General features: G+C 47.0%; 8 protein-coding genes, 3 long non-coding RNA genes and 1 pseudogene across 27 annotated transcripts; 6 read left to right on the top strand and 6 right to left on the bottom strand.

Annotated features, from left to right (window-relative positions):
* Positions 1-46,605: 46,605 nt before the first annotated feature.
* On the bottom strand, positions 46,606-47,959 carry LOC147209550 (uncharacterized). Its single transcript, XR_015100256.1, has 2 exons — positions 47,814-47,959; positions 46,606-47,407 (listed from the first exon to the last, which is right to left on the bottom strand). It is a non-coding gene; the product is annotated as an uncharacterized LOC147209550 (long non-coding RNA).
* sncb (synuclein, beta) lies at positions 47,916-67,108 on the top strand. Of its 2 annotated transcripts, XM_086105623.1 has the most exons (7): positions 47,916-48,084; positions 48,873-49,006; positions 57,981-58,010; positions 58,264-58,349; positions 60,970-61,056; positions 61,391-61,440; positions 66,337-67,108. In XM_086105623.1, the coding sequence occupies exons 2-6, from the start codon at positions 48,886-48,888 to the stop codon at positions 61,403-61,405; spliced, it is 339 nt and encodes a 112-aa protein (XP_085961749.1). In that variant the 5' UTR covers positions 47,916-48,084; positions 48,873-48,885; the 3' UTR covers positions 61,406-61,440; positions 66,337-67,108. The 2 variants fall into 2 exon arrangements, with proteins under 2 accessions (XP_085961749.1, XP_085961748.1); XM_086105622.1 differs by lacking the exon at positions 61,391-61,440.
* Positions 67,109-67,365: 257 nt separating this feature from the next.
* Positions 67,366-70,370, top strand: adirf (adipogenesis regulatory factor). 2 transcript variants are annotated; one of them, XR_015100254.1, is made up of 4 exons: positions 67,366-67,529; positions 67,609-67,671; positions 69,476-69,641; positions 69,819-70,370. XR_015100254.1 is itself a non-coding variant. In XM_086105625.1 (3 exons), the coding sequence occupies exons 1-3, from the start codon at positions 67,451-67,453 to the stop codon at positions 69,577-69,579; spliced, it is 246 nt and encodes an 81-aa protein (XP_085961751.1). In that variant the 5' UTR covers positions 67,366-67,450; the 3' UTR covers positions 69,580-70,370. The 2 variants fall into 2 exon arrangements, 1 of the variants encoding a protein (XP_085961751.1); XM_086105625.1 differs by having other exon boundaries at positions 69,476-70,370.
* A 153-nt stretch (positions 70,371-70,523) lies between these two features.
* gprin1 (G protein regulated inducer of neurite outgrowth 1) lies at positions 70,524-77,038 on the top strand. 2 transcript variants are annotated; one of them, XR_015100253.1, is made up of 3 exons: positions 70,524-70,928; positions 71,298-73,549; positions 76,944-77,038. XR_015100253.1 is itself a non-coding variant. In XM_086105621.1 (2 exons), the coding sequence occupies exon 2, from the start codon at positions 71,319-71,321 to the stop codon at positions 73,230-73,232; it is 1,914 nt and encodes a 637-aa protein (XP_085961747.1). In that variant the 5' UTR covers positions 70,524-70,928; positions 71,298-71,318; the 3' UTR covers positions 73,233-76,224. The 2 variants fall into 2 exon arrangements, 1 of the variants encoding a protein (XP_085961747.1); XM_086105621.1 differs by lacking the exon at positions 76,944-77,038 and having other exon boundaries at positions 71,298-76,224.
* Positions 76,258-91,065, bottom strand: cdhr2 (cadherin related family member 2). Of its 2 annotated transcripts, XM_086105620.1 has the most exons (32): positions 90,785-91,065; positions 90,228-90,271; positions 89,511-89,567; positions 89,347-89,406; positions 89,126-89,265; positions 88,985-89,035; positions 88,822-88,911; positions 88,451-88,540; positions 88,228-88,350; positions 87,087-87,233; positions 86,892-86,967; positions 86,321-86,424; positions 85,992-86,213; positions 85,766-85,915; positions 84,809-84,973; positions 84,631-84,692; positions 84,295-84,538; positions 83,218-83,457; positions 83,063-83,132; positions 82,406-82,990; positions 81,869-81,940; positions 81,007-81,056; positions 80,777-80,928; positions 80,585-80,681; positions 80,399-80,487; positions 80,160-80,231; positions 79,836-79,971; positions 77,809-77,930; positions 77,614-77,727; positions 77,436-77,519; positions 77,159-77,222; positions 76,258-77,093 (listed from the first exon to the last, which is right to left on the bottom strand). In XM_086105620.1, the coding sequence occupies exons 3-32, from the start codon at positions 89,563-89,565 to the stop codon at positions 76,938-76,940; spliced, it is 3,882 nt and encodes a 1,293-aa protein (XP_085961746.1). In that variant the 5' UTR covers positions 89,566-89,567; positions 90,228-90,271; positions 90,785-91,065; the 3' UTR covers positions 76,258-76,937. The 2 variants fall into 2 exon arrangements, with proteins under 2 accessions (XP_085961746.1, XP_085961745.1); XM_086105619.1 differs by having other exon boundaries at positions 76,258-77,222.
* On the top strand, positions 81,724-84,128 carry LOC147209546 (uncharacterized). The gene is made up of 2 exons (XR_015100255.1): positions 81,724-82,602; positions 82,688-84,128. It is a non-coding gene; the product is annotated as an uncharacterized LOC147209546 (long non-coding RNA).
* Positions 91,066-95,571: 4,506 nt separating the features above from the next.
* On the top strand, positions 95,572-97,794 carry LOC147209544 (general transcription factor II-I repeat domain-containing protein 2B-like; annotated as a pseudogene).
* A 3,891-nt stretch (positions 97,795-101,685) lies between these two features.
* On the bottom strand, positions 101,686-103,594 carry LOC147209543 (uncharacterized). The gene is made up of 4 exons (XR_015100305.1): positions 103,238-103,594; positions 102,986-103,082; positions 101,964-102,166; positions 101,686-101,753 (listed from the first exon to the last, which is right to left on the bottom strand). It is a non-coding gene; the product is annotated as an uncharacterized LOC147209543 (long non-coding RNA).
* A 449-nt stretch (positions 103,595-104,043) lies between these two features.
* On the bottom strand, positions 104,044-114,770 carry tsr2 (TSR2 ribosome maturation factor). Of its 8 annotated transcripts, XR_015100250.1 has the most exons (11): positions 114,665-114,770; positions 113,958-114,048; positions 112,850-112,941; positions 110,413-110,571; positions 107,472-107,645; positions 105,407-105,458; positions 105,218-105,341; positions 104,915-105,012; positions 104,667-104,813; positions 104,379-104,478; positions 104,044-104,291 (listed from the first exon to the last, which is right to left on the bottom strand). XR_015100250.1 is itself a non-coding variant. In XM_086105618.1 (7 exons), the coding sequence occupies exons 3-7, from the start codon at positions 105,305-105,307 to the stop codon at positions 104,238-104,240; spliced, it is 462 nt and encodes a 153-aa protein (XP_085961744.1). In that variant the 5' UTR covers positions 105,308-105,341; positions 105,407-105,458; positions 107,472-107,542; the 3' UTR covers positions 104,044-104,237. The 8 variants fall into 8 exon arrangements, 2 of the variants coding, with proteins under 2 accessions (XP_085961744.1, XP_085961743.1); XR_015100248.1 differs by having other exon boundaries at positions 104,915-105,341; XR_015100249.1 differs by lacking the exon at positions 105,407-105,458.
* Positions 114,771-115,516: 746 nt separating this feature from the next.
* stard15 (StAR-related lipid transfer (START) domain containing 15) lies at positions 115,517-118,329 on the bottom strand. Its single transcript, XM_086106050.1, has 6 exons — positions 117,888-118,329; positions 117,411-117,558; positions 116,828-116,931; positions 116,631-116,748; positions 116,478-116,530; positions 115,517-115,811 (listed from the first exon to the last, which is right to left on the bottom strand). The coding sequence occupies exons 1-6, from the start codon at positions 118,038-118,040 to the stop codon at positions 115,593-115,595; spliced, it is 795 nt and encodes a 264-aa protein (XP_085962176.1). The 5' UTR covers positions 118,041-118,329; the 3' UTR covers positions 115,517-115,592.
* A 3,780-nt stretch (positions 118,330-122,109) lies between these two features.
* tgfbi (transforming growth factor, beta-induced) lies at positions 122,110-128,912 on the top strand. 5 transcript variants are annotated; one of them, XM_086105609.1, is made up of 19 exons: positions 122,303-122,353; positions 122,712-122,810; positions 123,596-124,640; positions 124,831-124,895; positions 125,094-125,251; positions 125,355-125,519; positions 125,585-125,731; positions 125,811-125,952; positions 126,032-126,244; positions 126,432-126,569; positions 126,634-126,773; positions 126,847-126,983; positions 127,049-127,179; positions 127,356-127,480; positions 127,549-127,651; positions 127,721-127,800; positions 127,934-127,961; positions 128,038-128,095; positions 128,584-128,912. In XM_086105609.1, exons 3-19 carry the CDS (start codon positions 124,327-124,329, stop codon positions 128,696-128,698), a joined length of 2,259 nt encoding a protein of 752 aa, XP_085961735.1. In that variant the 5' UTR covers positions 122,303-122,353; positions 122,712-122,810; positions 123,596-124,326; the 3' UTR covers positions 128,699-128,912. The 5 variants fall into 5 exon arrangements, with proteins under 5 accessions (XP_085961737.1, XP_085961739.1, XP_085961735.1 ...); XM_086105610.1 differs by having other exon boundaries at positions 128,577-128,912; XM_086105611.1 differs by lacking the exon at positions 123,596-124,640 and having other exon boundaries at positions 122,110-122,353.
* b4galt1l (DP-Gal:betaGlcNAc beta 1,4- galactosyltransferase, polypeptide 1, like) lies at positions 128,546-139,161 on the bottom strand. Of its 2 annotated transcripts, XM_086105615.1 has the most exons (7): positions 138,494-139,161; positions 135,342-135,577; positions 133,768-133,955; positions 131,791-131,913; positions 130,630-130,711; positions 130,411-130,515; positions 128,546-129,782 (listed from the first exon to the last, which is right to left on the bottom strand). In XM_086105615.1, the coding sequence occupies exons 1-7, from the start codon at positions 138,744-138,746 to the stop codon at positions 129,423-129,425; spliced, it is 1,347 nt and encodes a 448-aa protein (XP_085961741.1). In that variant the 5' UTR covers positions 138,747-139,161; the 3' UTR covers positions 128,546-129,422. The 2 variants fall into 2 exon arrangements, with proteins under 2 accessions (XP_085961741.1, XP_085961742.1); XM_086105616.1 differs by lacking the exon at positions 130,630-130,711 and having other exon boundaries at positions 129,500-129,782.
* Between the last annotated feature and the right edge of the window lie 858 nt (positions 139,162-140,019).

Genomic DNA, 140,019 nt, shown 5'->3' with positions numbered 1-140,019 from the left:
AACTCAATCGAGTAGTCCGCTACGGATCGCCTCCCCTGGTGGAGTTCGAGTAGCCGACCCTCAGCCTCTCTGCCCCGGATGGGATGGTGGAACACCCGGCGAAACGCTGCCACGAAGCCGGGGAAAGAAGATCGGAGGTTCGGCTTTGCGTCGCTCATCGCCATAGCCCATGACGCCGCCTGACCTGTCAATAAGCATATGCAACCTTCGCGTCATCAGTAGCATAGACGGAAGGTTGCTGGTTGAAGACGAGCGAGCACTGGTGGAGAAAGTGCCCATACCGACCGTGCTCACCCCCGTAATTTGTTGACGATAGCAGGTGCAATCGTCAACAAATGGGTGGCAGGTGTGCAGGCGGCAAGCAAGAACGCCTGCCCCCTGCTGTCAAATACGGAACGTGACAGCAGGCCCATTTTGCCAAGCGGTAAACTTGATGTGATTCTGCGAGCTATTGCTCCTGTCAGTTGTAAAGCATCTACCATAACCAATCTATTGTTGGACACCATTCCAGACCAGTACGGTCCAGCATTACCCGCTGAAGTTTAGTGGTGCTCAGATAATCATCATCTAAATGCAGCTGATAAAATGGGATGCGGAGAGCACAGAAGGTGCTATGATGGGAAATCTACAGACAGGAATGGAACAAAAATTATTTGTTTATTCTGCAGGAAGGCTCAGTGCACAGAAATGAGTCTGGTCAGCAGAAAATTCCATCTGCAATAATTACTTTTCACAATGTTAGCACATAAAAGTATGATGCTGTGAACTCTTTCAGCCCGCAGTATTGTAATGGGATTTGTTCAACTTTGGCAGGAGTCATCATTAAATGCGTCTTTTCATTACTGACTTATTAAAGTGGGACTTTGCGGTTTTAAAACTGCTAGCAAGAATATTATCTGACGTCACTCATCCTCACCCTCCTCCTCGAGTTTGACCAAAGCCGTGCCCCTCACTGCCATGCATGGATGCAGTTCTTAACCACGGTCATTCACAAGAGTGAAAGAATTATGAAAGTCCATAATTGTGATACATCCCGATGTGGATTGTTTTCTTTTTAGCAGATGCCCATTCCGATATCAATAACCAATTAATCGTCCCATTTAGTTAAAAGATATAAATCAATAAATAAATACATAAATTAAATGTATTGTTTATCTTAACAACAGAGCAAAAACATCTGCAAAAATTATCACATTTTTGGTGAAGGATGTTTGAATATCATTATCTTTGTTTTATGTTGTAATGTGTTTTTTTAAAGGCTGATTTTTGCCAATTTTAACATCATTTTTACAACTTGTTTTTTCAAGTACAATTTTATAGAGTGCTAATTTCCTTATTAAAACCACAATGGGGAGAGAGGATACCGTACGATTGTCACGAGTTGTGAGCGTGGTCACGGAAGGATTACATTTGCATCCCAACTATATGCTCCCTTTGAAACATGATCTAAATTCAAGTGGGACTATTGCTACTCAGCCTGCACGCCCCACAGAAGAAGCACAAGAAAAATTGGGAGTTTAGCCTTCATAACCTAACATGGCAAACTGAAACTAACAGACCCTCTTGGGTTTTAAATTGGCTAAAGAAAGTCTTCCTCTCCAAAAGGGTGGTAATTACATCTTGGCCTCAAGCATGCCTCCACTGTGCTGCATGCAGAGGTGTGAGTGCCCCCCAGCCAGAAGAGCTTGGCCTACTGTCCTGTCTTGCGCACCAGTAAACACAGAATGTGCTCACTTCCTCCTCTTGCATCATCACACTCCGCCAAATCACCCCCAAATTTCCAGCTCACTGACAATCTGTTGCCCTTCGTTATAAAAATACCTCTCGACGAGTCCATCTCTGGTCAAGATGGCGTGACAAACTGTACTTTCATTGATTTTCTTGTTTGCTTAATTTAAATTCATTTAATTGATGTTGGTTGATTTGATTACAATTCCATGGCCACTGATAGGTGAAAGAACAATGTCTCAGATTCAGATTCAGAAAACTTTATTTATCCCCGTGGGGCAATTAGAGTTGTGCGAGAGCAGCTTATTATAGAGACAGTCAGAGCAAAGGAAAAACATAGGATGAGAGTGGGGCTTGAGGTCTTGAGGTAGTGGTTCCAGCAACAAAATAGTATTGCACATTGAGCAGTATTGCAGAGCAAGGACACAGTAAAGACAGTATTGCACAGTGAAAACAGTATTACACCGTGAAAACAGTATTGCACGTCAAAGTATTGCACCGTAAACCCGTATTGCACAATGGGGTGTGCGAGTCTGTATGGTGGGAGGAAGGGGGTGTCAGGGTTTCTTGGAATGAGAGTTTAAGAGGAGAACAGCCTGGGGGACGAAGGTGGATCTCCTCCTCGCTGTCCTGCAAGCTGGGAACCGCAGCCTGCGGCCTGAAGGCAGCCATTCGAACGCGGGGAAGAGAGCATGTGAGGGGTCCTTCATGATCTGAGCAGCCAGACCACGGATCTGCTGCTCACACACTGCAGTCAGAGGGCGAGTGGGAAGTCCGATGCTCTTGGAGCACACTCTGCTGATGCTGTCCAGGCGGTTCTTCTCCTGCAGACTTTGGGAGTGGAACCAGCAGGCCATAGAGAACGAGAGGATGGACTCTATGAATGCCTGGTAGAAAGTCAGGAGGATTTTCCTGCTGATGGAGAAGGAGTTCAGTTTCCTGAGCAGGTACATCCTCTGGTGGCATTTTTTCAGGATCACCTCGGTGTTGGAGGAGAACCTCAGGTTATTGTCCAGGATGGTCCCCGGGTACTTGTATTCAGATACAGTTTCCACTGGAGTCCCCTGGATGATGGTGGGGATTGTCGAGGCCAGCTCTCTCTGTTTTCAGGAGAATGTCACCTGTATGTCCTTGGTCTTGCTTGGGCTTGCTTGGTCAGTTCCAGCCGGGAGGCGTCGCACCACACGACGAACTGCTGCAGGGTGGGACCATGGTGCTGCGTGGAGCCGGAGAGCAGAGACACTAGGACAGTGTCGTCAGCGAACTTCACCAGGTGGCTGTTGGGGTGTGAGGACCTGCATTCATCCGTGTACAGGATGAAGAGCAGTGGCGAGAGCACACAGCCCTGTGGGGAGCCTGTGGAGGTGGCGAGGAGGTCAGACAGGTTGTTGTTGATCCTGACTCTCTGTGTTCTGTGTGTGAGGAAATCCAGGATCCAGAGGATGAGTTGGTTGTTCAGGGAGAAGTTCTGCTTGAACCTCTGTGCCAGGATGTGAGGCTGCAGAGTGTTGAAGGCAGTGGAGAAGTCAGCAAAGAGAAGCCTGGCCAGGGTGTTGGGGAATTCCAGATGTTTGTGGATGGTGTCTATGATGAGGTGCTTTGGCATCGTTGACACCTCTGTCTGCCTGGTATGCAAATTGGAGGGGGTTGAGGCGTGAGCTGGTCTTTGTGAGGATGTGCTGCTTGACGATCCTCTCCATGGCTTTCATCACGTGGGAGGTGAGGGCCACAAGGCAGAGGTTGTTCAGGGTCTTGGGGTTATTGTTCTTGGGAATGGGGGTGATGGTGGAGTGCTTCCACAGTTTAGGGACGGTGGCGGTGTTCATGGAGGACTGGAATAAGAGCTGGAAAACGCACCCGAGCTGGTCAGGGCAGTACTTGAGGACCCGGCCACTGACGTTGTCGGCCCCTGGTGCACTGTTGATCTTGGTCCTCTTGAGGGCCCTCACAACGTCCTCTGTGCAGAATGTGATTGAAGAGTTGCCGGGCCGGAGGTGGGACCTGATGTTGGTGAGCTGCGTGGAGTTATCAGTCTCGAACCTGGTGTAGAAGGAGTTGAGGTCATTGGCGAGGGAGGCAGGGCTGCTCCCAGGGATGAGGATGGGGGCGGTGATGATGGTGGTGTTCACAGCTGCCATTTTCTTCAGGCCCTGCCAGGCTGCACGGAGGTTACCGCCATTAAGTTTCTCCTCCACCTTGCGCTTGTATTGCAGCTTGGCGATCTTGATGGCTCTCTTGACCTCCCTGTTGATCTCCTTTTTCTCCACCTCGGTGCCCGAGAAGAAGATACACTTCTTCCTGTTGAGGATCTCCTTCAGCTCCTTGGTGATCCAGAGTTTGTTGTTGGGGAAGATGGTGACAGTCTTGGAGGGGATGATGGTTTCCTCACAGAAGCGGATGTATGAGGAGACTATATCCACCTGGGCATTGATGTCGTCGGAGGGGGAGAGAAGGTTGCACCAATCCATGGACTCAAGGCACCCCTGGAGGGCGGTGATGCTCTCCTGCGTCCACTGTTTAATGGTTTTGGTTATCTTCTCTACTCTCCTTATGGTTGGTCTGTAGGCAGGGAGGAGCAGGATGGCGTGGTTTACCTTAAGCTGGAGCTCGTCAGTCTTATTCTGTAGCGAGCGGACATTAGCGAGAATGATAGCTGGTAGTGCCCGCTGTTTCCAGCCCTTGCGCTGCAACCTTGTCCGGAGTCCTCCCTTCTTTTTTTTGCCCCGTCAGTTTTTTTTCTTCTGGGTCCTAATGGCCGCCGAGTTGAGTTGCGCACCGCGGACACACATCGCGTCAGGGAGCCTGACGATGAGCGGCAGCGGGACGTCTCTGAGAAGCAGCAGCTGTTCCCTCGTGTAGATGGTCATATTTGGCGTGAGTCTCAAGTTGTGGTGAGCCAATATTAATGTGGAGGTGCAGTGTTGTTGTCGTTAGCACTGGCTTGGAGCACTCGCCATTAGCACCGGGCGAGCTGGAGGCGCTAGCTGTAGCACTAGCTAGCCGTTAGCACCGGGGCTAATGAATGAATGAAAAAAGATAATCGAAGGGGGAAAGTGCGGGATTAATAGCTCAAACAGTCGCGCTGAGGTAACACAAGCCTGTGGAGCTAGGAAAAAGCAGGGAGTGTAGGTGAGAAATGTGGAAAAAAGCAAGAAAAGTAAGAAAAACCGCTCCGGTCATAGACCGGTCGACCACAGCGCAGCGACCCGGAACCGGATGTTTGGAATGTATTATAAAAAAAATGGTTGCCTCACTTTGAAACAATAGATCCATCTGATTCCGAGTAAAAATCAAGTGAGACAGGTAACGATAGAAAAGCTATATAATGTCAAAGCAATGTAAAGTGAGTAATCATTCAAAGGAAACCATGTTAGACAAGTGTTTAAAATTCAGAAATTCAGTAAAAACGTACAAAAAATAAAATTGTTTTTGTCTAGAATTACATTTTATGTGCAGTTGCACATAATTATGTAATTAAACAAATAATCCATCAAGTTGTTTAAAAATGTCATACCTAGTTTATATATACCGTATTTTCACGACCATTCAGCGCACCGTGTTGTTGGGCGCAGTCTCATTAAGGGGTGCTATTTCTGTATTTGACACATACACAAAACGCACTGTATTATTGGGCGCAGCCAGGCATGGTAAAACATACGCCACCTTAAACATACGGCATGCATGCACGCACGCTAAAAACACGTTTTTAAAAAGGTAACGGAAGCAAAACTGAGTTCGGTTGTACTTTATTTAGCCATTTTACAATGTACTCACATTTTTCTCTTCACCTCCTACACGCTCACCCTTCACTCATTGGCGACAGGTACCTGCTAGGGGCATGCCTTTAGCGTCCTCTTACACGCCCACCCTTCACTCATTGGCGACTGGTTCCTGCTAGGGGCGTGCCTTTAGCGTCCTCTTACACGCCCACCCTTCACCTCATTGGCGACTGGTACCTGCTAGGGACGTGCCTTTAGCTTCCTCTTACACGCCCACCCTTCACCTCATTGACGACTGGTACCTGCTAGGGACGTGCCTTTAGCGTCCTGTTACACGCCCACCCTTCACTCATTGGCGGACTTCCGCATGCCTGTCGTCACTCACTCCGCCTTTTCTCTATATAAACAGCGTGTTGGCCAGAAGCGCTCTCTGTCATGCTTTGGAACTCCGCTCAAACACTAGACGTTCCGCATTAATGGCGCCTTATATATATGAAAATACGGTATATATAAATTCCTCGTCTCACCCCTCGGGTGGTGTCCGTCCTCCATTCAGCTCGGGTCCTCAACCAGAGGCCAGGAAGCTTGAGGGTTCTGCGTAATATCCTTGCTGTTCCCAGCACTGCGCTTTTCTGGACTGAGATGTCTGATGTTGTTCCCGGGATCTGTTGCAACCACTCATCTAGTTTGGGGGTCACTGCCCCGAGTGCTCCCACCACCACAGACACGACTGTCACCTTTACCTTCCAGGCTCTCTCCAGCTCCTCTCTGAACCCTTGGTATTTCTCGAGTTTCTCGTGTTCCTTCTTTCTGATGTTTCCATCACTTGGGACCGCTACATCCACTACAACGGCTTTCCTCTGCCCTTTATCTATGATCACGATATCTGGTTGGTTCGCCATTACCATCTTGTATATATATATATATATATATATATATATATACATATATATATAGATATACAGGTATACAGTAAATATTCTCTAGTACGGACTCGTGTTTGCGCTGTCCAATTTGTCCTGATAACAGAAATTCCTCATTTGGGAAATGAGCATGGTACATGTCCTTTATGAACCTGCAAGTATGTTGACAAAATGCACGTGTAACAACACAATCAATAAAATACAAAAATACACTGTCCAAAAACTGTTTATATAACAAAAAATGCAATACAGGTGTATCCCAAAAAAATCACAACAGTAAAATACGTACAGTATTTTAATGTTTATTTTTTTCTGTCTTGGGGGAAAAAAAAAGTGTATTTTGGATTGTTTTGTTGGATGCATTCTTTGGTTTATGACAATGTTTGCCTGCGTGTCATACAGTTTTCTTGCTAGTTGCAAGTAACTGTCCCGTTGATCACCGATGTCTGGTAATTCTTGTGCATACTGAAGGATTTTTGTTGCCATTTGCATTGCTTCCTTGCTGGATGGTGGCTTGTCATCAGGAGTTGAATCGATGCCTTGTTTTTTAAAGTTTCGTAGATTTGCGTCTTTCCGACTCCAAGTGTCTGCTGGATCTTTTTAACTTTGTGTCCAGCCTCGCTCAAACAGATGCATTTCACTCGCTCTGCTCCAGTCGTTACAGTTCTTCTACGTTTCGATGCGATCTACACACGACGTAAGTGAATAAAGTTAAAATCTTTCGCAATTACAGTAAAACGCACGCCAATAAAAAGTCGCTTACACATCTTCGTTTCGAATCTGATGAATGAAAACGGTGAAGCGAACACGTTTCTTCGGTCATGTCGAGTGGGTGCTGTTTTTAAGATAGTGCCGCGTTCTCCAGGACGTAAGTGAATAAAGTTAAAATCAGTCACAATTACAGTAAAACGCACGGCAATAAAAACTCACTTACACGTCGTCGTTTAGAATCTAATGATCGAAAAACGCGAAGTGAAAACTTGTTTCAGCGTTGTGTCTTTTCCGTCGCATTGGGTGGGCGTTGCGTGTATTTAAGCTCCCGCGACATTACACCTCCATCCGGGTTACGGGTAGTGGAATTTCCGCTTACGCAAGTTCCGGTAACACGTAATATCGTAGTCAAAATATTAATGCATAGGTTTTATTCCCGGTGAAGGATATTCCTTTCCATAGAATTCCGGGGATGGGAATATTTACTGTATTGGAAATCGATTTTGATTTTACCAAATTCAATCGTTGCATATCAAAATGAAAGATATCGCATCCTATGTGTCAAGATAGGTATCAAATTATCTTTTAGGAGAGATGCGCACCAAATTTAAATTGATCAGTTTGAAGTTGCTGATGTATATGTAGATAGATAGAGAGAGAGAGAGAGAGATGAAGAGATATAGACTGCGTGGCCAGTATTATCGTAACCTGCTCTGATCTTGCCTCTTTGCTTTGCCATAATGATATTTGACTTTCATGTGCCGTCACACTTGCCGCATTGCCTTCCACAGGCCATGCCATGCGCTGTTGCCTTTGACACAGACATCTTCCTCCCCCTTTTGCATCTTTTAGTCACAGCAGCAAATCTCACACATATTCAGCACTAACACCTGCTTTACTTGCAGTCTGCTGCTTGACTGCATCATCAAATCCCGGGCATGGCGAGCAATGTTTCAAGAGTCACTTCTGGGCTCACTCTTGTACTGTGGTGTCTCAAAATGTGAAAACTTGTTTGCCAGGCTTCATGGGGACATTGTACTGTGCAATGGCTGCCGACTGAATTCGACTTCATGTCGCCCGGTACAACTGAGATGTGCAACAGAGGTTGACCTTCCACTTCCTTGTGGAATGTGGTGAAGAGCAGATTGTAAATGTGGTCATCCTATTACCTTAAATGATTGAGCCAAGGTCCATCCCCTGACACGCATGTACTGTACTCATCCGTCCCACTCGTGTTTAAATAAAACCACCTTGGGAAGTGCAATATCAGCGAATGCATTATGCTATGAGCCACTTCCTGTAAACTCTTCTCTGTTTTTATACGCATATACCAAAAGAAAACTATCTTTCAGAGGGATTAATGTCTCATGCTAACTCTAAAATAAATCAAGTCTGTCAAGCAAAATTCGGCAAAACCCAAAGCATTTTTGCGGCACATTTCTAAGTCTTTGACGCAGCATCAAATAGCAGTGGACATGTTGTCCTCGGCTTCAAGGATTATTAGGTGAATTTGTATCGTCGGGGACATGCTGCACTCCGCCTATTATAAATGTTGTGTTTCGCTCAAGGCCCAATCCTATCAATCTCAGACTTTAGGGGATCATCGGTCCGTTAGACCTTGGCGTGCTCAGCAGCACAAATGAATGAAATGTCTTTCCCGCAGGATTCATGATAATTGCACCCTTTTTATTTGGTTTTTGTTTTTGTTTTTCTGACACGCCACCATCCGTTTTATGATAATTATTTACATGGAATTTGCTGCCCCCTCATGTGTTTTCCAGTACAGCCGTTGTTGAACAACACATGTAATTTTACAGTATACGACCAGGCATTGTTTAATGTCTTAATACATTCAGGGTTCCTTTGCGGGTTATCCGAGCCCCTCTGTGTACTGCTGTACACGCCGTTGACTGTTGGATCCCAAAATAAATATTTATTTTGAAATGCAAATGACGGCAGACGCAAAGAATATATTTAAAAGCTAATGTGTTTCGTCCTGTTTTCTGCTCCCGTCCTCCTTGCTGAGGAGCATGCTGGATGCATCCAGAATGTGGGTTGATGAGGAGGCTGTCATCATTTGCTATGATGTAGGGTTATTTGCTCTTGGGGAAATTTACAAAATGCTGTCTTCGAGGAGAAACGTGTGCTTTTCTCTGTGGTTTTACCACTATTTGCAGCAGCGTTTGCATCATGGCTGCACTCGTAAAAAAAAATTGATAAATTATGCTCAGCAGTTCTGGGCTAAATAAGTGAAGGGTGGACGGGTTCTTGAAGTTGAATTTTAATGAGTCGAATGTCCAGAAGATGGATGCCTCCATAGATTTTCAGGACTGTTAACAATTTTGGTTTTCAATGAAGGAATGCACGTTGTTGCAGATGGCTCGACTCTAAAAGATGATTTCCCCCGGGTAGCAATCACATGAGCCTCCGCACTGTGGTAAAAATATAAAACATACTGCCCATAAATATGCTCAGATCATCCTTTCACCGGCTTTGCACTTTACATAAGCCCGAAATGTTCATTTCTGTCATATGCCTGAGCAGATTCAACTAAATATGTAATAGTCAGACTATCTGCAGTTCAGGAAATTACAAATGGATATTTAATGAACCGCATGGACTCCAATTTATCACTCATGTGCACATACAGTATGTGAGAGGAAAAAATGAATGTCGAAAGAAAATTCCGGAGGTCAAGAAATGAAATAAATTGATCTAAATAGGTGCTTGAATTAGATCACTGACTTTAGCGTGTCACAAGACGAAAGCACTACACAGTACATCCTTTGTGGTGATTGATCATAGAATTTACTGCTTGAGCGTTTAGGCAGAAGCTCGAATGCATCTGCAGTGGAACCTTGATAGTGGAATGTCTCTAAGGCTGTACAATTTGAAAACAGCATTTTCGGAAAAAATAAATAAAGTATGCCTTTGACCTTATATGGCATCAGAAAAAGCATTACAGGTGGCTGTCCTGGCTGCTCAATAAAATATAGCAGAAGAGACAACAAATCAACACCAAATATAATGCAAAGTCACCAGTGTAAAATCCCAAACCTGATTTTGACAACAGATTGACTCTAGTAACAACACGTCACAAGAAGTGTTTACAGGTCATTTAAATTGCATAAAGTAACCCATCCCTGGTCGAGATTACCATGTCAACTATGTATTGCTTGAAAATGCATTCCGCACAACAGCGGGTTCTTTAGAAATGTATTCAGGGCAGCCTCGCACATTTTTCCCCTTACAGGTCAACAAAAAGGTACAGATTCTGTCCCTTTGCCATTTATGGACGTTTTTCTAACCATCAAAAGGGGCTAATTGTACCAAAACGTTCCATTTTGGTACCTGCATGCTAAATGACAAAAAGTTGTACGTTCTAGGACAAATATGGACCCCTACGCTACCTTTTTTTCCTGACACTGTACTGTCAAAGAAAACCCGATTGATAGAGTACATTGACTGGCAAAAAGAGACAGCTGAAGACAAACAATTGTTGTTCGCACATAATATCAAGAGTCTCATCAGGCAATGATGGAAAATGAACTGAACGTGTCAATAACCTATGCCTCATTTACATATAAATGGTGCAACTGCTGCAGTTCATCTCTCCACAAGACTGGTTTGGCTTTTGAATTAAATTACACGCGTTCACAAACATTGATTACTTATCTATGATCGAAACTATATTGCGACAAGCTGTCGCGCAGCATGTGAAAGTGTGCTGCTATTTCAAGGAATGGTGTTCAACTCAAACGGTGATGCCAACAAAGATGAATGCCTCTGTCCAAGTAATGTACATTTCCTTATTACAGTGCAAGAAACAAAGTAATCCTGCTTCAAGTAGCACTAAGCGTGATTGATGAACACCACAACTCACTTGCAACAGGGGCCTGGAACTGTTTTGTTTAAATTAACGCGCAGCAGTCAGCACGCAGTGCTGCCTCTCTGGCACAATCCCAACTAAAAGTTTTGAAGACAGAATAACGCATTTTATACGCTCTGTGTGTGTGTGTATATATATATATATATGCCTGCCTGCTGCCCCCGAAGACAGCAGGGAAAGTCTCCAGCACGCCTGCAACTTTCGTAATTTAAAGTATGAATCATTTCATGTAGCTTTCTTAATTCTGAAGATTGCATCATTGCTTTTTGATTTCCTCACGTACCGATTTAATTGCCTGTAAGGCGGAAGGTCCTGTGTGGCACACGGAAGTAATGCGGTCCAGCAATATGGAGATAGGGCCACAGTTTATTGACCTCTCACTGTCTTCTTGGGCTATCCTTAAGACTGGATATTTCATTGTTGTTATTATTTCCGTGTCATTCTTGTTTTTGCCGTTTTTGAATGATTTTTCGCACCTTGAATTTCATTTGTTGTCACGTTGCGAGGTGGTGGTGGACCCCAAAAAGCAGGCAGGAGGGAGGAGCAGGGTGTATTTGAAGAATTGTATTTAAAACAAAGAAAACTAAATCCAAAACAAACGAAGTCCAAAGTATCAAACAAAACCCATGACTAAAGCTAAAACATAACAATAAACTAAACATAACAGAAGCAAACAGCAACACACATGACAGTAGCAAAAAGCAACAATGACCCGACACTGAGTGTTCGGGCTGGGAGTCCTTTTAAAGCCTTAATTAGTTATGACCAACAGGTGTGCAGCTGCCGGGGAGCCCTACAGTGCCACCTGTTGGTCCCTAAACCGAATCATGACATTTGTAAGTCAACCGAACAGGACCATGAGGAGTGTCTGGAGTTTCGTTTTTATCAACAAAGTTGCGGACACTAAGAAGTGATTGATTGGAACGGCAAGCGAAGACTTGACTGATTACGAACCTAAACTCATCGTAGTTTGACTCTGTTTACCTTTGTAAACAAGACCACAAGCTCAGCTGGGGAAAAAAAAGGAAGTTCTCAGGAGAATAACACTGAATTCGCGCACTTCACGCACCAAATAATTTTAGTCACTGTAGTTGTCACCTCATTAAACTCGTCTTTCATGTGCGTCCCACCAGCTCATCGGGTGACATGCGGGTGAAGAAATGCGAAAGACAAACTTTAGTCGTTTGTGGTGGCTCATTAAAGTCCACATGGGAGCGCGTGATGAAATCTCTCAGTTCTTTTGAGCATGTTTGTTCTCACCCCCGCTGTGATAGGAAAGGATAAGGAAGAAGACACATCCCAGTAAAATACAATTACAAGTTGCCCAGGGGTCTGAACACCCACATTGCGTGTGTAGCTCATACATATTGCACTCAGGTGAGATTATGTCGATTCATTTCCACAAGGCTTTGACATCATTTCACAGGAAGTGTCACAAAGTGAATACGCGTGGATGTTGGCCAACAACCCCCCCCCCCCCCCCAAAATTGAAGTCAGGTGAGAAGTTCATCGAGGCTTGCAGTGAATTCTTTTGATTTCAGGGCAGCAATTAAGTGATAATATAAAGGGAGACTGACTTGAGAAGATGCTTTTGCAAAGTGGAACAAACCTGCTTGCTGTGTGTTGAGTGTCAGCGTTGCTAAGCAACAGATGTGAAAAGTGGCTCCAGGGTCTGGGATCTTGTGGGACACTACCTAATGAGGCTCGCACAAGAACCACATTCGATTTTCTGCCTTTACAAATACAGAAGTTCAAAAGTATGAGCTAAGACTTGGTCATTACACCAACAGAATTTTTTTTCGAGCTTTATATGAGGGTTAAAATATTACAACCAGATATGCAGGACTATTCGACGACACGATAAAAAAAATCACAGAATAATCATACTGCACTTAAAAATAAATGGTGCATTGAATGTACTCAATTTTATTTTGTCAAGTTTTGTCACACCATAAAATCATCTGAATTTCGATGCTTTTTTTTTTTTTTTTGCAAAACTGGTCTTTCTGTAAGTCAACTTTTTCTTTCCCCAGAGCAAATTTGCCATCTTTTTTGTCCCAAGCTATGATGATGTTGCTCCATGCACCTTGATTACTTTCATCAGCTCTTCATTACTTGTGGCCTAATCACACATCATAGCAGCTGATGCACCTGGGAGTGAAACCGCCTAAATATGGCTGCTGGCAGAGATGAGCTCTCCAGCTGTTTACTACCCTCCAAAACTGTCAGCCCTCATTTGAGTCAATTGCCCTGTGGAATTCCCTAATCAAAACTGTAATAACCGCACACACCATTTAGTGTGTGTGTGTGTGTGTGTGCGTGTGTGTGTGCGTGCACCCTGGGTGAGCAGCCACCCGCTCTCTCGTTGGCCAACATCAGCGTCGTCCAGACTGATGTTTAGAATGGTAAACTGGCCACCATTTATTTCACAGTCACGCAGTTGACTTGCAAATGTGCCAGCCTGAGAAATTTATTTCCAGGTGACAGCACATGGCACGACAGTGCAGGGAAGTATGTCCATTTCCATAATGTTAAGCTACTGAATCAAGTGCTAAGATGATGGCTGTACTGTATGTATATAGTTAGGGATATTCGACTTTTGGAACAAGTTTACCAGATTAACCTAAAATGCACTAACTTTCAAAGTGATCGAAAATTTTCTGTATCTTTCAGTTTGAATGCACATGTCCAACTCATCAATAGTATTATAGTATTATACTTTTTGCACATATTTTATTTAGTAAAAGGATTAAATTGTAAGATTGTGTCCACCCAGTGTATAATGGAAAAAGAAAATGTGGTGCATGTAATTTACATATAAGCTATACCAAAAAAAAAACTGGGCGTCAAGGGTGAGGTGGAGACTTTGTGCGAGAAGCAAGGTACACCCTGGACCGGTTGGTTACCAGCAAATAGCAGGTCACAGTAACCATCGCCTCCGTATGCTGTTTTCGCCTTCAATGCTTTGGACACGTATGCCAGCGTACATTGTTGCCGACTAATTTTCATGTGTATACCCAATGGATGGTTCACTTGTTGCTAAAAGTTACAAATTGATATCGCCATGGCGTGATGACGTCATTGCATAAGAACCTCGAACACTACAGTCGATTAAGTGCTGGCACTACTCAAACCGATCGTCTGTCTCAGGAAAAAAAAATCATTTAAGATGTGTTGATTTCGATTAGTTTATGATCAGATGTTCTTTTGATTGGTTAAATATGAACACGGGCAGCATGGTGTTTGACTGGCAAGTCCTTTCATCACATGACCCAAACTTGTACAGTCCACCGCCACCTGCTGTGTGTTCTTCAACATTGATGAAAAGCTCTAACTTTCAGCATAGTTTTCCTTTCAACGTTGCCTAACAAGGAGAACACTGTAATCCATCTGACTTGGGAGCTTTCAAACGTTCTTTAGTGTCCATGGCGGGATAGTGTCTTTCAATATCCCAAGAGAATACCTCAGTGGAGTCTGTCACTGTGCTGAGGATCAGAGCCATTTGGTAAGAATGCCCTCGCATCAAACGCTGATGTGCCGGTGTTACCTAGCAACTCCAGACCAGGTGTTATTAGGAATGGGGAATATTAAAGTCCACATCCTCCCCTTCCTGTTTTGTGCAAATACAATTTTAAAGGAAATCGATAAGGCTGTGAATGTGCCCTGTGTTCAAAAGGAGAAGCAAAGCATATTTTGCCCAGTTGCTACAGCACAGCGGGGATGCTAGAAGAAAGACAACATGGTGAAGTGACTCATATGCTCTCGTCATAGTAATAATGTCACACATAAACACCCTTAAAAATGTGAAGTGATTTGAGGCCCCGAGTGGCCGTGGCGCAGTGCAGCTTGACAATAAAACATGTTGGGCGGCGGAGACACGGGGAGACCAGCTTCGAGGACCACGGTAAAGCCGCAGGCGGCTCTTTATCAAGATAACAACACGGCTGTCATATTAGAAGTAGCACCATCCTTCGCTTCAACAAGGCTGAGCAGCAGGCTGAAACAGCTCCATCAAACCGCCCGCAAAGAGCGAGGTCAGACCTCACGCAGCGAAGCCAAACATACGCTCGCCACGAGGGTTCAAAACACTGTAATGTTGTTTGACACGCACCGCTGCCTCTGGAATGCAGGTAAATTGGTGATTTAAGACCACTACTGTATTTAACAACGGTGTCCTCGTTTGCACGCTGCTTGTCGTGCCACGGCAGGCCCGTTTGATTTACCTCGAAATTGGGACGGTCATCGCGGGGGCGCTAATGTGGCAATGGATGCATGCAAGCCCCTCAGGAACAATTGAGTAAGAAAGAGATGTAATTGTGCTGCTCCGTGTCCATCCCGCCTTGTCTGTCTTAGCCAGCAGTGGCAGGTGTAAGCTGCAAAAGTGCTTGATGAATGTTCTATTTAGTGCCGCTGACTGACTGCCCTTATTCAAGCAGCAGACAGCTCCTCTGGCTAAATACTGTGCGAGCAGACACTGTACATGGCTCACACTGGCTTACACGCATCAGGAATTTTCAGATCCTAAAATATTCTTCTGTCTTTGGCAGACCCCACACATGAAGATAACAACAACAACTACAAAAATCCGGCATTTAATATTTTTGGTCATATGGTGTGTGTGGGGTGCGCAGGAAATCTCAACACAGGTCCCCACACGCACAAAAGATTGTCTCCCACCACTGGTCCAGAATCCAGTCCTCCGAGATCGCATGTGACATCACAAAAATGAAGACCATCAGGCTCTTTGGGGTAAACTTCCCAGGCAATCTTTGCGTTCGCAAACATTTGTGTTCTCCCGCAATCATTGTGAAATAACACGATTATTTTTTTCTTTTACAGGAGCTTAAAGTAGTTTATGTTCTTCCGGGTCAATTTGGCGACTGTATCCTCTAATGTGTGTCTTTTTTGAGAAACGACAGTTCGTCTGAGGCATAGAGGATGAGTTTGAATGGTTATTTAGGTCAAGAAATGTCTCTCACGTTGACATTTTGCACATGAAAAGAGAACTCTCCATCTTTGTTGCTTTTGCTTACCCGGGAGATGACCTGAAAGTACATAAACAATCATTTCAAAAAATGCATCCCCTCACAATTATTGCGAGGGAAGGCAAAGGGGTTTTTTTTCTCTTCCACGTCATTTTAGGGGCTCTATACCCACCGCCCAAAGACCCACAAAGACCATTCCTTTTGATGGATGAACATCGGAGGATATGACTTTGTTTTATTTATCGTCACTTCCACGTTCATCAGCCAGAGCACTTCTTTTGTATGGCTGCATTCTGTCACGTTCAAGTCTGCGGAGTCAATTAGCTCAAGTGAACTTGGCTTCCCCATCACAGATGAAGTTTTTTGGTAGTAACTGTTGAAAACGATTGTTATTGAAGATTTTGGAGCATATTATTGGAACAAATCCACTCCTAACATATTTCACACATAAGGAGAATCTTATAAGACATAAATAACATAAAGGAATATGGTTTCACAGTCATAACAGCCCTCTGAAGGACACCGTGACAACAATGTGGTCCTTGAAGAAAATAAGATCAACACCCCTGCTTTAAATATACCTGACAGACAGAACGGAGAGGGAGCAGGAATGTGTTATGCAGGAAGTCTGTCAGCTTTTGTATCATTTTGTAGGTACTGCTAGAAATGTGGTGTACTTTAGATTCTCAACATTGTACTCACTCACTCTCCGAACGTGTTGGCAGGGGAAAAAAAATTGTACGTAAATGGGCGTAGTTTGTCGGTAAGATCCTCCAGTTATTTCCGTGCTCGTCATTTGCCGTTGTGTCTTCATATACTGTACATGCTATTTATGTTACCATCTGCTAGGTCAATGTTATTTGTTCATGTAATTGCTATTTATTTAATTTTTATTGTGGCAGCATAATACAGCAGTGGCTGGAGGTAATTTTTCGATGCTCACTGAGCTGAACTCTCATGAGATTTGAGAGAGAGAGAGAGAGAGAGAGAGAGAGAGAGAGATACACACGCATACAACAGTTTTGACCGTGGCAGATTATAAAAGGGGTGGCGTGGTGATCAAGCGGTTAGCAAGGCACGGTGCAGAGGTACAGGGTTCGATCCAAGCTCCGGCCTCCCTGTGTGGAGTTTGTATGTTCTCCCCGGGCCTGCGAGGGTTTTCTCCAGGTACTCGGGTTTCTTCCCACATTCCAAAAACATGCATGGCAGGTTGATTGAACACTCAAAATTGTCCCTAGGGATGAGTGTAAGCGTGGATGGTTGTTTATCTCTGTGTGCCCTGCGATTGGCTGGCAACCGGTTCAGGGTGTCCCCCACCGACTGCCCGAAAACAGCTCGGAGAGGCTCCAGCGTGCCCGCGATCCTTGTGAGGATAAAGCGTATCAGAAAATGGGTGGATGGATATTACAGTATAAGAGTGCAGATGGTCATACACGGCAACTCAATCACACCATGCAAGGACAAAAAAATAGGATTGAAGAGGGCATTGAAAACGTGACATGCAGCCCTCTTTTCATTTGAAATGAATCGAGTTGGAGACAAAAGAACAGGCCTGGATGGAAGTGCTGCATGATGAAGACAGACTGTTCACGTCTGGGCTGAAAGGATGACTGACAGACTAACAGGGTCGTGATGTGGCTCCCTCTTTCCCGACAAAGGGAATTAAGAGTCACATTCAAATACAGAGATTGTGAAAATATAGCTTTCATCTCCTCCATTGCGACTGTAAAAGTCGACGCAAGCGAAAAACATGCACAAGCACTTGCGTAGACACCCAAGGCGTCGGACAACAAATCAGCATGCGCTTGCTTTTAAAGATGTGCATCCTTTATTACTTTTCGGTTATTGCTTTTTTTTTCTTCCTTGACTGGCCTCTGCCTCCAGTTCTCCCTTCTGTTTCCTTTTGATCTCAGTTCTGCTGAGCGCAATTACAGTATATGAAATGGAAACGCTCAAAGAGAAAGCACTCGACTATTTTCCCTTGTGTAATAACCTCAGGGGCTCATTTCTCAAAGGATATTGATAAATAGATCAGCGTGATGTGATGATGTGATGTTCTTAACAGTTGTCGTTGGTGTCACGGTCTGGTGAATGTCATGCCTGGTGACCTAATATCACCTCTCAGTTGACACCCTGCCAGAGATCCCAAAGAAACCAATTACTCCCTTGTCTGAAGCGTTTCCCATGCTCCATGCACCAACTTTTATCCTTTCGTCCAAGGCAACAGTTATTCGCTTTTTAACGACTGCCTTCACTCCCTTGTTCTGTGGAACTGAGAGAGGTTCGGTGTTGTGGTCTAAGAAGGAGGCTTTGAATATGTCGTTTTCCCTGGTGCTTAGTTTATTTTGAGTTCAAAAATTAACTATAAAAAAAATCCAGACATCTGAGAAATTCAGACAAAAGAAATCGAATTAGTATTGGCCATTTTCAAAATGACCTTGCTCAGCAAAACTATTACAACACCACACGCAGCAGAACTTTTAGACAAACTGAAAACTTTACTGCTAATCTTTTAAAGCAATAAATGTTGTCCTCCTCAATACTAAAAGAAGTCGATCGTACACAAAACATTTTTTAATAGTTTTGGACTATGGAGATGTCATTTATGTGCTTGCTACACCCGCTACATAAAACACCTGATACAGTTTATCACGCTGCGACTGGATTTATAACTGGTGATGAGTTTATGACTGTCAACTGTACCAGAATGTCGGCCGGACCTCCCAGACACTAAGAGGAAACAATGTTTTTGGAGCGTGGGGGGATGTTTGTGAGGGGGACCGGTTAAAATTTACTGACAGAAGCGATGACGCAAGCGCGATTAATAACATGACGGACCGACTGACTGATGATGACAGTTTGGTTCAGCTTGAACAAAAAATGACATACTGACGATGACTGGTGGGTGCCCAGGCAGCTGAATTTTGGAAATTGTCCACCTCTGATCAAAGGCAGTGGATCGGTCTTAATTCAATGAGTTCTGGATTGATGATACATCTGCTAGTAGCAATTGAACGAGGTATCCTCACAAATAGCTCCCCGAAATACTCAAAAAGACGTCCGTGTATATGTACTTTAAATGTTGTCCATGATAATACCTGCCAGTGGCTATACAAATATATCCAAATACAGTAATCCCTCGTTTTTCGCAGTTAATTCGTACCCTCCCTCCCCCCGAAAATTGAAAAACCGCAAAGTAGGATTTGCACCCCTGGGCTCTGGCGATGGGCCTGCATGCTTGTAATCCTTAACCTCAACATTTAAAATGTTCGGACGAAGGATGGAAAAAAATTGCACCATTCAAATTGAAAAATCTTTTATCAGTATTATATTGTGGACTCCATGCATTCTGGATGTACGTGTGCCATTTAAATTGTTGTTGTTGTTTATTTTCAAGTTTACACCTTGCATCTATGTCTTTTATTGTTATAAGGATTTGTTTGTGATCAGAGAGCCATTGGAAAAGAGAGCTTGCTCTCAACTCCTTGGATAAAACCTTTCATTGAAATGAAATGAAGCTAAACAAAACACATGATACAACCCTGGTCCTCTTTCCTAAAAAAGGCCTTAGTTTGGACCAAGGAACTCCAACTCAACATACAGTACCTGTATCTCTGAGCCAAACAAACCTCACTGTCTGGCAATGTAACCCTTAGGTAAATACAAATGAATACATTTGCCTCTACCAAATGGTGACATTATACCGAGTGATCGAGGCTGAATAAAACACTTTAACCAAGCGCATGCTTTAGCTAATCACAGCTCAAGAGGCATGGTCAAGGCAATGAGAGGCACATTTGGTGAATCGTGCATCGCAAAAAGGTTTTATTGCTTGTTTGCTACTGCCAGCTTTTTTTTACAGAACATGTTCCATATGGGGCGGCCCGGTAGTCCAGTGGTTAGCACGTCGGCTTCACAGTGCAGAGGTACCGGGTTCGATTCCAGCTCCGGCCTCCCTGTGTGGAGTTTGCATGTTCTCCCCGGGCCTGCGTGGGTTTTCTCCGGGTGCTCCGGTTTCCTCCCACGTTCCAAAAACATGCGTGGCAGGTTGATTGGACGCTCTAAATTGTCCCTAGGTGTGAGTGTGGGCGTGGATGGTTGTTCGTCTCTGTGTGCCCTGCGATTGGCTGGCAACTGATTCAGGGTGTCCCCCGCCTACTGCCCGAAGACGGCTGGGATAGGCTCCAGCACCCCCCGCGACCCTAGTGAGGATCAAGCGGTTCGGAAAATGGATGGATGGATGGATGTTCCATATGTGGACTTAAAAGGGCAATTATGAAACACTGATAAGGTTTGTCATGTGCAGTAATGCGAAAGTAATGTGATTTTATGTTTGGGACAGTCACGGAAAGAGCAACAGATAGTATTGAAATGTAGCATGTTTTCTCGTTCCACCGTGACAGCATCACATACTGAAAGACAACCTACAAAGCACAATCCTGGATAATACAGTCACGCTCTGTGCCTCAGCATGGGAAAATGGTAAAACATGACTCAAATGCATCAGGCACAAAAAAAAATAAAAAAAAGAAAGAAAAAGACTCTCCTCTTGGTTGGTGTAAAAATACAATAAAAGTAACATTTGGCAGAAAATACCAAGCGGTGAAAACCGCCAAACTTCTGTTGCCGTGGAAAGCTTTTTGTTCTCCACAGCTACAAACCCTTCGAGACAAAGGCTCTTCTTTATCCATCTCAACGCAACCGAGCTTTGCACTGGGGATAAAACCTGTACGTGTGTATACCTTAACATACCAGCATGGTGGCCGACGCGAAAAACCCAATGCCTGTAGTTCGACAAGTTTAAACAATCAAGAATGAGAGGAGGATTGCTATATCCGTAATAGATTGGTACTTTAGTGCTGTACAAATGCAGCAGCGGTGTTATATGACAAATGTTTCGTTTTTATCATTTTGAAGGAAGCATGATACACTAATGGTATAAAATGTGCACATCATTGTGCCGTATATCAACTATTCTCACATAAATTCATACAATGGATGAGAAATAACAATGCCTCCAGAGACCCTTGGTGCAAGCACAAGAATATTGACTAACAAACACGCTATGTTACATGGGTAGTTGTGTGAATAATCGAGTCTCTCACCATTCGTAATAAGAAACAGCTTGTTTTTCAGCACAGTAGCACTGATATGAAGAGTTTATTCTATAACAATACAGTCATGCTCCAATCCATGGTGGAGGTTACTGTCACGGTTCTGTTTGTGACCAACAGGTGGCACTGTAGGGATCCACCTGCAGTGGCACACCTGTTGGTCATTCCGTCATTCGTAGTATAAAAGGACTCCCGGCACGACCACTCGGTGTCGGGTCATTGTTCCTGTCATGTTTGTTTCTGTCATGTTTCGGTCATGTTTCGGTCATGCTTCTGGTATTCTTAGTTTTTTGCTTCAGCCATGGTTTTTGCTTGTGACTTTGGTTTATTTTTGTTCTTAGGACTTTCTGTGTTTAGGATTTAGTTGTCTGTGTTTTTATCAATACAATTTGCCGAGTTCACCCTGCTCCTCCCTCCTGCCTGCTTTTTGGGGTCCACCACCACCACGCAAGGTGACAGTTACATTCCAGACAATTTGAAACCCATGATCTCGAATTACCGGTACCCTATTTCCTGTTTCTCCCACCCTTATCTGGAGCACTTCATCCTATCAGCAAGTGGGCACCAGGTGGTGTAGATAAGCACTCCATTTTATTCTCAGAAACGTTGAATCCAATTGTCATGCTTTAAGTACGATTCTGAAGTTATTTCCAATACAAATCAGCAGGCACTAACAAGTGCCGCGTGAATCTGGCAACGTCTACCACCATTAGTATGCAGTCGTGCCAACAAACTAGTTTTGCTGGGGGTTTTAAAAGCAGGGGAAGCGACGTGAAAGCAAACTGTGATGCATCGAACATTCACAGCGACGAGTTTGACAACAGCTTGACAATGGTGTTAGTCACACCCCTGGTGGCGATTGTCTCATTTCTATTCTCTCCGCAGAGCTCATCGGATTGATCTCCAGAGAAACCGCTGCTTGGTGTCAAGATGCCATGCCACTCTGTCACGTCCATTGAAGATGTAGACGTGAGTTTTTATTTTATCTATTTTCAAAGTACTTTTAAACACAGCGCACTTTGCCTCACTGGAGTTCTCAGAAACAACACTTGTACAAAAATATCACTGCAACTGTGCTCAAGTGGTTGGCTTCACTCATTGAAGGTATTATTTGTCATTAAGGACGAAGCTTGAGCCTGTCGTGGATCGTTGACAGAATAGTTGATGCTTTCAGGATCGTAAGGGTAATAATGTCAATTACGATACGCTGTCAAGAAAGATAACGTTGATTGTCTGTATTCTTCATCGTGTGACAGTCTGACGAAGGCAAAAGACCTCTGTTGAAACATTTCAGGTGAATAACAACCTAAAAAGGTCACGTTTACGTATTTGTATTGGAAATTGTTGTCTATGATATTACTGGCCCAGTGTTGTCGCAAAGGGCGGCATTCAAGACTCTTGAAAGGGAGTGGCAGTTGCTACGCGCACATATCCAAATATGCGCGTAGCAAAGCAATTGCTGTCTTTAAATAATACTTGACCCACTTAGGGCTTGACCCACAAGGGGTCTGGTTATATATTAAAAACACTAATATGTATGAATAAGAATTAAAATTGTTCTAAACTTGTTGGCTGAATCTGTACAGTAGAGGCCATACATCCGAGAACTCCATGAGAACTTTTCTTCAGTGTTTTAGAGGTTGCGTTTTTGGCCAAAGTGTCATGACCATATCTAACAGGAGAGTGGAACGAGAACCTCTTTCAGGGAGGAATGTTAAGCGTTAAAACAAATGCCGTCTATGTCTTATCTATAGCGGTACCTTTCTCCTGACACGTAGCAGACTCTCAGATTGTTCGCGTTTTGTGAAAGTCCAGTTATTTGTTTCGTCCCTTTTGCTGTTTTTCTCTGAAAACGTCATGACCAAACGGGGTGCTCCAAGCGACTTTACAAAGTGAAATCTAAACCAGATATGAATGTGAACAGCTTGAGAAGAATCAGCCTTTGCTTCCGGGATTGCCATGGGAATCATTCAGCTAATCAGCTGAATGAGAATACATTCCTTGCAAATTGTTCTCGGCAGATTGTTAAAGGGTAACACTTTTCCTTGTCTTGCGGTTATCTTTCTCATCGGTAAAAGTTTCACTCAATCCATAATGAAAGATTTCATACATGCAAAAATTAAAAATCAACAGGTGGCTAAATTTATGCAAATCATGTGCGCATTATACAAACCCAATTCAAGTGAAGTTTGGACAAAATAAAATAAACAGAATAAAATTATTTGAATATCATGTTCAACCTACAGTATATTCAATTGCATACACAACAAAGACAATATCTTTCATGTTCAACTGGGCCCACTCTGCATCTGTGTGGGCTTTGCATGTTCACCTGATGAAAAAGTTGGTTTTGTCCACTTTTCCTATTTGTCCCAAAGCTCCCAATGTACTCAAGTAAAATGGATTCGCCGGTGAGCCACTAGTTGGTTTAAGCATGAGTGTAAATGTCGCATGCAATTGTATCTTAGTGCCATCTCCACTAGATGCCTAAAAAGCTACATTTTACATTATCTGTGTAACATTTATGTTCTCCCACATATGCGAAACAAATATCAAGGATGGATTTTTTTTTATTTTATTTTTTTTTACCAGTATGATGTTGATTAAAAAGCTGACATTCTTTGTCTAATACATCCATCCATACATTTTCTAGTCTGCTTGTCCTCGCGGGCATGCTGGAGCCTACCCAGCTCTATTCGGACAGCAAGCCAATCGCAGAGCACACAGAGACAAACAACCATCCGTGCTCACACTCACACTTCAGGACAATCTAGAGTACTCCATTAACCTGCCATGCATGTTTTTGGAATGTGGGAGGAAACAGCAGTATCCGGAGAAAACCCACACAGGCACGGGGAGAACATGCAAACTCCACACAGAAAAGCACTGTGAGCCAACGTGCTTACCATTTGACCACCTGCCGCCTTTGTCTAATCGATTCATGAAAAATAAGCCCATGCTTTTAAAACTACACTAAAATTCACATGTAGAGATGAATGAAAGGTGACAAAGACTAATCAGCATTTCCAATCCAAACACTAAAATGGCTGACAAAAACAACACTAATGCTAGGTTCAATGAAGGCTCGAACTGACCATTGGCATGAACATGAGTGTGTCTGTATGTGGCCGGTGACTGGCCGACAAGCTGAGACAGCCTCCAGCTAACCTGGAACCCAAATGAGGACAAGGCCCACAGATGCTTAATAGTTGCAGGGAAGTCATTATGTCAATTATTATTATTATGATTATGATTATTATTTTGCATTTTACTTTCCCTTCACCATCAAACCTGTTAAATGTGTGAAGCAATTTGATGAATATAGGATGTGGCAGGAGTTCTCCGTATAAAATAAAAGTAAAGCACAAACTCTTGTTTGTACTTCAACCAAAAAAAAGCATACTTAATTCCAAAACATCGCTGCAGAAAAGTAGAAGGCAGAAAGCTGCCATTGTTTGTTGAATGTGGGTAATACTTGAATTATGAACATGATTTTTATTCAGGATAATATATGCTATTTGTTGAAAGAAAAAAAATGTGAATACAGTGCAGTTCCGTATGTTTATTTATTTATTTATTTGGGGGGGAGAGTGGGGGAAAAGTGTGTTGGGGAAAAGGTATTCGAAGCGTGGCTGTCTTTTGGTGCAGCATCAACTATGGATGAAATATAATTCCAAAGAATGCCATTTGTACATTTGAAGTTCTGCAATCAATAGCATTGAATCTTGTCATATGTTCAAACGTTCAGTTTAATTGCCCAAAACCAGTTGATCGGAAGATGGGGCAGTCATTTGTTTGCTCCAGTTGCTGTCTCTTATTTTGACAATGAACACATTCCTCTCAAGAGAGCTATTCATTTTACAAGGGCCTTAATTGTGAATGCTTGAATGATTTACACACAGTTAACAAACCAAGAAAGCTCAGCATTTCGTGATTCAGGCTACACTTGCACCAGGAATTAACTCAGACGCCAAGTTGTGACCATGGAGAAGCACTATACAATGAGCGCGATCATGTCTGCATGATGTAGGAAATGTCAAAACAGCAGACCGAAGGGCATAAATTGGGTCAGCACCAGCTGTCTAATTAGCTTTATCCTGCTCATGAAAAGCCAACAGTGAAATAACGGTAATACGGTTCTACATGTTCTGTTTCTCCCCACAAATCAGACCACTACAGAGAGAGATAAAGACAGAGCGAGAGAGAAAGAGAGATAGAGAAATATACAGATTGGATCATACATTAAATCAACAGAGAACTTTCCCTCGCTTATTTTGGCACCACTCTAAAGACTCACTAGAGGCTAGGAAAGAATTTACATTTTAATAAAGACTTATAAAGACTGATTGCCATGTAGGCAGTTTCTCACAGACTGCTAGATTGAACATTCCCAGAAAGAGACACAGTTTATATTCACCATGTTCACCCCAAGAGAATGATTTTGTGTCTTGTACAATACCTACTGCCCTATTTTCCTTGCATATAATGTAAAGAAAGAGGCCAGGCTAGTCTTGAGCATGTTCTCACGGGCAGTTACAAACAGCTGATGCCCCCATCCCCAAACCTCCACCTTTTGGGGTATTTGAAGGGGAAAAAGTGGAAGGTATTACCCATAAATATCCATCCATCCATCCATTTTCTGCCACTTATCCGGGGTCGGGTCACGGGGGCAGCAGCTTTAGTAGGGAAGCCCAGACTTCCCTCTCCCCAGCCACTTCTTCGAGCTCTTCCCGGCGGATCCCGAGGCGTTCCCATGCCAGCTGGGTGACATAGTCTCTCCAGCGTGTCCTGGGTCGTCCCCGGGGTCTCCTGCCAGTGGGACATGCCCAGAACACCTCACCAGGGAGGCGTCCAGGAGGCATCCTAATCAAATCCCCGAGCCACCTCATCTGGCTCCTCTCGATGTGGAGGAGAAGCGGCTCGACTCTGAGCCCCTCCCAGATGACCTATCTTCTCACCTTATCTCTAAGGGAGAGCTCGGACACCCTGCGAAGAAAACTCATTTTGGCCGCTTGTATCCGGGATCTCGTTCTTTCAGTCACGACCCATAGCTCGTGACCATAGATGAGGGTTGCGACATAGATCTACCGGTAAATTTAGATCTTCGCCCTTTGGCTCAGCTCCTTCTTTACCACGACAGACCGATACAAAGTCCGCATCACAGCAGACGCTGCATCAATCCGCCTGTCGATCTCTCGCTCCCTCCTGCCCTCATTCGTGAACAAGACCCCAAGATACTTAAACTCCTCTTCTTGGGGCAAGAGCTCCTCCCCGATCCAGAGAGGGCACTCCACCCTTTTCCAACTGAGGACCTTTGTTTCAGATTTGGAGGGGCTGATCTTCATCCCAACCGCTTCAGACTCTGCTGTGAAACGCTCCAGTGAGAGTTGGAGAGACCTGCTTGATGGAGCCAACAGTAGCACATCATCTGCAAAAAGCAGAGATGCAATACTGAGGCCACCAAACCAGACCCCCTCAAAGCTTTGGCTGCGCCTAGAAATTCTGTCCATAAAGTTATGAGCAGAATCGGCGACAAAGGGCAGCCTTGGCGGAGTCCAACACTCACTGGAAATGATTCCAACTTACTGCCGGCAATGCGAACTAAACTCTGACATCGGTAGTATAGGGACCGAACAGCCCATATCAGGGGGTTTGGTACCCCATACTCCCGAAGCATCCCCCACAAAACTCCCCAAGGGACACGGTCAAACGCTTTCTCCAAGTCCACAAAGCATATGTAGACTGGTTGGGCGAGTTCCCATGTACCCTCGAGGACCCTGCTGAGGGTGTAGAGCTGGTCCACTGTTCCACGGCCTGGACGAAAACCACACTGCTCCTGCTCAATCTGAGGCTCGACTTCCTGACAGACCCTCCTCTCCACCACCCCTGAATAGACCTTACCAGGGAGGCTGAGGAGTGTGATTCCTCTGTAGTTGGAACACACCCTCCGGTCTCCCTTTTTAAAAAGAGGGACCACCACCCCGGTCTGCCAATCCAGAGGCCCTCTCCCCGATGACCACGCGATGTTGCATGGTCATGCTCCGCCCCTCTCTTCACCCGAGTGTCCAAAACATGCGGCCGCAAATTCGATGATTCAACCACAAAGGCAATCATCGAACTGCAGCCAATGGTGTCCTGATGCCAAGTGCACATATGGACACCCTTATGTTTGAACAAGGTTAATCCGTGACGAGCACAGAAGTCCAATAACAAAACACCACTCGAGTTCTGATCGGGGTGGCCGTTCCTCCCAATCACGCCCTTCCAGGTCTCACTGTCATTGCCCATTGAAGTCCCCCAGCATTACAAGGGAATCCCCAGCAGGAGTACTCTCCAGCACACCCTCCAACGACTCCAAAAAGGGTGGTACACTGAGCTGCTGTTTGGTGTATATGCACAAACAACGGTCAGGACCCGTCCCCTCACCCGAAGGCGGAGGGAGGTAACCCTCTCGTCTACCGGTGTGAACCCCAATGTACAGGCACCGGGCCGGCAGGCAATGAGTATGCCCACACCTGCTGTACGCCTCTCAGCATGGGCAACTCCAGAGTGGAAGAGAGTCCAACCCCTCTCGAGAGAACTGGTACCAGAACCCAGGCTGTGTGTGGAGGCAAGTCCGACTATATCCAGTCAGAACCTCTCTACCTCGCACACCAGCTCGGGCTCCTTCCCTGCAAGAGAGGTGACATTCCACGTCCCTAGAGCTAGCTTCTGCAGCCGAGGATCGGACCACCTGGGTCCCCGCCTTTGGCTGCCGCCCACCTTACACTGCACCCGACCCCTTTGCCCCCTCCCATGGGTGATGAGCCCATGAGTGTCACGTTACGCACAAAGCGGAAAAGGAACCGCTTCGTACGTAACAGAAAAACGAGAATAAATGGATCCCCGAAATAGCAGACACTGACAAGGACTTCGTCACAAAAATAACATTTATTATAAACAAAAACTCAGTCTAATAGAAAACAGAAAACGCTGGTAAATAATGAGAACCTGGAAATGGCAAGGAAAATGATTAGACAAATACTAGAATACGCACGCAATCAGAATGTTCACAAGAAGACGTCGAAAAATGTAACAATAAGCAATAGTGTACGAGTAGCGCAAACAATGCATGAGCAACAGCAGTAGCACAGCATGGAAATACTTCGGCAAGGAGTCGACAGCCGGAGCGCCTAGATATAGCAGGTGTAATCACAGACAAATAGGCAGCAGGTGTGCAGGCAACAGAATGAACGCCTGCCACCTGCTGCCAAATACAGAACATGACAATGAGAAGAGGGACCCACATTGCCACTTCGGGCTGAGCCCGGCCGGGCCCCATGGGTGCAGGCCTGGCCACCAGGCGCTCGCCAACGTGCCCCCCACCTGCAGGCCTGGCTCCAGAGGGGGGCCCCTGTGACGTGCGTCCGGGCAAGGTAAACTGAGTTCCATTTATTTTATTCATCATAAGGAGGTTTTTGAGCCATGCTTTGTCTGGTCCCTCACCAAGGACCTGTTTGCCATGGGTGACACTGCCAGGGGCATAAAGCCGCAGACAACTTAGCTCCTAGGATCATTGGGACACACAAACCCCTCCACCACGGTAAAGTGATGGCTCACAGGGGGGATTTCCCATAAATATTCAGAAAATATTTTTGCAACTAGCCCACTGATCACAGCACAATATTGACATGATCACCAGATTTGTATTTGTCATGTCAGGATTTGCCATTGTTTTGGTGCGCGTTGCTCTTGGGAGAATACATTGAATGAATGTTTCTCTACATCGCTGGCATTGAGCGGGAAGCTCTTATGTAAGAATTTGGTTAATTTCATATTATATTGGTCAAATAAAGGCCTAAATCCCAATACTGCTTTACTGCGAAGTACAGTAAATAAACACAGAATGAGTCATACATGCAAAAGCAGAATCCTGGCTTATCAAAGACAAGTGCACTTACAATTGTGGCTCTTGATGTATATTCACTTGACACAAGCAAGACTTGGTTGTGCACTGAAAATAATACATACCACCTAGACCCACGGATGCACACAAATCGCCTTTCTCATTTAACACACTGACTCACCAGAGAGCTTGGTGCAGAAACACACTGTCCTGTAAACACAGCGAGAGAGCAGAGGGGGTATTGAGGGATGTTTGACATCTCCCATTACAATGCAGCCCCAGAAAACTATTTGTATGCATTATAAATATGTGTATTTTTCTACCGTAGTACAAAAAAGTAAATATAAGACCCCGGCAGGAAGATTTGAGGCTCTGAGGAGTGAGAAGTTCATTTCCGTTGTGACAGGTATGGTGAGGATGGTGACAGGTGGCCCAGTGACGAGCATCACTGACGAATTTTGTTCAAACGAAAACGGATCATGTCACTACCGTCAGGACTTGTCACTTCACTGTCATTTAGCAACAGCCCGTGTGGGAGTGAAGACCAATCCACACGCGTCGTTATCGGGCACACTACAGTCGGAGGCGTAAGAGCTGACTGGTCAGGGTTGAGTTACCGCTGCTCTTCACCAGTCACCGCTTATGAAAATAAAATAAAGGGTGATGGCATGAAAATATCTTCCCGCTGGGAAAAACAAACATGCTCGTGTTGTGAGGCTTGCCGCAGCAGTTTCAATGCAGCCCTGACGTTGTTTTAAAAATGAACAGCTTCTCCCTTGTAAATGGCATGGGCTCCTGGCACCTGCAAAGTCGGAGACATCTTATCTCGTGCTCGCTTCTTATCACCTAGCCCCAGTGGAAACTATTGCAAGAAGGCAGGTTGTCATATGACACACAGCACTGTGACAAGCCACAGCTCGGCAGACTTTGCCTCACCACCGGCGGCTCCTAAGCGATAATACATAACACAACAGTACCTGGGGGCTCTTAGATAGCGCCAAGGGGAAATATGAACCCTGTGGCGATCTGTATCTGTCTTATTAAAGAGCTGACCTTGACCACTGGGGAAAACTGGATTAGTCTGATTTTCAACAAAGAGGCAGGATGATGTTATGCTGTTGAAATGAAGAGCCTCTTCCTTTTTATGCCCTCGTACTGGCTCTCCCTCCCCCCCCCCCCCCCCCCCGCCCTCGCTCTCGATGCCTTGTTTTTACTGGCACTGTTCATTGTCCTATGAAACAAAAGGAAGGGCTGAGGCACCAGTCTGTGACCAGGCGTCTGCCAGCATAATGTAAACACTGCAAACACTGACTCTGCACCCAAACAAACACCAGCAGAGATTCACCACTCGCACGACAGGCGTAGCTTACATGGACCTACTTTGGTACATTTAAGTGAAGTTTTGAGTCAAGCTCTTTTTATCTGTCATCTGTGACTCCTTTATGGTACGGAGAGCGGCAGGCGAGCGCCGCAGCACAGTCTGAACGGTTGTAACCTTGAATACGGTGACCTTTGCTCGCTTGAAATCCATTTTGTACACCAGTAATTGTGGAATGAAAACTGATAGTCTCAAAGGACGAAGGCCAGTTCTTGACTAAATGAATGGAAAGGTATTTACATCGCTGAATTGACTGCGGGACATTGAATTGACCTTACATTAAAGGGTCACTTCACTCATTTCTCTTCTCCCACATGAGGCATTAGTGCCCGCTTTCCTCCTCCCTTTGTCCTCCCCTTCCCTTTCTCATCTTGTTCCTCTGCATTCAACGTCAGACGTTATCTCAAAGACCAGATCACTATGGCAACAATTAGTCACATCATCATCGCCCACACTTGCATTTGATGGCTGTTTTTACTTTGGAGGGTTTGTCGAGGCGCTCATACCTAACTGGCACATGGCCAATTCTGCTGTAATGACGGAGGAGCAATGTTGCCATCTGTTGGATCGGAAGCTTTTCAGGCAGTCGCCTTGCCTGAAAAACACCAAGAGATACTGTGATGACTAATGACTGTCAATCACACATCAATTAAGGCCTTCAGTTCCGACTTGGAACCACGCAGAGCCATAAATGTCCCCCTGCGCAAAGGTCAGCTTCCCACCCCTTGAATGCTGGCGTAAAATGTCGCCATTCACCATGAGAGACGCATACAGATGCGACTCCGGTAGCATTCGACAGCAAAGAGAAGGATGGCGGCTTGTCAAATTAAATCTGGAGCGTTTGGGCTCGCAACCAGATCCATATTTATTTACTGCTTGTCATTTTGTATTTCTCTTAATGAAAAAAAGCGCTCTCATGCAGCGCGAGCCCAGCTAACGTGAGAGATAATCTATTGGCTGATATTTTGGCTGAGTGTTACCATTACAACCTTGGTTCTGTCTGTTCCCTGGCCGTAATAATTATATATATTTTTTCCTCATCGTTTCTGTTCTTAGGTTCTGCCATTGGCTGATGAAATGTTTCAAGGACAGAAATAATGTTCCATTTGGTGGGCAGATCATTGCTCTTGTTATTTATTCTGTTCACTTTAATCTTTGCCGGGGAACCGGTGTTATAATGTTTACCTACATTATCAGGAGTGCTTCAGTCGGAAGGTTTTTCTCAGCACTGTGACTGTTTGGTTGCGAGTGAATTACTGCCGACTGCAAGTAAATAAACACTTGATATCTTATGGTGTCTGCTAACATTCCACCCTATGGCTACTTCTTATCTTGCTGTGTTATTTTGATCTATATGGCTTGTATCAATATTGAAAGCCACTTTTATACTGAACAGAGATAATGGCTGCCAGTACACCATTTGAAATAGTATCAGATTGTATCACGTTGTAAAAATGACTTTTTTGGAAGGAATGATGACACTTCCATATTTGCAGACTCTTCTGCCATGGTCATTTTATTTGTGAGCAGTAGTTGCAATTTCAGGTATCAAGTTTTCATAGGCCAAACAAAAGTGTACTGCACAATGGGTAGGTTAATCAACAGTGCTCCTCCAAAGAGTCTCTCTCATGATCAGCATCCCCAAAGCAGCAGATCCAGATAACATCCCTGGCCGGGTGCTGAAGGACTGCGCTGAGGAGCTTAAGGACATCTTTACAGACATCTTTACCTCCTCTGTGGAGCAAGCTGTTGTCCCTTTATGCTTCAAAGCTGCCACCATCATACCTGTGCCAGAGAAACCATCTCCATCCCTGCCCCCAGCCTTCTCAAAGAGGGCAACCACCGCCCATGTCTGCCAATCCAAAGGCACCATCCCCACTGTCCACTCGAAACCAATGCGCCACAACTGTGGAATTGTCAAAAAACGGTCGTAGGTTACAGCTGCTACATTTCCTGTAAGAGACTAAAGCGTGTGCCCTCAACCGTCAACTTACCCGTTCAATATCATGATACACAAAAGTCCTGTAAAAGGAAGACTTCACCAAAGATGCACACATGCACAGACGACGACTTACATTCATGTTGGCACGCTAAGAAGTGAGCCCGCACAGCTCGACACTTAAGTCAGGCGAGTGAACACTATCAGGGACTGCATCTGTATTACTTGGTGGACAATCATGCACTTAAGCAAATCATCAGATAATATCCCCATACCCATGAAATGATCGCCTTTCAGACAAATGGGACGTGTTAGGGCAAGAGTGCATAGGATGTAGTAGCAAGACCTTTAAAAACATACATAGTGTACACACAAAAGAAATGGAAACACATCTAAAGACCGTCTGTTTGGAAATATCTGATCTCAAATGAAGACGTCATACGTAAGTAGGCCGATGACGTTTTCACGATTCTGAATATGTAGTTTATTTCTAAAATGTATATTTTACCACATTGCCAATTTGTATGTACTGCATATTACATTTTCAAAGAACTGTGCTGTATATGCTCTTTAAAGCACAGATGAATTCGGCTCCAAGCCAACAGTAAAGAGTGTAGACTATTTCCATTTCATTTACTGTCAAATACATTGTCATTTAATAGTTTCCTCACCAAAATGCTATTATGATGGGTTGCATAATGTAGTACTCAGCCTTTGCACAGACCCTTGTCAAAAATACAAAACAAAAAAAAGAATCAGAAAAACTTTAAGTTGTGGCAGATTTTCTGCTTTTTTTAACTCCACAAATTAATGTGTGTACCTCATTATGTATTCATTTGGAGCACGTATCCATGCACAGGATTTTTTTTGTCTTCAGAGGACTGACATCGAAAAACCTAAGGCATAATTTACATGGTGGAAGAAAAGGACCTTAAAAATACCTGTTTGCACTCCATGTGACCTGCCAGCAAGCAGCAGTCGAAACACTGTCTTTGTTTTTTTTTTTTAATTGAGTTTATATACTGTATATACAGTATATATATATATATATATAGAGAGAGAGATATAATAATAATAATAATAATACATTTTATTTATAAGCGCCTTTCAAGACACCCAAGGACACTTTACAATAACAAAAAACACAAAACAATACAGGTTGAGCAGCGGCAGCCAAAACGCGCCAGCATACTAGATAGAGAGGTGTGATGAAAAGGCCAATACCCGAGAGGTACATCCAGATGACCATACCCGAAGCACTCGAAACTGCCAAACAAAGGCTCCAAGCCTTGTCCAGCCGCCGAAAGCGGTACACGAAAGAGATTGAGGCCAGACGAATAAACAGGCTGTTCGCAACACAACCGACGAAAGTGTACGCTCAGTGGCAGGGTCCTAACAACAGAGCTGACCCACCAAGACTGGAAACTGAAAGGTACTGGAAAGGCATATGGGAGAAGGAGATTGCACATAACAGCAGTGCACAATGGCTGGTGACCCTGAGAGAGGAGCACAGCAACCTCCCTGAACAGAACCAAGTTACCATAACAGTGGCAGACATACAGGAAAGAGTCTCAGATATGAAGAACTGGACAGCACCAGGCCCGGACATGGTCCACACCGACTGGCTAAAGAAACTCACAGCACTCCATGAGCGCCTAGCAGCACAAATGAACCAGCTGCTGAGGGATGTGACTCACCCAGGATGGCTAACCGAAGGGCGGACGATCCTGATCATGAAGCATCCCTCAAAGGGTGCAGTCCCATCCAACTATCGGCCAATAACCTGTCTCTCCACAACATGGAAGCTCATGTCAGGCATGATTGCGGCTAAGATAAGTGGACACATGGTTCAAGACATGAGCGAAGCACAGAAGGGCATTGGTAGAGGCTACCAGAGGAGCCAAACATCAGCTCCTGGCTGACAGAACAGTCGCACAAGACTGCAGGTCCCGACATACCAACCTGTGCACAGCCTAGATTGATTACAAGAAAGCCTTTGACTCGATGCCACATACATGGATCACTGAATGCTTGGAGTTGTATAAGGTGAACAGGACCCTAAGAGCCTTCGTTGCGAACTCGATGAGGATGTGGAAAACCACACTTGAAGCCAATGGCAAGCCACTTATCCAAGTGTCCATCAAATGTGGCATATACCAAGGTGATGCACTCTCCCCACTGCTGTTCTGCATAGGACTGAACCCCCTAAGCCAAGTAATCACCATGACAGGCTATGGATACCGCCTCCAAAATGGGGCTACGATCAGTCACCTCCTCTACATGGATGACATAAAGCTGTATGCTAAGTGCGAAAGGGACATAGACTCCCTGATCCACACAACCAGGATCTACAGCAGCGACATCGGGATGTCATTCGGGCTTGAGAAATGTAGTCTGATGGTGACTAAGAGAGGCAAGGTAGTCCGCACTAAAGGGGTCTCACTGCCTGAAGGAACAATAGCAGACATTGAGGACAGCTACAAGTACCTCGGTATACTACAAGCCAATGGCAACCTCGAACTGGCAACAAGGAAAGCGGCTACAGCCAAATACCTCCAGCGAGTGAGGTAAGTCCTAAGAAGGGAGCTCAATGGCAAGAATAAGACCCGGGCAATAAACAGCTATGCCCTGCCAGTGATCAGATACCCTGCAGGAATAATAAGGTGGCCAAAGGAAGAGATTCAGACCACGGACGTTAAGACCCGAAAGCTCCTAACCATGCATGCAGGGTTCCATCCCAAATCCAGCACCCTGAGACTGTACGCAAGCCGAAAGGAAGGAGGCCGGGGACTCGTGAGTGTGAGAGCCACTGTCCAGGATGAAACATCCAAGCTCCATGAATACATCAAGCAGAAGGCTCCAACGGATGACGTACTCAGAGAATGTCGCAGACAATGGGGAGCAGAGGATGAGGTGCTGGAAGAGGGACCATCATGGGAGGACAAGCCGCAACACGGGATGTACCACCGGACCATAATTGAAGTGGCTGATCTCAAGAAGTCCTATCAGTGGCTAGAGAGGGTTGGCCTGAAGGACAGCACAGAGGCACTCATCCTGGCTGCTCAGGAGCAGGCCCTGAGCACCAGAGCCATTGAGGCCCAGATATACCACACCAGACAAGACCCAAGGTGTAGGTTGTGCAAAGAGGCACCTGAGACGATCCAACACATAATTGCAGGGTGTAAGATGCTGGCAGGGAAAGCCTACATGGAACGCCATAACTAGGTGGCTGGCATAGTCTACCGAAACATCTGTGCGGAGTATGGACTGGAAACCCCAAGGTCAAAATGGGAAACACCTCCGAAGGTGGTGGAGAATGACAGAGCGAAGATCCTGTGGGACTTCCAGATCTAGACTGACAAGATGGTAATGGCAAACCAACCAGATATCGTGATCATAGATAAAGGGCAGAGGAAAGCCGTTGTAGTGGATGTAGCGGTCCCAAGTGATGGAAACATCAGAAAGAAGGAACACGAGAAACTTGAGAAATACCAAGGGCTCAGAGAGGAGCTGGAGGGAGCCTGGAAGGTAAAGGCGACAGTCGTGCCTGTGGTGGTCGGAGCACTCGGGGCAGTGACCCCCAAACTAGATGAGTGGTTGCAACAGATCCCGGGAACAACATCGGACATCTCAGTCCAGAAATGTGCAGTGCTGGGAACAGCAAGGATACTGCGCAGAACCCTCAAGCTTCCTGGCCTCTGGTAGAGGACCTGAGCTGAATGAGGGACGGACACCACCCGAGGGGTGAGATGAGGATTTTTCTTTTTTTTTATATACTCACACACACATACACTCACAGATGCATGCACACATACATATATATTGGCTGGATAGCTCAGTTGGTAAGGCACCAGTTTGGGAGACGGGGGTTCGAATCCCGCCAGGGGCAATATGAGCACATAACACCATCCAGTGTGGGTCCTTGGGCACGACCCTTCACGCTAATGCCTACCTCATAAAATGATGAGAGACAATAAAACGAATGACATGCCGGCTCAGACGTCGCCCGGCCAAACAAGGTCTGCGTCAGGTGCTGGGGAACCAGAGCACCTTGATGAAAAATGGGCTACTGGAACGAAACGGAGATGGGCGAGATGCGATAACATGGCTTTGGTGGAATGCTACTACTCAAGCAACCCTAGTCAGAGGGGTTACATGCAGAGAATGTGGGCTGAATGGTTACTTCGAAACCCACAGTCACGGTTGACCACGAAACAACTAGTAGCTCAGTGTTCAAACATTCACAAACGGCAATTGCTATCACAACTTGAGATTGATGAGGTACAACGCATATTCCATAGAGAGAGCGAGAAACACGGTATATATGGTCGTAATTGTCAATTGCAAGGTCGAAGTACTGTGAAATACAATAAACAAAAATTCACAAGAAAACTGTACAGCCATGCAGCAATATCAAAATGAACCCAAAAGGTTCATGGATGATATTGACTGACAAAGATGAAAACAAAGGATATTTTTGCGTTAATTATAACTTGCTTTATGAACATAAAATGTATTTTCAGTTTTTGTTGTTTTTCAAGCACTCATTTTTATTTTACCGTACTTCTCAAACAGAATTTTTTTTTTTCAATCTGAGTTTTATAACTACGATAACCTTGGTGTGCCCTCATTGGTCTTTTAGTCCAACTGGTATTCTTTCAAACAGTTGTCATCCATAGTGACCTAGCCCACAGAGGCGATTGCTCTAAGACTGCAAGGGAAGCTCAGCTTCCCCTAAAATGTCACAAAGTAAGTGATTAAATACATGTGTGTGCGTACAATTGTGTGGACATGTCATTGACTAAATATGCGCTACAACGCGCTCAACTTATGTTCTGAATCAGCTTATTACTGGTTACGACGCGACTCTCTTCTCATTCATTTCCGCAACTTCACCATGCTTAAAACGGTGTGGACGCTGAGCGTCGACCGCACAGACGCTGGGCGTCTCGAGAGTTTATGTAGGTTGTCCCAATGTATTGAATCGAGACGAGTCATTGGATAAATGCTGGTTTTGTCCCACCCATTGGGCGCTTGGCATCTCTGGGAGTCTATGGACAGTGGCCGTTTATAGGCTGGCCCAGAAGCTCAGCTTTTCTGCATGATGATTGGTTGATCTGTCTGAGGTGGAATCTCTTTTTGATTGACAGTGAAATGAGCTTTTTGAAATGAGCTGTGCTTTTTGTTAAAGCCTTTCCCAACACTTATGTGTCCACCACACATGACGTCCTCAAGACTTCACTGATCTTCTCAGGCACATTTACCTATTGGAGTAGGAGGGCTGGCGCTTATGATGAAACACACGGTGAACCGCCCTGACAGAAGAGGTCAGGGAGAAGCAGCTACAATAAAACCACAAAGCAAATCCAGACATCAATATTGATGAGGTGGACTTCATGCTATGCCATATCTATCAACGTCCAAAGATACCCCGATTAAAATGGCCACCAGGGTGGCTGTGGGTTTTAAGCCTCTGGCATATGTGGACTATTGGAGTGAGACCAAGATATTGATCAGGACACGCAGTGCCTTCGGCAGGAGAGATTGAGCAAGTAGTCAGCCACCGAGCTGCAATGTGATTAAAGCGTAAAAGGGGCGATTGTGGGTTTCATGCTGTCTTTCCCATTGACTTTCATCCATGTGAGAGCAAGGTCACCAGCAAGGTGTTTCGTGCAAACTCCACAAATTGTTGGACTGGGCCTTGATAATCTCCAAGGTTTTTTAATGAATGCAAGGTCTGTTTACCAAGTGAGTTCACTTCACAAAGTCATTTGACAATTGTTTTGACCTCTAAGGTAATAAGAGAACTGGAATTGGCTTTTTTGATCAATGGCATCAGTGGTTATATATTCAATGCCCACGACAACCTTGAGCCTCATAGAATTGTGTTTATGTGTGTAAATGTTCCTGTGTGAATTACACAGGGAGGTGGATGGTCTCTTTGTATTTCATTTCTGGAATACAGCACACCACAGGAATTCACACTTGAAAAGACATTCATGACTTTCATTCAGGCACGTCAAGTTTTGATTATTAAATGAAAATTTAAAAAATGCTTGTAACAGGTTTAGTGGATAACGAGTTGAGTAATTGATTTTGTTACAAATTGCTGTGGTTGTGTGGAATTAATTTTTGATTAATTGTCTCTTGAAGACAAAATGGAGGGTACCAATAGGGTGCAACCAGCTGAGGCGCTGTTCATTCACACAATCATCCATTTTCGACAATGCTTATTCTGTGAGCCTTTCCCAGCGAACATGAGGCAAAAGGCAGACGACACCACGGGACACCACCCAAGCTTGAGTTGATTACTTTGATCCAGAAGACTGGGTTGAAGATTGGATTTGGGTGGGCAAGTAAGATCTTGTCTTCCTTTCAGTTGAGTGGAAACACTTAAAACCAAACTGTGGCAACGTTTTTACTTTCTGGACCTGGATTGGACACCCCCTGCTTTCGAGCCAGCATTCTTAAGATTGTATGCAAGTCATGGCCTGCCGTTAAGTTCTGTGATAAAAATCGGATTCCTGCAGTGGTGTTTCATGGCTCAAAGCTAAAGTTGGGGTCCAGCATCAGAACGGGGCAAACAAAACACAAATGCAGAACAGTTCGATCGTGATAGAATAACATTGTAGTTATGTGTGGTTATTATGTCATTTCCTAAAACTGCAAATCTAATAGTGGCCACATTTGCACAGTACTGAATGTGGACGAACAGGAGGAAGAGGGGGAGGAGGGAAATCTCTTGGGATGGAGCACTGTACTGTACTGTCTTGTCATGTGTAAGAGTGTACCGTGAGGCCTGGCAAAGGAATCAGTGAGTCTGGAGGAGGAAAGGGACCCTGGTCTCTCCGAGGGCTGTAATGTTTCCTCTAGTCTACTCTCAGGCATTAATGGTTGAATGGATCGGATTGGACGTGCCCGAAGATATGACCAGCCTCTGGATTTGCTGCCAGCAAATCTCAACAGCCAGCATCTTAAGATCAAATAAGCGCTGCGGTCACTGCCCTGCCAATAATTTGAATAACTCCCAAGTGTAAAGTCTCTCTTTGTTTGGAGAGTGACTTTCTCACATCGCTGTGCAGCGTGCCAAGACGCAGGCTTGGAAGAGAAGAGGGGAGAAAGAAAGATAACGTCCCCTCTTCAATGATCTCACTCCTTCTCATCACACGTCATATGTGTGAAATGTCATTCAATACATTACACACCTTGTCAACGTTACTAAAAGCTCAGCGAGGTCTAGAATCCAATCCCACTCGACTGACTGGAAAGAGGGCAAGCAGGTATGAATGAGCAGAACAACTTTTAACAAGTGCGCTGGCTTGTTCCGTTGTACTGCAGCTCAGATGCAATAGGGAAATATGTTCCCAGTCTTTTAACGCAACTTTCCTTCACCGACTGTCATTTCTTTGTCATCTTCAGTTCCCTGGAACAATATCCATAATTCTGATCCGTTTTCCTGGGCTTCTTGTTGCTCTTGTGGGGAAAAGTTGCTGGATGGATTCCCCCAAGTTTCACACACACACAAAAAAAAAAGTGTCACATTCACAGGCGTACAATGAAAACATGATTAGGGGAGCTGGCACAGAGATGCCTCAAAAGGCCTTACCACAAAAGCCTGCAGAAATTGAGGAGATAAAAGCACAAACTCATTAGCTTACCGGGTTTCCAATCCAATCACATCTTTTTTTTTTTCATTTCCTAGGTTTCTCCGTCTGCAGGGCTCTTGTGCGACCAGAGAGTTTCTGTGCAACTTCAAAGGATCCGCTGCTCCATCAGAAGTTGAGCTGATATTTGATTAGAACATGAGTGACAAGCCTCTTCTCCTCTCTATGTGGTGAATTTGACACTTCCGTCACGAGCGCCTCTTCCATTTTGGTGCATGACCACAGAGAATGCAGCATTGTTATGTACAGCCACTTTCTGTTCTGCCTCCTTTTGCTGTGGCGTGTCAAACTGATTTCTTCAGGAATATTGCAGAGTGTGAACACATTTGTAGCCATCCATCCATCCATCCATTTTCCGAACCGCTTGATCCTCACTAGGGTCGCGGGGGGTGCTGGAGCTTATCCCAGCCGTCTTCGGGCAGTAGGCGGGGGACACCCTGAATCAGTTGCCAGCCAATCGCAGGGCACACAGAGACGAACAACCATCCACGCCCACACTCACGCCTAGGGACAATTTAGAGCTTCCAATCAACCTGCCACGCATGTTTTTGGAATGTGGGAGGAAACCGGAGCACCCGGAGAAAACCCACGCAGGCCCGGGGAGAACATGCAAACTCCACACAGGGAGGCCGGAGCTGGAATCGAACCCGGTACCTCTGCACTGTGAAGCCGACGTGCCAACCACTGGACCACCGGGCCGCCACTGTAGCCATCCAATATACCGGTAATACAGCAAAAGGCAGGATATTTCCCAAAATGCTCACAATTCAGTCCAGAAACAATAATTGACTTTGTGTCCACAGAACGTTGTTGCAGATGGTTCAGTGGCTTTTAATCATCTCGAAATCCACTTAATAGAATGTTTCCACTTTTTTTTTTCTTATATGGCTTGGTATTTGAAAATCTGACCAACATCCAATCATTAAAAACGTTTAAGCAACCCTTAAAGCTTAGCGCCCTGAAAAGTTGAGAAATCGTTCAGGTTGTGTTTCTACTTTAATTTTTGTTTAAGTGTTAAAATCATACAGAGCTTGGTTAAAATGTAAAGTTTTAACAACAGAAATACAATAGCACTCCCCTTTTTCTTCAAAAGTGGTTTGATCCACTAAATCTCTTCCAACACGCGGCGACGCAATGGCCCCCTGTCCGATGTGCTCTGAAACTAGAATCGCCCCTGATGGAAACCAAACAATTAGAATCAGCTTGCAGTATGAAGCAGGGCACTTTGCTATAAGATGGTAAACCACAAGAAAAAAAAGGAACATCGGGAGCCTTAATTGTTAACTTAAGTGGGTTTCCAGGCTTTGCTGTGAGGGTGTACGTCTATGTCATTTCTCGCCAATTAGTAGAGTGATAATGAAAAATTAAATCTTGTATAACGTATTGATATATAATACGTGTCATGATGGCAGCAAGGCAAATTATAAAAATTATCTCATGTTTTTTCCATCAGAGATAAGTACCTCTCGGTTCGTGTCATTTGAAACAGCATTATTTTATGGAAGCAGAATCTTGCGTACAGTTCTCTGGTGTAGAGATCTCGAGCGATTTTGCAGTTGTACCTATTCAAAAGGCCAGCCAGCGCAGCTATGGAAGCACTTTAAATCACATGCTGCTGCCTCGACTTGTAAACAGTTTTAGTGTTCTTGACTTCTCCCAAGAAATCCGCAAGCTGCTGTGTACAACGCTGTTGGGGATTCAAACTATACACAATTTGGACTTCCCACATGCACATTTTCGCTGCGTGCTTTTCTGTCAGAATGTAAGTTGAAGCTTGAAAAGGATGATTCTTCTTGATGCTGGATTCGCTGTCATGAGTGACTGGATTCAAAAGTGCAGCCGTACGCCCATAAATACAAGTCAGTGTGCCCCACTTTGAATCATCCCCCTGGGTACACCATATGGGTGATGTTGAAAGATATATTGCTGTCATTTGTGCTTCTGTCTTTTGGTAAAGGGGGGGAAGGGGAATGTGCTGCCCTGTGCAATAATGGAAGAGGTAAGACATGAGCCTATTATCCCATTATAGTGGCCACATCAGAATGTGCAGCCTTCATTTTCAGACACCTCATCCTCCTGCACCATTTCCTCTCGTGGTGAAGAAAAGCTCCTCAGTGATGCTGCACTACCATCTGGTGGGGAAGCCACGGGCAGACTCACTCATGGCAAACGTTCAATCTGCCTTCGCGGCCCTCCCTCTTTCCTTCCCTTGCTCTCCCCAGACTGATTTATCTGTCTGTCACTGATGACATTGTATAACTGCTGGGTTTAAATTAGCAGCAGTCTGATAAAACCCTATAAATGAATCAAATCTCCTTGGGCTTAAAGTCTTCTAATTAGCTGGCCAAATATATTGGAGTGCAGGAGCAGTTACAAAAGCACCATTAATACGGCTCCGAGTTGACAGATACCTGAGACGACCTCTATTTATGATGGGTATGGGGGGGGAGGGGTTGTTTGTTTGCTTGGCTGAAGGAGACTGCTTTTAAGTCTGTGGCAGCTCTTTGACTTCTCCAAAAGACAGGACACCATGTTATGTAATGCAATTATGCATAAGCATTAATAGCAAGCAATTGTGCCGGCAAGAAGCCAGACAGGATGGTTTTATGTAACTGCCAAAAATTGACAAATCAAAGAATCATGGTCACTCTTTCACACACACACACACACACACACTCTCTCTCTCTTCTCTCTAGCCTTCTTGGAGGTGCAATTACAAAGAAGTCATCATCATCTTGAAAAGCATGTCCTAACATGGGCAGGCCACCCCATCCAACACAAGAACGGATGTATGACGAATACAGCATACAAAATAGATGAAATCATCTTTTGATGCGGCTTAAATTCCTCTGCCTTTTTGTTTATCACGTCTGCTTTTTGTCCTGAGGGAGGCACCGAATGTCTTTTACACACGCACTGAAGATAATGAGTGTTAATTTATGGAACATATGTTGTTAACATATTTGTTTTAGTAATCGGCTGGATCTATTATACTTACGGCGTGCTCGTCTATAGTCCGTAGATCCAAATACCCTTTGGGGATAATAAAAAGATGAACGGAATTATGCAAATAGTACACACAAAGTGCTTGCAGCTATTCTCCATCTTCTTTATGCATGCAGCCTTAATTCAATGAATCTGTGTGAGGGCATTTTCCCCAATGATTGACCTCCACACATAGGAGACGAACGTAAACCAAGCTACACAGATGAACAATGTGACATACGGGAAGCAATATTACAATTATGTCATAGCAATTTGTTAAGCTGTCTGTGGGCACAAACACATTCATAAGTTGTTTTTTTTGAGTCCCTGTGTGTGTGTGTGTGTGTGTGTGTGTGTGTGTGTGTGTGTGTGTGTGTGTGTGTGTGTGTGTGTGTGTGTGTGTGTGTGTGTGTGTGTGTGTGTGCGTGTGCGTGTGTTAATTCCAATGCGTGGGTATCTTGGGTACACGAGTATATGTAGCATGGTTTGTGTGTGAGGTGAATAGCAATGGCCTCTGGCCTCTGCGGAAGATGCAGTCTGTGCTGCCATCTAGAGGCAGTGAGTCGAGATGACAAATGTGACGCATTCTCTTTCTCCTTTAAAATACACAGCAGGTTTGTATAATCTTAACGCAAAACAACATTGGGGCTTGCCAACGATTCAAGGTCTCACATACACGTTAGACTTCATTTCATCTCCACCTCGTGGTTTGGAAACCACTTGCAGTCCAGTCGGTGTAAATCAAAGCAGTTGTGCGGCCATGTCAAGGTTTGATAACACAGATTGATTGGGATTATATAATGTGACTGTCTGAGACTCAATGAGTCTGTAAAAGGGAAGCCTGCCGCGGGAGCACGGGTCCTAAAAGCACCTTAGCAGATAAAGGCCAATTCGCTCGAAGTGGAGAGAAAATGCCACGAGCTGAGGCAGTGACATCAGAATGTGAAAGGGAAATGGCTGCGATTGGCTGGCAACTGGTTCAGGGTGTCCCCCGCCTACTGCCCGAAGACGGCTGGGATAGGCTCCAGCAGCCCCCGCGACCCTAGTGAGGATCAAGCGGTTCGGAAAATGGATGGATGGATGGAAAGGGAAATGGAGTGCGTGCCGACCGTTTTAATTTACCATTCATACAACACTTCCATTTTCTGTGTACCTTTCAGATGGACGGATGCCACACCTGAAAACCACGATGGCTACTTTTGCACAATTAACTTTTTCATCTGTTTCCCATGCACTTGTTGATATCGTCAAGGGGAAACTAATACATTTAATTTACTCGATTGATTGCACAGTGTCTCTAGTCAGGCATGTATTTCTATGAATTATTTTCCTTCTCAGACTGATGTAATAATTCTGTAAATTAAACTTTTTAAAATGTTCAATAATAGGATGCAATATGTTAATTCATTTGAAATAGTACAATTTTAAAATGAGATATAGAGCTGAAATATTAAGATTTTTAATCGAAGCAACTCATTTTGGACATCCTTTTTGCCTTTTCCTGGGTAGAAAAGATGAACAATTTAGCCTATGAACTCAAAGGAGCGAAATGTGGAGCCTCCCCATTGCATGTTCAGGTGGTTTAAGTCCATTTTTCTGACTGGCTCATCGGAATTCCTACTTTTCAGGGTGACCTGAATGCTGGATTGTTATGTTTCTTGAACTCTTTGGAACTGCAATGCGCCCATTTGCACTTAAACAACTGGATGCCATTCTGCAGTGAACTGTAGAAAACATTATCTGTTGAAAGTTCAATTCTGAAGCGCTAATATGACTCCATTTTCCTCCTTTTTAAATTGACATACGCAGCCATTTTCATCAGAAATGTTGTGCCCGCTAATGTAGTGTGCTAAAGGAAGTCTTTGTTAAATGGACCGCAAAGCCAGAAGATGTCCTCAATGGCTGGATACTTATTAGGAGCATGCTATAAGCTCCTGAGTTGAACAAAAAATCTGCTGAGAAAAGCTCTGATGAGGTGGGCTTTGTTAAAATCTATTGATCCATTTTCTGGAAGGGTTTTCCTCACAAGGGTCGCGGGCATGCTGGAGCCAATCCCAGCTGTCTTCGGGCAGTAGGCGGGGACACCCTGAACTGAATGCCAGCCAATCGTAGGGCACACAGAGACGAACAACCATTCACACTCACAATCACACCTAGGGATAATTGAGAGTGTTCGTCCATGTGTGCCCTGCGATTGGCTGGCAACCAGTTCAGGGTTAATCTTTTTTTTTTTTTTTTTTTTTTTTTAACGCTGCATCGTCATCCATTGAGATTGATAAAATTCCTCAGGTGTCAGGTAAGGACAAAATACAGTTATGACTTAAAATGTGGGGAGTAAAAGTAAAAGGAGGTAAAAAAAAATAATAATAATCGTGCACAAGTACAGATTTACGTGAAAAATCTACTTAATTGCATAAACAAAGTATTTGTAATTCGTTATTATGGCTATACTGTTGGGCGGCCCCGGTGTTCCAGTGGTTAGCACGTCGACCTCACAGTGCAGAGGTACCGGGTTCAATTCCATCTCCGGCCTCCCTGTGTGGAGTTTGCATGTTCTCCCCGGGCCTGCGTGGGTTTTCTCCAGGTACTCTGGTTTCCTCCCTTATTCCAAAAACAAGCATGGCAGGCTGATTGAGCACTCTAAATGGTCCCTTGGTGTGAGTGGGAGTGTGGATGGTTGTTTGTCTCTGTGTGCCCTGCAATTGTCTGGCAACCGGTTCAGGGTACTGCACGAAGACAGCCGGGATAGGCTCCAGCACCCCCCGCGACCCTTGTGAGGATAAGCGGATCGGAAAATGGATGGATGGATGGACTATAAATAAAATCTATTATTATTATTATTATTATTATACTGTTGCCCCTTGCTTTTCAACACAAGTCGAGCATGAATATACTTGACCACAAGAGGGCAACTTCGGCTCACAATTGCTTCAGAAATCCATGACCTACAGTATACCGTTCTTCCGATGAAATGTGTCTGAAAAGTCAAATGGCTAAATGGTATTTATTGTACTGTATTCTTTCCAACGGGTATCCCTTTTCTGTCTTTCGCAACACATCCGCGTGGGTAACTAATATCTTGTTCAGCACCATGGAGAGAGTCGAATCAATACCAAGGACAGAGCGTGTTCAACTGTCGACGCGACTACAGAATACAGCATGATTCTTAAAACCACTACATTAGGATTATTCGGGTTATTAAAACCATGGTTGACGCTCTCAAAGTAAAACGCGTGTTACTCCTGACACCGTCGTTTGTCAGTATGACCTGAATGTAGGCCAACATGGCGGCAACACGATTTACGAACGACAAAACAGGGGTGGGCGGGTGAGGTTCAAAGAGAGTTAGCGAGATGGGATTTCCTAACATCCAGGAGAAATTTGGGGGAGCAATTCACGATCAACCCCCTCCGTCCCCCAGTGAGACAGAGGACCACGTCACTGTATCACGTCAGAGAGCAGGGTGTGGAATCGACTTGGGGGGGGGGGGGGGGGGGGGTCAGCTTGTAACGTGCAGGTTTAGTACAGACCCACATAGTTTTGACTTTCTCTTTGTAGTCTTTTAAACGCACCAACGTGACTCCACTGACCTCTCACAACGTTATTCACATAAAAACTACGCATAATGATTAGTTAGCGATATTTTCACGTCTTAGGTAGATAGGTAGGTAGGTACGTACAGTAGTTAGTTCAGTGTTTTATTTATCCACAGCCTCCCAGTACTCCACAACTAACATTTCAGCATAGTATCCTTTAAGAATGTTATTTTTAATACAGAAAATTCCAGAATAAGGTGCATATACATAACCACATCATCATAACCACATTTCCAGAATACACAAGTTACATGTGGTTAACCATAAACACCGCATTTTGTATTTTTCTGTATTAACAAAAACAACAAAAAAAAACTCTTAAAATATACTATATTTTTTGGGTTAGCAGTGGAGAGTAGGCGGCACGGTGGAAGACTGGTAAGCACGCCGGCCTCACAGTGCAGAGGTGCAGGGTTGGATTCCAGCTCCGGCCTTCCTGTGTGGAGTTACCATTTTCTCTCCATGCCTGCGTGGGTTTTATCCTTGTACTCCGGTTTCCTCCCACATTCCAAAAACATGTATGGCAAGTTAATGGAGCACTGTACATTGTTCTTAGGTGTGAGTGTGAGTGCAGATGGTTGTTCGTCTATGAGTGCCCTGCGATTGAGTGGCAACCAGTTAAGCGTGTACCCCGCCTACTGCCCGAAGACAGCTGGGATTGGCTCCAGCACGCCCGCAACCCTTGTGAGGATAAGAAGATTTGAAAATGGATGGTGGAGAGTACTGGGAAGTTGTGGCTAAATGAAAGAAAATATCTACTCATTTGCATATGCAATGTAGTGTATTTGTAATGTAAATTACCTTGCTAGGCCCTCATAGCTCAAGTTATCTTACATGGGAAAAAGTCAATATGCTATGCTTCATGTTCATGAAAATATCCACCAGCAGCACCTGCACACAAGAAATGGACCAAAAGGATTACAGTTTGCCCAAGGCAGATTGCGTTGCTGCAAGGCTGGGTTGTGAGAATAAATACTGTGCAGCGAGACTGTGTTGAAGAGAATTTGTCTAAATCCCCTGTGGTGCGTTTGACATTGGATTTCAAGCATTATTTCGGTGTAGTAATCATCTATTACCTTCAACAGTCAAACTGGATTTATTTGCACCGACTTGAATGGTTTTTACACATGCAACTGCACTCGAAACAGTGATTGGTTATTTTCCTCTTTTCATATAACCATCACGACCAGCTCACTTTTTTTTGTTGTTGTTGTTTTCGGTGCATTTTGTCAGGCTGTTGTTATATTTTATAAAAATAAATAGCCTCCAAATAAATACAATATATCGTGATGTTGACCTGTTTCAAGCCTTTCTGCTCGCCGTACCAGGTGACATCGAGCCGGGGGGTGATCAATATGGTGGAGGAGGCTGGCGGTGGGGGTGGAGGCGTGTAGGAGTGGAAGGGAGGGGAAGGAAGGGGTACGTGACGATCTCAGCCGCACTGTTGGTGGAGATCATCGTGAGGAAGACCCACCGTAGTAATTATTGAAGATATCTCTGCACTCAAAAAGACGACAGTTCCACTCGATCGACCACGAAGCGGACAAGCCGAGGCTATTTGTAAATAGGTAGGGAGACCTTTTATATTCGTTAATTGGCTTGCAAGTGGTATTTCTCGGCGTTACTGTTCAGCGGCCGCCACCATTTGGAGACGGCTTATAGAATTGGCGTGAACACATCGAATACAGTACTTTTGATTCTGGATGCTTTGCTGTTTGTTGCTATTGAAAATGCCCTCAATCGCTCAATAAAATTGCTGCGCGTCATCAAATAATTATTTTGTTGTACAAGCAATGGCGTCCGGTTCAAATTTAAACTGCATATTCATTTCGTGCGAAAATCGGCCACTCTTATGGTGTTACCTCCCATGTACGTGTGAGCACCGCGATGCGTGTAGATATGGCAGTGGTCCCATCCCCCAGTAATGAATCTCACCTCCATGAATATGCTGTGCAGTCCTCAAAAAAAAAAAAGGCTCGGGTTTCCATGCAGGCAGGCATCACCCCAATACTGACCGTAGCATTACAAGTGAGCAATAATTAATGACCCCCTCCACAATTAACCATTTCATTGAAATATTTTCGCTTTGAATATTTAATGCCTGGGGGTGGTTTCTGAAAAGGGCCCTGATGCGTGAGTGAACACAGAGGCTATTTTCCCTACAAGCCTGTTGGCCGGACTGCACCTGTCGATATTCACCACAGGGGGCGGTGCAGCTCCCATTTCCCCAGCTCTTATGGACCCACTGCATATTCCATTGCATATATTGAACTGTTTCATTCTCCTCTTTATCAGCATGAGCGTCTTTGCGTGGCTGTGCCCGGTGATTGACTACTTCGTGTTGACTTGCGCACAGTTGCTCCCCCAAGATGGACGTGTTGATGAAGGGTTTGTCCAAAGCCAAGGAGGGTGTGGCTGTGGCTGCAGAGAAGACCAAGGAAGGAGTTGCTGTGGCGGCTGAGAAGACTAAAGAGGGAGTTATGTTTGTAGGTAAGATGATCCCAAATCTGGGACTGACAACCACTGTAAGAGGAATTGATATACAGTGTGACAAAGAACTATTAGTCACACGGCCATGTTCTAATTCTGGACCCAATTTTCAATTTAGGTTCAAAACACAGTATGTAAACGTGAATGTAAAAGATGGATCCACTGGCGCAAATGTTGTTACTGCCAAAGTCAATTATTAATTCAACCACACAAATGATCAATGCCCGTGTTTAAAAGTACGCTGGTCGATCCACTGTGCGATTAATTAAAGAGGTTTTAACAACCAGCTGCTAAATAGCGTCAATATCAGTTGTTGCAAGATGTAGTGCACTTAGGTGAGGAGTAGTCGTTGCTGATGCGATGCTCTGAATATCCTTATGGCCTCTCGCCTCACTTGATAGAGCGACAAGCATGAGATGGGCCGGGGGTGGGGCATCATGTGCCACGTTTGTGCGCTTGATGTGCAGGCAAAGCTAATGAGCGAGCAAAATGAATGTAGAGTATACTGTACATATTGTATGACATACATAACACATACAATATTTCGTGACATATATATCTTGTTTCCTGCAAGACCACATCACTGCAGATTGCATGACACAATTCCATCTCACTTATGGTTTCTCATTTTGTAAGTTGCTAAGCCCCTATCAGTGGTTAAGCATTATTTATTAACGGACATTAGGGTGGCACAATAGCAGGGTGTCCCAAACTACAGGTTCTGTGTGAGTTTTTATTTTGTGTTGTGAATTGTCAGAATATTTATTATCATTTTCAAGCAGGAACACACATGTAAAGTACAGTATGCGTCAAAGTTCAGTTGCAAATAGTAACGTGTCAGAAGTGTAACTTGTGTACCCACCTTTTCATGCCATGTAGTTGATGCAGTGAGAAACAAGCGAGCTAAAATTGTGTGTGTGTTTGGGAGATGTGCTGATCAGATACACTGGAGAGAAAACAAAACATACGTTTCCATGTACATTTCTTAGATGCTGACTTGGCCTTATTTCACTGAGCATCCAGGACAAAAAGACATGTTTTGCACACTGTTTCAGGTTCATTTGTTCACCAAGTCAAAGAAAAAGCTGAAGTTAATCCTTAAAATGCAACCAGAGTCTCCTGATTGTCATGGAGGTTTGATTGCTACCTTGTTGAGTGACTAAATATTGGTCAAGTCCTGCATTACACAGCGTTAGGTATATCTGTATAATCTTGCTTTGCTAGAAAACCCAAAATGGAAACCCCTGGTGGTTGTCACCACTGATATGGTCACACTGTGTAGGTGCATTGTGGAGAAAAAAGTTGTCAGATGTATGCACAATGAGATCTTACCTGAAATCCAATTACTCCTCAGTGAGCAGCAAACATGTCAGGCAGCAGTCAAACTGCATTCTGGCTCTTTTTCAGATCCTGCACAGTTGTCTTGTTATGCACAAAATAGAACACATTTTTTTTGGGGCTGTAGTAGTCGTTCTTCCAGTGCACCCACAGGCTTGTTGTTTTCACATGGATGTATTTCCTCGATTTAGGTTTGCTGTGAATCTTCTATTTGTTCGAAAGCTTCATCATTGAGCTTCTCCTTTGCTGGCTTTCAACTGTCCTCAGGGACCAATAATGCGTGTGGATGCTACCCAGTTCCAGAGCCCTGTGAGATCACATGCACGACCACGGTGCACATACGGCAGTAGATTGGCCAAATAGCCCAGTGGAATAAAGTGCAGATGGATGAGAGCTGCCAAAAGGTCAAACAATTGAACAATGCTGTGGTTGTATTTTAAACCAGCAATAAAGTTGATTAAGTCTCTTGAATTAATTGTTCCCCGGCGCCTTCGTATCTTTGGCCAGTTTGGAGACATGAGCTATGTGGGAGTCTTTACAAATCTATGCAACAAAGCATCACATGCCCCAGTACTTTCACACACAGCTCATAATTACAGGAGTACAACAACCCTAAACTCCTGCCGCTAGTTGGAACAAGGTTTTAATGGCCTACCGTGTCACCTCAGGAACTGTTCATTGTTTCTAATACCAGGTGGCACTGTCATGCATCAGTCTTATCTCATGTTTAAAAATTCTCTCCCATGGTGAAAAACAGTTTAACGCCATGGGCCCTATTTTGTTAGACTGGCACCCTTGTGCTCGGTTGTAAAAACATTTTCGTGACATTGCAGTGGACTAGTTAAGCGTGTTTGTGAATTTGGTAGACACGCTACACCTGACAGGCCCTTCCTTGTGTGCCCTCTGGCCTATCTGCAAATTTGGTGACAAAAAGTCAACAAAATTTTACATTCGCTAAAACCACATCCAACTCATGGCGTCTGTGGTGTAATGTGATTTTGGTGCATTTGATGGAGCTGCAGGCAAAAAAAATTTGATGATGTGTGGTGGATGCCATGGAATGTCATTCATGAAGATGACAGCAGCTTGGGTCAATCCCTCTGAATCATTCTCGAAATCGATTCATTGAATGGATTATAATCATCATCTTAAAAATATTGTAATAGCTCCCCTGTCATTATTTTCATACATGGACGCACGATTAGGTGTACAAGCCGTTCTCTGATTGCCCATGCCACAAGCTCGCCGACTTCATCATCCGCAAGGGGAGAGCTTGCAGTTTCTGTTTACGCAATGGCAAGCATGGCATACTGCGCTCTGAATGCCACGATGTTCAGGCAAATGAGGGATGTTGCCACGATTGGTCAGGAAAAGGCTCATTCCATCTCACAACGGTGCAAATGTCCCGTTGCCCTCAATTTTTTCTGTGTAAAGTCGAGCAAAATACCAGACGAAAGAAAACTCCACCCCCGAAATAGTTTTTTCTTAGTGCACCACATCTTTGGCATATTTCCTGCTTGCCTTTCATGTCTGTGGAGCCGTTTATTCCATTTTGGGTGTTACACAAGCAGAGATGCTTACATTTCTGTGAAAAGTCATCTTTAAACTAAATCCAGTGCTAACATTTTTATACATTGCCCTATTGACTATCATCATTATGCATCAGGAAATGACAGTCAGCCACGACTGACTGTTTTGGATTCAGGTTCAGGCTACGTGATGCAATTTTGGACCAGACAATATAATCATCACATTTACACTTAGCCTTTGCATCGGACACAGAGTAAATGTGTCATTCTGTAATGCTGGTGACATGAGTTTGTTATTCTGAGGTGGCCTGGTATAAGACCTTTCGCTCATCTTTAAGAGAATTTTTTTTTCGAGTGGTCAGGAGGAAACATCCCCCTGGACTGTCGGTTTCAATGGGCCAAATGGATTACAGGCCTAATCCATCCCGATATGATTCTACACCTTGCTCAAATGTTTAGAAGCATTTTTGAACCTGCTACTGCAGGTTAACCTACTTTAAATGTGTATCCAATGCGACTCCTGGCCAGTTTTAAATTGAGCTACAATATCCATGCTTCTCTTCACAGCTCCTCACTGTTACGATTCGGACAAGCCGAATTAAGTTTTGGACCCCAAAGTGTAGACGTCAACAAGGTCTCCGTTGCAAAAATATGTTTTTAATACAAAAATCGCCACGACTAAGAGATAACAAAGCGCTGGTCAAAACAAGGACCAGAGGGCACAAAAAACAAACAACAAAAAGCGCTTGCATAAAAGGCAAGGGGGGAAAATAAGGACCGCGAAGACAACAAAAAACTATGTATCAAACTACACGCAAGCGAAAGCCAAATCACAAAATAAAATCCAATACTTACAAAACCATTGGTACCGAGAGTTCGAAAGCGAAACACGACGAGATCTAAAGCCAGAAATAATCTATGGGCATGGAAATAGCAAGGCATAAACAATACTCCCACAACCAGAAGACAGATTGCAGGTGCTTAAATACACAGTTCCATAATTGACAGATTGGTAGCAGGTGTGCAGCCAGCAAGTTCACTCAGTCTGCCACCTGCTGGCCAGACCCAGAACAGGAACATGACAGTACCCCCCCCCCCCCTCAACGGACGCCTCCTGGCGGACCACCCGGCTTCAATGGGTGAGCAGTGTGGAAAGCACGGAGAAGAGCCGGGTCCAAGATCCAGGAGCGGGGGACCCACTGCCGATCCTCCGGTCCTTAGCCTTCCCAGTCGACCAGGTACTGGAACCCCTTACCCCTGCGCCGAGAGTCCAGGATTTCCCTCACCGTGTACACCGGGTCGCCATCAATAATCCGCGGAGGAGCCAGAGGGCTGTTGGTCACAGGCTTGATCAGGGAGACGTGGAAGACGGGATGCACCTTCATGGAGGGAGGCAGCCGGAGCCTGACGGAGACGGGGCCGTTGATGGACTCCACCTCGAACGGCCCCAAGAAGCGTGGCCCCAACTTGCGCGAAGTCCCTGCCAGTCGCAGATCCCTCGTGGACAGCCATACCTTCTGCCCCACCTGATTGCGGATCGCCGCCGTCGCCCTGCGCCCAGCTATCTGGCGATTTCTGGTGGCGGTACGCGACAGGGCTGCTCTGGTCTCCCTCCATACGCGACGGGCCCGCTTGAGATGGTGCTGTACCGACGGGACTTCCACCTGCGATGGAAAAAGCGGAGGCTGATAGCCATAGGCAGACATGAAGGGAGACTGACCTGTGGCTGAGGAGACCAGGGTGTTATGCGCGTACTCCACCCAAGGCAGGTGGACGGCCCAAGACGAGGGACGGTGGAGACATACGCATCGTAGAGCCGCCTCCAGGTCCTGGTTCACCCGTTCGGTCTGTCCGTTGGACTGTGGATGGTATCCCGATGACAGGCTTGCTGTTGCCCCCATGGCGCTACAGAACCGTTTCCACACCCTGGACACGAATTGGGGACCCCGGTCCGACACAATATCCAGCGGGATCCCATGGAGGCGAAAGACGTGGCTGATGAGGAGGTCGGCGGTTTCTAGGGCGGACGGCAGCTTGGACAACGGAACGAAATGGGCGGTCTTGGAGAAGCGATCCACAATGGTGAGGATTACGGACTTTCCCCGGGAAACAGGGAGGCCAGTGACAAAGTCCATTGAGATATGGGACCAAGGTCGATGTGGAACAGGTAAGGGTTGTAACAAACCAGCCGTAGGCTGATGTGAGACCTTACTGCATGCGCAGACAGAGCAGGCCTTGATGTAGTCCAAAACATCCCTTCGAAGCTCAGGCCACCAAAACCGCTGAGTGACGAGATGCAATGTCCGGTTAACTCCGGGATGGCATGCCACCTTAGATGTGTGTCCCCACTGCAACACCTCCGCGCGCAGATGTGGGGGCACAAATAGCCTTCCGGAAGGACATCCAGCCGGAACTTGGGTTCCCTCTTGGGCCTCCTGGACCCGCCGCTCAATCTCCCACCTGAGCGCTCCCATGATGCAGTGGTCCGGTAGGATGCTCTGAGGTACACTGCTCTCGGCCGCTGGGTCGTAGATCCGAGATAGGGCGTCAGGTTTCACGTTCTTGGATCCTGGGCTGTAGGTGAGCGTGAAATTGTAGCGTGTAAACAGGAGTGCCCACCGGGCTTGACAGGAGTTCAGTCTCTTGGCTGAGCGAATGTATGCGAGGTTCTTGTGGTCGGTGTACACGGTGAACGGCTCCTTAGTTCCTTCGAGCCAGTGTCGCCATTCCTGTAGGGCTAGCACGACGGCCAACAATTCTCGATTACCCACATCATAGTTGGCTTCAGCAGGACTGAGCCGTCGTGAGAAGAAGGCGCAAGGGTGGATCCTCTGGTCAACTGGTGAACGCTGAGACAGTACTGCCCCCACTCCTGAATCCGAAGCGTCCACCTCTACTACAAAAGCGATATCGGGTTAGGGTGTTGCAACACGGGTGGCTTAGTGAATGACTTCTTTAATTCGGCAAACGCTCTGTCGGCCTCCGAATCGCACCTAAACGGGACTTTGACGGACGTCAACCGGGTTAATGGAAGTGCTCTCTGGCTGTAATTACGAATAAAACGACGGTAGAAATTAGCGAACCCCAAGAAACGTAACTGCTTCCTCGTGGTGGGTGTCGGCGATTCCACCACCGCCTTAATCTTGGCAGGATCGGCTCTCAGCTGGCCCTTCTCCACGATGAACCCAAGGAATGAAATAGAATCGACGTGGAACTCACATTTCTCGGCTATGACAAAGAGACGGTTCTCCATTAGGCGTTGCAAAATTAGCCGGACGTGCTGTTCCTTGAGAATATCAATATGTCATCCAGATAAACAAAACAAAACATGTTCAAAAAATCTCTCAACACGTCGTTGATTAAACTTTGGAATACGGCAGGAGCGTTGGTTAACCCAAAAGGCATGACTAAATATTCAAAATGGCCCAATGGTGTCTTGAATGCAGTCTTCCATTCGTCCCCCTCCCTGATACGGACCAAGTGGTAGGCACTGCGTGGATCTAGTTTTGAGAAAATGGTTGCTGATTGGAGGGGGGCAAATGCAGAATCTAACAGTGGAAGAGGATATTTGTTTTTTATGGTGATTTCATTTAGTCCCCGATAGTCTACACATGGTCGCAATGACTTGTCTTTCTTTTCAATAAAGAAGAACCCGGCCCCCACTGGGGACTTAGATGGCCTAATGAGGCCAGCCGAGAGTGAGCCGTCAATGTATTCCCTTAAGGCCTCTTGTTCTGGCTGTGAAACCTGATAAAGTCGAGAACTCGGTAGAGGGACGTTAGTCAGTAAGTCGATGGCACAGTCGTAAGGTCTGTGTGGAGGCAGGGATTGAGCACGATCTTTACTAAACACTTGATGTAAATCGTGATAGATGCTTGGGACGTTGTCCAAGCAAATGGCTTTGGGCAGGTCGGTGCGAGGCAGCCCTCTACCCCCCGCTGCCGACCGCAGACAATGCGCGTAACAAAATGGGCTCCAATTCTCAATTGCGGTGCGATCCCACGCGATGACAGGATTATGGGTCCTTAACCAGGGTAACCCAAGGATGACAGGTACGGAGCGAGACTGCATAAGATAAAATCGCCTCTGTTCAACATGATTACCAGAGACCTTTAACATTAAGGGGCCCGTGATCTGTCTTATCTCCGCCAGGAGTCGCCCATCGAGGTCGTGGACGCGTTTTGCCACATCTAACTCCTCTACCGGACAACCCAGGTCATTAGCCATCTTAGTGTCGATAAAACAATCGTCCGCCCCCGAACCGGAAAAGCCCGTGAAGGACCATAGATTGTCCCGTCCAGCTCAAGTCTCTTGGGGAGTCCTGACCTGGACTCCTCTCTTCTCGGCTCCCGATATTCTGTGCGGGGTGCAGACTCACGGTTGTAGGTGCGAGTAGAAAAGCGGGTTGGGGTCATCGGACGGTCGGCGACTCGATGTCATTGTTGGCCGCCGTAGAAATAGGCCTGGTCACAAATCCGTCGTCGTCTCCCCACACGCCCTCCGCCCAGCTGCATAGGCTCCCCCTCAGCGGCGACGATCCTGGCACCGGGGTGATGCTCTGGTCCGGACGTCCGCCAGGACTCGCGGTAAGCCGGCCGACCGCTCGCACGTCGGGGCTGGAAACGGGCATTTCCCCGTTCGTCCCCGCGTTCCCGCAGGCGATTGTCCATAACAAGGGCCAGATCAATGAGGTCCTCCAAATTGGTGCTGTCATCGCGGGTCGCCAGTTCGTCCTTTAACAATACATTCAACCCGCGGCGAAACAAGCCACACAGGGCGCGGTCCCCGTAACCACTACGGGCGGCCAGAATACGAAAAGAAATTGAAATATTCGGCAACGGACTGTTCTCCTTGCCGAATAGCGAGTAGCCGTCCTTCGGCCTCCCTTCCCATAACCGGATGGTGAAACACGCGACGAAACTCAGCGACAAACTCAGGGAAGGAAGACCGAAGCCCGGGTTGAGCATTGCTGATTTCCACCGCCCAAGACGCCGCCTGACCAGTCAACAGGCTCATTATGTATGCCACCTTGGTTCTATCCTTCTCGTAAGCAGAAGGTTGCTGGTCGAATCTTAAAGAGCATTGGTGCAAAAATTGCATACAGAGTCCCGGTTCGCCACCATAGCAAGGGGGGTGAGGGAAATTAGGCTCCCGCCCTACGATCGGGGAAGATGGTATCCCGGTGGCAACCGTAGATGATCTTGAGGGTGGCGTTTCTCGGTGGCTCGTTTGATCCATCCGGGAACTCAAATTATCCAGCTGATGAGCCAGCACGGAGACGGTCTCTCGGAGCTCCGCGAACGCTTGTCCCTGGCTGGTCAAGGCGGTCATTATCCTGTTAACATCTATGGGATCCATTATGGTGGGAGTATTCTGTTACGATTCGGACAAGCCGAATTAAGTTTTGGACCCCAAAGTGTAGACGTCAACAAGGTCTCTGTTGCAAAAATATGTTTTTAATACAAAAATCGCCACGACTAAGAGATAACATAAAGCGCTGGTCAAAACAAGGACCAGAGGGCACAAAAAACAAACAACAAAAAGCGCTTGCATAAAAGGCAGGGGGGGAAAATAAGGACCGCGAAGACAACAAAAAACAATGTATCAAACTACACGCAAGCGAAAGCCAAATCACAAAATAAAATCCAATACTTACAAAACCATTGGTACAGAGAGTTCGAAAGCGAAACACGACGAGATCTAAAGCCAGAAATAGTCTATGGGCATGGAAATAGCAAGGCATAAACAATACTCCCACAACCAGAAGACAGATTGCGGGTGCTTAAATACACAGTTCCATAATTGACAGATTGGTAGCAGGTGTGCAGCCAGCAAGTTCACTCAGTCTGCCACCTGCTGGCCAGATGCAGAACAGGAACATGACACTCACAGCTGAGATTGAGACAGGAATATTTCAAATGTCTACTGTGATTCCTACTGTGATGCACAAGTCCTCTCGGCTTGTGCATTGCACTACTGCGCCATTTCTTTCTCTAAAGTACAAGTGAAATAGCTAGCCAGGACCACAAAACAAAGGTGCTTTTACAGTCCAATTAAATGGTTGTCCGTGTATAAACTTTTTCTATTTCTCTTTTTTTGTAAACTAGGTAACAAAGCCAAAGACAGTGTCGGCACAGGTGAGTTCTTATTTAGAATATTATTCCAGTTGCCCGGATTTGATTCAACACTCTGCTCAAAGCCAAAAAAGAAAGAATTGTGACATGTGCACAGGGAATCTTCATCCTGTGCATAAATGTTAACTTTCAAAAAGATTCTCTTCTGAAAGTGCTGTGTGTGTGTGTGTGTGTGTGTGTGCGTGTGTGTGTGTGTGTGCGTGCGTGCGTGCGTGCGTGCGTGCACATGTGTGCGTGTGCGTGTGCGTGTGCGTAGTGGCTGAGAAGACCACTGGAGCGATGGAGAACATTGCTGCCGCCACTGGCCTTTTGAAGAAGGATGAATTCCCATCTGACATGAATGTATGTACATTATGCCACCGTTTGCTCTCTACAATATGATGAAACAATGTGCTTTCTGTTGTTTGTGAATAATTTTACATTAACAGTAAGATGCTGTTCATGCCGTCGTCACGAGAATTGAAGTCATGCAAGTCTATTGAATTCAGCTGCACTTTTTGCACTGAAGTCGAAAGCGCAATTGATCTGAGACCAATCACACAGCACACAAATTGACATAAAAGTATTGTACTGTACTCTCGATGCTCCATATTAATTTCTGGGTGCCTTATTTAGTTGAATGTATGTGTTACCTCTTAAAGGGGTCTTTTCATCTCTTTTACTACATCTGAAATGTAGTAAACCCATTTACCAAACCACCTGCACAGCAGACATAACATCTGTTAAGCTGACATGTGTTCAACAGTTTAAAAAAAAGATAGAAGATGCGATGTGCACTGCTGAAGTGAACGCGGCTAACAAGAAAGTCAGCCAGTAGTTGGACAGAATGCTTTTAGATAGGATCTATTTGATGTGGTAAGAACACAGCAGCTGAGTAGTGTCCAAAAAAATAGTGCTTAATGTGGTGGAGCTGCCTGAGTAAATAAACACCCACTGCCTATGATATTATTTCTCTGAAGAATAAAATTCTCATTATACGACCTTCTGTCTTCGATTCTGACCCACATCTGGACTCGATTCATGTTCGGGATCATGCTGTTCACCCTCTCCGTGACCTCTCCGTGCGTGAGCGCTGTCACATATTGACATATTGTTGAGATCTGTAGGGCTGTGAGTGAAACCAAGCTCCTCGACCTTTTCTAAGCCTTCATCCTCACCGTCTGCACTGCCTCGCCAAGATAGTATACCTTACTGGCTTGTTCAGGGTTGTGGGGGAGCAACCCTCCTGCTCATTTTTACACCAGGGCAAAATGTTGCGTGCAAACTTCATTCATAGCAGTCACGTCTGCAAATGAGAAGCCACAACATCACGAACGTCTGCACATGGAATGAGATTCCTCATTTTAGACCAACGGAGCAAAAGCAGAAAATGCTCCCTTTATTGTCTTTCAGTTGTATCAGTGTAGTAAGGTTCACATGCTTATACCAGTGCTGTAAAAGTAAAATAAAGCGTGTAATTATATTTATACGGCACACTGGGAAGTTTTTGTCCCAGTTGCGTCACGAAACATCCAAATTATTAGACCTCTCAGTATGTTGCAGTGCAGTTGTATATTGTGACCAGCAGGATCACGAATGGAAACTTTTACAAAACTGCATCTTTAGCAGACACATTTTCAACTTGTCTATTAGAGGTCGTCAGAATCTGCAAGCGTTCCAAATTCATGATGAGCAGACCTCGACGATGCAGCTATGACCTGCACACGCATACACATACATAACTGGACAACCACACGCGCATACACATCCTTGTTATCACCGTCTTCATCGCTCCGATTCTTTTTCCCCCCGTGATGCGGTTCGACATGCAGAGCGCTCGTGTGAATCCGTGCAGCTGGTCATTTCGGACGGGTCACGGTTAGCCCTCTCACCCCCCCCCCCTCTTCCCATTCATCCCCCCCCTTATTACATGTTATGTCTTGTGACTTGTTGTAACTGTCATATGCTTATTTCTGTGCTAGGGTCTTTTTTTTATCCTGGACTTAAATTATCCTCGGAAGAGGATAGTTCGAGCGTGGGTTTTTTTTCCCTCTCCCTACCCAGCGTTTTTTCCTTTCTGAATTCTGATTGTAATTTCCCCATTGCGGGACAAATAAAGGATATCTTATCTTATCTTAAATAAGGTGACGTTCAAAAAGAGAGTTCTTCGGTTTTAACTCGGGGAGTCTCTGCGGTGGCTCCCTCGCAGTGAGATTGAGCACAGAGGATTACGGCCTGTTCTCCGACCTAATTGACTTGATTAGAAGAGGTTTAAAAATAAGAGTGGTGACCCACTAGCTTTGTATTCAGGTCTCATTGTCGCACAGACTTTGATGAGCAAACTCCCGAGAAAGGAAATAGTCGATACTTTGTTAATAACCTATTGTGTCAGCATGAGGTCACCTAAGTGAATACTCCACCTGACTTGAATCTGTTGTGTACAACAGGTAATACACAACGGATTAAAGTTGTTTTCCTGGCATTGGGAGAGGGCTCTTCGGTTTAAGGGAGCCGTGATAAAATGAGTTAATCCCCGCAAAACATTACGCACACTTGCATTGAAACGGAACAAATCTGTACTCTCAATTCTGCCACTACAAATATAATGATTTAGAAGTAGACTGTAAACTGTCTTTCATATTAAATCATGGTCCATTTACTTTATTTTAGCATAAACCAAGTTTATTATACCAAAACAATTTTGTTTGATATATTTGGGACCTTTCACCGAACTACTGATTAATTTATGACTTTTATTTGTTGAAAAAAAAAGTACATGAAAAAAGGACATCTAAAAAAAAAAAGATCACATCAAGTCGCAAACGCAATGGGGTGGGGTCGGAATTTATTCTTTTCCACATTGTTCATCCCTAAACGATTGTGCAGGTGCACCTCTTCACATTTGACCGTGTTTCTCTGTGTATGTCTTCTTAGTACTTCATCTTTTCATCCTTTATATTTGTTTTCTCTCTGTGACATGCAGCCTGAGGAATATGGGCAGGAGGCCATGGAGGGCCAGTCAGAGGGAATGCTGGAGCCAGAAGGAGAGACATATGATGACACCCAGCAGGTGATCAGCTTGCAGCCACACACTCGCACTTGTGTATCACACAACGGAGTTATTTGTATTTTTTGTTTGCATGTTTTTTTGCAAACACGAAAACATTTAGTTTTACAGTCAGGGGTGAGTCCACTAATTGGCTCCAATATGCACATTTACCTACACGTACCTTTGTAGCTTGTTAAGTGTGGAAACATCACTATTGTCGCTCGCATATACCATTTTGAAATGCAGGCTGCTGGTGCGCCACATTCTGATTCGTTTACAATGCCATCAGTGTGAAAATGAATAAACAAAAATACAGATTTATGTCAACAGCTCTAATCGCTAGCTGCCCTTGCAGGCTGCTGACCGCTAACAACTTCCTGTGCTCCATGCAGGTCATGCGCTAAGGTAATTTAAAGCTGACCTACTTTTTTATAATGTTTTTTTTTTTTTTTTTAAAGCGTGAAACTGATAGGATGCTTAGGGTGCCCTGTACACTGACACAAAAAAGATATATAAAAACATGCACACAGACACCTTTTTTTCTATATCCCCCTATATCTCATGCGGTTGACTTAGGACCATTCCGCAGACTACTGGTCAACCACGAATGACTCGTTGGACACTCCTGTTGTAGATCTTTTTTTTTTTTTCAGTGACCTTAAGATTATGCGCACATTCACATGTACGTATGGGTATACAAATGTATACTGCAGGCGTCCCCAACCTTTTTTGCCCCACGGACCGGTTTATGTCAGACAATATTTTCACGGACCGGCATTTAAGGTGTGGCGGATTAATACAACAAAATAATATGGTATGAGCTGCATGAGTACTGTGGTGTTTTCGAGAGATAATAATAAACACGAGGAGCGTCTAATCTTGCCGCAACACTCTGATCACTAGGGTAATGTTTAATGGCTTCAAAATACGATACAACGCAAATTCAATGTGCATGAAAATGTCAACTCACCACAATGCTGAATCAGTGCGAGCCCCGAGCTTGGTTTTCTTCAACCGGGCGGTCCCATCTCGGGGTAATAGGAGACAATGACGCCTGAAGTGTGTGCTTTATGTCGAGTCGACTTCATGATTTTGTTTTAGTCGCCGTTGCTGCACGAAACCCCCGCCTCACACAGGTAGCATGTCGCAAATAGCAACAGTGCTATTGTGGCGATCTCAGAGTATTCAGCCATAACTTGAATCCAGAACACCGGCAGAGTTGTTGTCTCGAACGTACTTTTAAGGCCGCCATTACTCATTTAGCAAGCTCCGGCGTTTTGTTTTTAGCGTAATCAGTCACGTGACGGAGAAGCGTGGTTTGACGGTGCGTCAAGAGTGACACGGACGGATGTAACGGAGAATCGGGTAATTTTTCAAATTTTTCAAAACTTTGGTATTCCAAAATAAATACAACGGAATTAATGCAAGTTCTTATTGTGCGGCCCGGTACCAAATGCCCCGCGGACCGGCAGTTGGGGACCCCTGGTATACCGGAAATGTAGCCTACATGTGTAAGTTCACACATGACCACCCACATCTGCCTTGGCTCTCCAGCACACATGGCACAGAAGTCATCGTTTATCATACCATCCACAGTCAAGTTTTAATGAAATAAAATGCACACATATCAAGAACCTTGCTAACAACATTCAAAAAACAAGCAGGAAACAATCTAAGTAAGAAGCAACATTCCGCCGATTTTAAATGACTAGATAATGCCTTTTACTTTACCATTGCTTTGCTTTAGTGTAATATCTCATAGAGTCTACCACAAGCACTGATTCGCTAACTAACACACATCAGCATATGATCATTTGTCACCAATGGCAGGCGACATTTTGCAGATTGCCAAGAACATATCAAAGAAGCACAATGACACAACAATCTCTCTTTTTTTCCCCCACAATTCTAAACATGTGTCCCTGCTTTTATTTTGAGTCCATGTATTGGTATATGTGTGTTGATTAATGCTTGACTTAATACTGTTTACACTTATTTAAATGCATGGCAGAGCATCAACGTGCCTCAATGTATTGTGGCCGTGTGGAAATGGCAGTGATTTAAGTATCTGTAACACACAATCATGTTTGTCAAAATCTTCACCTAGACAAGTGGGCGGCCAGTGGGGTGGTCTGAGAGCATGACGTTGTTCCAGCCGTGCATCTACTTCATCCTGTTTTGAGTCACGCTGTTTGAATTGATTGTTGATTACAATTATCCTGAGAGGCGTTTATGTTTGAGTTACCTCACTCAGCTGCACAAGATGTTATTTTAAACACCCCCGAGTGTGACTCACGACACATCGCTGCAAGCTACACTCACAGTTTTGTTCAATTATATCTTTCAAGACAAATTATTATTACGGGGTATCTCTTAAAAGGCCAAATGCTGTACTGCAGCTCTTATGTTGCATCCTAAAAGATTGCTTGCACAATAAGTAAACCTAAAGAGCAAGCGTGACATACATGGTACATTTTTCCTATGAATAACGACATTTACAACACACAATTTCCCCAATTTTTTTTGCTTGCAAGTGTATTGATTTTAAACAGGAAAGAAATGTTTTCTGTTTAATATAGAAGAGGATGAAAATGTTCAAAAAAAAAGACTTTCATTTTATGCCTTGAGTTGATCATTGCCCTCCCTTTTCCTTGATCTCATCAGACGTTGTTTCGTTGTGTTGCCATTGCCCTTTCCTTTCTTCCACATTACTGCACCAGTCAGTCAAATGAGCAAAAGTGCATTTTTCATCATTCACATTTCTGCCAGGCAGCGGCTCATGCCATCCATGTTCTCTCATTCCTCCTCTTGCGTGTCCTTCCCCTCCCCCATCCCGCTACTCTCAGCAGTGCACACGCTCATGGTCTGAACGGGTGTGGTGATGACGTCCACAGCCTTAGTGCATTGTGGGTAACACCAAGGTCTCCCTGCATTGCTGTAAATGCGGATTGTGGTGCAGGAAGAACTTGCATGAAACCTCGCTCTGGCTGGATTGATGGAAAACCATTCAGTTAATTTTAATGAAGACATCAAGTGACCAAGGAGCATCACACATAGGCAGAGCCTGTGAATTTAAGACTGTCTTCATGTGAGCGGCAGGAGTGAGGCAGTTAAAACGATGCTGGGGATGAGCTCGCGACTCGTCCTTGAAGCTCTTGTTCAGCCTGGTGCTGCCCTCTATAGGCTGCACAGGGACATTGAACTACGTGCAATTTGTGCACTGACGTCATCATTCAGATTTGGACATGCTGGGCCACAAAACCTGTTTGAAAGCAATGAGTGGGATTTAATTCGTTGTTCTTCGAAATTCTGTCATATTTGGGTGCTTTATTTAGCTGCATAAAGAGCCATTAAAAACTGCAATCCCAAGAATATTGAAATCCCCCACCCCTCCCAAATCCCATGTGAATGATAAAATGTTGTATTGTCACGCTAAATGCCAAAAGGCTGACATGGATCTCATAAGAATGCAACATTGTCTTTATTTTTATTTATTAATTATCCCGTTATATCATGTTTTGATTGATTTTTTAAAAAAAAAATGTTGCAATACATTAACATTTTTCATTTAATTAAATAATTTAATAGTTGAAATAATCCTTTCAAATTAAAGTATTTTGTTCCCATGCACATTTCATCGTCCCCAAAACTTCTATCTATGGCCATCCTGTCCGATTTCAAAATAAAATGTGGTCCCTGAGCACTAAAGTTTGTCCGCTCCTGAACTAATGGGATGCTGGCGGATTGGGATGCCTTAAGGTCCTTACTTTTCTCCATGATGCCACGTTGCTCAGAACGTAGCATGCCCATGAAGTCATTTTGTTTTGAAGAATCCTGTGACGTCACTACTTTAATTCTTTTACATTAAGAGCCTGGATCAAAGGAAGCATATCTGATTTTGGTATTGATTTTTGTGGATGCTCGAAAATACTGATGCCAACCTGAAATGGCAGTAAATACACGGTGTTCCAAAAGTCTCGGGCACATTTTGACATTGAATATCTCGGAAACTATTAAGGATGTACAAACGCATCCGGTAAATTCAGAAAGCTTGTAATCACAATTTTTACATGGAATGTTCAAAGATGTTCAATGTGAGCACCATTGTTCACACGACACACATCAAGCCAAATTCTTGCCAAACGCGTCCCAGCATTGTATTGTCAATGGTTGCAACAGCTTCTGTTCTTCGTCCCGTTCTTTTAGCTGGGCATAAGGACCCGTCCGTTATGAATTTACCATGCCATCTCACTACGGACTTCCTCTCTGGTGGTTCCTTTCCGAATTTTCTGCGAAATGCACGTTGAACAACTGTCCACGATTCAGTTTTTGCAAATTCAAGCACACAAAACGCCTTTTCTGGTTGAGTGGACGCCATTAATGGGTCTGAAAAGAAATTAAAAAATCAATAGCCTTACGAAAAACTTAATGGAATTACAGTAGCTTTAAAATGGCATGACTTTTATCTTACTACCATTCATAGTTAAGGAGATATGGGGACTTCAAATGTGCCCAACACCGTAGCATCCTTGCTTATTACCTTATCGGTCTTGATGCCACATTTTGATTTAGCTGTTGTACTAGACCATGTTGGCATAATAAGTAGACATCTGAGTATCAACATATATGGCAGTTACATGTCTGTATGAACTTGTGAGATGGTGGTGCGGTGAAAATGCGTGTTTACGAAAGTTTGATTCCGACTGCGGCCTTTCTGTGTGGAGTTTGCATGTTCTCCCTGTGCATGCGGGGGTTTCCTCCAGATACTGCGCTTTCCCCCCCCACATTCCAAAAACACGCATGGCATGTTAATATCCAGCCATCCATTTTCCGAACCGCTTTATCCTCACTCGGGCCACGGGGGGTGCTGGAGCCGATCCCAGCTGTCTTCGGACAGTAGGCGGGGCACACCCTGAACCGGTTGCCAGCCAATCGGCATGTTAATAGTTTACTCTAAATTGTCCTGAGGTGAGATTGTGAGTATGAATGGTTTGTTTGTCTCTGCATGCCCTGCGATTGGCTGGCAACCGGTTCAGGGTGACCCTTGTGAGCATACGCGGATTAGAAAATGGATGGGTCATCTATTAATAGAATTCAAATTACAATCAAGGATACAATTAAGGACAAGTTTTGCTCTTTTGATTGATGTCACTGCCGTTGAGTTTGACAAATCACACTCCACTGCAAGTCTGTAGTAGTCTGACTTTGATATGATGTTATGACCTCCTTTCTTTTCTTGGAACTCCGAGTCAATGATTGTTTCGGACAATTCATGACACGTCATGTTTGTTCACCCCACAGGAAAGCCAAGACTACGAGCCAGAAGCATAAAAGCATCAGTGCGAGCCACCATTCAACCAGCAGCACAATAATATTTCTAATAAAGGACAAATACTATTCCAATTATTCTCCTGTTTCCAAAAAAATACCCCTCCAAAAAAGACAAGAATTCCCACTGAAAAATGTTCTTCCTTCAAGACAAATCTTTTATGATTCTATATTGTAAATGTTATTAATGTAATGTGTTGGGTGTCGATATTTATTGAGATGTAGGATCGTCCTTCACTGTCTCATTTCCTTGATTCCCTCCCAATGAAATGAGACCAGAAGCAGGGCTTGTGAATGTGTATTTTGTGTGTATATGTACTTAGAAATGTGTAATAGATGTTCATCAACTTCCAATGAGACATTGGGAGCAAGTTGCAAGCAGATGTTAATACAATGATCTCCTCTTTTAAGTGTCGACAATGCCTGTTTGTGGAGTTGCTTTTTTTTTTTTTTTTTTTTGGTTTGTTTTTCCATTTCCTTTTGGAACGTTTTTTGAATGTTTTTAAAAGTAAGAATTAATTTTTTACTTTGTAATTTGTTTCCAATTGCTCGTGAAATCATTCCGGTAAACTATCTGTTGGACATGGACCGTATACATGTTTGTGTGTGGGCGTGTTTGTGTGTACTGACAATTTTAACAACTTAAAGTCAATATATTATGTCTTGAAATCATGATGCTTGTCATCTCAAAAATGTGCTTCAAATTGCAGGACTTGTCAATAAAAGGTTTATGTGTTAAGCCAGACATGCAAATCCCTGTAAATAAAAAAATGGGAAAAAAAATTGTCATAATTGATCACTTTTTCATTTCTCATTAGATTAGTTCAGTTACAAAACCAGGGTTGTCTTTTTTGCTTGCTGTTATCAGACGGGGCAGGATGTTTAGAATTTGCTGCGATGGCTCCTGGCACAGCTGCCAGGATGCCAGTCTGGCCGGGCTTTTTTCAGGTGTTTTTGTCCGGGTTAATCCAACTGGAACGTGCAGGCTCACCAGTGTCTGGCTCAAACCGAGGGTATTAAACAGCAGTTCGGGCTGCAGTCTACTCAGACCCATGTAGTGGACCCCGCGGGGACCAGGAGTGGAGCCATGGCCTCGTTGAAGAAATCCTTTGAGGGCCTGAAAGGCAGCAGCCACTCCGCAGTCAAAGGGGTCACGGAAACTGCAGGTAAATACACTCACATACGACAAGGACACTGGTATGTTTTCAAGAATTCATTTCACGAAGCAACATTGCGTGGTCTCAGTGCAGGCAGCCCAGGAAGCTGTGCAGCAGGTGGCAGACTCATCCAAAGAAACAGCCAATGCAGGTACCGTGTGCACTTCAACCATCTTTCTTCTCACTGACTGCACACACACGTGGTTAGAATATGGTATTGCAATTTGCAGGGGTATTCAATCTTTTTCCTCCAAGGATTGCAAACGGAAAAATAGAAAGATGCACGGACTAATATGAAATGGTATTACTGTCCTTCAAATACAGTGAAATAATCAAGCAAGCACTCGGGTTGTCTGCATAATGTTGTTATTTTGAAAGACTACTGCCTACCCCTACCCCTTTAAAAAAAAAAATTTAAAGCATTGCGAGCCATGTGAAGTTATTTTTAGTACAGTACATGCCTCATGCTGCAAAAAAAATAAAAGGAAAGCAGGCCGCAAATACTGTATGTTGTAAACCACTGGTGCATGGTGTAGTGTCTATGGAGTGTCGAGAGTGCTCCGAAGATAGCCACAGTTTGAGAAAGTTGAAATAAAAAAGAGGAGCATTTCTATAAATTTTAATATCGGGGAAAATGGAATTTATTTCAGGGGTTCAGTGAAAAAAAATAGATGTGCAAACCATCCCTCCAATCCGCTTATACTCACAAGGGTCGCGGGTGTGCTGCAGCCAATCCCAGCTGCCTTCAAGCAGTAGGTCGGGTACACCCTGAACCGGTTGCCAGCCAATCGCAGAGCACACATAGAAGAACAACCATCCGTACTCACAATCACACCTAGGGACAATCTAGAGTGTTCCATTAATCTGCCATGCATGTTTTTGGAATGTGGGAGGAAACCGGAGTACCCGGAGAAAACCCACGCAGTCATGGGGAGAACTTGCCAACTCCACACAGGAAGGCCGGAGCCGGAATCAAACCCTGCAACTCTGCGCTGTGAGGCCGACATGCTTACCTGTCAACCACCGTGCCGCCTACGTGCAAACGCATTTATTTCGTTTTTATTTTGATGATTGCATTTTAGAGCTAAGGAAAAAATGAGGTAGTGAAAAGCAAGCCGCAAGGTGGCAGTACACTGTGTGGCTTTGCGTGAGAAAAATAAATCTTTTGTAAATTGCAGTGTGGCGGCCCGGTAGTCCAGTGGTTAGCACGTCGACTTCACAGTGCAGAGGTACCGGGTTCGATTCCAGCTCCGGCCTCCCTGTGTGGAGTTTGCATGTTCTCCCGGTGCCTGCGCAGTTTTCTCCGAGTGCTCCGGTTTCCTCCCAAATTCCAAAAACATGCATGCCAGGCTGATTGAACACTCTAAATTGTCCTTAGGTGTGAGTGCGGGCGTGCATGGTTGTTTGTCTCTGTGTGCCCTGCGATTGGCTGGCAACCAATTCGGGGTGTCCCCCGCCTACTGCCCGAGGACAGCTGGGATAGGCTCCAGCACCCCCCGCGACCCTGATGAGGATGAAGCGGTTCGGAAGATGAATGTAAATTGCAGTTTTGTTGATGAAAAATACATGTAAAACAACACTATACACCTCAGTATGCTTTGATTTAGGCCAGGATATGAATAATTATTGGTTTTAGTTGCATATTTGACTCACTGTAAGAAAGTTTATCTGTGAGGTCTAAGAATGTAGAAAGATCTGGAAAGGACAGAGGCGGTTATAGGAAATATGTTTATTTACTTAGATTGATTATTGACTTTCATACATTCCGTTTCATTGAAAGAAGCTTTTAAAAGTCTCAATAAACTGGAATAAACTTAGACACCCCCCTAATTTTTTTCTCAGAAATGTTTCACCCCTTTGCAAAAGTAACTTTGACAATGTCATATCCAAACAAAACCAATTTGACATGCTGACCTGATCCAAAATGTTTTCTCTGATTCTCGAAATGCATGCAGTTGCTCAAGAGGCCAGCAAACAGAGCCAAGCAGCCATAGGCAAAGCTGCTGACAAGGCCACAGAAACCATCAAGGAGTTAGGACAGAAACGGGAGACCAAATGATCTCCTCATTCGTCTTGCTAAACCTGAAGCCAACTCATCACCATCATCATCATCTTCAACAGGTTTTCGACAAGTAACTTCGTTGAAATGGGATCATTGGAAACAACGCTTAACTAACATTCCAAAAATGCATGTTGCCCCTCTCTCCTGATTCTACCTGTTTTCTAACCATGATATATTTTGTATTTGTGACTATTTTTGGAAATAAAAATCAAAACTTTCCTCTTTTCTATGTGTAGAGACAACACTGTGGATAGTCCTCACGACAGTCAATCATGATCAGCAACACTTGCTGATAAGACGGCCTTTGGCAGCCTCGTAAGAGTGTGTCGTTTACCTTGGCCCTCGGCAACACACCTCCTTCCATCACACTATGAGGTTGCTAAGCAACAGAACTCCGCGGGGGCCAGGGATTGGTGGAGTCCTTTGAATTAGTGTTGAGAATACTTCAGTCAGCACACCGTGTTCTAGCCGAGCTGCAACGTACTATTGTTGACCATTCGGAAATTGAAGCCCTGCAAATTAGGAAAACGTAAACACGTACCTATACACTCAATGAGCACATGAAGTGATGCTTTTAAGGATGCTTAAATAGGAGCGCATGGATGGTGTATAAAAGACCAAGTGGTGTGCAAGTGTTTATGTGTGGGTGGCTTCCTTCAGCCTCCTTCAGGCTCTAACCTCCTTTTCTGTGCAACACAGCAAATTCAATTTCGATATTTCACAAGACCCTGCTTCCTATCCATCTTGTAACCAGTCTGTCGAAACCAATATTAAATTTGCAGAGAATATGTATTTGTCATCTTTTCGCAGTGAGCTTGCCTCAGATGTACTTTTTGCCGAAACGTGCATGCAGCCCAATGTTAATTTGACACATCCATCTAGTACATTATGCATTTTCCCTTCATCAGCTCATTCCATCCCGAGATATTGTTGCTCACCCCATTGTTGAAACCACCAACCCCGTAATGAGACGTTATTACTCTGAATTGATGAGTAGATGAGAGCCAAACATAGCCCCCGACACACACACACACACACACACACACACACACACACACACACATTACATTACCACTCACCACAAGAACCCGAGTGTGGTTTCCAGGGAAACTGGAAATGTGAAGCTTTTCAACAGGCGCAGCAGCCACAGCTTCAGGAGCTACGATTGCCTCAGACAGATTCTTCTACAGACAAACCTATAGCCACAGCTCTCAGGATTAGTCAAAAGCAGGAAAATCGAACACCTTAAATAGAGAGTGTCCATCAACTTGAAGTTTGGACCATGTTTGACTGGAATGTGACAGATTGTCTTGCGGAGGCTCCCTTAGACTGAAGCGACTGCTCAGGTAAATTTTACTGCTCTTTGTTTTATCACGTCGTGTTTGGGTTTTTTTATTTTTGTATAGTCTGATTTGATCCATGTTGCTCTTATGTATTCTCTTGGTTGAATTTATTGATGCTATTCATTTCACTGAAGCATATGAAATAAGACAGACAATCACAGTATGTTGTGCCAAAAACAAGCAACCACTGTAGTGTGCCGAAATGTAGGACAAAATATACGTGTTCATCTCAGTTCAAAGTGTCCTATTTAATGATTTTTGTGTATTTAACAGTGCAAAGAAAACAGCGTAAAACAGATGTTTGTCTGATGACATAATGTGCTGGTTAGAACCAACAATATCGATCAGCACTGTGGGTTTTTTTCCCTGCAGGAACATCTTCCAGAGAACAAAATGGGAAGTCTCAAGGATGAGACGAGAGGTTTTGGGAAAGAGAATGGTGAGCGTGCAGATGCGGACCCCACGCTTGAAGGACCTCTAATGAGCACCTCTCAAGAATCAACAGGTCGCGGGGGCGATCAGATAGAACTACTCCATGATGTCAGCAGCGGCAATGATGATCAGAGATATGTGGAGAAACCAGAGGATGCAAAATCAGGAAAGGTTTGTGATAATAGTCTACGGTCAGATTTTATAAGCGTGAAAAACAGGGAGCAGATTGAAGCTGTCCGTTTGGAACAACAACCTGAGAGTGACAGAACAACCGCCGTGGATGGGTGCCCCGACTATGAAGATGTTGCCACTCAAGACATTGACAACATGCCTGAAGACAAAGTCTTGTTTTCTTTGCCGTCAACTGGGGACCCCTCCGACCCAAATTCCCCTGCACCTTTTGGGCAGCACCATATGCGTACGCAGGTCAGTCTGGAGGTGGTCCAATGTCACTCAGCTGCCACGAGCCCCATGACCCCACCCGAGGGCGCTCATTCTTTCATCTTCCCAAACTCCTTTCGGAGACCTGAAGCTGACGCTCAAATGCAGCTGGGTCAGCAAGTGGAGTTTTGCTCCGTAGCCACATCTCCCATGACTCCAAAGACACCCTCGACCACAGCTTTCCCAGCACTCGCTGGGAGAGATGTTAGTGGGACACAAAAGATTACTCCCACAACAAAAAGTCCAGCAGAAGCCGAGTCTGACGCAATCATCAAGTCTTCTACAGAAAGTGCCGCCTGTTCTCCAGAGTCGCAAGTGGAGGATGGCAATCACCAGTGCAAGCAACAACGGATGGGGAGTATGGACCAAGACATTACCATCTTGGTGACTCAGTATGATAATGACAAGATGGAAGAGAGAGAATGCCAGGAGTCATCTTTTCATCCCCTAGAGATAACCAAGACAGAAAATGAAGAAAGTGACAACAAAGATTTCAAGAGGGAGGAAAATGCCTCAACAAAGGCTGCTGATCCTTATCAGGAATCAAACGCAAAGTCTCCTCAAAGCAAAATGCAAACAAGTGAGACATCAGTTTGCACCAACCAAACACCTCTAAAGCCTGATATCCAACACGTTCGACACGAGGAAAAAGAAATGTCAAAGCCGCCTGTCCCGGAGTCTCCAGCTCCAGACGGCTGCCACAACATCCGCACGCAAGTAAGTCTGGAAGTGGCGCAGTGTCAATCTGCGGCCACCAGCCCTATGACCCCTCCTGAGGGCGATCACGCCTTCCACTTTCCAAGTCACTGCGAAAGAATGGTGGCCCGGACGACAGATGAAGAGATACAAGTGGGTCAGCAAGTGCAGCATCGCTCGACTGCGACGGCACCTATGACGCCGAGGACACCCACCGTGACCACTTTTCCTGAGATCAGAAAAGAAGCCAGCACGGTGAAAAAGAATGATGAGGACGAAGAGGATCAGAAGGCGGAGCAGGAAAGTCAAGTTAAAGTTGAGGGAAAAGAAGAGGCGACGGTGGAAAATGTGGTGGAACAAGCCGAAGAGGAAAATGACTGCAAGGAGAAGAGTGAGGAGGTGGTGCAGGAGGTGAGCTGGGACGAGAAGGGCATGACGTGGGAGGTGTACGGAGCGGTGGTGGAAGTGGCCGTGTTGGGCTCGGCCATCCAGAAGCACCTGGAGAAACAGGTGAAGAAGCAGAAGAGGCAGCCCTCGTTACCCCCCCCTCCACCCCTCAACCCCTCGGCCACACCGCTGGCCTACGAGACAGCCCAAGGAGGATCGAGCAGGTGTCGGGCGGCGAAGACGAGCGAGCGGGATGACAATGTGGGCCGTAACAGAAGAAACCCATTTCGGCTCTTGATGGAGAACATGCAGCAGCCGCATTGCTGCTCTCGGGCGCACACCACAGAGTGACTGGTTAATGCCGATCCGTCTGTCCATCCATTTACTACCACCTACCGTGTTCAGGGTCTTGATTGAGCTGGAGCCTCTTCCAGGTGACTTTTGGGGCGAAGGTTGGCAGAGCACCGCATGATGCCTCATGCCTTTAGACTTTCTTTCATGTGATGAAGTGGAACCTCCAAAGTTGAACATAATCCATTCCATGATGTTGGCTGTTCTATTGCTCCAAAACGTTTCCACAACACACACGACTCAGAAAAAGTTTGCGATACAGTATTCAGCTTTCGGGAGATATTTCTGGATAAACCCCATCGCTACCTTCTTTACAGGTAAACTTATTTGACCTTCTCGAAACTTCTGTCCCACCGTTCAATATTTCAGTACCTTGTGGAGAACTTGCTGTTTTCTAACAAGGAGCTGAACAGGAAAATGCATTCATAACAGGTGTTTGGTCCATGAACTGACCAATACATTTTCTGGTTTAATTAAATTTGGTATTGAAACACTCCTCTTCATCAGGTTGTTAACTGTTTGACCTCAAGAGACCAAGACGACATCTAACAATTGATTAATTCAATCGTGCCTGCCATTGGGAGGCTTCAAATAGGACGTTCTCAAAGGGAAATGGCCGCTGACCAAAGAGTGTCATCAAAAGGTTGTGAGAAAGAGAGAGAGAGAGACCGGAAGACTGACAGAGAGAAAAATAAGTGGCCTTGCTTGCAAATGTAAAGAGCCAATTCATGGATCAAACACCTTTTGTAAATTTTATAACTCCTTTTGACAGAAAATAGTCAGCCTCTACTTGCTCCAGCTTTGCTACAACCAGGCTGTAACTGTAGCCAACACAAAACCTTAATTCGTTCTTCATGTGATTTTATTTAATTGTTTTTCCAAGTACCATTTTTTAGCTATTGTACAATTGTAAAGCGATGTTAACTGCTAACTTACCCTTTGACGACACTCAACAAACAAGTAATGGACAAAAAAATAGGAAGGTGTTCTTGGACCCATGTCACCTAGAAGAGTTTTATATGATTGCTGGAATTATTACACTGATGTTTTTCCATCGGCAACAAAAAAGTCAGCCGGGATAGGCTCCAGCTTCCTGCAGCCCCGAACAGTACACGTGTCTGTTGGCAGGCAGTGTAGGAACACATCTTGAGCTTCGCGGTGCCTCTGTTGGTAGGTACTGTACAAGTAATGTATGCTCAATTGTTTATTGTGAATTACTGTGAACTAATGTTTTCAACGCAGTAAACGTGGTATGTTTGTTATTTGTTGGCAAGTTTCTCAGCAGCATTTTCATGCGAGTCATTTTTATTCGTGGCATGCTGTAGATGCTAGTTAGTGTACAAAGTACATGAGCATCTCCTCAGTTAAAAAGTTATTTGTGTATTTACCGTATATTTTTCTCGAGTTTTAAGTACTGAGCACCCAGACCATGTCACAATAAGGTTCATTAGATGGATGGGTGGATGGATGGAAGGATGGATGGATGGATGGATGGATGGATGGATGGATAGATAGATAGATAGATAGATAGATAGATAGATAGATAGATAGATAGATAGATAGATAGATAGATAGATAGATAGATAGATAGATAGATAGATAGATAGATAGATAGATTCTTTATTCGTCTCATGGAGGGAATTACATTTTCACAGCAGGAATATTAACTATTACCATCACACCTTTGCCATGTTCACAATAGGAGGTCACACTGTATTTTAATGTCATTGTTGCCATTGCTCTTCTCCCGAAATGTCTATGCCAGTGGTTCTTAACCTTGTTAGAGGTACCGAACCTAACCAGTTCATACACCGAACCCTTCATGAGTGAAGAATAAAAATGATTAAAAAAAAATTTTTTTTTTACAAGTTCAAGACATAAAAAAATGCATTTATTAAAAACGGAAAAAAGTAAACACAATTCGTATAAGTATCAAGTATACGTTTTTTAACTGTGCACAAAATGAATTAGCCAGTGATGGCCCAGCGGGTGTGTCATAACTAATTGATATGTTGAGTCGGGTGTGTCTTAACCTCCATGGCAGAGGCTCTGTCGATCCCCTAACACTGATTCACCGAAACCCTGGGGTTCGATCGAACCCAGGTTAAGAACCACTGGTAAATGCTCTCCTTTGATTCTTTTTACTGTCCATTTATATAGCAAGTTTTATTCGTAAAGCAGTTCAAAATTGAACATGAAACCATGTGAGCAAAGTGCCCCGTCTAACCAGCTGCTTGGATGGTGCCGGAACAGAGTGACGACCTAGAGGTCACTGAGATTCTTTCGTGCTGTTAAATGAGGGCAGGTTTTGTGTAGAATGTCAACTTCAAATCTTACTGTTGTGTGAACGGAGTCCCTAATGTCAGCGCAGGCTTTTGTGTAGTGTCTCGTACTCTGCTTTTCTATTCGGCATTGATTTTGGACTTGTTGGTTTTGTGGAAATGTGGATAAATGCACCAATCCGAGCACAGAAGCACAATCATGATCAGAAGTTATGACTTCAGCTATGCGGGTCGTACTCACAGCCATTTTTTTGTTATTACTTCTTATTTAGTTGTGATTAAAAATAAAGCCATCTTATCTCCAAGCCATTCTCTTATCGTTGACGGAAAGTTGGTTTCAGAGTTGATGGTCTGTGGCATTGCTGTGCAGACAATTTGTCACATCTACATTGGAGGTATTTGTTTATTCATTTATTGCACTGTTATACATTCATTTCGATGTGACTTTTCTCAACGCTTTTAGTAATGATATGACGCTGCATGAAGTCACAAAAAGTTAATGTAAACACCAGCAAATAAAGTATATTTACACATTTTGACAGAAGTACAATCTCGCGTCCTCCACTGAGGCAATGCAATACACCTTTTTTATGTGAAAGGGTAGCATCAGCTGCATCGGGTGTTGCTCGAACTGATGACGCGGTTCATTTGAAAGCAAAACAAACTGCTTTATAACATTGATCAAAATAAAGATGACAGTCTGCACAAAACATGGCTTTTTCCCGTGCTTTCTGTTTTATGAGTGTGATGACATTTGAAAGGAATATTGTGACAAAACAAGATCAATACCACTGTTGTGTAGTGATGTGATACTTTTTTCAAGTGTACCGAAGGAGTAGACCTGCGTTGAAAAATGAATGTTTGATTCAAATGGCGTTTAATACAAATCCAGATTCCCATGGGAGCCGATCGAAGTTGAGCTAAAAAATCTGCTTCTCTGATACTCTCGTAAAGCATCTTGTGACAGTCGAATGATGAGTTGTTACAGTTATGTGCGGATTTATTTGGACAGTGACAAGGGTTTGATGATTTTGCCTTTTATGTAACACAATGGATTTAAAATAAAAAATGAAAAATAATCAACAGTGATTGAAGTGCAAACTTCAAACTGAGCCGTGGATGGATGAGAGGCTTCCCTTAACATGGGCGTTAAAGTCTAATCAGTCGTTGAACTGTTTGACAAACACAATGAGTTAAAATGATTCAAAACAAGGATATTTCGGTAAATGCCAATGCGACATCGTGACATTGGTGTCATTTTTGGTTTTTCCTTGAGTTGTGCTGAAAAGAAACCCTCACAATAGTCAGTCCACCATTTCAATCTTACGCATGATTTCATCACACCTCTTCGACACCAACATGGTTGTGTTTGATTGTCAATTTGGTTGGGAGGTGACATCTGTGGTCTCTGTCCACGATCACATCACAGGTCTGTTGTGCTGAATGCAGGGTTGCTGACACCCACTCTGTGACTCTCCGAACCTTTTTTTTGGCTCCGCTGGGCCAAAGCCGCGCCCAGAGGTTCAATGTACTCAGGGGGCCCGTTGTCCTCCGGTTCCTCTTCTTCCTGGATTTTTCGCTGATGAGGAGCAGCTCAAGAATTACTACAAATGCACAAAATGAGGTGGGTAGTGTGTTGTTTACCATAACAGGTTTTGTATCCTTCCCGGATGCATTCATGTCATCGCTGTAGTCCAGGGAGTCGAGGCTTGGGTTGGGAAATGAGTGGAGGGAGAAAAGCACACGTAACGTTCATCTTTTGAGAAATAATGTCAGTTGACACACGTCCCCATCCATAACGTCATTAAATTAATCGATCATTTTGGTTAATTCCACTTGAATCTTAATTCTTCAACATGTCAAGATATTAGGAACAATTCGGTGTTACCAAGTGACTTTGTGGAAACAGTTTTTAGTTTACCTGACTTTGTCAACATCTGAGCTCTCCCCATCCAGGTCGAGCACCATGGCTGTGTCAATGTTGAGATTTAGAACTGGGTTTGCCCTTAAAAAGTGTCAAATGATGGCACGGAGTTAGGGAAGAAAGCACATTTTCACAGGCACTGGCTGAGTTATGAATGATGGCGTTGTCATCTGACCCCTCCATGGTGTACTTGTTGGTCCCTGGCACCACAGGGCCACTTTTGAGGTTGTCAGACGCCACCATGGTTGCAGAGTTCATGGCTTTTGCTGCCTTCAGCTTCCTCCTGTAGCTGGAGTGTGAAGATAGATGAGGAGCGCAGGTTGCAGACCCCCGAATGAATGAATAGCCCTTAGTCTTCCAAAGTACTTACTTTCTGCGAGTGCATACTAGTGAAGTGATGAGGACAATAAGCACAATTATGAGACCAGCCATAATGCCAAGCGAGATGAATTGTAGAGGGTCAGTCTCTGGAGGTTTTATTGATGAGTCAGTCTGAGACAAAGCACAGCATTCTCTCATTAGTTCAATGTTAACTATTAAATGCATGGGTTTTCTGTGGGTTCCCTGGCTTCCTCCACCATTTCAATAGCAGGCACGTTAGGAAAACTCAAGACGAAATTGCAATTGTTCACGTGAGCGTGATTTTTTTTTTTTCATACAGTATGTGCCCTGCAATTGACTGGCAAAAAGTCTGAAGTGTATGCCCTACCTTCACCCAAACTCAACTGGGATAGGCTTCAGCTGACCTAACTTCCAGACCACCCCCACAAAACGTAACACTCACTTACAATAATCCATCCATTTTCCGAACCGCTTGATCCTCACTAGGGTCGCGGGGGGTGCTGGAGCCTATCCCAGCCATCTCCGGGCAGTAGGCAGGGGACACCCTGAATCAGTTGCCAGCCAATCGCAGGGCACACAGAGACGAACAACCATCCACGCCCACACTCACACCTAGGGACAATTTAGAGCGTCCAATCAGCCTGACATGCATGTTTTTGGAATGTGGGAGGAAACCGGAGCCCCCGGAGAAAACCCACGCAGGCCCGGGGAGAACATGCAAACTCCACACAGGGAGGCCGGAGCTGGAATCGAACCCGGTACCTCTGCACTGTGAAGCCAACGTGCTAACCACTGGACTACCGGGCCGCCCACTTACAATAACACTTTTAAAATTCATTCATTCATTCCTCCATCCATTTTTCGTTCCGCTTATCCTCACTAGGGTCGCGGGGGCTGCTGGAGCCTATCCCAACTGTCTTCGTGCAGTAGGCGGGGGACACCCTGAACCGGTTGCCAACCAATCGCAGGGCACACAGAGACGAACAACCATCCGCGCTCACACTCACACTTCAGGAAATTTTAGAGTGTTCAATCAGCCAGCCTGCCATGCATGTTTTTGGAATGTGGGAGGAAACCCACATTGGCCCCCGGGGAGAACATGAAAACTCCACACAGGGAGGCCGGAGCCAGGATGAAACCTACGACCTCTGCACTGTGAGGTCGACGCGCGAACCACTGGACCACTGGGCCACCACTTTTAAATAAAATTTAAATAAATTCAAACACATGTTGAGAAAAACAGCAATTGAGAACACAACAAAGAAACAGTATACCAATCCCTGTGTGTTTCCAACAACTCCCATTTTTCCAAACCAACAAACTTGACTTTTCTCACAATATACATCAATAACCATCCACAAATACGTACATTATAACATGAACCTGCAGCTGTCGCTTTCTGTAAACTTAAAAATAGAGTTACAGTGGATGACATTGAATCGTTTTTCACCAAAACTAAGCTGGGCTGCAATACAAGGTGTCCGATTTGGTTCTTCTTTCATGGTCTCAAACTGTGACTGTGCCACCATCTCGTAGTCCTAAGTGGAATTGCAGTACACCCAATACACAGTAGAGTTACACTAAAATAGTGTTATTACAATACAATACAATACAATACATCCTGATTTACGTAGCGCTTTCACAACAGCAGCAGCTGTAACAAAGTGCTTAACAAAACAATTCACACAAACATAAAACACGGACAGTTGTGTAATCTGAACCACTTTTGCCTCATACGCTTTGTTGTTTCAAAGAAACAAAAGAAAAGAAGCTACTCTCTTCATTCCTTTCACGACTGCATATACAGCGGCGCACGCGACAATTTTGTCCATCGGCGATACCTCTTTTGTGGCCACAAATGAACATTTTCTGGTCCTGTTTTGATTAGTGGCCACCAATTTGTTTTAATAAATGACTAAATCTGTGAAATAGTGAAACCTCAAACCTGGAACACGCAACGGAGAGGGGTTTACTCTTATGCTATTTGCTGTCCGGTGAATCTAGGATGAAAGACACATGAGCAAACAAGTCAAGAGACACGCATCTAATACTTACAATGTACATGAGGCCTAACTGGTCCAACAGATGAGCGTGCTGGGGTCCAGAAATCATCAACTCCACTTCAGATTTAGTGAGAGCGGTCCCATTGGAAAAGAGAAAATATACCACCATTACTGCACCAACTGAAGCCCTGTGAGGAAAAAATGATTTCTATCAAATAACTATGTTGGACTTCAAACGTGAACAATACGGTTGTTAAAAAGAACACTTGCACCCCCTATTGGGTGAAATCATCTCTCAATTTGCAGCATTGTGCCCACGAGCCCGGAGTTTTAGAGCCGAGTCATTTTCAGATGGTGTAAAACAATAATAATTCACCTGGATTCTTCAGTAGCGCCATCCCTGATGACAATGACCTCAACGACAGCTTTGGTGGCAGCTGTAAGTGTTCTGGAGAGAGACAAAGCGGTTGGCTCGAGCGGGGGGGAAAAAAAGGTCTTTTTACTTCAAATTTACCCCTATACAAAAGAAAGTAGTTGACGAAGAGAGATGACATCTGGTACCACCTTTTGGTTTAGAAAGAGAAAAATGGTGAACTACAAATAATGTCCACATACCTGATTATGGCAGGTTGATTTTTTACAACCTCGTCACGAGTATTTCTAAATTGAAGTTCAACTCTGTAAGACTTGTCAACTGTGAAAATCTGCAATGTTGACATGGAAGTTTAGGAATGCTGAAGTCTGTTTCGTACATATTCGGGCATATTTTCCTTATCTGTGATAAAGGAGTCATTCGCTCACCTCCAGTGTAGTGTGGGTGGAGAGGCCACCGGAGTCGGTTGCAGACACTGTGACCAAATATTTCCCCTTCAAAGTGACATCAAGGCCCTCGGTGGTTCTGTAGGCAGGAGGTAAGAAGATGTACAGTCTGTGACAAGACCCAAACATGCTCAGTGAAGAGCCATGCAGAAAAGCGGCTGACTTTGCACTCACTGAATAATCCCAATGTAAATGTCCTTTTGCTGCGTGGTAACCGCCTCAAACAGAGACCTCGTGACATTTGTGTTTTTGTTGGCGTCCTCAAATTTCACTTCACTCACTTGAAACTCAAGCAGTGCGTGAATTTCTGTATCCCGGTCCATTGCCTGTGGGCAACGATACGTTGAACAGTCGCATTGCATTCATGGGCTTGATATATACTGAACGTTCTTTTTTGTACTCACAGTGACTCCCCCAACTGATGTCCCCTTGCTTGCAGTTTCTGAGACCACAGCTAAAGAAAGAAGCACTTACTTTGAGCAATGTTGCTGAATCAAGATGGTGATTTTTATATGATGCTTGAGTAAGTAAAGTAAGAGTTTACTGACATTAACTACAGGGTGCCGTCTACTATTAAAAACATACAATCGCGACACGTCCTCTAACCAATGTCTAAATACAGAGTGTGTGGCAGAAACCATCAGTGTGCTGCTTGTCATGGCCTGACAGTCACCAGCAGAAAATTTGGACAGGTACCGTTTCTAAATTCAGAAGAATAAAAAAACGCAAGCCAGAGTAGAGTTTTAAGAATATATGCCGACTGAGAAAATGGAATCCCAGATCATTATAAAATGCCGTCTGCTTTATTTACATTTCGCATTGCTCTATTCCCTCGACTTTTCGGAGCCTAGCATGACGCAGCATGCATTTCTGTTTACATTCCGCCTTCCTGTACCGCCTTTGATTGGCTTTTCAGTCCTTGCTGATGCAATACATCCGTCCATCCATTTGCTTTTCCGTTTGTCCTTTTCAAGGCCATAGGAAGCCGAAGCCTTTACTGGCTGACTTTCCTCGAAAGGCAGGCTACACCTTGGACTAGTTGCCAGTGACGAAAAGGACACAGACGTGGCGAGTGGGAAGTGTCACCTAAGTCAGGCGTGCGGAGTACTACCCTGGCCATAGTGCTGATGCAGTTACAACAAACAGAATGACATAACTGTGGCTATTTCATGTCTATTTCTGTGTGTGTTGCATTAGAAATATATGTAAAAGTAGTACATTTTAAAAAGGTGGACAACAAAAAGGAAAAAAAACGAAAGAACCCACCAAAGATAGAATCTGAGATGATGAAATGTGGGGCATTGTCATTGATGTCTTCAATGGTGATCTCCATTTGTCCTGAAATGTTGCAAAGAACGTTAAATCTGTGCTATTTAAAATCGATGAAACGTGCTGTTAGTGTGAAGGCCTATACATACTCCACAAAGGAATTTGTTGTTTTCAAGGGGTGAGGACAAGAACGAGGTTTGTTCTTCAGCAGACAGCTGATCCTTTTTTTGTTTGTTTGTTTGTTTTTTTTGTCAGCTGTTGCTTCTAAAAAAAAATAAAATAACGGGAGGGCATTTCCGTGCGACCAATTAACCATTACCACTTCAAATTCCTAACCAATCACGCAAAAGTTCTCGGACAACAAATGAGGAAACATGCCCGCCAAAATGTGTCGTCAACAAGCTGGGGCAAAAACCCGAATTCCCAAACCAGGGCTATGAGAAGAAGAAAAAAAAAGAGAGATTCACGTTCTCACTGCCCTGAGACCAAGAATACATTTCTGTGTGAGTATGTATGGGCTTGAAGTGAGCAGACCTGCAATGAGACTGTAATTCTCCCCTTTTTCAGTGTACTCGTCTATGACCTGAGCCTCCATCACCGCCCGGTCGCACATTTCATAATCCAGCGTGCGTCCTGGATTGACCAGCACGTCTCCCGTCGGCTCCAGGACAAACCAGTCACAAGGTGACAAAGAGCCATTGCATCGGCATTTGAGGGACTCCATCTCGTAGGTCAGAGAGTGGTTTCCGTCTTGATCCCTCGCCTCAAATTTCCCAATGGCTTCAGTCAAAGTCGTGTTTTCTTTCACTTTCACAGGCTTTGATGGCAAGAACTCAGGCCTTTCATCGTTCACGTCCAACACATCCACCTCCACCGTCGCCACTGCTTTTTTCTGTCTCAGATCTGTGGCTTCTACCTGCAGGGTGTATTTTTGCCGAGCGCCCTCATGGTCCAGATCGACGCCCAGGTCCACTGTGATGTTTCCCAGGTAAACTTGCTCTTCCAAAGTGGTGACAATGGCGAAACTGTCAAAACTTCCAGAGATGATTCGAAGAGCTATCCGGTTGAAGTCGGTTGTTTGGTCCAAATCTTGAGCCAGGACCGTCCCCACATACGCACCTGGTTGCAGAAAATGGCGCACCACTTAGAAACTGCAGTAAAGATTCCATATTTACAAGGGTACGTACCGACCTTTTTCCCCCTCTTTTACACTGAATTTATATGAGGAGTTCTTAAACTCTGGTGGGTTGTCGTTGACATCCTGGGATACGAGATGAGGAATATTTGATGCGAATGAGTTTTTGCAGCCCAACACAGCCTTCCAACTCATCCTGCTGCAGCCATACCTCCACATTGATGATCACGCTGACCATGGTTGACAAGGCAGGCGTACCCATGTCTGTGGCGGTCACGTTGAGCTCGATCTTGCCCTCCAGCTCAGCGTCCAACTCCTCACGGTCCAGTTCAACCTGGTTCCTCAGCACTCCGGTATTGGGGTCCATGCTGAAGTATTCGCTGTACTTGCTTAGCAGTATTGCGAACACGATTTGACTGTTCAACGTGCCTGGCTCATCTGCATCAGTCGCCTATTTTAAGTGGAGAAAAATGGACAAAAATATCTTCAGGATGGAACAGGAAATTTAGTTGGAGCAGATCACTCTCACAGAAGGAGACTGAAGAATTAGGATGAGTGCTCTATATACCACTCAAAAACTGTACACTTCCCTGACAGAGGAGGAAAGGGTCACTCCGGTACACTCTACTAAAACCACGCACAAGTGTCCCGGGCATGACTTTATATTGTCCAAACACAATGAAATCATCTTTTATTGCCAGTATGTGAAGAGTGTTCTGCCTGTCTTGTAAACATACAAGATCCAAATGCTCTATAGGATTTGTTTATTGAGCACAGAGGTTCCCAAGCACCGGGCCGGGGCCCGGTACCTGTCGGTGGGCCATTCTGTACTGGGATGTATTTTAAAAGAACATATTGTTGATTTTTTATTTTTGCGAAGCGTATGTGCTGCTGGATGGGAATGTTTGTCCGCAGCCTTCCCTCCCCCGTTGGCGAATGTTTGCTGGTCTAATGGTTGGAACGGCGCACATACTGTACAGTATGTCCAAAAGCATCCGTCCAGGAAGGTTTTATTTTTTTCACAACAGCATCATCTGCTGTGGTATTGTGATATTGCTTGATATCCTGAGGAGCATTGTAACTGGCCTTTTGTGCCCAAGTAAATTCAACAACAATAACCAACTCCAGGAGCACGGCTGATGTTTTTATATTTTCCAACCCTCCCAAGGAAATTTGAATACACAAACCAATGCATACATCAAAGAAACCGAGTGGGTTTTGTTTGAATAAAACCCTCGATCTGAAGAAATACTCTCTTAAAGAAACTCAATAAACAATTGTTACTTACTTCGACTTGAAGTTCGAGCTGTGAACCCTCTTTTACAAACTCCTGATAATATTCTTTGTTGATGGCTGGAGGCTGGTCGTTGATGTCTGTCACTATGAACTGCAGTAATGCGGTGGCAGGGTGGCCATCCGAATCTTTGGCTTGAAGAGTGGCAGAGTGCAAAGGTCGGGTTTCGCGATCCAAGAGCGTCTTGTTTTTCACGTAAATCACACCAGTCTTTGGCTCCACATCAAAATAAGTTCGTCTGAAACACAGATACAGCTTGGTTCATGGCGTGCCTCCGTCAAAATTAGACGTTGTTTTCACTGAAGTAGCTGAAGTGTGATGGAGACGTACATGCTTTCTGGGAGAAGCATGTAGGTGATGTTGTCTTTGTCCATCGTGTCAGGATCATCTGCCTGGAAGTAGACATGCTCTTTTTTCTTTTTTTTTTTTTTTTTTCAACCATACTGCACACTGCACCTGCAGTATTTTAGCTGAAGATTCCAATTGAGTTGCAACTCAGAGGACTTACGGTGATCGTGGCCACGACGGTGTCAACTTCAGAGTGCTCGGTCACATTCAAGTTTAAGTAGGAATCCTTCGGGAACTTGGGATTGTTGTCATTGATGTCTTGTATCATAATCGTGACCGTGGCAGTCGAGACAGAAGTAATTTCTTCTGGATCGCTGGCAATCACCTATGGAGAGACACAGTCAACGCCTTATTTCACCCCAAATACCGTACAAAAAATATATACATTTGTCAAAGGGGGGCATTTAAAAGTGCCAAAGAAGGTGTGTCTCGTATTTTTTTTTTTGTTTGTTTGCTTCGTGATGATAAACAGTACAGAAAAAGAATTGCGCTGTTTTGTGATGCCCCACAGAAGAAAAGGCTAAGTAATTTAATTTGATGTTATTTTTATTCGGTATTTATTATGATTTTTCTTCCACTTGCTTGACTATTAAGAAATCATTGGTTGTAGCATTAGCACACTTTACAAGCAATTGTTTGACTCGATAAGGACTGCATTCATATGGGGACATTTTTCTAAAGTCGACGGATCATATTGGGATCCTCTTGCTAGGTTCGTATGTACTGACTTTTTTTTGTTACTTAAAATATTATTATAATTTTTTTTACATATTACTCTTACAAAGTATTGTAATAAGGGCAAAGAAAGTAGTAAAATGGGTAACAATGTATAGCAGTCCAATTTCGCACAGCATTTAACATAGATTTACTCAGCTGATTCACATTTCTAGAAAAAAGGTGCAGCTTATTCCAAAAGGATGCACATTGAAATCATTTCTAATTCATGTCAGTCCCAGCACGTCTTTTTTCTGAAATACTTTGCGCAAGAGACTGACAAGCGATGATGTGGCTCTGAGTGATGCGGCATCGCTGGGAGATCAGAGCACCTACAAAGTCGAATGCTCCAATGTCATCACCTCGTCCTCGTCACTGTTTGTGCCTTTTGTACTCGTCTTACCTCTACAACCATACGCTGCGTTTCTTCGTAATCCAGTTTTTGTGGCTCTTTGACCACAAGTTGAACAACAGTGTCGGCCATCGAAAATTGGGGCTCAACAGAAAACACGTCCTTGTCAGCTCCCTTCAGGGTTAGTCGAATGCTTTTAATCTATGAAATGACAAAATAGGGTTTTATTTAACCATCAGCACAATTCTGAGAGACGGAACCCGTAGGGAGTTGTCACCTTGTCTTTGTCCTTGACCATCATTTTAATGGGCACACCTCCCAGTGAGTGCTCAGCTACGTCCACTTCAAATTGACTCTCTTGTTCACAGGTTTGCAGCTCTCCCGAGCCTTCGCACTTGTAAAACTCTGGTTTGTTGTCATTGATGTCATTGATGTTGATCTGTATTGACGCTGTGGTGCTGCCGTAGTCCCCGTGGATGTTGGGCTGGGACTCAGTGGCCTAAAGTCACAAAACATGTGGAAATACAATAAATGACCTCATCAAGAATGATGACTAGCGGTTTGGTCAATTTTATCATGTTACTAATAACTTTAAAAATCACATACCTTGATAATCATGGTAACATGGTCACCAATTTCTTCTCTGTCGATTTCCGACGCCACGGAAATAACGCCATCATTGCTAGAGATTTTAAAGAGGCCTTTGGAATCTGGCATTCGTTGGGGGGTTGGGGGTGGATTGACATACAGTATCAGTCAAGAGTTTGGAAGCACCTTCAAATTCAAATTGTCTCAAACATATGAAGAGGACAAGAAATTCAAGCAATCAACTCTTGATAATGCATGGCTGTGAAGTGAAAATGATTCAAGGTCATGAAGCATCGTCCACATGAAAAAGACCATGGCGAAAATGCCAAGATGTGCAAAGCTGTTAACTGGGCAAAAGGTGCCTACTTTGAAGAATCTTAATTATAAAACCTATTCTGTTTTTTTTTTAATGAATATTCCATCAACATTTCTTCATAATCTCGTTCATTTAAATATTAACGTACAATTGAGGAAATATTTAAATATCGGGGGAAAAAACTGAAGTGCAGAGTGTTTCTAAACTTTGGACTATTACTGTATTTGACTCTTCTTCATTGAAAGTAAACAATAAGACTTTCTTAAACCTCACCTTCAATGCTGTAGATGATCCTGTCATTAATTTCTGTGTCTTGGTCTATGGCTGTCACGGTATAAATAGAATGGTCCTATCAAAGATCAAATACATTTTCAAGTTAGAATTCAAAATGCCTCTGACTATAAAATATAATACCGCAGAAAGCATGGCTCCTTTGCTCAAGGCACATGCTGAGGAGCAGGAACTCACCACCGCAGAGTTTTCATCAACACTCCCGATGTAGGGAAGGCCCAAGAATTTGGGGTCGAGATCCGGAACATCCAAAACAGTAATAAAGTAAAAAACAATGTTTGAGTGATAATTAATCTCACTGTAAAAACACTGGCCCCCACCATCCTGTAATGGGAAATGTAGAAAGTCACAATTCTGTTCAAATTTTGCTGCATTGCTTCTCCAAGTAATGCAGATATTTCTTGGCTGGTAAAGTCAAATTATTCTTTGTTAAAAGAACAAATGCAATGTTCAGTATTACCCCCCCCCCCCCCCCACACACACACACACACTTTCCCCCACCGCCCCCCCTCCCCCAAAAATGTTAAAGAATTGTGAAACGCAAAGGTGTTGATTGTTTAAAAAAGGGAAAAACTTGATTACATCTTCAATTAATGAACATTGAAGATAAAAGAGAGGTGAGTGCTACTCATTTAAAAGGAATAGGAAGAGACAAGTGCGGCCCGGTAGTCCAGTGGTTAGCACGTCGGCTTCACAGTGCAGAGGTACCGGGTTCGATTCCAGCTCCGGCCTCCCTGTGTGGAGTTTGCATGTTCTCCCGGGGCCTGCGTGGGTTTTCTCCGGGTGCTCCGGTTTCCTCCCACATTCCAAAAACATGCATGGCAGGCTGATTGGACGCTCTAAATTGTCCTTAGGTGTGAGTGTGGGCGTGAATGGTTGTTTGTCTCTGTGTGCCCTGCGATTGGCTGGCAACTGATTCAGGCTATCCCCCGAAGACGGCTGGGATAGGCTCCAGCACCCCCCGCGACCCTAGTGAGGATCAAGCGGTTTGGAAAATGGATGGATGGAGGAAGAGACAATTTGGTTGGCGGCGAATGGAGTTGGTTATGTTCACTCCTATAACGGCGCAGCCAGACCTTTTTTTTTTTTAAATACGCCAGCTTGCGCGCATCTACGAAATTAACAACACCTGGACTAACATTGCCTGCCAGATTTACACCACGTGCTCCCCCGGATTTTTGTTGGTAAACCAAAAGAGAGCGAGAGAGAAATACTGAGTGTTTTCAAAAGGTAACATAAATTAAAATATAAACGCTAACATAGTTTATGAAATTACATGTTTTACAATAACAGCAAACCGATAAAATCAATGACTCACAGTTGCATTTATCTTCATCCGATAATAACTACTCAGTCCAGTGTAATTTAGTGCCCCAGTCAATGTGACATCACCAGTTTCAGGAGCAATGCTAAATAGACTCAATCCATTACTCGGGGAAACCTGGAAAATAAAGTGAATTTTTTAATTTACCAAAGTTTATAGGAAACTGTAGAATTATATTATTATTATTGACAAATTGCAGATTAGCGATGGTACTCACATCAGCAATCCTGTATTTGATCTGACCAGCTTGTAAAATGTCTTCGTCAGTGGCCTGCACTCTAAACAGACTTGTACCTGTTGTCGTATTCTAAGAAAGAGGGTAGAAGAGAAGGAATTATCACCTAAAAATGCTGAACTTTTTTTTTTTTAACAATGATTCACAATGGCTATAAGAATGTAATAAAATAACAGCATCCCTACTTACAAAATTGATGATTGGGGAACATAATTCATTCATGCAATGTAATTAGAGTATTCGAGAAGTCAGGCAGGTACAGGCACGCACACTAATACATATACGTACTCATTTTCATTTGATTGTCATCAAAAGATGAATTAAGACGACTCAATAAAAGATGTCCGACAAACCTCTTTCACCTCGATGTCAAAATTAGACCCTTGAAATATGGGTCTGTTGTCATTGGCTTCCTTCAGAATTACTCTCATATTTTTCCTTACCTGAAACAGTGTGCAAAACACTCCATTAATGTCAAATCGGACCGATTACAAAAAAGTCTTCAAATTTACTCACAAATTCGTTTCCGTCTGAAACTGAAATTCCAAGTGTCAATAAATTAGAAACCTAGAAGAAAAAGAGAAAGTGCCTGGTATTCTTGAACCCAATTTAATTGTAAGCATGATCATATTTAAAAATAAAATAAAATAAAAAAACCTCTCTGTCAAGCTTCCTTGCAATAATCACATCTCCGGTCGCATTGTCCACACTGAAGTACGTGGCATTTTCCCCATAGAGTGAATACGTCAGTGGGTCGTTATCTTTATCTGTTGCATTTATTCTGAATGCATGAGCACCTGTGGAGATGTTGTGATTAACAGTTTGTAGTTAGTAGAGCAGCAATGAGGTTAAACGGAACCAAGTGGTGGAAAACCTACTAGGAGGAGCGTCTTCGCACACGTTAGCGACTACAGTGTGAATTGTAGGCTTGTTCTGGGCTGTTTAAATAAAAAAAAAACACACACACACACAAAATTCTCATTAGTGTTGCATAGATACAGTAGAGTTCTCATGATAATGAAGTGAATAAACCAATACATACCATTAATTAGGCTGACAACACACAACAGCAGGAAGGCTGCAGGGATCCACTCCATGGCTGCAAAAATAAAATGAACATAATAATCCTCCTCTGGCTAATTTTTAATATCAGTCAAAGGCAAAAACTACTTGATTTTTAGAGACCCTGGAAAGTCATTTCAGAGATTAATTTCTCAATCATGACACGTGTTTGCAGCTAATTGCTGAAAATAAAGACTGAGAATAAAACAGCGCTGAATTGTGAGGCTACAGCAATGCACTGTTTTCCAATCTTTTAAATGTTCTTGATTTTTATTTTTATTTTTAAATAACATGGCTAAAACAGCACGAACTGACATACTTTGGCGACTGGCACGAGTCGCCTCATCCGCATGGAATAAGAATTTAGATTAAGTGCCACTGTTTGCATCAGTGGTTAACAGACACACCTACGAGTTACTTAGTTATAAACAATACATTATTACATGGGCCAGTACATATGACACAATATTGATGCATTGTGCCGTATGTACTGTAATACAATACATCTGCTGAGGGTTTATAAGAGAGTTGTATTTCATGCCATTACTAACTCAGTTTAATAGCTCCCACATTCAAAATGCTTCATACTGTATTCAGACGTCTTGTGACACATCACTGAAATATTGTGTATTATACAAGATTGTATCGTTACATAATACAGTAGATGAAATACGTCACTGTGTATTGGTACACTCACCTGACTGCGGTGGTGTGAGTGTGAGAGTGAATGGTTGTCTGTCCCTAGAAGTACAAACATAATGATCTTGAAAATATTCATTCAACACCTAATTGTCAAAAAACTCTGCCCTCACGGATTTATGGGACTTTAAGATGGACAGAAAGCATGTTTGGCCATTGCAACCAGTTTATTAAAGCTGTTGTGTCATCACTGGGTTGGGTTGGTGCAAAAAGAGACTTGAGATTAGCGTTATCCATGAATTGATGGTAAAGTGGGTATGCCGTTGAAACCTGCCATTAAACTTACCGTAAGCTGTTCTTAAAAAATCGCAAATTGCTTGCGACATTCATTGAATTTCAAGAGTAAAATCTTTTACTGTACATTCATCTTTGGGAACTGAATAACGAGTTGGATATATTACTAAATACAATCGATATAATCATTCTTGACAGTGAATAATGATTTCATTATCTTTATTTTTAGCGACTTTCTGATCATATCACATGTTTATAGATTAGAACATCATCAAAAACACAAAATCACATTTGATTTTAAAATGCCGGAATCAAACTTACCCGGCGACACACACAGAAGGCTTTTCTCCCTCCAATGTTATGAGGAGACCTTTGGCACTTGTTCCTTCAAGTGATAACTGTCTCTATAAATATAAATGATTAACACATACAAGAGCCAATGATGTGTCAGCAGTCCTCCTCCATGGGCACAGAGGCAATCAAAACACCCAAACGCAACTCAGGAAATGTAAAACTTGACATGTGATCAAGTTTTCCACTGTTGCTTTCTCTCACGCATATGTGGGAGGAAAGTCGTGAGAGATGGGCAGGACTGCGGGGCAAGGTTCCATATTGGATCTACAGTGTCCAGTGTGGCCCACCAACAAAATGGCTGAACTGGTCAAACCCAATGGGAGCTTGCCCAAGTCCAGTATGTATCATCATTCAAGCATTCTGATGATTCCCTTTTCAGAGGACCTCCCTAATGAGCTGTCCCCATTTAAGCCCTCCCAAATAAAGAGCTTCACACAAACAGAGTTCGCACCGATGCACACTGGCTTCTTTCACAAGCCACCATTTTGTTTCAAAACAAAAGCACAGCACTTAACCGTTCTACGACAATTAATTGTTTCGCCATAATTATCTGGTCATGTCATCTTTGGGTTACTTCTTTGTAAATGTCAACACAATGACAGCTTTTGCATGGTTTCTAGATTGAATTTTTCTTTTGGGGGGGGGGGGGGGGGGGCTATCCATCCCTTTTTTGGTCCGCTTATCCTCACAAGGGTGACAGGGCATGCAGCTGTCTTCGAGCAGTAGCACACCCTGAACTGGTTCCCAGCCAATCATACTGGGTACTCTTGTTTCCTTCCACATTGTAAAAACATGCATGGCAGGCTGATTGAACACTCTAAATTGTCCTTAGGTCCCTGGCAACCGGTGCAGGGTGTCCCCCGCCTACTGCCCGGAGATGGCTGGGATAGCCTCCAGCACGCCCCGCGACCCTTGTGAAGATAAAGCGAATCAGAAAATGGATGGATGGATGGATGGATGGATGGATGGATACATAATAACAGAGGGTTGTTGTGAATGTTTATGGGTCTTATTTTGAAATCTCCATCTCGACATGGTTTTTACACCCAAACTTCTTGGTAACCTCGGTATAAAATGAGACACTATCAAGGTTATTTGCAATATGGATGAGGGCATTTATATATTGTCTCCTTAATCTTATCCAGTAGACTTTGGTTTATAACTTTCAGTTCTGAACACATCACTGGCACACCTATTCAAACAGTACAAATACAAATTAAAAGGGTGTGTGGTGGTTATAAAAGACTGCAAAAGCCCTTCCGATAAAGACAAACTCAGTCTTTCCCTGTCATGGCATTGGTGTCACCAACACTGATTTGGGAAAAGAAGAAGCAGACGAACAACATGTAAACATGAAATAGAAAGACACTTACAATGAAATGAGGATAGTAATGTGGCAATAATTCTAAAGGTATGAAGCTTACCAGGGTGTCCAACTTGACCCGCCTATACTTCTAATTGTCTATTTTTACCTCAAGTTTGGGGGCTGGATTGTCTCCCTCAATACTGATTTCGTTCTTCCTCCTCTTTTTTCACTCCCAAGCCTTGTGTAGTATTTTTGACATACACTTTCTCATATAAGGTGGCCCGGCGGTCCAGTGGTTTGCGCTTTGACCTCACAGTGCAGAGCTACCGGGTTCAATTCCAGCTCCGGCCTCCCTGTGTGGAGTTTGCATGTTCTCCATGGGCCTGCGTGAATTTTCTCCGGGTGCTCCAATTTCGTCCCACATTCCAAAGTTGATGTTGACATTTTCGGCCGTTTTGAAAAGATTCCTAAAACCTGAAAGTTTGTTATCCCGTGACGGCTGTAGGTCTGGGGATAACTACAGCTCTCCGGCTTTCCAACGTGACCACTTGCGTCCAATCTGATGATTTATTTGGGAATAAGAGGCCTCTGGAATGTGGCAAGATGACCTGGGTCCCCCAAAAAAACGACATAGTATAGTAAGGCGTTTTTAGCCAACAAAAACGACCATGTATAGTAAGGCGTTTTTAGCTAAAAAAAAACGACCATGTATAGTAAGGCATTTTTAGCCGAAAAAAAACAACCATGTATAGTAAGGCGTTTTTAGACGAAAAAAACGACCATGTATACTAAGGCGTTTTTAGCCCGAAAAAAACGACCATGTATAGTAAGGCGTTTTTAGCCGAAAAAAACGACCATGTATAGTAAGGCGTTTTTAGCCAAAAAAAACGACCATGTATAGGAAGGCGTTTTTAGCTCGAAAAAACGATATAGTTTAGTAAGGCGTTTTGAGCCGAAAAAAACGACCATGTAAGGCGTTTTTAGCTAAAAAAAAAAAAAACGACATCGTATAGTAAGGCGTTTTTAGCTGAAAAAAACGACCATGTACAGTAAATATTCTCTAGTGCGGACTCGTGTTTGCGCTGTCCAATTTGTCCTGATAACAGAAATTCCTCATTTGGGAAATGAGCATGGTACATGTCCTTTATGAACCTGCAAGTATGTTGACAAAATGCACGTGTATCATCACAATAAAATGCAAAAATATACTGTCCAAAAACTGTTTACTGCATATAACAAAAACTGCAATACTGTTCAGGTACAGGTGTATAAAAAAAAATCACAAAAGTACAGCACAGTACAGTATTTTAATGCTTATTTTTTGCCTGCCTTGGGGGAAAAATTGGTCTATTTTGGATTGTTTTGTTGCGTGCAATCTTTAGCTTATGACAACGTTCGCCTGCGTGTCATACAGTTTTCTTGCTAGTTGCAAGTAACTGTCCCGTTGATCACCGATGTCTGGTGATTCTTGTGCATACTGAAGGATTTTTGTTGCCACTGGCATTGCTTCCTTGCTGGATGCTGCAGCGCTTGTCATCAAGAGTTGAATCGATGCCTTGTTTTTTAAAGCTTCGTAGATTTGCATCTATCCGACTCCCAAGTGTATCCTGGATGCTTTTTACTTTGTGTCCAGCCTCGCTCAAACGGATGCATTTCACTCGCTCCGCTAGTCATGACAGTTCTTCTATGTTTCGATGCCATGATCTACAGGACGCAAGTGAATAAAGTTAAATTTTTTCGCAATTACAGTAAAACGCATGGCAATAAAAAGTCACTTACACGTCGTCGTTTCGAATCTGATGAATGAAAACGGCGAAGCGAATGTTTCTTCCGTCGTGTGGAGTGGGCGCTCCTTTTTAAGCTAGTGCCGGCGGTCGACGGGACGTAAGTGAATAAAGTTAAAATCTTTCGCAATTAGAGTGAAACGCACGCCAATAAAAACTCACTTACACGTCGTCGTTTCGGATCTGATGATCGAAAAATGCGAAATGAAGACGTGTTTTTCCGTAGCATCGGGTGGGCGTTGCGTGTATTTAAGCTCCCGCGGCATTACACCTCCATCCGGGTTACGGGTAGTGGAATTTCCGCTTACGCAAGTTCCGGTTACATGTAATATCGGAGTCAAAATGTTAATGCATAGGTTTTTCTTCCGGGTGAAGGAAATTCCTTTTCATAGAATTCCGGGGATGGGAATATTTACTGTATAGTAAGGCGTTTTTAGCCCGAAAAAAATGACCATATATATGAAGGCGTTTTTAGCCCGAAAAAAAACGACCATGGATACTAAGGCGTTTTTAGCCTGAAAAAAACGACCATGTATAGTAAGGCATTTTTAGCTCGAAAAAAACGACCATGTATAGTAAGGCGTTTTTAGCCCGAAAAAACGACCATGTATAGTAAGGCATTTTTAGCCAAAAAAAACTACATAGTATAGTAAGTAGTTTTTAGCCCAAAAAAACGACCATGTATAGTAAGTCGTTTTTTAGCCAAAAAAAACGACATAATATAGTAAGGCGTTTTTTGCCAAGAAAAACGACATAGTATAGTAAGGCGTTTTTAGCCCCAAAAAAAAACGATATAGTATAGTAAGGCGTTTTTAGCCCGAAAAAAACGATCATGTATAGTAAGGCGTTTTTAGCCCGAAAAAAACCACCATGTATAGTAAGACGTTTTTAGCCCGAAAAAAACGACATAGCATAGTAAGGCGTTTTTTGCCCAAAAAAAAGACATAGTATAGTAAGGCGTTTTTAGCCCGAAAAAAGTAAGTCGCTTTTTTCGGCTAAAAACGCCTTACTATACATGGTGGTTTTTTTCGGCTAAAAACGCCTTACTATATATGGTCGTTTTTTTCGTCTAAAAACACCTTACTATACATGGTCATTTTTTGGGCTAAAAACGCCTTACTATACATGGTGGGTTTTTTCGGCTCAAAACGCCTTACTATACATGGTGGTTTTTTTCGGCTAAAAACGCCTTACTATACATGGTCATTTTTTGGGCTAAAAACGCCTAACTATACACGGTCGTTTTTTTCGGCTCAAAACGCCTTACTATACATGGTCGTTTTTTTCGAGCTAAAAACGCCTTCCTATACATGGTCGTTTTTTTGGGCTAAAAACGCCTTACTATATATACATGGTCGTTTTTTTTCGGCTCAAAACGCCTTACTATACATGGTCGTTTTTTTCTTCTAAAAACGCCTTACTATACATGGTCATTTTTTTGGGCTAAAAACGCCTTACTATACATGGTCATTTTTTTCGGCTCAAAACGCCTTACTATACATGGTCGTTTTTTTCGGCTAAAAACGCCTTCCTATACATGGTCGTGTTTTTCGGGCTAAAACGCCTTACTAAACTATGTCGTTTTTTCGAGCTAAAAACGCCTTACTATACTATGTCGTTTTTTTCGGCTAAAAACGCCTTACTATATACTATGTCGTTTTTTTCGGGCTAAAAACGCCTTACTATACATGGTCGTTTTTTTTCGGGCTAAAAACGCCTTCCTATACATCAATCCTGGGCATTGTACGGCCCCCGGGCCGCATACGGCCCTTTGATTGACTCTGACCGGCCCGTGTAACGTTAATTGGAAATTACAAAATAAACGTATTTTCTTATTTTACCTGATGCATGGACTGATGCTGCATTGCATTTATTTTGAAGTTGTTTTTTATTTACGTACATGATGACGCAAAACGTATATTGAGACATGGGCGTATTTGATCGTTGGCACTAGCAAGTGACAAGACGACTTTAGCCCTCAGAAATGTCTGCTCATGCTAAAGAAAGAAAGGTAGATGCCGAATGCAGGGTTTTCAACAAAAATTGGACTGCTCAGTATTTATTTACTGAAGTGAGAGGTAAAGCCGTGTGTTTAGTTTGCGGGGAGAGAATCGCCGTCCGTGTTTAGGGACTACAATTTGAGCCGGCATTACGAGACGAAACACGGGGAGAAATACAAGAACGTGACTGATGCTGAAAGGGCGCGGACATCGGAAGCTTTGCTCGCTAAACTGCAAAAGCAGCAAGGCTTTTTTACCAAGCTTCACACATCCAGGGATGCAGCAACCGAGACCAGCTTTGTGATAGCTTACAAAATCGCGAAAACCAGTAAGCCATTCTCGGAGGGGGAGTTTATCAAAGAGTGCTTGGTGGACTCTGCAGCTTCAATATGCCCTGAAAAAAAAGAAGAATTTGAGAAAGTCCCGCTCTACAGGCGAACCGTGACGAGAAGGGTCGAAAACATATCGTGCAATCTGGAGCTTCAGCTGCAATGTGAAGTGGCAAATTTTGACTTTTTCTCCTTGGCTTTGAATGAAAGCTGTGATGTCTGTGACACAGCCCAGTTACTTGTATTTGTCCGCGGGATAACGCCGGACTTCAAGATTACGGAGGAGCTGGCAGCAATGCGGTCGATGAAAGGAACAACTACAGGGAGCGATCTCTTCATGGAGGTGAATGCGTGCATGGACACACTGGGACTGAAATGGGACAGACTGGCAGGTGTCACAACGGACGGTTGTCCAAATCTTACAGGGAAAAATGTGGGACTTCTAAAACGTATGCAAGATAAAGTGGCTGAAATCAACACAGATCAGGAATTAATATTTTTGCATTGTATTGTACACCAACATGTGTTGTGCAAGTCAGTGCTAAAAATGAACCATGTTATTAATGTTACTAACACAGTAAACTTCATCAGGGCACGGGCATTGAATCAGACAGTTTGTCGCACTTTTGGAGGACCATGCGTCTGAGCATAGTGACATCAGCTACCACACACCTGTCAGATGGCTTTGCCTGGGCAAAGTGCTAAAAAGAGTTTGGGACCTGAAAACAGAGATTCGAGAGTTGTGAGATGAAAGGCAAAGACATCCCAGAGCTCTCAGATGAGGACTGGATGGCGGATTTTGCATTTGCTGTTGATGTGACCGCACTGATGAATGAACTGAATACCAAACTGCAAGGCAGGGGCCTTTTTGTTCATGAAATGCACACCCTGGTGAAGGCTTTCATGAAAAAGATGCTGTTTCTTTCAAGCCAACTGGAGAGCAACAATCTCACTCACATGCAAACCCTGAAAGAAGTCACACCATCAGCCGATCACCTCCGCAGGTACTCATCCATGTTAGGAGCATTGCATTGTGAGTTTTCAAGGAGATTTGAAGATCTCAGAACAATCGAGGATGAAATGCACATGATTTCCTTTCCCTTTACCTGCAGTGTGGATAATGCACCCAGTGATGTTCAGCTGGAACTCATTGACCTGCAGTCTGATGCAGTACTGGCACAGCTCTTTAAATCAGGATCTCTGCTGGATTTCTACTCTTCTCTCAAGGAGGAGAACTTTCCAAACATTAAGAGACATGCTAAGAAGATGTTGGTTCTCTTTGGCTCTACCTACATATGTGAACAAACATTTTCAATGATGAAGTTCATGAAATCCAGGTACAGATCATCTCTCACTGACGATCATCTGTCAGCTGTGCTTCGCATCGCCACCTCAGACATGCAACCTGATTTTGATGCACTCGTTAAAGCCCAGCAGAGACTAGATTTTTCTCACTGAACAAGAAAAAATAACTTAAAAATGTAAAAGGTTTTAAATGGTTGAGTTGTGCATGATTTTAGTTGTATTGTGGTTATTTTTATTAGCATGTTTAGCGTGTTTTTATGATGCCGTTTTAGTGATTAATTGCCTTTCCCATTGTTTTGTGAAATTTGCTTGAATAAATTACATTTTTTGGAAGGCAACCTCATGTTTTCATTGCTTAATTATAACATATACTCTTACCAGCTTGTCAAAACAATGCTATTTACTGCTTTTTACCAAGAAGTACAGTTAATATTATGCAGAATTGAGATCAGCCTTTTGGCCGGCCCTCCACAATATTTTCTGTTTCTCATTTGGCCCCCTGGAAAAAATAATTGCCCACCCCTGCTATACATGGTCGTTTTTTTTCGGGCTAAAAACGCCTTAGTATACATGGTCGTTTTTTTCGGGCTAAAAACGCCTTACTATACATGTATACTATACATAGTTATACTTACTAATCCCACCCCACCCCTAACCCCTAACCCCTAACCCCTAACCCCTGACCCTGACCCCTACCCCTAACCCTGCCCCCAACCCTAACCCTGACCCTGACCCTAACCCTAACCTTACTATACTATGTTGTTTTTTTCGGGCTAAAAACACCTTACTATACTATGTCGTTTTTTTTCGGGCTAAAAACGCCTTAGTATACATGGTCGTTTTTTTCGGGCTAAAAACGCCTGACTATACATGGTCGTTTTTTTCGGGCTAAAAACGCCTTACTATATATACATGGTGGGGGTTTTTTTAGCTAAAAACACCTTACTATACATGGTCATTTTTTTCGGCTAAAACCCTAACCCTAACCCCTAACCTCGAACCCTCCCCCTAACCCTAAACCTAAACCCTAACCCAAAACCTGACCCTAACCCTAACCTTAGCCCAAACCCTGACCTAAACCCTAACCCCTAACTCTGAATCCCTTAAACACCTACCTTGAGATAGCAACAGTCGGGTTAGGGTTTAGAGATGGAGTGTAAGAAGGTTAGATGTTTAGAATTGGAAGGTTTGGGGTTAGGAGTCATGTAAGAGCTAAAAGGTTGAGGGCTTTCGGGGTAGAGGGGCATTCGCGGTTGAGAGTTCCGGAAGATTAGGATTAAAGTTTAGGGATAGTGGTAAACTTGCGTTCGGGTTTTAAGGTTAGAAGTTTGGGAATTATGATTTTCATTCAGGATTATGTGGTGAGGGGGTTCACAGTTGGGCAGCGGTCTCCAAAAAGTCCTCAAGGATAGCTGGCCATCCTGTTTACGTGAATCAGGTGGCTGAACTGGTTAATCAGGATCATATGAATGCTGATTCAGAGCTATTTGATGACCTGAATTAACTGTGTTGCAACCAATGGAGGTGGAAAACAGCAAGGACAGTGGCTCTCCCGGCCCAGATCTTAATATCCCTGGGTTTCGGGATTGTGATTGGGGTTGAGGGCTTTGTGGCTGAGTGTTAAGTGTCAAGGGTTTGCGGTAGCGTTGTGGGTTGGGTTATAATTAGGGAGGTTAGGTTTGGCATTCGGGGCTGGGTGCGAGATTAAGGTTTAGGATTTGGGTTTGAGGTAGAGTCTGGATCATGTAGGGTTCAGGGTCTGGGTTAGGCTGTGAGACATATTAGGTGGTTAGGTATTTAGAGGTTAGAGTTTTGCGTTTAGATGTTAATGCAGTGAGGCATTGAGGTGGTTTTGCAGTCTGGGTTAGGTCCTTAACAGTTTTGCCATTTTGGGTTAGAATCTAACCCAAAATGATGACCGTTAGATGATGACGAGGGATTAGTTAGGGTTAATGTTGAGGGTCAGCATTAGGGAACAGGGTTAGGATTAGGGGCGAGGCTAAAGGGGTTTAAAGTGTCAGTGGTTTAAGAGGGTCTGGGGTAATTGTTTAGGTTAGGGCACGGGGTAGGACAAAGGTGTCCAAACTGTCCTCAAGGGCCACTGACCGTTTTCCAGCTGTCCCAACACACCTGATTCGAACATTCAGGATTGTTCCAATGCTGATTCAGGGCTGTCTAATCATCTGAATCAGGTTTGTTGCGGCCAGGAAAGCTGGAAAACAGGTAGGACAGCAGCCTTCCAGGCCGGGAGCTTGGCATGTCTCGGGTAGGGTTCAGGGTTAGGATTCAGGGATTGCTGTCAAAATTGGGGTTAGTGCTAAGGGTTAGGGACTAGCAACAGTGTTATGGATAGAGGTCAGGTTTGGATAAGGATTCATGTTAGGAGCAGGGTCGAATATGAGGTGTTAAGTAGTCTGGAGTTAGGTGTGAGAGGGTCATCTTTATGGGTTGGGTTTAGCATTTGGGGGTTAGGATTAGGTGGTTTGACGATAAGATGTTAAGTGGTGAGGGTTAGGCTCGGATTAGGCGTTTCATCAGTTTGGCTTTTTGGGTTCAAGGGTGGGAGTAGGTGTTAGGGGTCAGAGATTAGGTCAAGAATTCGACAGTGGGGAGTTGTTAGGGGTTTGTGTAAGGTGTGGGGTTAGAATTAGAGGTTAGAGGGGCTACGGTTAGGCCATTGTGCACCTTGGGTTAGGTGCAATGTTCCTTCTAATTTTTCATATGTCTGTGCAAACAGACTCTGAGCACACCGATGACCACTGTGAGCAACATCAGAAGGTCATGGCTTAAGAAGATCAACTTACAAAAGCAATTTCCATCAATGTCTTTTTTAATGTACCGTATTTTCATGACTATAAGGCGCCATTAAAAGTCTTAAATTTTCTCCAAAATGGACAGGACGCCTTATAATGCAGAGCGTCTTGTGTATGTGCTGAGTTCCAAAACCTGACTGACAGCCGACACGCTGTTTATATAGAGAAAAGGCGGAAGTGAGTGTGGACAGCCATGCGGCAAAGAAGTCGGCCAATCAGTGAAGGGTGGGCGTGTATATAAACATATATGGAGAGAGAGAGAAAAGGCGGACGTGAGTGACAGGCATGCGGGGAAGAAGTCCGCCAATGAGTGAAGGGTGGGCGTGTAAGTGGACGCTAAAGGGACGCCCCAAGCAGGTACCAACGCCTGTATAAAGTGTGGCTATGTGCATTATTGCAAAACAACTTCGGTTTTGGTTTCTAAGAACCCCCGAAAATAAATTCTACAAAGAGACACGCCTACGAAGCTCAGTTCAAACTTCAAGCCATCGGTTATGTTTTTGGCATGCGTGCCCATCTCACAGCAGCGGTGAAAAACCAAGTCAAGCAAATGAACTCTGAGCTTGCCGTCATTCCCGGAGGCTTGACTAAAGAACTCCAACCGCTGGACATCGGCATCAACCGGGCGTTCAAAGTAAAGTTGCGACCGGGCGTTCAAAGTAAAGTTGCGAGCGGCATGGGAACAATGGATGATGGCAAACACAACTTTACAAAGAGTGAGAGGCAGCGCCGGGCGAGTTACGCCACAATTTGCGAATGGATTGTGGCTGCTTGGACGAAAGTGTCTGCTTGCACTGTTGTTTGAGCTTTTGGCAAAGCCGGCATCATTTCTGTGGAGCCACATGGCAATGAGAGTGACTCTGACAACGAGAGGGAACCCGGCGTTTTTGATGGATTACCGGTACTTGCACAATTGTTCAATTCTGATACAGAAGACGAGGACTTTGACGGATTTCTGGGTGATGATTGATCGAAAAACGTGAGTACATCGTAAGATGGCTAAATAAAATACAACCGAACTCAGTTTTGCTTCCGTTGCCTTTTTAAAAACGTGTTTTTAGCGTGTATCCGTACGTCTTGGCATGCTACCGTATGCTTCAAGCTAATGTGTTTTTAGCGTGCGCGCATGCATGCCGTATGTTTAAGCTGGCGTATGTTTTACCACTGTAAAACTGCGCCCAATAATACAGTGCGTTTTGTCTATGTGTCAAATACAGAAATAGCACCCGTTAATGAGACTGCGCCCAACAATACGGTGCGCCGAATGGTCGTGAATATACGGTAACTAATTTGGCACACTTAGAAGTGAAAAAAGACAAAACTCATTTGGATTGTTTGTGAGAGACAACTTTGGCTTTATTCAGTTAGGTCCAGTTTTGGCCTGGATGAGGGTCTTGATCTGGAAGAAATGAGACACACCTTTCAGGCGTAACATTTTGTTTACATAAACACATTCACATTTTCCACAATGGGTGCTGAATCTTGTGATAATCTTTTATTAGCATTTCTACTAATAAATTACCTAGTCATCATAGAATTTAATAATTAATGTCCATAAATAAATCATAATGAATGTGACTAGAATAAACAAATTAGACTACAATTTTACCTTCTTTTTCACATCTGTCGTCCTCACTTCTCCAATGGTTGTACACTTGAGTCTTCGTATAATTCCAACAGCATTCAAATGACTTCTGCTGAATGTGTCGCTTGGGGTAGTACAGCTTCCATTCGTCCATATTTTACATTGGAAAATTTTGTTTACAGGTCATGAGCTGCTCATCTGAATCAGGCGTGTTGCTCCTGGGGGAGCTGGAAAAAAGGCAGGACAGCGGCCCTTGAGGACCGAGTTTGGACACCCCTGGGTTTGAGGGTTTAAGGGAAATTAGGATTAAGGTTGAGGTTTAGAGTTAGCATTTGGAATATGGTTAAAGTGGTTAGGGGTAGGATTAGGGGTTAAAAGTTAGAGGGTTGACAGTGTTAGGGGTTTATGGTTGAGGTGAGGGTACGACGAGGGCGGCCCGGTAGTCCAGTGGTTGGCACGTCGGCTTCACAGTGCAGAGGTACCGGGTTCAATTCCAGCTCTGGCCTCCCTGTGTGGAGTTTGCATGTTCTCCCCGGGCCTGCGTGGGTTTTCTACGGGTGCTCCGGTTTCCTCCCACATTCCAAAAACATGCATGGCAGGCTGATTGGACGCTCTAAATTGTCCCTAGGTGTGAGTGTGGGCGTGAATGGTTGTTCGTCTCTGTGTGCCCTGCGATTGGCTGGCAACTGATTCAGGGTGTCCCCGCCTACTGCCCGAAGACGGCTGGGATAGGCTCCAGCACCCCCCGCAACCCTAGTGAGGATCAAGCGGTTCGGAAAATGGATGGATGGATGAGGGTACGACGTTCAGGGTTAGCGCTCGAGGTTTGAGATTGGGGTTAGAAATTAGAGTGAGGCAGATAGGCATCTTGGGTTCGGTGATTAGCTGTATAGACATTAAGGGTTAGGCCTTCAGAGTAAGGGTTCGAGGGATTTTGTTAAAGAGGATAGTCGGGTGTTAGGGTTAGCATTCTGAGTTGGAGATTTATTTTATTGGAACAGTGCACATTCATCAACACAAGAATAAACAGCAGAAATGCACCATACTTCCAAATGTTGGTTTTCAGCTGTAGCACGCATCACATAAAACACGGACAGTGATGCAATCTGAGCCACTTTTCCCGCATACACGTTTGAAGCAGTTCTAGATGAAAGAGGAGAGAATCGTGTCATTTCAGTGATCAGAGAAGTTATGCTCAAACAGTGCACACGTCTGAAACAAGCCAAGTTTGAAAGGAAACTAGAAGTTGTAGTGTCCATTGACGAAAAAAAAAAAAAAAGATTGGTTCACTTCTGTACCTTAAATTCGTTTCATCGACAGTCAGCACTGACGTTCCTCTCTCCTCATCCTCGGCTCCACAAGCCATCCATCCGCACCAGCGCAGACCGTCCAACAGCGGTGTCATCTCCACTAAATAGACCAGTCCTGTGAAAAAAGCTCATTACAGGTGCAAAGAACAAGCGCCTGGGTTTGGAATTGGGTGAGGGGATTAGAGATAGGGTTTTTGGTTTAGAGGGTTATGTGTTCGGTAGTTGGGGGCTAGGGTGAGAGGGTTAGGTGTGAGAAAGTTAGCGTTACGGGTTGGTTTAAGCAGGTTTTGTGTTTACTGTTATGAATTTAGGGTTAGGGTTAACAACTCATCTTAACCTCAATCCCACTCTTTACCCTCCCCCCCCCCAACTCCAACTTCTAACACCCCAAACGTGTATTCTTTAGGGTTGCAGTGACTAACTGATCACATGTCAGAATGACCTCGAACCCTCTCACCCTTCCTCTAACCTAAACCATAGCCCGACTTTAAACACTAAAACCGAACCCCCGTATCCTTCCAAAAGCGTCGAAACACCAAACCCAAATCACCTGTATGCCGAACCCGAACAGCCTAAATGCGTCATCGCATAACCCTAACACCTGACTATCCTCTTGAACAAAATCCCTCGAACCCCTCCTCTGAACGGGGGTTAGGGTTTTGTTTTTAAAGTTGGGCTATGGTTTAGGTTAGAGGAAGGGTGTGAGGGTTCGAGGTCATTCTGAAATGTGATCAGTTAGTCACTGCAACCCTAAAGAACACACGTTTGGGGTGTTATAGGTTGGAGTTGGGAGGGGGGGGTTAGGGTAAAGTGTAGGATTGAGGTTAGGATGAGTGTTAGGGGGTGGTGTTACGTTCGGAGGTGATACATTGTTATTTCACAACACTTGCAGCTGAATCAAAGCGCTTTACAGAACAGTTCACATCAAATCACAAATAGTCATATAACACAACAAGCATTAGTCGGTTAGGCAGTTAAGCGATTATGGTTACGCGGTGAGAGTTACGCATTTTGGCGCCTGGGAGGTGGACAAATACTGCATCTGCAAGACAGAAAGGAACCAGGACCGTTTGTGTGAATTTACCACACCGTATGTACAAAACGAGGTTTTGGGGCAATTCCGACTCACGTCCGTCTGGAAGAGCTGCAGACGCTGCTCTCGGATTTCCAAACGAAGCCAAACGATCCTGACAATCACGATGAACCTGCCTGTCTGACCAACGCTGGCGCTGGGGTAAACATCAGGCATGTCAACTTTGGATTGATGTCACCAGAGTTATGAATTGAACTATTAATTAATTTACTATTAGGTTGTAAAGACCTGCGCCGAATATTCTGACCTCATCATGTAGTTTCAGCAGCTATCTTCTTAATATTAGCCAGAGAAATATTTTGAAGTGCGATGCCTTCGGTGTACCTGCAGTGGACCACAATGGACGCAAAGGGCGGATTGGGCGCCTTTGACTTTCTTGGGGAACTTGAGCATGCCGAGGGGAGAGAAGGGCCAGCTGGTGAAATGGAGCTGCGTGACCACACGTGGCATCTTGCCGGCAGCGCAGGGTTGCTATGCGATGAACATAAAGTGCTAGATTGGCAAGCCTTGCACAGAACGAGCCATTCGATGCTTCTGCCAGCGTATGTGTTGGATGTAGAACTTGAATTTACACATCGCGTAATCCACCAGGATGGCAGAGTCCTCCACTGCCACGCGCACGTTCCCGTAGGTCCAGCAGCCCTGATTCGGCCAGTACTGGTAACACGTCCTACATGGCAATGGACATCTTTCATTTTGTGACAAATGGCAATTTCAGAGCCCTTGGAATGTTAATTCTCCACCATCGCTTTGACTATTCCTCCATTTTTCTCTTGCCACTTGCAATGGCAAGGAATTTTAGATCTAACTGAAGAAAATGAGGGTGCGACCCGAATGAAATTTTTGGGAGGATTTTTATGCCGCCGTTTTCCCACCTGTTTTGCTGCATGACAACCACTCACTTCCTTCCTCTCCTTCAGGTGCGCCAGCATGACAACAGTCGACACATTCTGCTCCCAAATCATCCTCCAGAGATCAGCTATCGTGTCCTCTTTGGACCTGGCACAACAAAAATCTTGTTTGTTTTTTGTGAAGTAACTCGAATCAAGTGAACATCAACATACCTTGTGCTGCTGAGAATTTGTTCTTTATGGTGAAACCCTGTTCAAGGAAAACCTGGAAGAAAATCATACAATTATCTACCACTCACGTCAATGTTGAAGGTGGTGTACGAGTGTTAGGGGGTCAGGTGTTTGGGTCTGATGATTGGGGTTAGGTTTAAGAATAGGATCAGGGGTTCGGGTTACGGAATTTAGGCTTCGGAGTGTGAGTTCTTCACTGTAAAATGTGGGAGCCCCTTTGGCCCTGCACGGCAAGCTGCGATAGCTGCCCTCTGGTGGTCAAAATTTGTCACTACAACCTGAAAGAATACAGGTCGAGGGTGTTCAAAGTTTAGTTCTACCCTTTAGAGTCATGGTGTCACATCTAATTCGTAATTATCACATTTGGTAATAGCAAACTGAATAAAGTACGAGTAAAATAATGACACAATAAAAGCAATGACTAAAGAAAAAATATCCCTAAAAGAGACATTTAAACACGATTTACATTCTTCGTGAGTGCCGCAATGAATGCTGGGAAGGTATAGTTTCTCGCCCAGCATTTCGCGACCGTATGTTGTAATACACGCAGACCATTCAAATTTAGACATGCGTACAACTTCAAAAACTTCTTAAAACACATCGTGAAGATTGGAAAAAGTGGCAGAATGTCATTTAATTTTTTTTCCAGAATATCATTAAATAAGTCAAAAGGAGCGAGAGTGGAAGTCATTTTATATTTCATGTGACGTCGAAGACATTACACCTCAATCACGCTGATAAGCCGCTTGAGTTTTTTTTCAGCGGAAATGTGCCGTATATTGGCAACAATCATCCCGCTTTGTGCCTGCTACTCGGAGCCATTAATCCAGAATCCAGTATTTGATTTTTTTTAAAATTCTGCGCAAATCTTTTTTTTTTTAAGCAGGTTAAAGTTTTTTTTTTAAATATTGTGCTGAGTTAATGTTGGTAATCAGTTTGAATGCATTATTTTTTGATTTTGTCGTTTTATTTTTCAGTGTTTTCACATTTTTATCGTTTAAGGATCTAGTTTTATTTTTCAATTTCAGATGCACTTTAAATATTTTCTGTTACACTTACGAAAGCTATTCTTTTTAAGTTGGTCCATATTTCTTGTTTGAAAGTGCTCTATAAATACAGTTGAGTCTTACATGTTCATAAGGATACAGTGTTATGCAAAGGTGTATTTATCACAATTTTATAGACAAATGATCATATTTTTGGGCGCGCGGGGAGGCGCGAGATGTTTTCTTCTCTCTGGGGGGGGGCATGACAGAAAATAATTGAGAAGCATTGTCGTAGTATCAATAAAATGTTATCAATAGCCGCACCTACAAAAAAATGTGAATACTCATTGCAGGTCGTCAGATTTTGTTCTTTTTATTTTTTTAACTTGCCCGTATGTCACATGTATTTATTTATTTTTCTTTTCCCTGCAACGTGAACAGTAGAAGTCCAATCCTCTCGAATCCAACCCTTGCGGCCACGAAGCTTAGGTTGCGCTCATCCGCAAAATACATCATCAATGGCCAATTGCGCGCTCCGGTCCTTGGGAGATGACTCACAATTGTCCGCGCATTGCAAAGAGGTCAAGCGTGTCACTGCGCTCTTTTGATATTTGACTCGGCGCTTGGAAACACGACGCATAAAGTGGACATTTGTGGCGATGGCAATAATTTAGCCACAAAAACGCTTCCTTCCTTCCTTCGGCCCGGCAATGCCGCAAAGTCATTTGGAGCAAAGTGACATCGCGACGCTTCATCTCATGTCGGCAAAATATTTCGACCTCCTCCCGCCTGGCTCCTCTGTCAGTCTGAGATGAGCCCCAACAAGCACGACCTTATCTCCCGCGCTTGCGCTGACGTGATGTCGCGTCATCCCACGCCGCATCCGTGCGGAGGCGGCTCACTTGGCCGAGGCGTGCCGTTCTCACGTCGAGACGCTTTTGCCATGTCGACAAGTACAGCAAAACAATGGATTGGACGAAAACACTTGTATTGGGTAGCTGCAGCGTGAAGGTAGCCTATAAAGTTATAGAGTCATGTGACCGCTCATGATGACGTCACACCTCAACGTGCGCTGCCAAGTCCTCAAAGTTCAGAAAAGCACAGGTCAAAGTTCATCTCCTCTGTTACTTCCTCTTTCCAACCAGAGTCCATCCATCTTCGTCATCATGAGGAGGAGGAGGGGGAGGGGGATGTGCTGTATTGGCTGACGCACACTCAATCTCCATCTCCATCTCCTACACACACAACACACACTTATTGGCTCGTGTGCTCAAAGGATTTTGAGCCAAACACGCACAGAGGAATTTTGCTGTTTGTTTGCTACCCACCCCCCCACCGAGCAACCAGCTCATGGACCAACACCCCCGAGGAACCTTGGGACCGTAAAGACTGCTTTGTTTGCTTTTTTAATTTTTTTTCCATCATGCACAAATGGTTCCCCCTCAAGGGTCACGGGATCCATTTGATTTCAACGAGCTCATCTTGAAAATAAGTCCAGTCATCTATTGCAAACCTACGAGGAGGAGATTTTCATCAACCGTATCGCGCCCATCCCGAGGACGGCTTTCGGTCCCGCTGGAACACACATTTTTCAAAGTATTCTAATCCTGACGTGTTGCGGTGTTTCTTTCCTGAACACTGAATCAATCTATTCAAATCACTTTGGATGACAGGCAAAGTGTTTTTAACTGTATCTGACTGCAAGGTGGAGTTAAAAAATATTTAAAAAACTAAATGTCAGTACAAAGCTGTTGCTCTGACTCCGAAAAAAAGCCCGCCAATAAAAAAAATGAATGCAATGAAGACGGATGGAGAGGAGTGCTGCGAATGTGGTCCACTTGAACAATTTGGTGTGTCAAAGTGGGAAATTGCTCAACACTCGGCTCTCAGAAGCAACGTGAATCATCAAACCTCCCTTCTCAATCAGAAACCTCCCCGTAGCGGGAGCGAGGCCCTCAAACGTTTCCCAGATGGGCGCCTCGCGCCCGACACGCAGGAGCGCGGCTCGAGCGCAACTCGGCGTGCTCAGGGAAGTCGTTGAAGAAGACGGAGCGATTCACGGAGCCGTTGGCTTGCTTTTTTTTTTTTTCTTGCCATACAGTGATCATTTGACAGTTTACCCCCAGCGAGTCCTGCGGGACTCGCTGATCAGAAAAGGATGAGTCCCATGATGCATTTAGAGAGTCCCAAATTTCAAATTCTGAAATGGTCTACTTATTCAATTGCATAGGATATTAACACAAACAGCAACATATACGTACAATTAGACAAACAAATGCTGCAAAAACGGAAATAATTCAGGCGCAGGCTTGAGGGATTCGGAAATTCAGGGTCGCCGTTTTTCGGTTCCGTCGGATTACCCGATGGGAAACCACGGTGACTAATTTGGGGTTCCGTAAACGTTCATCATTGGAACCGATATGCATAAACAAGAATTCTGAAACTCCAAAGTAGAATGTTTCAAGGGGAAATGTTTGAAAACTATCCATGAACAATGAACATTACATCAGCAGCTGTGTAATTCCAAAAAAGAAAACGGTGTGGCATCATGAATACAGCATCCCACAAAATCAGAGTCTTTTTTCCAATCTCACAGCGCCAAGATGAATTTACTGGTAAGTATTGATGTGGCTCGACGTCCTCTTCCCAAGACGACGCGCGTGTAATCGACTACCAATTTGACGAAAGAATCGACCACGCGTCATCGTTAGTTCTACCGACAGTTAACATTAGCATCACTACACCTTGTGACGAATGCTTTATTCCTAAAGTTACCACGCTACAAGCAGTCAATGATACAATAACCAAGACCGTTTCATCTTATTTTTCATAGCGATTAGCCTGGAGATCAAATGACGGACGATTCATACGAACAATCAGACCGGCGTTCCCATTTCTTAAGTCGTAATTAGTAGACCTTTGTGAGTTTTTTTCGCCGCCATCGCAAGCTTTCATCCGCGCGATTCCTCAGTTTTCGGACTAAAATAGCAACCCGCACGCGCACGTAACGTCATCTGTTCCGTCCCCCCCAACACTGAAAACAAAACAAAAGTAAATTAGAAGAAACACACTCACGCGCCGCGCCATAAGCACCCATACAGACACAGTGTAATGGCGTTGATCACACAGGAGAGATTTGATCGCGTACAGTCAACTCGTGCGCGGTGACTTTTACGGTTAAACGATTTTTCGGTACCGTCAAAGTGACGCCACAACGGCCATTTCTCCCCCGCCCCATTCAAAGCGGTGATGTAAATTATTGACCAATCAAAGGCCTGAATGTTCTCATCCCAAACGCTCCACCTTGAAACTGGGGCGAACATTTTACACGTTTACTGCTCATCCCTTAAAACTGAGGTGGGCAAACTACGGCCCGCGGGCCAAATCCGACCCGTTGGTCTTTTTAATCCGGCCCGCCGAAGGTTGGTGCACAATTAAGGTTCGATGTCAACGACTGCATTCATTTCATTTGGACTTGTAATGACAGGCATTTCAACGCCAGGTGGCACAGTTACTTGAAGTTGCAGAGCATAGGGAGGAAGGGGGAGACGATATGGAAGCCCGCAGTAGCGCCAAGTCAAGCAAATCCCGTTCGATACAACGGAATAATGTACTCTTAAAGTCTGAAAAACGTGCCAAAAACTGCAAAATACTGCTTTTTAAATAAAGAAATCCAATTAATATTATGTCGAATTTAGTTCACCCTTTTGATCCGGCCCTCCATAATATTTTCTGGTTCTCATGTGGCCCTATGCAAAAAATAATTGCCCACCCCTGCCTTAAAAGAAGAAGTGGGTGTTTATCACCAAAAGAGCATAAAAGCATGCCTTGTTTTTTATTTTAACAAGTCCTTACTTCTGTGGGACATTTTCCCGGGGGGGGGACATGCGCCGGGGCCAACAGGATACGCAAAGATTCGTTAGTGACAGCCGGAATGCGTAGGGAAGACAATCGGCGGCGGTGCGGGCGGAGTAGCGCGCCGGCGAGCGCGCGCGACCTCACCTGAGTTGGGCCGTCGCTGTCCGAGTCTGACTGCCCGGGCGGGGCCGCGACCTTTGCCCTGGGCGCCTGCTTCTGTGTCAGCAAGTGGATCGAGTGCGACAGTTGCTGCAGCGCCCCCTGCTGCCACTGACTGAACATCCGCATGAGTTGGACGCACATCTGAGGACACACGCAAAGCGCACACATCAGCCTTGTCAACGAGTAGGCCAATTGTGTGTGCGGGATGGGGGGGGCTTGCAGGGATTTTTTTAGGGTTTTTTTTCAGACTTGGTGAGAGAGGCGCGCACTGTAAATGGACTTGGCAAGTAACTTAGGACTATCTCCACTCAACTGTGTTTCTTTAGCACTTCCGAGTGGCTTTGCGAACCCGCTTGGAAACCAAAACGTTGGTGACGCCAGCTCGTGTTTGCCAATGGATGGAAACTCGATCCGGATCGGAACATGCGGTTAGGTTGCTTGTTTTTAGTTGCATATTATGAATGATAAAGTGATTATGCTTGCAATGAAGAACGCTTATATAAAATATAAAATAAAATATATATTTCTTTGAAGTCAAGATGGCGCCCGAGTAGGCAGCCGTCAGCAAGTGCTCTCATGAGCCTTGCTTTTTTTTTGTGTGTGTGTGTTTGTTTTGTCACTTTGTGTTTGTTGTTACGTCGTGTGGAAATGATGTGGACTTTTTTCAGCATTTTTTGGCCACAACATTCATCAAGGAGGAGACTCTGTGCTCGGTGGTTGCGCCTTCTCGGCAGCATGGGTATACCAGCACTGTTTTTGCCCGGGAGGAATGTCGGCGCCATTTGACTGTCGTTGCTGGACAGTCCCGGGGCGCTTGTGTCTTGCACCTGTAATGGGCAGCATTTTTCACAGCCCCGCTTTGTTCAGCGGAGAGATCGGTGCTGTTGAACGGTCTGCGGCTGGATGGATGTGAGGCTTGAGGAGCCGACGATGAGAAGAAAGGAGCGTTAGCGCGGAGCGCCGATGCGGATTTGGAACTGGGAGTCGCGGCTTGGAGTTTGAAGCGGATTACGTGGGACGGGAGAAGTGAGCCAATCTCTTTTTCGTCAATGGACGCTACGGCTTCGTGTTTGCTTTCAAAACTTAGCTTGTAGCAGACGTGTGCACATTTTCAGCATGACGTCTCTGATCCACTGGTGAAAGGACACTTTGATCCTCTCCTCTTTCATCTAGAACTGCTTCAGACAACAAAGTGTATGCAGAAAAGTGGTGAAGATTGCACGACTGTGTCCTATGTGTTGTGTTGTGTTATTTTTGTTATTTTGACTTCAAAATGGCGCCGCGAGAGTGGCTGCCTTTCCAGCAGCTCCTATATTTTGTTGTTCTACTTCTTCCTTTCATAACTTTGCTGCTGTGAATTGGGAATTTCTCCATTGCGAGACTAATAAAGGTTTTCTTATCTTATCTTATGCTCGCATTTATAATCTGCGAATGCTTAGCGCACCTTTCCGAGAAAGCGCTTGGAAAGAGAGAAGTACGAAGACAAAACAGGAGCACGTTCGGACGCGGACGGAGCCGTCAACACAACTTGCCGTCTTTGCAATGACTGCGCACGCGTACGTCACATCGTCCAACAAGTTGAGTGTGTCTTCAACAGCCCACGCCCTTTGGGTTGGACACACCCGTGTATCAGATTGCCAAGAAATGCGAGGGCGAGCGGGGAGATCCTCGGGTGACGTGCAGAGAACTGAAACCTAACGCACCACCCCCCCCCCCCCCCCCCGCTCCCCGGTACCAGAATTGAGTCTCCTGTCTCCTCCTGCCGATGTTTTATTTCTGAATGTCTCATTGATAAACCTGACACATGCAGACACATAATGCACAGGAAAAGGGGGGGGGGGTGCGGAGGAAGGGCAACATTGATTTCACTCATTTGTTTCAAAAAGGGAAACTTGCACGTGAGATGAGTTCACCGCTGACAAAGTGAAATCAGTCAAGCCTTGAATTGTTTCACTTTGGATGATGAGGGCAGAAAGACCCCCAACAGAAAAAAGACATCATCCGCCTTTCCCAAATGGAACAAAGTTGAACATTGCAGCCCCCCCCCCTCCTTCCGTGTTGCAATCCTGCCAGCTAAAAGGCCTTCGGAGGTTTTCCTCGACCTCGAAACACTCCGAGCCCGGCTCGGTCAAGACGGCTGTGCGGAAAACCCTCGTTGAGCGCCTCCGTTCGGGGAAGAGGCGGCCGTTGCGGCGGAAGCGCCGCGTGAGCGGACGCCGGCGGAATGCGGAGGGCACGAGGAGGCCGCAAAAGGCGCCCCAGGGATCTTGAGGGAGGACGGCCGACGCAGCGGCCGTCCGGATAAACCTTCGCGAGGGCCGGTGTGAGCGACTTTGACAAGCAAAGGCGCTCGTTGGCCATCGTCGCCGTCATGGAGACGACGAGTGCAACGGTGACGACGAGAGAAAGGCGCGCATACCTGAGGTAAACTGCCATCATCCACCAGGGTATGAAACTCTTGATCCATGAGGGCGCCGATGAAATCTTCCACTTCATCTTGCGCCAGATCGGCTGACGGCACCAAAGACAAAAGGACAAAACTCATTGAGCGGCCCGAAATCGGCTCGCGCGCCAACGTCGGCCGGCTTTTTCGCGCCGACTCCGACGACGGGGACGTCGCCTTTGACCGAAAGGCCAGGAAGACGGCGCGGGGCCGACTCCCAATTTCACGCACGGGAGAGGAAAAACATTTTCCGCGGCCAGGGACACTCCCGTCCGCCCATCGGCCGTTGTTGTGCAAAAGGACGTCGCCGGCTAAGCCGTTGGCCCGAAGTAGCCGATCGTGACGGCGCGCGCGGTCTGGCCGCGCATCGTATTTTGTGGCGGCGAAAACTCTCGCCCCAACTTTGGTCTTCGTCCACATTACGACTTCATCAATAACGCCTCCTGCGGCGGCTTCCGCGCGGAGTTCAACTTTCAGCAGCAATCGCGGATGGGCAGGAGGGATCGGCCCGGCTCGTCGACACGCAAGCGCGAGTCGGAAATATGCGGGCCGTTCCTCTGCTCATCCGTGGTCTACCGCAAGACTTGGATGTCCCGAACTCCCCAAATTTGGGCGCAGCCAAAGGAGAGTCCCGCCTAGCGGACGGCTCGCCTTCATTTGCGGAACGCGGCCTTTTCCCGACGCGCGGCGAGTCCGAAGAGACTCGGAGCAGACCGAGCGGACGAGCGCCGCGCGTCGCCGCCCCGACGACATCGGCGCGCCGCCGCAAATGCAGCCCGCCGGCACCGATCCCTTTCTTGCCAATTAACCTGACACAGAGTTGACTGTGGGGCATATCGAGGCCAGCGGGCATTTAGAGAATGCGCACGTGACGCGCGTCGACGGGGAAGGCCCTCCCGCTCGGATCGCCTGGCCCAGAGCGCGCACGGCACATCCCGCAAAGGTGCCGCACGGAAGACATCGGAAGGATCCTTTTTCTGAATGAGGAGCACAGCCTGGGTCCCAAGAGAGCGACGCGGGCCCCAAGTGAGCCGCCTCTCGATCGCTCCGGCGCGTTGACGTTGAATGCTGCTGACGTACTTACGGTTGTCATGGAAGTACTGCTGGACAACATCCACCAGCCAATCGGCTTTCTCTTGCCCGTAGGCGCCTCCAAAGCCGTTCTCCACCGCAATCTGAAAGCAGGCATTGGCGGTCAGTCGCATCGCTGCACCAAGCCACCCATCGAAGCCGAATAGGGACGACAGGATTTGGAAGAAGAACGACACCACAAAGCGACGTCAAACATGCCTTGCGCACACGGAATGTTTGGAATTCGGTCACCTCCTACAACGGCCCGAGTTTCTTATTCTTCGAGTCAAAAGCGGCTCGGAGTCGTCACTCTCGAGATGGGCGCGCGTCTGCTACAAGCTCCGTTCGAAGCCGTGGCGTCCATTGACGACAGAAAAAAAGCAAGCCAACGGCTCCAGCTTCTTGGTCGACTTCGAAAATGTGTTGAGGGCCTCGCTCCGGCTTCGGATTGAGAGCGGAAGTCGGAGGATTCGCGTTGCTCTTTTCTCGCGGTCGCCCGCAGCCGCCCCCCTTTCTCGAAGGAGGCCCGGATTCGCCACTTGTCGATGACGGTCCAAAATAATTGATTAGAAAGCTCCAAAAGCTGCGTTCGAAGCGACGCGTCGACACGAGCCACGCGGCGGAGACTCATCGATCTCCGCGCGCGTCACGAGGTCATCGACGGCTTCGCGCGCACCCGCCTCGAATCGTCAACGCGTCGGGACGAGAGTTCGGGTTCACCTGCAGGGCCGGCCACGCGCGCAGGGTCGCTCTCACCGCGTCGGCGAAAAGCGCACGCGAATCCGCGGACGCCGCCATGTCTGCCGAGTCAGACATCACCAGTCGATCGCGGTGAGCCGATATGGCTCAGACACAAAAAGTCGATCCTCTACTTTTCCGGGCGGGACAGCAGCGCCCCTCCAGGACCTGACTTTGACACCCCTGCGTGAGAGTCTCTGGTAACTTTCCACTTCCAAAAAAAATAACAAAATACATCAGACATGCACCCCCGCCCCCACCCCGCCTTTCCAGACTCCAGCCCGTTCCAGTGGGCTCCTGACCAGCAAATTTGTAGCTGCAAGTGATTTGTCTGTCCTGGTCTTTTGTCTCGTCATTGAGTACTGCAACTGTTGCAATTGTCACTTTGATGAGGTCTGACCGATTTGGTTCTTATTTCGGTCATTTGGGTTTTCAACTTTGATGTGTCTCACTGTGCTCGTTGACAAACCTGCCTTGGGACTACGGCTGAAAACTGGCATGTATGCCAAGTCCGGCGCAGTGGCACTGTTTATTCTTGTGCTGATCAATGGCCGCCATCCCAGTGAAATAAATACATCAATAAATAACGTGTGTGTGTGTGTGGCCCGCGTTTTTCTGGCGACCAGTTGAGGCCGTAGGCGGCCGCACGGGCCGGCCTATCCTTTCACGTTTCGGATGCGGTTTAACTGTTGTACTTTCGAAACCTGCCGCGAAAACTGCGACATGTTATTGCTCATTTTTGGATTGCGGTTTTGGGTTTCATCCATCCATCCAGGATAGCTTTGGGACTCGACGAGACAAAAGCGATGCTTCCGCGTCCAAAATGACCAGATTTATTTGCACGGTGACAACACAGCAAAGCAAAGAAGCCCCCCCCTCCCTCGCCGCCAAAAGGGGAGCGCGGACACGCTCAAGTCTCGTCGTCGTCATCGCCGCGCTCGGTCTTGTCCTCGCTCAGGCCGCTCTCGTCGATGTTCTCCAAGGAATCGGCGCGTTGCGGCGTCAACTCGGACACGCCGATGCGCGGCAAGGCGCTCTGCTCCGGAAACCTCCACGGCTTCAGGTACGGCTCGTGTCCGCGCTTCCACTCGGGATACTTCTGAGAGGCCTTGTAGAGCTTCCTCATCGCCTGAGAAACCACACGGCACACTCGGCAAAGACCCCTCTGGGAAACCCTCGCAAGGCCGAGAGAGCCCCGTAAATGCCCTTTTGGTTAGCGTTCAAACTACCCGGCCAAGAAAGACCATTTGGGTGCGAGTTTGATGAATATGCGTGTGTGTGTGTGTGTGAGGGGAGGGGGGGGGGCGCCCTCAAGCGCTTGCTAGGCACAAAGCGGAGCGGCAGACTCATTTGGACCACGAGCATATCCGCTTCCGCCCGCAAGTTCTCCCGCGCGTACGTCGAGCGGTTGTGGCCGCAAGCGCCATTGTGAGTGCGAGCGCTACCGAAGAGCAGGCGGCGCGAGCCGGCGCGAGATGAGACCGACGGCGGGGAATAACCGAGACCGCGGCGCCGAGGAAGCGAGCGGGCCAGAAAGCCGCCTCGTCGCCGGCCGGGTAGGCCCCGAGGAACCGGCGGGGACGTCGGAGAACAGGAAAGAAAACAACACCGCCGCCGCAAACCTTCTCCGCGTTTCGGGCGGCACGAGACGCGACAAGTTTCTGTCATCTTGTCTAGCGGCCGGAAAGACCCTGCCGCTGACCGTTTCCAAAGGTCCGCGCGGGCCGGAGAAGGAAAATAAATCCCTTTGCGGCGCTTACTTTGCCGCCATTTAGAACGGCGGGACTTGAGTTACCTTGGGAGCCACAAACTGAGAGACTCTGTTCACCACCCACTTTGGTAAAGAACCTAGAAACACAAGAAAAGACTTGCTTCAACGGCAAGACGGGGGCCCGCGCGGCGCTCGCGCACCTCCGTCGGCACGAGAGCGGGATGTCATTGCGGTCACCTCGAGGGTCCAGCTGACTGAGGTAGTACAGCGACGAGCCGGCGGCACCGCCGGACTGGACAAAGTAGCCGGTGAGCAGCGAGACGGCGCGGACAAAGTCCTTCTTGGGAGGATGTTGCTGCCGGGACACGGGCGCGAGCCGTCAAAGACAGCGGACTTGGACGGCCGCGGTCGTTTCGACGCGACGAAATATTTACCGCGTGTTTGACGGAGGAGTTGATGATCAGGAAGTCGTCGCCGAGCGGGAGCCAGGACCTCAAGGTCACAAAGTCCCGATTCTTCAGCGGACCGGGACACCTCCCTTCGAGCGGGAACATTCGTTGATGAGCGCGCCCGTGCGTTTCCGAAGCTCTCTGGCCTGGTTAGGCTGACGGGCGAGCCAAATTTGAGCCGGGCTCCCCCGCGAAGCCCTTTCACGACCTTTTCTTATTTCGGGCCGAGCGAGACCGTCGGCAAAAGCGGCCGAGATGCAAACGGCCCGAGCTCGGCTCACGGGGCCAAAACCGCGTCGTTGCCCCGCCGGGGGCCGGCGACGGCAGCGAGACTCCGGCTCGGTCACCCCGGCGCGGCGCCGGCAACGGCTGCGGCGGCGAGAGCAAGTCGGCTGCTTGGGCTGCTCCCATCTCGGCTCTTTTTTTGCGCTCTTGGTGCCGGCCGAGCTGGAAAACGGCACCGAAGCGTAAGCAACCCCTTTTTTTCTTCTTTTAGCAACAACTCAAACAGGATTGAAATGGAGTCCGGCGGCATCCCGAGCGAGTCGGGCATCGGATGGCAGCTCACAGGAATAATAGCCCACGTCGGCGTTGACGGTCAGCCGGCCGATGTCGTAGGCGTCGATCATGTTGCTGTCCCACTTCCTGCGGTAGCCGCCGTCGTGGAGGACGTCGTACAGCGTCTCGGCACTCACGCCCCCGCACGCCATCCTCATCTGAATAGCACGGCGAGAGCGGCGCAGCGTCAACGCAATGCGTCTTTTCCACTCGTCATGAAATTCAATCCGCGGCCTCCTTGAAAATGCACCCGGGAGGCTTTCCGCCTGCGTCCGAACCGCGCGTGTGCCGTCCGGGCCGCCTTAGGTTGTGATGCAAGCGCGTTTGCGCGGCGTGTGCCGCGCGGCCGACCAAAGAGGAAATGTGAAACGCGTTTGCGGGGAGGCCAAAGAAGAAGGCCGGCCGGACCCGACGTTTGATGGTGACCCGACCGAGCCTCGGCTGTGTGTGATTTAGCGCTGCCGTTTGCATGCGGCAGAACGATCACCTTGATCTTTTGAACGCCGTCGCCGTCGCCGTCGTCGGGGCGGCACCACACGGTGACGCCTCCCTTGTGGTAGCGCCTGGACCAGCCTTGGGTGTCGAGGCACTGAGCCTTGAAGGAGGAGAAGTCCGAGTCGTCCGGAATGCGAACGGCCATCTCGCCCCCCCGGCGCTTTTGTCGCGGGCGGCCGGCGAACAGGCGTCGCTTTCGGCTGCGATTCAGGTGACCTGACGTCGGGGCTCACGTGATCCGGCGCGCCGCCTCTCCGCTCGGCCGCAAAGGAAACCCGACTCGCGGCCGCGGCGCTTCGGTTGCCGGGGAGATTTCTCACTCGACTGTCAAATATGTCGGCGCCGTCTCCCGCCGGCCACGAGCCGAAGCTGCCGAAAACCCTTCGCCCCTGCGCTCGAGGGACGGCCGTCGCGCGCGCGCGCTCGGCCTCGTCACGTTGCGAGGTGGTGGTGGAGCCCAAAAAGCAGGCAGGAGGGAGGAGCAGGGTGTATTTGAAGAAGTGTATTGACAAAACACAGAAAACTAAATCCTAAACAAAGTCATGAAAACAAAACGAATCCAAAGTAACAAACAAACACCATGGCAGAAACTAAAACCTCTCAATAACAAAAACATGACCAAAACAGGACTGAAGCTAAAACATAACAATGAACTAAACATGACTGAAACAAACATGACAGAAGCCAAGAGCAAACAATGCCCCGAAACCGAGTGTTCGGGCTGGGAGTCCTTTTAAAGCCCTAATTACATAATGACCAACAGGTGTGCAGCTGCAGGGGGAGCCCTACAGCGCCGCCTGTTGGTCACAAACCGAATCATGACAGGCCTCTTTGCCGTTCACGTGACCGCGTCGCGGCGGCGGCTTTCCACCGCGACGAGGCTGTCGTCAGCCCTCTCGGAAGAGGGCCGGCGTGCTCGGGTGACACCCGAAAGGGGCTTCGCGTTGCCGCGTTTGCTCGGGTGACGCCCACGCTTCAGATGAGTCGTAGAGTCATCTTGAGCTTCCCTCAACTCTTCGCAAACGTCCACGACCATTCGTGTATTTCGTACGGAGGTCCGCCGGAAAGAAACCCCCGAATTCGTTTTCCATTGCGCTCGCGGCGAGGTCCACGTGCGCTCGCTCCGGCCCGGCGGGCAGATCGCACGTTCTTCCGGGTCAAAAGTGGCGCGAGAGGTCCCGTCTTGCCCGCCGGCCCGTTTCACGAGGCCGCGTGAAGAGTCCGCACGCGCGCACGAGAGCTGCCGTGAAGTGGCTGCGCCTTGGAGCTTCACTTTCATTCTGGAAAAGTCTTCTGGAAATCAACCCGGCTCCTCCTTCGGGTCGCTGCGGCGGCTCGTCTCCTCGCTCGGTGGGCACGAGTTCATTTGGATTATTCCTTGTATCGTTATTATTGTTCCTGTTGTAAAATACACAAAAACACGTGTGGTTTTCATGAAGATGCTTCTGGGGGGGAGTTTGCGCTAGTTTCGCCTTCTTTTTTCGGCCGCTTCGCTTTCATGTGCGTAAATGTCTCCCGTGCTGAAAGTCCGAAAGGTTCTCCGTGATTTTAAATCGAGAGGTGAATTTGCTCATTTGAGGGTGAGTCTTAAAATTTGGAGCGACATGTACGCGAAGAATCTGCAACTATGTTAACAAGTTCAAGGCGTTGCTCGAAGCGAAGCATTTTGGCGGGCGGTCGATCCGCCGAAATCACCTCGTCGCCTCTTGACGAGCGGCTTCAAAGCGGCGACGCGAGTCGCGCCGTCGAAACGACGGCCGGCCGCTCATGACGGCGGCGCTCCAGACGCTCGCGGAAATGGAGACGGAGGTCAGAAATCCCTCCGTCGACGGCGCGCCTGCAAAACGGCTGCCTGCCGCTCGCGGATGGCGACCAGATCCCGAATCTCCCGCCGGTTGCATTCGTGCCAACGACGACTTTTGTCAAAGAAGCAAGAAAACAACATTTTGTTCATTGGCGCAACCGTCATTTCCCTTCGTTGTCTTTGATGAAGGTCAGAAAACTAGGGGCCACCGTGATCAAAATTCACATGGCCCTCCGTGCCCACTTCCACCTCTGAAAATATCCAAACGTACGTATTTGGCATTTTGGAAATTCACTCTGGAAAAAAAGCTTCACGTTGCTTCGTGTTGGCAAACTGCAAACAATGGTCGGCAGCGTCCGCACGCCGCCCGCTGATCGGATGCGAGACTCGGATGTGTTCGGGGTAGCGAAGGTCATGGCGGCAGAGGATCCGAAAGCCAAGGAGATGGGGGAAGGACGGGGGCGGGGTCAAGCGGTCCGGGGAGGAAAAACGTGGAGACGGGCTGGGCGGGGAGGCGGCCCACTGGAACGAGACAAAAAAGAGACAAGTGAGGATGCGCAAAAATGGACAGCGTGTGCACGAGCAACGGCTTCGATAGCACTCGTAACGCCACAATCATCTGGCACCCGCTCGCACATCAGCGCAGCTCTGATCGGCCGCAGGTGTGGGAGCACACAACCCCGCCTGCTCATGAAAAAGGGAAAATGACACAGAAGAAGAAGGTCCCCGGAAGTGGACTCTCCAAAATCAAAGCGCAGAAGGAAGAGGCTCTGTCACGACACATCACACTCCGGTTCCTTTTACAGACCTTTACTGCATCAAAAAAAAAAAAAAAACGCGCCGCAGAACTCAAAGTTCAGAAATTCAACGTAGTGCAACTCAGGACATTGGCGGCAAAGGTAGCTTTGCTTCGCGTCAAAGCGAATGACGACAGACGAGACAAAATCCGACTGAGCGCTTTGGCCTGCTTTCAACCGGCGACGGTCTTCGACCGAGAATGATCCTTCAAGTCAAAGATGCCACGCTTTAACAAACTGATGACAATTCACTTGGTATATTCACCGGGCGTTGGCAAAACAACGAGGAAAAAGTCAGCGAGGCGCATGGCAAATGCCGCGACGAGAAGCGCGTCTTAGATTTGGCGTAACGCGTACGGAGATTCTGAAGCAAACAACTTCTGGTGCGATCGAAAATAAAGTCCTGATATTTCAGAATACAAAGATGTCAGCAATGATATTGGATGCGCATAACTCGACTTCCACCCACATCGATCTCTGAAATGACCAAAACGCTCGCTCGAATATATTGGATTTTATGGCCGTCGTCGAGCGTTTTCTAATCCGTGGGGAAAAAAAAAAAATCTGTCACTTGATGTCAGAAAAGTGCGATGGAGCTTTGTCGCCAAAATTCCCACGTCCGCATCAATCTCTGAAAAGGTCCCAACGATGGCCCCCGTATTTTGGATGGGATGGACGCGAGCATCTTCCTCTGGGCAGACGTCGCCTCATGACATGGAGGTGACCGGAGTTCACGTGTCGGTCACGTGATGTAATGAAGCGGCGCACTTGGCGACACGCGGATCGCTCCGTGAGCCCGACGCACGCGTCGGTGTCGCTGGACCCATCGCTAAGTCTTCGTGATAGTTTTTGCTTCAGTCATGGTTTTGGTTTGCTACTTTGGATTCTTTTTGTCTTGTTTGGGATTTGGTTTTCTCTGTATTGTCATCCAATTTGTCAAGTCCACCCCGCTCCTCCCTCTTGCCTGCTTTTTGGGGTCCGCCACCACAATATGTCGCAAGGTGACATATTGCTTTGATATTTTCAAAGGTTGAAGTGGCCCTTTTTTGGGGTGACGTTTTGTAGCAGGTTTTCGACATGAAGCTTTTTTCCGTCCCACATTTCGGCTTGGCTTCAGATCCGCTTTGAGCCCCAAGGCAGGAGGCGCACGGAGAGGCTTAAGACGGACGGAGTCGGCGGGAGGGAGACGCACTTCAAGCATGTGTCCGCTTCTGCTGGAAAAGCGCAAGCGTGCTCAACCCCGGGTGGGGCGAGCTCGGCTTGTGCCAGGAAACTCCTGAAAGCTCCTCCATCATTTCTTTTCTTTTTTTTCTTTTTATTTTTCGTGCTCCTCCATCATTTCTCCACACGTTCTCTTTGTGACGTGACGTCACCAACGCGTTGTTCACTGGGGACGATTCGTGTGGCAGATCCGTTGCTCTGTCATCGACTTGTGTGATGTCACAGTCAACTGGACATGACCCCCCCCCCCCCACACACACACACACTCACACACGCACGGCGCGCGCGCACGCCGATGAGTTGTGTGGCAAGCAAAGACGTGGAGGACGACGAGTGAAACGTACATAGGACGCTGCACAAGCGCAAGTCTCCGCCCAGTGAGCTGCGGACCCCCCAATCCCCCGCCCCCAAACTCCCCGGGCATAAAAGTGAGTGAGCAGAAGCGGCCCCGCGAGAGCAAGTAGGAGAGAAGCAAGCCGAGAAAGCGTGAGAAGAAGGGAAGAGAATAAGTCGAGCGAGGATGAAGTCGCCTTGGCCGCTCGCCTTGTGGTTTTTGGTCTCGTGGAGCTCGAGCGTCGCGCGCTCGCCGTACCAGGCCGTCCTGCAGCACAGCCGCGTCCGGGGACGCCAGCAAGGGTGAACGCTCAACGCGACTCGCCTCGGCTACCGCGCGACTCTTTGGGAAACTGCGCGCGGCTTCGCTCGACAAACGCGACGACTCTCGGGTCTCGTCACGACCAATTCGGCGCTCGTATGAGGGCGGGACACGGGCCTCGGCAAAGTCTCGAAGCCCGAGCGAACGCGCTGGGCAGGAAATCCAAAGTTTCCGCGAGTTAGTGGATAGCGGATGCGAGGGCGAGCCCGGCCAAAATCGGGGCCGGCCGCGGCCGCGGCGCCGACTCGAGCGCTTTGCAGACGGAGTTGCTTTTCCGAGAGCGCTCCGTTCCGCCAGCCGAGGAGGTGAAACGGTGCTTTTGTGTGTCGCCCCCTGCAGGCCCAACGTGTGCGCCATGCAGCAGCTGCGAGGCGGCGACAAGAAGTACTTCGCCAACTGCAAGCAGTGGTATCATCGCAAGATCTGCAACCGGCCCACGTAAGTGAGCCTCCCCGACGCCACTGCCGAGCACCGACGCTTGAAGACTGGAGCGCAATCGCCGCGAGCGCTCATGAAATAAACCCGAGCGGAGCTTTTATTCCCAAAGAAACAGACATGAAGAAAGAAGCCCCCCGCGGAGCGTGCCGGCCCACTGTACTGAATCTCAATCCTCGTAGTTGTCAACGTAGTTGTCAGCGGCTTCTATACGCACGGTGCCAAGAAGTGCCAAGGCGGCGGAATTGCCGCACCGTGAGAGCACGTCATGAATGGACTCGAGCGCCAACGGCTTCCGACCAAAGGAAAGGTCGGGAGCGGTCGGGGACCGCTCTTCTCGACCTGCCCGCGCTTTGCTCGCGCAAAGGAACCGAGATGAGTCGGACCCCAAACGTCTTTCAAAGCCGATGGTTTGCGTCGCCGTGGGCGTGGCAGCCCAAACGAGGCTCCATGCCCGCCACCGGGGGAAGCCCGCGGCGCACTTCCCGAGCCGTTCCCCTCAAGAGCGGCCGTCACCGTTCGTCGCCGCTCGGCTTGGCGCCTTGCGACCTGAAATGCGGAGTCGTTTCTTTTCATGAATCTTGCCGCCGTAGCCGCCACCTTTCCGCGCGCAACATTTGCCCCGGTTGCCGTGTGCTTACTTGGAGCTCCGCTGTCCAATATTCTTTGGCCAAACTCACTTCAAAGCACTTTTAGATCAAAAGTTCTTGCGCTGCTTTTGATGGGCGGGGGCGTCGGAACAAAGTGACCGAAGTCTTGAAAATTGAGGATTCTATTCTGTCCCTTAGCACTGGGAGACAAAACAAATCCTGAACAGACAGCGAGGCAGACGGGCCAAGTGTGGAGTCCCCCCCCCAGTGGATGCATGGGGCCGGCCGGGCTGGCCGATGAGGCGCGGTCCTCCCGTACGCCCGCGTGGAGACGTGTCGACGTCCGGCGACACGGCTAAAAGCCAAAGAAGAAACAAAAGCAGCGCTGCTTCCTCTCCTTCCGCCGATGAAGCCGCCCCGCCGGTCACTTTCGGCGTCTTCGTTCTCGTTTTTTTTTTTCCTTTCTCCGAGCGGCTACTTCGGAAAAGTCGTTTGGGCGGCTGAGTGTTTTTTCGATGAGGTCAAGTGAGCACCGAGCCAAGGGCGGCCTCGGTCCCTCTCCCGCCGGTGCAAAGCTGGCCTGTCGTCACGCGGGCGTCGTTTTTGGCCGGCGTCGCTTTGTCGAAGTTGGCTTTGTTTTCGCGCGTCGACGTTTTCATTTGCGGCCGTCCGGTTTTGCGAGTCGAGCCGCCTGCGCGGAAGCGCTCGAACGTTCCGCAAGGAAAAGTCCCAACGGACGAGCGCCTTCCACGTCACGTTGGAAAAGATTTCGGGAGGGCGTCGCTTGCTTGAGCTGAAGCGAAGACCGACGGCAAAGACGCCTTTTCAGTGGCGTGCTTGAAACTTCCTTCGGCTTGTCCTTTCCTCGCTTTTCTTGGCCTCCCCGGACAGGAAGGTTTTTTTTCCCTTGTTGTTGTTGTTCTTTTTCAATGTTTTGTGCTGCAGGCAGGCGGGCGGGCGTTTGTCTCCAGATTCTCAGTCTCTTTACGAGGGCGTTTATGATGGAAATCTCGACAGGAAGGAAGGGAGGAAGTCAAGAGCCAAACTTTGGGGCCAAGCGTCATCCTGGGCAGCTGGATCGGATCTTTGCGCTGATCCGCTTCCTCTGCGAGGCGCTTGTGTTCGTCTTCTTACGACAGACGAGCGCGCGCACGCACCGTGACAACGCACAAAAACCCGCGTCGCCTTTTCTAACAGCGCGGAGGGGGGGAAAAAAACATCCATTAACGACTTTTACGAGCAGGCAAGAATTTCCGTGTCTGCCGAGTTCGATGAGGTGGTCTTGTGGAAAAATGTTTGCTTTGGGGGGGGGGTCCCACCTCAACGGTCCGGTTTGAAGGAGAGGTTTGTTCCGATGGCGAGAACGCCGCGGCCGTCCGTGTCACTGAGCTGATGTCGATGCGATGTCTGTCGTTGATGTGTGGCGGGCGCAGGGTGGTGACCTACGAGTGCTGTCCGGGTTACGAGAAGATTCCCGGGGAGAGAGGCTGTCCCGCAGGTATGACCTTTGACCTCAAAGACAAACGCAGTCTGGCGCATGTGACCCCGGCCCCTTCGGCCTCCTCGCAAACATCCGAGCTCAAGTCGGGTGCGCGCGCGGCGCTGTAAAAAAGTGACGTTGCCCCGTTTTATCGTCGCCCGCGCGAGCCCCGGACGTAGGCCGCTGACGGGAGGGGTTGTCGCGTTGTGTCCGCAGCTCTGCCCCTGGTCAACATTTACAAGACGGTGGGGGCGGTGGGCGCGTCCACCACCAAGATGTACGCCGACAGAGCCCAACTGAGGGAGGAAATCGAAGGCCCCGGAAGCTTCACCTTCTTCGCTCCCAGCAACCGGGCCTGGGCCGCGCTGCCCACCGTCAGTGCTCGCCGCTCGTTGGACGCATTCAAAGTGCGACCGCGCGCCGGGCCCGGTTGCTTCCGTCCCGACTAACTGGGATTGGAGGGGTGTGTGCGCGCAGGAGATCTTGGACGCGCTGGTGAGCAACGTGAACATCGAGCTGCTCAACGCTCTCCACTATCACATGATTGACCGCCGCCTGACGTCAGAAGAGCTCAGGCACGGCTCCTCCTTCTCGTCCATGTACCAGGGCTTCCACGTGCACGTGCACCACTACTCGAACGGGGTAACGCGCTCGCCCACGCACGCGCGCTCGCTCGCTTACGGAGAAGAAAACGCCGGTGTGTTCAGATCGTGACGGTGAACTGCGCGCGTCTGATCAAACCGGACCAGCACGCCACCAACGGCATCGTGCACGTGGTGGACCGCGTCATCACGGCCGTTTCCAACAACGTGCGCGCGCTCATCGACGTGGACGACGAGCTGGAGACGCTGCGCGTGAGTGCCGGCTCTCGCGGGACGACGGGACGGCTCGGGGCGCTGACCGCAGCGGGCCGCTCCCCGTGCCGCCTTCCAGACGGCGATCGCCGCCGCCGGCCTGAGCGGCCTTTTGGAGGGCGAGGGTCAGTACACCGTCTTCGCCCCGACCGACGAGGCCTTCCGGAAGATCCCGCAAGAGACCCTGAGCAGAATTCTGGGAGACCCCGTGTCTCTTCGAGGTGAAGGGAAGCCACGCGCGCGCGCGCAAAGGCTTTGGCGCCGCCCCGCCCGTCGGCTCGCTGACGCCCTTCCTTTCAGACCTGCTCAACTACCACATCCTGAAGAACATGCGCTGCGCCGAGTCCATCGTGTCGGGCACGCCGATGGAGACGCTGCAGGGCGCCGTTCTGGAAGTGGGATGCGACGGAGACCGGCTGACTGTCAACGGGAAGGCCGTGGTGGTGAAGAAGGACCAGCTGGGCACCAACGGCGTCATCCACTACGTCGATGAACTGCTCATCCCGGACTCGGGTACGCGCCGCTCCGGACGTACTCGGCCTTGCCGGCGGCCGAATTCTTGCGCCGCGGCCGTTCCCGCCAAGGGGCAAAGTCGCGTCTGCTAGCTAGCCGCTCTGCGTCGAGCGCGGCTTCAAAGCCTCCAGGCGAGCGAGGGGTCAAAGGCGGCGATCGAACGAAAACCCAACAATGTGTCGCGCAGCCAAAACTCTGCTGGAGCTGGCCGAAAGCTCCAACGTGGCCACGGCGACCAGAATGTTTGCGGAGGCTGGTCTGAGCGCGCGGCTGAAGGGCTCCGAACCTCTGACGGCGCTGGCGCCCCTGGACGACGCCTTCGCAGGTGAGCATTGAGCGGCGAGAGCCCCGCCCGCGGCCCCCTTGACGCGGGCGCGTGCCGTTGGCAGGGAGCCGGACGAGCGGCGACGCGCGCGAGGTGATGAGCAACCACATCGTCAAGGAGCGGCTCTCGTCGCAGTCCCTGTATCACAATCAGGAGCTGGAGACGCTGTCGGGCATCAAGCTGCGAGTCCTGGTCTACCGAAACGTAAGGCGCGGCGCAGCGCTCCTCCCTCGGCCGTCCGGCGGCTCCTTGACGGACTCTTGCGCCGCCCGCGCAGAACTTGTGCATCGAGAACGCCTGCCTGGCCGCCCACGACAAGACGGGACGCTACGGAACCCTGTTCACGGTGGACAACGTGCTGACGCCACCCACGGGAACGCTCATGGACGTCTTGAAGGAGGACGAGCGCTTCGGGTGAGTGGCGGCGTCGCCGCCGCCGCGCCCCGGGGCCGGACCCTGACGGCCTTTTCCTTTGGCAGCGTTCTCGTGGGCGCCATCCAGCTGGCCGGGATGACGGAGCTGCTCAACCGGCCGGGCGCACTGACCTTCTTCGCGCCCACCGACGCCGCCTTCGGCGCCATGACGCAGCCCGAAGTGGACGAGCTGATGCGTGAGTGACGCTTTTGTGCGCGCGGGCCGGGAGCCTTCTCGGCATCCGAGAGCCTTCGCTGCATTGACATTCCGGGATGATTGAAAGGGCAAACATTTGCACTCGGCCACTTCCAACGGGAGAAATATTTACGCGAGGGCGGAAATAAGTGTCGACGGCTGCTTTTCTTTCTCCAGGAAACCGGCAGCAGCTGTCGGCCTTGCTCAAATACCACCTGGGGGAGGGGCTGGTGGTCAGCGGCGGCGTGGGCTCTCACACCAGGATCCGGCCCCTGCTGGGCGACAAGCTGGAGCTGGCCGTGGTGGGTGCCGGCGCCTCCCGCGGGCTTTGCGCCTCGTCTTGCCGTTCACGCCCCCTGTCGCCCCGCAGAGGAACTCCACGGTCTTCGTCAACCGGGTGCCGGTGGCCCGCGGCGACCTGATGGCCACCAACGGCGTCGTGCACGCCGTCGACAGCATCGTCAAAGCGCTGCGTGAGTCCCGCGCGATCCCGGACGCTCGTTTGGAGCGGCCGCTAAAGACGCCGTCCCGTTTGCCCGCAGCTCCCAAGGCGGACCCGGAGCAAGCGGACGGGCCGCCGGCCGCCCTGGCGCCTTCTTTTTCTTCCGCTACCTCTTCTCTGGTGAGAATCGGCGACGTCGCAAGACGACGCGTAGGGAGCGTACGGTCCGCCGTCGGCTCGGTTTGTTGAGGCTGACGACGATGTCCGCGAACTCGGTCGATGACGCGGTCTATTGTTTTTGTCTTTTGCCCAGCGCTCAGAGTCCGGGAGCTTCAGGAACGGTGAGTTTCCAAAGAAAAAAAACCCAAAGGCATCATCTTGCCGTCCAGGCGGAACTGACTTTTCTCCTCTTTGCAGACGACCTTTTCCAGAAGGTCATCCAAAGTCGCTCCAGCAGGACGATGAACACGGCACAGTAATGTCACAATTTTCTCGTGAAACATTTGCCGGGTTAGGGTACGTCATGTCGTTTGTTTGTTTTTTTCCTTTCCGTTGGAGTTGACTTTGAGCCAAAATGAGCAACCGGTCCAAACCGAAGGAAGCTTTCCCTGCTTTTTAGCATTGTTGCTAACTAGCTTATTATCATCCTTCACTAGCTAACGCTTGCGCTTTGCTAGCTCGTGCACTAACAAATGCTAATCATCACCGAGACAAAATCAAAGGCGCTCTTCTTTTGGATGCCGTCCGCGCAAATGTTGTCGAAAGGAATTCTGCGGAATGCGCTTTGGAGCCGGACTGCTTTTTCAGTCACGTCAAGACACTGTTGATCCCGATGTTGTTTTTTTTCTACAAATGGTAGGAGTGTCGAGTCACGCTCCGGTGTGAAGTGTTCAAAGTCAGATTGGCTTCCGTTTTGTCAAATGTGTCACGCTGATCCCATGCTTTTATTTTGGAAGAAAACAGGATTCCACTTCAAAACGGTGACCAAAGTGCAATGATTGCGACGACAAACGTCGCCGCTCGGCTCCTCCGTCAAAGTCAAGAAAGCGGGGCCGACGACGCGCAGAAGTTCAAGTAAACGCAGAGACACAATTAAAGCTGATCAACAATCAATAGTCACGCCGCTTGGCGGAAGGACACTTAGAAGCCATCACCTCTCCGTCATTCGAGGTGATCGATAATCACCGGTGCGGCTCGTTTTGAAGAACACTCGCAATCCGGCGAACACGCGTGTCGAGATGATTGAAGCTTGGGAATAAACGCCGCTTGTCATCGGCTACGTTCACACTGCGGCTCAAGTCCCACCTTGTTTTTTTTGGTCCCGGGTGTGACCCGGACCGTTGGCACCGCGCCAACAATCGGATGCCGGTCTGATGTTTCCAAATGCGACCTGGAAAAAGGCTTTTCATGCGCCGCCGGAAACGTACGCGACGCGTCCGCGGTGCCAACGCTCATCCGGCCCATACGTCATGGAAAGCCAACGACGCGTTCCGCGCGGGCGGGGCACTAACGACGTGAATGGCCGGCGCTTGTCCTTTGAATTTCATGGAATATCACGTGGACATTTGCGGCGATCGATCACAAGGCCAAAATGTTTCGAGCTCTTCCCGCCTCGCCCCTCTGGCGATGGGAGACGATGAAATACGGGAGCGCATTTGAGCCACGTGACGAGCGTGTCACAACGTGGACGTGAACCGCCACGTGGAAAAAAATGAGGATTCACATCTGAAGTGGGTATCACACCAGGCAGTGTGAACGTAGCCGATATGACGAGCGGAAGTCATCAACACACACACACGCACTTAAAGCTGATCAATGCGCCCGGGTTTTCCTTCATGACCCGTGTCAAACAAGACGCTCCGATTGGAGATGACTTTGCAATCAAAAAGCAAGCAAAATATCAAGAGGAGGAAAAAGATGGCTGGCGGATTGATTGATTGAGGGGGACCGGCAACCGAGTAAAGGCGACTCGTACGCAGCGAAAGCAAAGTCCGGCCCGGCGACGGCCGAGCGGGCTCGGTCAGGCCGCTCCTCACGGCTTTCCGATGTCGACCGTGATCTTGGTGTAAAGTGCCAGCGCCTCCTTGGAAACCAGCTTGTAGGAGAGTGACTTGATGCCGTCCTTGTTCATCGTCTCCCTGGTGTGAGCGATGCGGTCGAACCTGACGCCGTGCCAACAAACAAAAACACAAACGGCCAGTCAGGGTTTCGGAGGCGCATGGGAGAGCGACGTAGAAAGGAGAGCGCGAGAAGCCGGCGAGGGAGAACAAAGCAAAAAGATGCAGCGAGTGCCCGAGCGGTAGCGAGTGCCCGAGCGGTAGCGAGGGGGGCGGCGCGGCCGGGGTCCTAGCGACCCACGGTCCCCTTTTAGGCGCGGGACAAGACGGAAACTTTTTAACGCCCCCGCAACACTCCGCCGGGTTTTTCCTGACATGACTGCGGGGGAAAGTTCTGGTCAAGCGCCGTCGGCAGGAATTGGCAGAGTCCTCCTGATGATTGTCGCAGACCGCAGCAGGCGAGCTTTGGGGAGGTTTTGTTGAGGGGCGGGCCCCTCTTCCGAGCGCACCATCGGCGCCGCCGCCGAGCTCCAGCCACATTCGCCGTCATCGACGGAGACAACCCCGACGATTTCTTTTGGGGTTTTTTTGTTTTTTTTGTCCCCACCCCCCTCCCCCGAGTGGTGGGACGCGTCCCCGGAAAAAGATGGGGCCCGCCCCCCCCCCGGGGCGCTTTGTAACGGGCACGGAGAGAGACGGAGCAGAGCCAAAGAGGAGGAGCGTCTTGCCGTACCGCTGAGGGTTGGGTTCGTTCTGTTTGTCTCTCTCGTGGCGTATCATGCGGCATTTGCCCACCTCGCCGCTGGGCCTGGAGATGCTCATGCCCTTGGACGCCAGCCTGCCAAAACAAGATCGCACGCTACTAACTGGCCACATCGACGGCAAGCAAAGCACACGTGTCAACGCGGCAAATGATACGGCGCGAGATGCGGCGGCGGGACCCGGCTCCGACTTTTGCCGCGGAAGGCGACGCTTTGATCCGGAAGGGTGTCGATAGCCGTCGCGCTCTCCGAAGAAGCGCAGACTCCGATGTGCTGAGAAGAGACGCGCTCGACGGTGAGGGGAAAAAAACAACAAAACAAACCGGACTCGACTGACGGTGACGAGTCCAACGGCATAAAACAGCAAATGATTCTTTTGCACCGGCTCGAAAAGAGAACCAGCTTCGTTTTCGACGTTTGATTGTTCAATTCCTTGATGATTTGCTGCTTTGCAAATCCCTTTGGTTTTCATCCGCTAGAGAGCGCTAGTGCACCCTGATAAAGGAACGCCGCGCCCTGTGACCCCGGGAGCAAGTCTTGCTTTTTTTTTTTTCTTTCCGAAGAAAAGAGAATAAAGTGTAATTGCATATCCGCGACAGCAGGTGGCAGTGGCCCCCATTGCCAGAGAGCGCGCGGGCAGTATTAGCTCGCTGGTGGAGGTGTTCTTTTTTTATCTTTTCTTGCACGGAGCAGCCAATATAAAGTGCAGTAAACAAAGCCGCGGGACACAATATGATGATGATGATGATTCGTTTTTCAACAGGGATGAAAAGAAAGGCGGGCAGAGAAGGAAATAACGGAGACAAAAGTGACCCGAAAGCAAAGTCAAGGAAACGCGGCAGCGTACGTCGCGCTCGGCTTCACCGCGGCTACGGCCGAGCAAAGAGCGGTGTGCCGACTGTCGAAAAAAAGCCCAATAAATCGAGGCGCCGGTTCAAGACGCGACGCCTCCGTCGCGCCGATAAGCCGCTGGAAAAGTTGCGCGCGGCCAAAGGCGCTCGCCGTCGCCATCAATGCCGACTTCCTCATTTGGAGATTCCCGAAACGAAATCAAGTGATTTATACATTGTGCTCCCCAACTGAATTGGAATTTGTTATTTCTTGATTTGACTTTCGTTGTCGGAATGAAACAGCGCAATGAGTTGAGTTGCAACAAGCGTTTGGTTTTCCAGGCAAACTGATGCACTTTACAGACTAAATACAAGGGACACAGAGTTCTTCTTTGCGGCGGTGCACTTTGAAGCATTTTAGAGCCAATTGAGATTTCAAACCTCCCGATTCAAGTTGGCGGCAGAGTGCGCCCGGGGGGGAGACTCGGTGAAGTGCGGCAAGCGACAGGCCGGCGTGCTCACCTGTTGTAGATGTCGTCGTCCTCGCCCCCCCAGCCCCAGTAGTTGTTGGGGAAGCCGTTGATCCTCAGGTACTGCTCCTTCATCATGGACGACACGCCGCCAAAGTACTGCTTGTACGGCAACCTGCGCGCAAGCGGCCGCGCGTGAGGAGGGCCGGCCGGGAGGGACGTTCAGCGTCGACGTCCGGGCGCGACTTTGACGAGCCGTGGACGCGTCCCGCCGCGGCTCGCTTTCGGACGCGTCTGACGATCCCGATTTTCGGGCCGACCTCCTCCCGGCCGGCGAGGAAAAAGGTCAATCGCCGCGGCCCCGAGTCGTCGACGCGGCGAGGGGGCGGCCTCCCGGCCGCAGACGTCCCGCCGGGACCGGGCAAGCAGCCGATGCGCAAGTGTGTCCGGCCAACGGGAAGCGCGGCGTCGTCGGGCGCACGGCAGAAAGAGGTAACTTTGACAGCGCGTCGCGTTCCTCTAAGCCCTCGTCAGGGCACGCGGCGCACTCGGGGTCAACGCTTTTGAGGAAATGCGTCAATTGCCACTTTTCCGGCAGACGCAGCACTTTTGATTCACTTTGCGCATTTTCTTCGACTCCAGCTTGACTGGGCTGAAAAGAGGAAATCCGTGATGCAACGGAGCAAGCTCGAGCCTTCGGGGCTCGCTCGTGATTAGAATGCGCAGAAGCGATCCCATCCTCCAAAATCAACAAAGGACAAGCATTCCGATCATCCATCCGAATCACGTGCGAGCGAAAACCCTAAAGTGAAATCCGACGCGAGCCTTCAAAGCCATTCTCGTACTTTATGGACGCCGAGACGGCTCCGGCAAGTAAGCGCTCTGGCATTGCGTCGCGCGAGGCGGGATTTGCATATGGCGCCCGACTTGGGACGCACGCGGCGAAACGCACGCGGCGAAATGCAAAACGGCAAGTGGACAAAGCGATACGTTTGATGCCGCACGGCGGGAGTGTGCGACGGTATTCCGACAAGAAAAAAAATGTTGAACTGCCTTGCCTCGCAACCAATGTGAGCTAACGCCGAGTTGTTTGGGTTGGAAGGGGCGGGATGAGCGTTAATGCATTTCCGGATCATCTACCGCAGGGGTCGGGAACCTATGGCTCGCGAGCCATAGGTGGCTCTTTTGATGATTGCATCTGGCTCGCAGATAAAAAAATGTATTCTCGCTCGTTTATGAATGCATCCATCGATCGATTTTTCACTGCTCATTTCCTCGTTCGGACTGCAGTTGGGTCCGGGAGCCATTTTGATTGGATGATACTGGCCAACATTGCCGTTGCTGGAGAAACAGGTCAACGCCCCCCTTTAAATCACCCCCCTCCGCCGTTAGCTCGAAGCTAATCCGAAGCGAATAAGAAGATGGCGAAAAGAAAAAAAGATGACGAGTTCGGTGGACTTGGGGACGAATGGACCGAAGGATTCGCCATTGTGGAGGGAACGGGTTCTGCGGTGCGTCTGATTCGCAATGACAAAATACCATCGATGGAACGGTCGAATGCAGAGCGGCACTTTGACACGCGCCACGCTACGTTCGCATCAAAATACTGTGCGAGAGACGGTCGAAAGGAAGCGTGCAAGCTACTGAGCGGCGTGCAAGCTAGCCAGCAGTAACTTTGCGTATGGACTCGGCAAGATGACTTTCATTCCGATAGTTTTGCTCGATTTTTAGCAATCGTGAGGAACAGAAAGCCATTCACATTCATGCTGAGTATTATAACAAAATTATTTACAAAAAAATACATTTAGAGGCTTATTATACTGACATTTTGTTGAAATCACTTTTAAAATAGTTTATATATACAGTATATATATGGCTCTCACTGAAATACATTTCCAAATCTTTTGCTTTTATGGCTCTCTTCGTCAAAAAGGTTCCCGACCGCTCATCTACTGGCTCAACCTATTCATTCTATTTGAGAGCGAACGGAAAAGGCAAGCGAGGCGGCAGCGGCGGCGGCAAGTCTGACCTGAATCCAAACTTGTCCATGGAGACGGACAAGTGCCTGGGTTGGCTGAAGCACTTGTAGATGTTGCGGTCGTCCATGGGGATCAAGTCCACGTCGCTGAAGACAAAACAGTCGTAGTCGTACTCCTTCATGGCCTCCACGTAGCCCACGTTCAGCAGTTTGGCTCGGTTGAAGATCTCCTCGCCATCCTGTATCAACAAAGACGCTGAGATGGCGACGTGGCCGCCCGCTGCCGCGTGCGCGCTTGCAGATATGGGGGAGAAACGATTCCCCCCCCCCCCTCCACCACCAAGTGTGCTTTGGTCCTTGGCTCCAAAACGTCAGCGGACGGTGCCAAAAACAACGCCGGTGCGCCTTTGGTTCTGCCCGGCGCCGTCTCGGCTCCAAGGGAACAATTTGTAGCGAAGCGAGGAGAGGAACTTCATTTCCATCAAAGTCGCGGCTCGCGTCTTGAAAAACAACAGCGAGGCCTTTCGTCAAAACGCACGGACGAGCATCCCCGCACCAAGTTCGGTGTCGGAACGCGCGTCCGTTGACGCGGGGCTCCGAGCGGCTGACTCGAGATTTCGCAGAGGGAAGTCGCGCGCCAAAGTTCAGGTCGGGGCCCGCCGCTCGAGGGCCAAGGCGGCAAACGTCCGCCGGAGCGAAGGTTGCGCTCGCAATCCCCCGAGGCTCGGCGCCGGACACAAAGGTTGATTTTGCTAAGAGAGCAAAGCCAGCTCACCTGCCGACAAAAGCGCGCCGCGACTTTACAGGAAGAGCGAGAAAGAGAAGCGGAAGAGCGAGAAGGTGGCGCCGCCCCTTTTGTCATCCGTCAGCCAAGATGAGCCGCTATTGGCCGACGCGCAGCCCGGGGGGGCGCGTCGGAGCAGCTCCGGGGCGATGAGCCTGTCGTGCCGGGCGGGTGAGGGTTAAAAGAGAGAGGAGCGAGGAACAAGACCACAAGGAAGAGCTTTAGAAGCGTGCGGGACGGCCATTTGAAAAGCACACCGAGCGCCTGCGCTTCCGACGTGCCGCCCGTGTGAGTGAAGATGCCCCTCGAGGCGCTCGCAAAGCGGCGTCAAATTTTCCCCACGCCCGGAACCATCCCGAGCGCCATCGTTTTTCATCACGGGACCGGATTTGCGCCACGCGCTGGCAGAGGCTGAGCGGCGACTCGGGGACACCCGTGACGCTCATCGAGGCGCGTACTCGGCTCGCGTCTTTTGGTTCGGTTTGTTTTACTCTGGATGAAAAGAATTGGAGAAAAGGAATTTGAGCAGACTGCCGCGCTTACGGCCGAGCGCGCGTTTCCGGCTCCGCGGATGGAAAAGCGGGTGGGCCTCGCGACGGGCCGCGTCGTCGCGTTCACAAAATCATTCCGCGTCTGCGGACCCGGCGTGAGGCCAGTACGGAAACGACTTGACGGGAGAAGGCGTTCGCAGCTGCGCGCCTCATAAAAGCGTGCTCTAATCCCGCCAAAATCAATCAATGGAGTCCATTTGGATTTGGCCCGGAACAAAACACGGCCGCCGTTTGAGGCGTCAAAAGGAGGCCGCGCGCGTCGCGGACGGCGGCTCGGCGCGGATGCCGACCTGGTTGATGACGTAGATGCCGTAGTCGAGCTGCTGGCGCTGCAGGATGGGGTGCAAGTAGTAGAGCCAGAACTTGAGGTGCTCGTCGCGCTTGCGAAAGGGGATGACGATGGCCACCTTCTGCACCGCCGCGCAGTCTTTGGGCTTGTAGCGGCCGCCCGGCCCCACTTCCGGGTTGGCCTTCCTGACCGCGTCCAGGCTCACCGGAATGTTGAACTCCACCCGCAGAGGACCCACTGGAACCAAAGGCAACGTCAGACCCGGGCGCCCCGTCGCCATGGTAACCCTTGCCCACCCGCCAGCCAGACGCCGTCTGCTGGGAAACGATGGCCGACGGGAGGCCGCCGGTCAGGAAAGGCGGCCACAGTCGTTCGGGGCTTTTCGTGACACCGTTTCGGGTCATTTTGACTCCATCCATCCATCCATTTTCCGAACCACTTGATCCTCACTAGGGTCGCGGGGGGTGCTGGAGCCTATCCCACCCGTCTCCGGGCAGTAGGCGGGGGACACCCTGAATCAGTTGCCAGCCAATCGCAGGGCACACAGAGACAAACAACCATCCACGCCCACACTCACACCTAGGGACAATTTAGAGCGTCCAATCAGCCTGCCATGCATGTTTTTGGAATGTGGGAGGAAACCGGAGCACCCGGAGAAAACCCACGCAGGCCCGGGGAGAACATGCAAACTCGTTCCTCAAATTCAGTCGAATCGGTTTTCGAGCACCTTTCTTAGCATTGATTCGCACCAATTTCTTTGCCCCAAAATGCTTCATTTGAGTCTTTCCTCAAACGTACGTGGAAAGTGTGGGATTCAAAAGTCAATCAAAGCCATGCGGGTCACGCTCAGTATTGTGTAGCGAAAGTCCAACGTCCAGTCCGCCCGACTCCGCCGACCCCCATTCAGACCGGCAGCTCGTCGGCCGGCTCTGGAAAAGCCCGAGACCGTCATCGTCGTCGATCGAATCGGGTGCGCTGGAGTCGGGAGGCCGAAGATGGCTCTCGAGGACCCCCGAGTTCCCCAACCCCGCTATCGGTTCGGCTCCCGCGAAACGCCACCGCCGCCGACTGGAACCGAAGCGTCGTTGCGTGCAACTGCTCTCAAGACGAGAAGCATCGCGGTAAAGGCGTTCCGGAGACACGCAGAGGCAACGTCGTGCACAAATTGGCACCGGGAAGGTGGCACCAGCGCCATCCGAGCACGATACAACAACTTGCAAATGACCTTCGACCTCCATTTCGCCCAATCGACGAGATATGTTCCGGCTGACCGACTTCGATTGTCTTGAGCAAACGAGAAATTCATTTGGAATATGGCGGCTGTGGCAGGTGGCCCAAAAACGCTCATCATGCATTCCCGTTTGGGACATTGCAACGGGTGGGGGCCGTCCGTCCGTGATTGGCTGGAAAAGGAGCCTCGTCGTGGTTCGCCTCTTTCTCGACAACTGCGCGAGAAAATAGTCTGAAGCGACGGTCAAAAGGGCAAAGGCCCTCGATCGCAAGGAATTGAGGCATCTCGTCAACCGCGCTCCGCACAATCTGGACAAATCAGCGCTTGGCCCAAAACCGACGCCGCGTCCCCCAAAAATGGCACGCTTTGCTCAAGGACATGATGGCGTGCGCTCAGGCGCACTCGACAAAACCGCCGTCAGTCAAGGCGCTTGGGCACGTTCAAACTGGACTCTGCCGAGCAAAAGCCACTCGTTGGCGGGGGCAAGAAAGCCCACCGGCTTCTCATCCAAACCGGACCCGTGCTGGGCGGCAAAGCGTCCGAAGGGGAGTCCCTTTGGGAAAAAAAACACCCAAAAAACACACAAAAAAACGCCCGGACCGTTTTCAGAAGTGACGCTAAGCGGTCTGTTGGCTAACTCACACATCTGAAGGCGCCGTTAGACGGAGGAAAAAAATCAAGACGGTACGCCGCCATCAAGCAAGGTGGTTTTCACGGAGGCTCGGCTTCCTTTGGCCGGACAGCACCAAAGCGCATTCTGCGCGGCTCACAACCGACAGCAAAAAAACAACAAAAAAAGAGACTGGCACGCCTGCAGCCCGCCTGCAGCCCGTTAGGGGCGGCGTGGCTCAGTGATAGAGGGGTCGTCTACCCACCCGGAGGTTGGGGGTTCGACCCCCAGCCACTTGCTCCCGATGCCGCGCCATCATCAGGAGGGCGACGTGAAAACGGCGCTCGGGGACAGCCCATTGGCCCGGTGAAAATGCGTGCCGAGCGTCAAACGATGGAGACCCCCCCCCCCGCGGCTGAGGCCGAACATCAGGCAAGAAGGGCAAAGAATTGCACCTGCAAAGCGTCGACAATGAGCGGCCTCACTTCCCCAAGCGTTCACAGCAAAGTGGCCCCTTGCAGCTTTTTTTCAAATGCGAAAATTCAACGTCATAATCATTTCCTCAAAACGATCGAGTCGATCGCGTTGACCGTCAACATTCTCGTCTTGGGTTCAGCGCGCTGAACGTGATCTGCCAACCCGCGTCGGCCGTTTTGGTCGACGTTTCCCGCAAGGTCCCGACCGCAGCGGACCGGCGCTTGTCAACTCGAATGGCCTCTGCGCAAACTTTGTCTTCCAACTTGGACACGATTCACCTTGCGGCTAAATTCAGGCCGAGCTCCATCACCTTCATTCCGCCCCAACAAAATCATTCCGTCTGGCCGTTTTGAAGCGGACAAACCGCCGAGGACCTTCCGAGAGGTTTGGCAGGTGGGCGGCCCCGCATCGCACGAGAACAGAGCCGCGGCTGCCAAACAAAAGCGAGCCGTCGCGAGACCACATTCTCTGGCGCGTCTCGCAGAGCAGAGCGAGGCTGGCGACGGGAGCAAATGCTTGGCCTCGTCTTCTTGGCTCACAGTGTACCCACAAGGCTCACCAACTCAACAAACAACCCACCGTGAACCCACCAAAACGAATCAAGAAAAAGGACCGAGAACGGGTTACAAAGGAGTCCCCCCCCCCCAGAAAATAAAGCGAGACTGCTCAGAAAACTTGAAGTGCAAGCTTAGAAACGACGCAGATCAACTTTCAAACAAGTTCAGAAGAGGGGGTGGGGGTAGGAAAAAGTAGAGGAGGGGGTGGGGGGCGGGGGAGAAGTCAAACTCCAAAGTTAAAGTAGCAGAAGTTGTCGGAAGGTGCGGAAGTGGCTGACCGAGCAGGGGTGACGTTGGCGGACATGTCCTCAAACGTTTGTCGTCTGGCGTTTCGGGTTCCGGGACTCGGCTGGCGGCGGGCGCGGCGCTCCCGGCGCCGGTCTGCTGGTTCTGGACGAAGGCGAAGCGGATGTCCAGAGAGCGGACGTAGAAGAAGACGGTCACGGACATGTGCAGGAAGCAGAGCAGAACCACGAGCTTGCACGTTCGGTGGAGGAGGTTAAAGCTGAGCGACGGCTCGGTCGAGGCCATCGTGAGCTCGCTTTGGGTTGCGGTTGCGTCGACCCCCCGCACCCCTCTCGCTAGCTGCTCGCGCGGCCCTCCATCTCTCAGGTGGACGTGACGACGCGAGCCGAAAGACGAACCGACAGCGGCGCGGCGCCCAGCGAATGACGTGTGACGTGGGCAGCTCCAACGCTGTCACGCTCGGCCGTCGCCACGTTAGCTTTAGCCCCGGGAGCTTCCCGGACCCGCGTTCGCAAAAAAAAAAAAAGGCTTCGATTCAGCCGTTTCTAGCCAAACGAAAGGCCCAACCGGCCCGGAAGAATCTCGCGCTCACGTCACGGGTCCAAAGAGGCTGAACGGGACGCGCGGCCACCGAACGAACTGGACGGCAACTTTCGAACAGCCCCGAAAGTCCACAAAACTTCATCACCCGCCAAGTCAGAAGAGCGCACCGCTGAGTTTCCTCTGACGCACTTTCAAAATAAAACATTGTTTGCGGTACATCGGGGATGTTTTTTTTTCAGCAGTGCCACGCGTGTGACTGCGACAATCTTCGGGTGGATGTTTCAAACCAAACTTCACGAGAGGGCGGACCACGTTTACTCGCTTCCAACTCCCTTTCCTTTTACACCTTTCCTAGTTGAAATTGGATTTGGATCAACTTTATTGTCAAATGTACTGTATGTGTAACAGAGCACAGATGAAATTTCTTCCCTCCCAACATAAAACAAGAGGAGCCGCTGCGGGTGTCCGCGAAATGATGACTGCTTGTCGCCCGCGTACTGACAAACATTCAAACTCGCACCTCTGCACGACTTCCTCGACGATTTCAAAAGGAAACGCGTCCTTTGGAACGTGGGAGAACCCGCCCCCGACCGGTGCGCCCGCCTGTGACGTCATTTCCCGACGGAAAGGCCACCGCCCGGATAGGCCCAACTGCCAAAACCTTGGTGAGAGCGTCGAGGAAGTTGACGCTCAACTCGAGTGGATTTCTCGAGCACTTTCGAACAGCCGCCGCTGCAATCAAAGCGCTGTACGTGGAGCAACTATCATACATGCGACAAGAAAACAATAAATCGGTCACAAATTGAAGTCAAGATGGCGCCCGAGTAGGCAGCCGTCGGCAAGTGCTCTCATGAGCCTTGCTTTTTTTGTTGTTTTTTTGGTTTGTTTTGTCACTTTGTGTTTGTTGTTACGTCGTGTGGACCTGATGTGGACTTTTTTTCAGCATTTTTTGGCCACGACATTCATCAAGGAGGAGACTCTGTGCTCGGTGGTTGCGCCTTCTCGGCAGCATGGG

The sequence above is a fragment of the Hippocampus guttulatus genome, chromosome 2 (genome assembly GCF_054856545.1).
Source record: "Hippocampus guttulatus isolate MCC_2025c chromosome 2, RoL_Hgut_1.0, whole genome shotgun sequence".
Lineage (NCBI taxonomy): Eukaryota > Metazoa > Chordata > Actinopteri > Syngnathiformes > Syngnathidae > Hippocampus > Hippocampus guttulatus.
Note: the sequence above shows the minus strand (reverse complement) of the source record. Positions and strands in the feature narration are given on the sequence as shown.

Coding starts and splice junctions, on each gene's coding strand:
- sncb (XM_086105622.1), top strand. CDS start 48,886: ATGGACGTGTTGATGAAGGGTTTGTCCAAAGCCAAGGAGGGTGTGGCT. Junction 49,007..57,980: donor AGAGGGAGTTATGTTTGTAG/GTAAGATGATCC, acceptor TTTGTAAACTAG/GTAACAAAGCCAAAGACAGT. Junction 58,350..60,969: donor AATTCCCATCTGACATGAAT/GTATGTACATTA, acceptor TGTGACATGCAG/CCTGAGGAATATGGGCAGGA.
- adirf (XM_086105625.1), top strand. CDS start 67,451: ATGGCCTCGTTGAAGAAATCCTTTGAGGGCCTGAAAGGCAGCAGCCAC. Junction 67,530..67,608: donor AGGGGTCACGGAAACTGCAG/GTAAATACACTC, acceptor GCGTGGTCTCAG/TGCAGGCAGCCCAGGAAGCT. Junction 67,672..69,475: donor CAAAGAAACAGCCAATGCAG/GTACCGTGTGCA, acceptor AAATGCATGCAG/TTGCTCAAGAGGCCAGCAAA.
- gprin1 (XM_086105621.1), top strand. CDS start 71,319: ATGGGAAGTCTCAAGGATGAGACGAGAGGTTTTGGGAAAGAGAATGGT.
- cdhr2 (XM_086105619.1), bottom strand. CDS start 89,565: ATGGAGTGGATCCCTGCAGCCTTCCTGCTGTTGTGTGTTGTCAGCCTA. Junction 82,991..83,062: donor TGTAAAAGAGGGGGAAAAAG/GTCGGTACGTAC, acceptor TTCTGCAACCAG/GTGCGTATGTGGGGACGGTC. Junction 77,728..77,808: donor CTAGTATGCACTCGCAGAAA/GTAAGTACTTTG, acceptor TTCACACTCCAG/CTACAGGAGGAAGCTGAAGG.
- tsr2 (XM_086105617.1), bottom strand. CDS start 114,760: ATGTCTGACTCGGCAGACATGGCGGCGTCCGCGGATTCGCGTGCGCTT. Junction 112,942..113,957: donor GCAGTACTTCCATGACAACC/GTAAGTACGTCA, acceptor TGGTGCCGTCAG/CCGATCTGGCGCAAGATGAA. Junction 110,572..112,849: donor ATGATGGCAGTTTACCTCAG/GTATGCGCGCCT, acceptor GTGTGTCCTCAG/ATGTGCGTCCAACTCATGCG.
- stard15 (XM_086106050.1), bottom strand. CDS start 118,040: ATGGCCGTTCGCATTCCGGACGACTCGGACTTCTCCTCCTTCAAGGCT. Junction 117,559..117,887: donor ACGGCGTTCAAAAGATCAAG/GTGATCGTTCTG, acceptor CGTGCTATTCAG/ATGAGGATGGCGTGCGGGGG. Junction 115,812..116,477: donor CTCAGTTTGTGGCTCCCAAG/GTAACTCAAGTC, acceptor GTGGTTTCTCAG/GCGATGAGGAAGCTCTACAA.
- tgfbi (XM_086105609.1), top strand. CDS start 124,327: ATGTTTTGTGCTGCAGGCAGGCGGGCGGGCGTTTGTCTCCAGATTCTC. Junction 126,570..126,633: donor CCTGGACGACGCCTTCGCAG/GTGAGCATTGAG, acceptor TGCCGTTGGCAG/GGAGCCGGACGAGCGGCGAC. Junction 127,180..127,355: donor CGAAGTGGACGAGCTGATGC/GTGAGTGACGCT, acceptor TTCTTTCTCCAG/GAAACCGGCAGCAGCTGTCG.
- b4galt1l (XM_086105615.1), bottom strand. CDS start 138,746: ATGGCCTCGACCGAGCCGTCGCTCAGCTTTAACCTCCTCCACCGAACG. Junction 131,914..133,767: donor ATGGACAAGTTTGGATTCAG/GTCAGACTTGCC, acceptor GCTTGCGCGCAG/GTTGCCGTACAAGCAGTACT. Junction 129,783..130,410: donor AACGAACCCAACCCTCAGCG/GTACGGCAAGAC, acceptor GCACGGCGTCAG/GTTCGACCGCATCGCTCACA.